This window comes from Triturus cristatus, chromosome 7 (assembly GCF_964204655.1).
Source record: "Triturus cristatus chromosome 7, aTriCri1.1, whole genome shotgun sequence".
NCBI classification, from domain to species: domain Eukaryota; kingdom Metazoa; phylum Chordata; class Amphibia; order Caudata; family Salamandridae; genus Triturus; species Triturus cristatus.
The window spans coordinates 1,491,609,919-1,491,754,097 of NC_140590.1; the positions used below are offsets into that span (position 1 = coordinate 1,491,609,919).

Genomic DNA, 144,179 nt, shown 5'->3' on the forward strand with positions numbered 1-144,179 from the left:
GTCCCAGACTGGGTTTTCATAACTGAGACCTGGGCAAAGGATTCCTCAGGTCCTGATCTCGTGGAGGCGGTTCCAGATGGCTATATTTTAGTCAGAATGGACAGAACGGGCCGGATGGGGGGAGGGATTGGCATCCTGCACAGGGACCATCTGACCTGTCACATCATTCCCCTAGATGATCATCAGGAGTCCTTTCAGGCTCTCCAATTTTCCATTAATGGGGATTATGGAGTGCCGTTTAAGGGCCTCCTGATCTACAGACCCCCAGGGAGCAAAGTAGACTTCTGTAGTCAAATGCTGGAGGTCCTAGAACCACACTTCGGTTGTGACCATCTCACCGTTCTGGGGGATGTAAATTTTCATCTAGAGAAGGTGGAGTTGCCCGAAACCCAGTCTCTTTTGGATACCTTCTCGGGGTGCGGTTTGACACAGTTAGTCAGAGGCCCCACACATTTGGCCGGCCATACGCTGGATGGGGTTTTCTCCAACGACATGCGGTTGGTCACTGAACTGCCTATCCCCCTTTCATGGTCAGACCATTATGCAATTCCTCTGGTCCTTACAACCTCTCTGTCCAGTAATAGGGGTAATATGCCTTCCAAGTTTGAACGAAGACGTAACTTAAAAAAGTTATCCAATAATCTACTCGTTCCCAAGATTGCAGGGCTTCTGATCGCCCCGGGGGAGGAGGTTACATCGGCGGTCGAAAGGCTGGAGAACGGGGTTACTTTAGCCCTGGACGAACTTGCACCGGCCATCTTGTGCTATTCGGCCAGAAGAACTCCATCTGCCCCTTGGTTCTCGGAACCACTCAGATTACTTAGGCAGGGATTACGGCGACAGGAGCGTCGTTGGCGGTCCAGTGGGTATGTGTGTGAGAGGGACAGACATAAAACTATGTTGAGGCTATATAAGAAGGAGGTAATAAAAACCAAACAAGAATATTTTACCTCTCTTACTGCCTCACTTTCCTCACCTAAAGATCTTTTTAAAATCGTGGACACGCTTACCTCACTAAAGATGCCAGACCCGGTGGTGAGCTCACAACAGCTGTGCAATGATATTGCACAATTCTTCAACACCAAGATTGTGGATATTTATTCAGCTCTGGAGCTACAAAGGGTGACTCTATCTATCCCCTTAGACTGTGTTCCGCCATCTTTATCTGAGGAGGTGCCCTCTGGAAGTTTGTCTAGTTTTCCCTCTCTTTCCCTACTGGATCTCGATGGCCTCTTGACCAAGGTTAGGTCGGGTTCCCCATTAGACCCCTGCCCCCTTAAACTCCTCAAACAGTGTAAAGACTGTCTTCTTCCACCATTATTGGGTGTGATGAATGGGGCAATTAAGGAAGGGACCTTCCCCCTTCAGTGGAAGAAAGCGGTGGTCAAGCCTCTTTTAAAAAAACCCTCTCTTGACCCGGGTGTGCTTAAGAACTTCCGCCCTATCTCGTTGCTTCCAGCTCCTGCCAAGATGCTGGAAATCCATCTAAATAAGCATCTTGTTGATTTTCTGGAAGCCCATGATAAGCTGGACCACTCGCAGCACGGCTTCAGGAGAGAACACAGTACCGAGTCTGCCCTTACTATCGTGCTTGACACCATTCGCACTAGGGTTGATAAGGGACTGACTACTCTCCTCATCCTCTTGGATCTCTCGGCTGCTTTTGATACCCTGTCTCCCTCAGTATTAACATCAAGGCTGAGGGAGATCGGGGTCAAGGGCACAGCACTTAGTCTGCTGACATCCTTTCTTAATCAGAGGGAACAGAGGGTAAAGCTGGGGGATTTTCTGTCTCCATCCCTTCCTGTGCTTTGTGGGGTCCCTCAGGGGTCGGCTTTAAGTCCGACCCTTTTTAACATCTATGTTACCCCACTGGCCAGGCTTATTAGATCTTTTGGGATGGAGGTTATCTCCTATGCTGACGACACACAGATTCTGCTGTCTTTTACCCAACCCACTATCCTGGCTGCCTCCAATTTTAAAAACTGTTTGAAGGCAGTCGCTCAATGGATGGTGGGTAATTCATTGAAATTCAATGGGGATAAGACAGAGTTTCTGGTGTTCGGGGGAAAGGAGGATTTCTGGTCAGCTGATTGGTGGCCGCCCTCTATGGGGGTGTGCCCTACACCGTCGACCCTGGCCAAAAATCTGGGCGTTTTGATCGATCCCCTTTTGAGGATGGATCAACAGGTAAGCAGGACCATCTCCACCTGTTGGGGACTGATAAACATCTTACGGAGGATCAGGCACTATCTGTCTTTCCAGGCCAGGAAACAAACTGTCCTGGCATTGATTGGGTCCAGACTTGATTATTGCAATGCTCTTTATTTGGGCATCAATAAGGGCTTGGTGTCCCGTCTACAGATGGTGCAGAATGCTGCCGCTAGACTGGTTCTGGACCTGCCTAAACGGGCCAAGACTCATCAGGCAAGAAGGACCTTGCATTGGCTCCCTATTGAGTCCAGGATATCCTTTAAGTCCCTGACTTTGATTTATAGAGCCTTGGCAACCAATCGGTCCGGGGGTATGAAGGATTTGCTGGTCCCCTACATTCCCCCCAGAACTCTCCGGTCTTCAAATAAACTTCTGCTTTCAGTGCCCAGGATACGTAAGGCTAGGTGGGGAGGTAGAGCTTTTTCAACTCTTGCTCCCAGGCAGTGGAATTCCCTGCCTTTGGAGATAAGATCTCTTCCATCGGCTCTGGCTTTTAGGAAGGCCCTTAAGACCTGGCTTTTTGCCAAGGCCTACGCTTAGATACGATCTGCCTCTTTTTCGAACTGTTTTGTTTAGGCGCCTTGATGCCTTCGGGCTAAGTAGCGCGATTACAAGTTTCCATTCATTCATTCATTCATTCATTCATTCATTCAGACCTCTCCGACAGCCGCCGACATGCCAGACTCACCGCCCCCCAGTCATACCGGCCGTCTGATTTGCTGGAACCAAATCAATGACGAAGACACCATCAAGACCATGAACACCATCCACTCCGGCTCACCATCAGACCCCTGCCCCCACCACATCTTCAACAAAGCGAGCTCCGTCATCGCACCCCAACTCCGTAAGATCTTCAACAGCTCATTCGAGACCGTCACCTTCCCGGAAATCAGTTTAGGGAAGTCGTTTGTAAATGACAAAATCTCTTGTCGACTCAACATATCCACCACCAGGTACCTCTCTCATAGGACACAATCTTTCTACTTTCCCTGACTCTTTGAACATATATGCAGTAGACGCTTATTTTGCCTGTGCTTCCTCCTTTTTCTTTGTCCACCTTATTCTCCACTTGTCAATGTCTCCCCATTTTTGCAAAATAATCATCAATAATCATCAACTCCTTTACTTGTAACTTCTTTCCAGACACATTCATATTTTCTAAATCTTTGTCAGTAAATTCCACTCGATATGGTTTCTGTAGCACTTTTGATCTCCCTATGTCTATTTCCATTTCAGAGGCAAGTTCTGTCAATTTCTCATGAAATAATCTTGCATTTCTAGTTATACTGCTACATATAAACAACAACTCTTCCTCATTGTAAGTGTTTAATCTATCTATTCCCACATTTCCAGCTATCATCTCTTCCAATTCCACCTTCAGTTTGTAAATGTCTAAAATCTTTGGGGGTGAGCTTTGTTTTTCTATTCCCAGTGTCCATCTCTCCAGATCTTCTGGAGTTTCCGTTGTTGAACTTCTGACTCCTGAGGATGTCACTGACCTTCCTTCTTTTGAACTACTGGGTGTAACTCTTTTCGGGGTTTCATTTACCGATTCCCTTATTGGCAGATCCATTAATGAAATTACTGAATTGCACTCACTTGCTTGATCATCAGTTATTACATTTTATTTTCTAGGATTATTCAAAGGAGTTGTTACAGCTTGTGGTTTTGGACAATTTACCTTGTCTGCATACAATGGAACAACGGGACCTATAGTTACGTTTATTGTGAATGCTTCAGGGTTTATATTTAGTTGGTTTATTTTCTGTATTAATTCCTCTCTGTTTTTATTCAACGCTTCATTTTCTATATCATGAAGTACTCTATTAACTGTTGGATCATGTAACATCTGTGGAATCAAGGGTGATCCCTGGACTGGTGCACTCTGAGTGACTCTACTGGGTCCTTCCTGATATGGAGGAGGGTTTTTCAGTTAAAATGTCCTCCATAAATTCATCATCTGATTCACCATAACCTGTCACTTTCATTTGTTTCGTTTTTTAATTACACTTGCCCCCTGACTGTTCTTCAGCCATCAATACTGGATATAATCCTTCTGACACCATTGCTTTTCTCCATTACTTCATCTGATCCTCACGTGACTCACGCTAGTACCTAGGGAAATGACCCATGTATCTTCCAGTCCTGTTTTTCTCCCATTCATATGATTCAGTCTACCATCATTCAAATGCCGCATACTGCGTCATCCTGGGTCTCGGATCTAAATCGTTCATCCGCATTCTCAAATTCTGAAGAATTGTCCCATTAAACGTACCATGTTCTGGAAAAGCCAAAACACCATCAGCTGTCGTATACTCTATCCAATTCTCCATCCATACACACATCCTCTCTCCATCATCATAAATGATGCAGGCGTTTTTTTTTTTCTAATGTTCCACATGTACAAATATACAAAAACAGAAAACACATACAATACGGTTTGACTAAAAAAAGTAAAAAAGAGAAAAAAATAAAAAAAACTAATCAGAAAAATAATCAATTAATGGTTGCCAAATAGCCATACCAAATTTCCTTTTACGCGTTTTTTTCAGCAAATACATACTAATTTCTAGATTATAAAGATTAAATAATTTGGCCCGCCATAACTCAAAACTCGGGGCCTGAGGTTGTAACCAAGCAGTAGCAATAGAAAGTCGCGTTACAGCAGCAATAATAAACAGAAAATATCGACATTTACAAGGAGGTTGTCCCACAGATAAAGCCCCATCGATCCCTAATAAAATCATACTTGAGGAAACAAAAATAGGTTTACCTAAGATGTGCAGTAAAAAACATTCAATTTGGTTAAAAAGAGGACGTAAAGAAGGGCAAGAAAAGAAAATATGTACTATATCGGCATTGCCTTCTTGACAGCGAAAACATTCCCCAGATTTTGAAGCTTGTGAAGAATTGCGCCATTTCATAATAACCGCAGGGGTGTGATATAAATTAAATACGGTTTTAAAGTGCTGAGCTTTTAACGAAGCCGAATAAAAGATCTTATGAGCAATGCTAATAGAATCTTCAATATGGATAGAGGGAGATGAGAGCCAGGTCCTCCACTTCGCATTTATTTTATCGAGATCATCTAATCTAGAATCCAATAATATATGGTAGATAGAACCTATTCGTAATTGAGATCTTATAGCATCTATAATGCGGATGGGAACAAGGTGAGAGGTGTGTTTCTGCAAGAAGTCCCGAATCTGAAGGAATTTGAAAAATTGGATGTTAACTAGGTCAAATTTCTTTTTAAGTTCATCAAAAGAAAGACAGACACCCTCTATGGAAACGAAAGCCCCTAAGCGAGTAATCCCTTTAGTATGCCATTGATGCACTATAGAGTCACAAAAAATTGAGGGTAACAAATGAGGAGCAGCCAGAGGAGTATAAACTGTGTATTTGGGAATCTGAAACATCTTTTTGAGGCTTTTCCAAACAGAGAAAGCTGAGGCAATAATTTTAAAACGTGTGCGTTTATAATAACTGCCTTCAAGTTCAATTTGCAAACAATTCTTAGCAAAGCCGCCGAGAGCCATCTGGTAGGTAGTAGGGGCTTCTGCAGGATTACATACTTCTTCCCCTGTAAGAAGGATGCGCATTTTCAAGAGTAAACATGACATTTGATATAGCGCAAAATCAGGGACAGCCCATCCACCACGAGCAAGAGGTAGCGTCATCAAACGGGAGGCTCTTCGAATCTTTCCAGGAGCCCACAGATACTTTTCGCATACTGACTGAAGCTGCCGAATCTGAGGTTTTTTAACTAATAAGGGAACTGCGCGAAAAAAGTAAAGTACTCTTGGTAAAATAACCATTTTTAACAGGTTTGATCTGCCCACAAGAGTAAGATGGAGACTCTGCCAAGAATCCAGGGTAGATTTGGTTTTATCCAAAATATCATTCCAGTTAACTGAAATCATGTCATCCAAGTTGGATCTAATCTTGATGCCAAGGTACACTACTTCCTCCACTACCCTAGAATCAAATACTGTGGCTGGATTCGTACAGAGGCATTGAGTCTTGGCAGTGTTCAACTTATAACCAGAATATCTACCGAAAGAATCGGCAAGCTGTTCAATGACCGGCAAAGCGGTATCAAGGTTAGAGGTAACCACTGTGTCAGCATAAGCAAAAACAATATAAGGCAAATTCTGAACAATAAAAGGAGGGATCTGGGTATTTAATTCCAGCATTTTCACAAAAGGGTTAATATACAATGCAAAAAGAAGAGGAGAGCAGGGACAACCCTGACGGGTCCCCCTGCTGATCTGGACCAGTTCCGATTTGATTCCCATTGAACATATCCTTGCAGTAGGCGCCTGATAAAAGACCCGAAGAGCGCGGATGAAGCCACCCCCAAACCCCATACGCGCCATTATCTCCCAAAGAAAACTCCATGCGACCCGGTCAAAAGCCTTATCGGCGTCGAGCAGGACGAGACCCAGAGACCTGGATTCGACCTGCGCGACGTCGAGAAGAGTGACGGCAAGATGGCGGCCGATGCTGCGGTCGAGTGAGCTGGGCTGACACTCTCCCTGCTGCTGGTGTTCCCCCACTGATACTGCTACAGAGAGGACTGACTTTCGGCAGGCGATGCGGATTCTATTGCTTACCTGCGCTTAGGAGGTTATACTGTTGCAACTTCTTGGTGATGATCTGGCTCGCTGCTGCATCCCTTCTGAGTCCGACGCACAGACCTGGCTGGCGTCTCTGGGCTGTCGGTGCTTTCCGCCTCTCCGCTCGATGTTTTTTTGCCGCTTCTGTCTCCGTGGCTTTTGGCGATCTTCAGAAGACCTGTGGAGAGATGCCGCCTAAGCCGATTGCCAAGGCTTCCGCCCGGAGTAGTAAGCCTCGCAACGCACAATCGGCAGCTGGTACTGACACCCCTGGGAATCCCGGGGGGCTCCCGAGGATGCAGAAATCTCCTTCTGGAAGTGGCCCAACAGATTCTACGAAGATAGCGGCTGGTAAGACCCCCGCTGCTCCTGCAAACACAGTAAAGAATACCGCCCCCTTGTTTGTAAAGCGCTCTCTGAAGAGCTCGGTGCAAAGTGTATCGAAACCTGCTAGTACTGGGCCCCCCCTCGAGACGACCTCAGACCCTTCCCTGATTGACAATGAATTGAATCACCTGAACCATTCTCTCGGTCAAACTTCTGAACTAACGGCAGTTTGTCAACCAGCAGGATGCATTATGGGATCTGTAGTCCCCTCTATCCCTACTATCCTTTCTTCTTTGGCCAGTGGGGCTATAGAGGCGCAGTATCAAATGTGGTGATAAGTGTGGCCTGGAATTATCGCCACATTTGATACTGCGTCTTAGTGAATTTAGAAAGCTGTGAAAAAGTTGCATGTACAATCATACTGAGGCGACGAAACACGTGTTGGCTTGGGAACAGTTCACTTACTAAAGCTTGAAGAAAGAATAAAAGACCAAAGAAACAATTATGACCTATATGGTTTTGCTCATTATCATATGTGAATAACATCTGAAACTGTCGTTACTTGATATTACGTGTTCTGGAGAATGTATTCATATGTATCTTTTGCGTCCTTGGACTGCGTTCAAGAGTCACATCACTTCTTCTGGCTCACTCACACCACGCATGTGCAGAGATCAGGTAGGTTACAGACTCCGGATTCGTACGAGAGGCCCAAATACATACTAATAAGAAAGTCAAAAAGACAAATATTAATTTCAAAATAAAATGGTTTCACTTTATACCACCTATCTCTACTCTAATCCCATTTACTTATAAATGCTTTCCCCGCATTAGCATTAGTAAAACAGCTTGGTTTCGTTTCAGCAGAGCAGATGTCAAGCATGTGGGCTTTCTAGCAGCCATTTTATTAGCGTCTGCGCAGGCCCAAGAAATTCCCTCAAAGCGACAGCTCGTCATACTGCGTAGATGCAGTTGACGCATGAGCAATAAAGATTCCCTGTTAGCGGCCATTTTCGAATTTCGCTCGAGTTACTTATTAGTAAGACACGTAGGCAAGCTTCTCTTTTTTTTATCTCAAATATGGTGCATATTAATTTGCACAATACATAGTTAATGCAAGGTTAGACGTTAAATGAGAGGATTGCTTCCGAGCAAGTCTCTTTTCTACGAGTCCTTGCTCCATCACTATTACACAGAATACAATATCCTTAACTTAATGGGGGGGGTGGAATTTTGAGCTTTATAGGAGGATTTTAATAATATACACCTGAGTCTGCGTAAGCCAGAATACTGGGGGTCTCCTCTGTCTCAAAGTCTGCCACCTGCTCGCTTCTGTTTCTATTTGTCTGGCCCCTGCTACCTCATCAGTTTTAGTCTGTCATATGGTCCCGCCCCACTTTATGTGCCTAATCCCTTAATCTCTCAGCATGTTACGTTGTGTTTTGCCTGCCTAGTCTCTAATTTCGTCACCTCCATGAGCCTAATGTCCTAGCATCATCTCTGTGGCTCAGCCTGTCATCTCTTCAGCGTTTATCACTTTAACTTGACACCTTACTAGTCTCTGGCTAATATTCACTCGTCCCCACCAGTTTGTCTCTTAGTGTATCCCCTGATGAGTCTTCATTTTCACAGTATTTTATATGGTACTTCATGACTTTTCTCCAATGATGTGTCTTCTTCCTAAACCAGCCCCCTGTGCCTTCTCTGTTTACTACTAGGCCCGTATCCCCTCACTCTGTCCTTTCGATAAGGCACGCTTCTTCTAGTGCTCCACCTTATTCATGCCTCCTCCCCACCCTTTCACATCCATACAGTCTCCAGATGCCTTACTTGGTACTTCACAGCAGCGCCATCCCTCCTGCAGCACTGAGAGCAATATACATGGTAGGGGAACACAACTGCTAGAGTAACAAGAGTCCCACAATGGCCCATTGGGATCTGGTGTTTATGTATTCCTTAAGAGTGTGTCTTACTCTTTATAAAAAAGACACACTTCCAATGACCAAGTCCATGAGTGTTTACCATGCAAGATGTTTGTGTGATGATGTTTATCCTGAATGTGTATGATACTTTTTGTGTTTTTAAGCGAGAAAGTGTTGACTTTGCATGTTGTTTTGGTGGTGATCGCCCTGCATGTGTTTTATCTTTTAAAGTCTCTGTGAACCTGATGTTGGATTACCCTAGTATTGTGTCATTATATTGTTTACACTTTTTGCATATGATCACTCAGATAGTGCTGCAGATGTTAGGTAACTCACAGTCCGCAGAATAGGTGTGAGTTGAATGTAGCTTGGTGTTACGCATTGCTCTTAACTGCAAGCCAGGCAGATTCAATGCACACAATTAGGCAATCAACACAAAACATACTAAATTGAGAATCCTTCCATCACAAATAAAGATGACTCCTGTAAACAAATGTGAAACACAACTGATGTTCTTTCATTTTTGCAAAAGGCACTTGCTTTTGCTAAGAAGGCATAATTTAGTGTACTCAATGCAATGCACCTGTGTTAGAGCCGGGGATCTCTGGTTGGCGCAAGGTTGCCCTTGTGTCAAGCAGGAACCCTCTCCTCCACGTCAGGGCGCAGGATAACCCCTCGCGAATGACCCTTGCTCACCCTCTAGGTGCGTGGCGTGAGCAGCCAAGGCGATTCCTCAGGCGTTGTTGGTTAAGCACTTACAATTGTACACACAGTAAATACATTAATCCCCCCAGAAACGGACACCAGACTTGGATATATATAAAAATACGTTTCTTTATGTAAAAATAAGGTATATATATCTCAACAGACTTATCACAAGACCAATAACGTTTTCGCTAGGCCACCAGGTTATACTGCAGGCAAATGTTCTGGGTTCGTAGTTTCAAATGGATACTTTGTAGTCTCTTTACTTGTAGTTCCAGTACTCACAGAGATCGGTTCCTGCGAACGGGGAAATAAGGCGTTGCGGGCCCCGAGCCCGATACTGGAACTTCTTTCGGGATGTGGAGAGTCGGCACAGGTCGGTGCGACTCTCAGCTTGGAAGTGTTCTTGGGTCCTCAATCAGCAGGTGTGGGCACGTAGGCAGGCGCGGCCAGCGACCCTGTAGCACGGCGGTGCAGGAGGGTCTCCACAGCGGGGGCGGCGCGGCCTGAGATGTCCGGGGATAGCGAAGCGGGGTCACAGGGCACGGTCAGTGCAGCTGGATGACCCGGCGTAGATCACAGTCGTCGGACGGCTTCCGGCAGGAGGGGTGATAGCGCGGTCAGCGCGCTCCAGTGGCAGGCGGTGACAGGGATGCAGGCGGCCTGGCCCGGGAACAGAGAGCGGCTCCGGACGGAGCGGGGCTCTCACGGGTTGGAGGCAGGCGAGCTTCTGAGTGTCACGGCCCTAGGAGGGGCGATGAGGGGCGCAGTCTCTTTTCCAGCGGGATGCACACACGGCTCGAATTGGAGGACGAGCAAGAAGCACAGAGAACCCACTGTTCCTGGGGTTCAGTTCAGGGGGCAAGCTCAGATCAAGCCCTTGGAGAATGTTCAAGCACAAAGTAGCAAAGTCTTTTCAGTAAGTCTCTTCCTCTCCTCTCTCAGCAAGGCAAGCAGCAGGCCAGCTCCTCCGGCGTCTTCTTCTCCTTCTAGTCGGGCAGAGGTCCTTTGTGGTAAACAGGATTCTGATTTCTTAGGAGCCAGGCTCCTACTTTTATACACCAATTCTTTTGTTCTTTAGCGCCAGGGGGCCTAGGCCTGGCTCAGTCCGGTTCTGGAGCACTTTGTTATGGTGACTCTGCTCTTTCCTTTCAGCAGCAGGGCAGAGACATCAGCCGCCCCACAGGGGGTGGCGCCGGCTTTGTGGTGGCAGAGCACAGGTCTATTCAAGAGTCAAGGTGTACTCCTCCCACCCATCCAGGTGTAATCTCTCTACCCACCACCTGGCAGCCAACCTGTCTCTGGGGATCCCCCCACCCTGCTCCTTACTGTTGCCAGGCAGAACACATACACACAGCAGAGGCGGACTGAGATGGTCAGGTCAGTAAATACTAACTTTCTAAAAGTAGTATTTACAAACCCAGGATATTAAAATAAACTTGACTACAAGAAGTATTTTATTATTCTGAGTTCAGGCATACCAAACTTGACACTCTACCATGCTCTCTGAGTCCACTGGGGTCACAGCGTTGGCGGGATCCCAGCAGCCCATTCTGGCCTATGGAGAGCAGGTAGCCTTCAATAGTGAAAAACGACAAGGGCTGTAATTCACTACTAAGACATGCCACACTCAACAGGGCATGTCCTACCTTATGCCTACAATGCACCCTGCCCTCGGGCCTACCAGAGGGGTGGCTAATATGTAGGTAAGGGAAGGTTTAGGGACTGGCAAGTGGGGGCACTTGCGCAGTCAGCGCGACGGTCCCGGACCGCGCACAGGGTCTGCGGTGGCAGACCCTAGACATACTTTACAAGGCCGCTTCCGTGGGTGGCGCAACCAGCGCTGCAAGCCCACCAGCAGCATTGGCATTCACAAGCCCTGGCACCCCTGGTGCACTTTACTGGGGACTGACAGTGAATCCAATAAACCAATCAGGAACATCAATTACAGGTACACTTTACTTAGGGAGCACTTGCACTGCGGCACGGATTAGCCGTGGCGCAGTGCCCTGAGCGGACAACACCAGCAAAACAGTCGAGGCACACCATCAAAAAAGTGGAAGGGAAACTCACGCCAAGGTGCCAGGTCTAACACGTGTCCCCTCCAGCTGAAATGTGGGGAGAACTACCCTTGCCCAGGGGGTTCCTCGTCACTAAGGCGGAAATACCTGGACAGACCGTCAGCGTTGGCGTGATCTGTACCAGGACGGTGTTCCACCGTAAAGTCCATACCCTGTAGGGAGATGGACCACCTCAACAGCTTCGGGTTTTCACCCCTCATTTGCATCAACCATCTGAGGGGCCTGTGGTCCGTCTGAACCCGGAAGTGAGACCCAAACAAGTAGGGTCTTAGCTTCTTCAGCGCCCAGACCACAGCAAACGCTTCTCGCTCAATTGCACTCCACCTACTTTCCCGTGGAAGTAACCTCCTACTGATGAAGGCTACGGGTTGGTCCCAGCCCTCCTCAGTCATCTGTGAAAGAACAGCCCCCACACCATGCTCTGAAGCGTCTGTCTGGACTAGGAATTCCTTGGAGAAGTCAGGGGCCAAGAGCACGGGCGCCGTGCACATGGCAGTCTTCAGGGTGTCGAAAGCTTTCTGACAGGTGTCAGTCCAAATCACGTTCCTGGGCTGCTTCTTCGAAGTCAGCTCTGTCAAGGGGGCAACGATCGTTCCATAGCCCTTGACAAACCTCCTGTAGTACCCAGTGAGCCCCAGGAAGGCCCTCACTGCGGTCTGCGTCTTGGGGGGTTCCCAAGCCAGGATGGTCTCAATTTTGGGTTGCAAGGGTGCCACCTTGCCACTCCCCACTTGGTGTCCCAAGTACACCACGGAACCCTGCCCGATCTGGCACTTGCTTGCCTTGATCGTGAGGCCTGCTCGGCGCAGCGCCATCAACACTTCCCAGAGGTGGCGCAGGTGTTCAGGCCAGGTGGCACTGAACACTGCGATGTCATCCAGGTAGGCGGCACTGAACGCATCCAGCCCAACCAGTACCTGGTTGACCAACCTCTGAAAGGTGGCAGGGGCATTCTTCATCCCAAATGGCATGACTCGGAACTGGAAGTGCCCATCTGGGGTAGAGAATGCTGACCTCTCTTTGGCCCCATCGGTCAAGGCGATCTGCCAGTACCCAGACGTTAAATCAAACGTACTGAGGAACCGGGCAGCCCCCAGCCGATCAATGAGCTCATCAGCTCTGGGGATGGGGTGCGCGTCAGTCTTCGTGACTGAATTGAGTCCTCTGTAGTCCACACAGAACCGGAGTTCAGGTGTGGCTCCCGGCGCAGCAGCTTTGGGGACCAAGACCACGGGGCTGGACCAAGGACTGCTGGAGGACTCAATCACCCCTAGCGCAAGCATTTTGGAGACCTCCTCCTTAATGCAAGCTCTGACCCTGTCAGTTACCCTGTAAGCCTTGTGCTTCACAGGTAAGCTGTCTCCTGTGTCCACATCATGGACGCACCAATCTGTGACACCAGGAACCAGGGAGAATCGGTCGGAAAACTGTCCCAGCAAGTGGTGGCAGTCTTCCTGTTGTTCGGGCGTCAGGGTGGGTGAGAGGTTAACTCCATCCACTGACCCATCTTTCTCAGAGGCCACTAAGAGGTCAGGAAGAGGCTCGGTCTCCTCTTCCATTCCATCATCAGTGGCCAGCAGCATGCCCACTTCGGTCCTCTCTAAGTGGGGCTTAAGGCGGTTAACATGTAGGACCCTCAAAGGGTTCCTGGGAGTCTGCATGTCCACCAAGTAGGTGATAGGACTTTTGCGCTCCACAACCTCAAATGGACCGGTCCACTTATCCTGAAGTGCACACGGCTCCACTGGGGCCAAGACCCACACCTTTTGTCCAGGTTGAAGCTCTACCAGAGTGGCATTCCGGTCGTACCACCGCTTCATCTCCTCCTGGCTGGCTTCCAGATTTGCCTCAGCAAGTTGCCTGAAACGCCGAGTCTGGTTTCGGAAGGCCAGCATGTAACTATATACATTCTGGGGAGGTTTCCTGGGAGATTGCTCCCAGCCTTCCTTTACCAAACTCAGAGGTCCTCTTACCGGATGACCATACAGAAGCTCAAAGGGGCTGAATCCTAGAGACTTCTGTGGCACCTCTCGGTAAGCGAAGAGCAGGCATGGCAAGAGGACGTCCCACTTACGCCTCATTGGACCGTCCAGGCCCATGATCATGCCTTTGAGGGTTCGGTTGAATCTCTCAACCAACCCATTTCCTTGGGGATGGTAAGGAGTGGTGAACTTGTACGTTACCCCACACTCCTTCCACAGGGATTTCATATATGTGGATATGAAATTGGTCCCCCTGTCGCTCACCACCTCTAGAGGGAATCCCACTCGGGAGAAAATTCCCATCAGTGCCCGTCCCACCACGGGGGCCGTCACTGTCCTCAGAGGGATGGCTTCCGGGTACCGGGTGGCATGGTCCACCAAGACCAGGATGAACCTGTTGCCCAGGGCTGTCTTGGGATCCAGAGGCCCCACAATATCAATACCCACTCGTTGGAATGGCGTACCGACCACAGGGAAAGGTTGCAGAGGAGCCTTGTGCTTCCCTCCGCTCTTACCACTTGCCTGGCAAGTCTGACAGGTTCTGCAGTAGGAATCGGAATTCTTATGCATTTGGGGCCAGTAAAAGTGGGTGACAAGCCTGTCATAGGTCTTGTCCATCCCCAAATGTCCTGCTAACGGCACATCATGAGCCAGCCCCAGTAGGAAGGTTCTGAACTTCTGGGGTACCACCAGCACACGGGCTGACCCAGGTTCAGCAGCCTTAGGCTCGGAATACAGGAGGTCACTCTCCCAGTACACGTAGTGTGTTTTGGCCTGAACACCATTGGCCTGGTCTGCAGCCTGTTGCCGCATACCCACGAGAGAAGGGCATTCTTTCTGCTCCCTGCAGAATTCCTCCCTGGAGGGACCTCCTTCTTGCTGCCAATGGGTCAGCTCAGGCAGATCTCCCAGTTCGGCAATCTGTTCCCCGGTAGGCTCCAGAGCATCCCCCTCAGGGTCTACTTCCTCCTGGGCCGTGGGAACTTCGGGGGCCGGTTTCCCGCGCCTCCTGCGCCTTCTCCCTAAGGCCGGTTCCTGGACCTCTCCCTCAGGCTCCAGGACCCTCTCAACACCCCTACTGGCTGCCATGGACCGGGTGGTCACGCACGCCCAGTCGGGTAGACCCACCATCCTCAGATGCGTGGTCTTCTCCACCTTTTCCCAAGGGGAACTCTCCAGGTCGTTCCCTAGCAGACAATCTACAGGCATGTCAGTTCTCACAGCGACTTGTAGAGTACCAGAGACCTCCCCCCACTCAAAGGGAACTTGAGCCATTGGACAACGACTCTCTACGTTGTCAGCATTGACAACCCTACAGTAGGCATTGGGTACAATCTGCTCTTGAGACACCAGGTGTTGCCTCACCGAGGTCACGCTGGCTCCTGTATCTCTAAGAGCCTCCACCTTCTTTCCATTGATGGTCACCACCTGCCCATATTTCTTAGTGTTAGAGGGCAGGTAGGTTACAGGGACCATCTCACTGTCTCCTAGCGAGACTAGGGTCATCTGCCCGGGACCCCCACCCTCCTGGACTGCTACTTCCTCCCCAAAGTTAACACTAGCTACTTGCCGGGGTGGAGCACCAGTGGGTGCGGTCTTACCAAACAGGCGACACTTAGGATCAGAGGCAATGTGACCCGGATCGCCACACTTATAACAATTGAAGGGCCCCTTTGGAACAGGTCTACCTGTCGGGGCCCCGTTCTGCTGCGGGGTTGGGGGAGGCTGAGAACCCTTCGGCTGGTTCCCTTGGGAATTACTTTGGGGGCCTTTTTGGAACCCCTTCTGTTTACCCTTGTCCCCCCCACTCTTCTGCTGGGGACCCTGCCCACCTTTGGCGGAGTCTCCCACTTGACCCTTGTGGACCCTGGTGCTGAGCCAGCGGTCCGCCTCCTCAGCAAGCTTCCTCGGGTTGGACAACTTGCTATCAATCAGGTGCTGGCGTAGCTCAGGAAAACATTGACTGGACAAGTGCTCCCATGCAATTAAGTCAAGCAGCCCTTGATAATCATTCACTTTGCTACCCTTCACCCAACCATCCAGCGCTCTGCAGAAAAAGGTCACATATTCCACATACGTACTCTCAGGGATCTTCTTCGTCTCCCTGAACCGCTGTCTATATAGCTCCGGAGTTAACCCATACCTGGTCATTAAAGCTTCCTTCATATGGGGGTATGAGGTTTGGAGATCTAAGGGTAAATCTAACAGTGTGTCACGCCCTTCAGCAAGGAACCTTCCCCACAACCCCGCTCCCCAGTCTTTCTCAGGGACCCGGTGTGAGGACATGGCCACCTCGTAGGCCCTAAACCACTGCCCTATGTCATCCTTTCTGAAATACTCCTTTACTACATCTTTGGGGATGTACACCTTGGACTCTACCTGCGCTGGTGGAGCGCTGCCACCAGAAGGAGCGGTGTCCAAACTTTTTGCCTTCAGCTCCAACTCCTTCAATCTGATATCATGATCCATTTGGCGTTGTTGTGCCTCCAGGGCCAACTTCTGCTTTTCCATTTCCATCTGTCCTGCCAACTTTGCCATCTCCATTGCATGCGCCCTGTCTGCTGCCCTGTCTGCCAGCTCCTCTGGCGACCGGACTCTGCTGTGCTCCTCAAGGTTGTCGGGTGGAACGATGTCCCCCGCATTCCGTGGGTCTCGTGACTCCTTCCAGGCTCTCAGCGCCTTGGCGTACTGGGTTCTCCTCTTGAATCCAGCATGGGGGACTCGGAATTTTACACTGTAGCCTTTCAATTGCTCCATCGAGTAGCCTTCCAGTCTCTCCCAATCCACCTCATCGATTCCAGAAATCACAGAGAGTGCTCTCCCAGCGGAGTGTGAGCCAGGCATGGTTGCAGTAATGGCAGATGTCTCAACAAAGTTCAACAATTACCAACCTGTGGCTGCGTTATTTGGTCTGCTCTCACTATCTGGTGATTAATAATTCACTGTATGCAAATTATAAGTGCAAATCCGAAATCCCAACCGCTGCCAACAATGTTAGAGCCGGGGATCTCTGGTTGGCGCAAGGTTGCCCTTGTGTCAAGCAGGAACCCTCTCCTCCACGTCAGGGCGCAGGATAACCCCTCGCGAATGACCCTTGCTCACCCTCTAGGTGCGTGGCGTGAGCAGCCAAGGCGATTCCTCAGGCGTTGTTGGTTAAGCACTTACAATTGTACACACAGTAAATACATTAATCCCCCCAGAAACGGACACCAGACTTGGATATATATAAAAATACGTTTCTTTATGTAAAAATAAGGTATATATATCTCAACAGACTTATCACAAGACCAATAACGTTTTCGCTAGGCCACCAGGTTATACTGCAGGCAAATGTTCTGGGTTCGTAGTTTCAAATGGATACTTTGTAGTCTCTTTACTTGTAGTTCCAGTACTCACAGAGATCGGTTCCTGCGAACGGGGAAATAAGGCGTTGCGGGCCCCGAGCCCGATACTGGAACTTCTTTCGGGATGTGGAGAGTCGGCACAGGTCGGTGCGACTCTCAGCTTGGAAGTGTTCTTGGGTCCTCAATCAGCAGGTGTGGGCACGTAGGCAGGCGCGGCCAGCGACCCTGTAGCACGGCGGTGCAGGAGGGTCTCCACAGCGGGGGCGGCGCGGCCTGAGATGTCCGGGGATAGCGAAGCGGGGTCACAGGGCACGGTCAGTGCAGCTGGATGACCCGGCGTAGATCACAGTCGTCGGACGGCTTCCGGCAGGAGGGGTGATAGCGCGGTCAGCGCGCTCCAGTGGCAGGCGGTGACAGGGATGCAGGCGGCCTGGCCCGGGAACAGAGAGCGGCTCCGGACGGAGCGGGGCTCTCACGGGTTGGAGGCAGGCGAGCTTCTGAGTGTCACGGCCCTAGGAGGGGCGATGAGGGGCGCAGTCTCTTTTCCAGCGGGATGCACACACGGCTCGAATTGGAGGACGAGCAAGAAGCACAGAGAACCCACTGTTCCTGGGGTTCAGTTCAGGGGGCAAGCTCAGATCAAGCCCTTGGAGAATGTTCAAGCACAAAGTAGCAAAGTCTTTTCAGTAAGTCTCTTCCTCTCCTCTCTCAGCAAGGCAAGCAGCAGGCCAGCTCCTCCGGCGTCTTCTTCTCCTTCTAGTCGGGCAGAGGTCCTTTGTGGTAAACAGGATTCTGATTTCTTAGGAGCCAGGCTCCTACTTTTATACACCAATTCTTTTGTTCTTTAGCGCCAGGGGGCCTAGGCCTGGCTCAGTCCGGTTCTGGAGCACTTTGTTATGGTGACTCTGCTCTTTCCTTTCAGCAGCAGGGCAGAGACATCAGCCGCCCCACAGGGGGTGGCGCCGGCTTTGTGGTGGCAGAGCACAGGTCTATTCAAGAGTCAAGGTGTACTCCTCCCACCCATCCAGGTGTAATCTCTCTACCCACCACCTGGCAGCCAACCTGTCTCTGGGGATCCCCCCACCCTGCTCCTTACTGTTGCCAGGCAGAACACATACACACAGCAGAGGCGGACTGAGATGGTCAGGTCAGTAAATACTAACTTTCTAAAAGTAGTATTTACAAACCCAGGATATTAAAATAAACTTGACTACAAGAAGTATTTTATTATTCTGAGTTCAGGCATACCAAACTTGACACTCTACCATGCTCTCTGAGTCCACTGGGGTCACAGCGTTGGCGGGATCCCAGCAGCCCATTCTGGCCTATGGAGAGCAGGTAGCCTTCAATAGTGAAAAACGACAAGGGCTGTAATTCACTACTAAGACATGCCACACTCAACAGGGCATGTCCTACCTTATGCCTACAATGCACCCTGCCCTCGGGCCTACCAGAGGGGTGGCTAATATGTAGGTAAGGGAAGGTTTAGGGACTGGCAAGTGGGGGCACTTGCGCAGTCAGCGCGACGGTCCCGGACCGCGCACAGGGTCTGCGGTGGCAGACCCTAGACATACTTTACAAGGCCGCTTCCGTGGGTGGCGCAACCAGCGCTGCAAGCCCACCAGCAGCATTGGCATTCACAAGCCCTGGCACCCCTGGTGCACTTTACTGGGGACTGACAGTGAATCCAATAAACCAATCAGGAACATCAATTACAGGTACACTTTACTTAGGGAGCACTTGCACTGCGGCACGGATTAGCCGTGGCGCAGTGCCCTGAGCGGACAACACCAGCAAAACAGTCGAGGCACACCATCAAAAAAGTGGAAGGGAAACTCACGCCAAGGTGCCAGGTCTAACAACCTGACAGTCAATGATGAAACTAAGTGGAGGTTTAAAAATATCTTATACTTTTCCAGAATGCAAGGAGATGTAGTGACGAGGCACAAGGTGACGCTACAAACACCCTTTAGCCTCCTTATGCCCCATGTTAAGGGAGATGGGTTTCCCCTTTGAATAGTGCGGGTACTTTATAGGGAACTCCATTTACCCGTCTCCACCCCTGACTTGTGTGCTGCTGCCAACTTCATAGTCATTGTAAGCCCTGACAGCTGTTCATGCTCATCAGAAGGTCATTGTGGGAGCGGCTCACTCAAACACAGGGGACAGGGCTAAATTTCTGTGGACTTCAATCCGTTGTCCCTTCCCATAGCACCCAGGCACTATTGGTTTCCAGAACACAATCACTGTGCCCCCCACCTCTGGGCTGGCAGCTGATGGTCACAGATGGATGGGATCCTTACTGGAGAATAGTTCTACTTCAACCACTATCGCCTGACTCTGTCATACATGTTTAGAGGACCACTTTGTTACACTGGTGATGAAGATGAGATGGTGTTCTCCCTAAAGAAGGAAACAAATGAAGAAAAGGATCCTAGCATCATTTGTGGTGAATATCAGCTGAAAGAACCATCATGATCTGTGTATTCAATTTCCCTGCTGTTTGGTTTTCACTTGGGTGGTGTCAGATTACTTTGAAAGCTACTATATTCTCCCAGCAAGCATAGTGGAGATTATTATGTATTTGGGGTTTGTTTGAGTCTGTCACCGAATGACCTGGCTGGAGAGCTAGAGCAGACGACGGTGGTGAAATTGAGATTTGGACTGTGGACCGTTGAAGGAAGTGACCCGCTTGGGGCCACCCAGGACAATGATGATCACCTCTCCGCCTTCATTACCAAAATTAAGAGTCAGTCAGACAGTGGAGAATATAAACCTATAACTGTTTTATTCATATACACTCAGAGTGGAGCCCCATCTTTATAGTCACTGGGGGTGCTACAGAGGGAACTGAAGACAGCAAGCATAAAGATACATTATGCACGTTTCATGGCTGGGCAAAGTCACGCCCATAGTGGAAATTTCCAAGCAGATGCAGCTGAACAGTGAAATACAAAAAAAGAGGTTTCGGTTATTATATCTCGCACAACCTAGCACAGTCCAAGGTCGTTTCACCCTGGGCCTGCCACCAGACAAGTGGGAGAGGGCCTCTATCTATTGAGAAAGCTATGCGGTGACATGAACAGTTTACTCATTACTGAAACAGAACTTATCATTTCAGAAACGAAACTTAGCAAAGAGCATTTCTCAGTAATAGACGAGATCAGTTTCGAATAGCCTAAAATGGCGCCTGCAAAGAAAATGGCTGAGCGAATGCTAACTAAATCATGACATGATGTGAGCATTTATGGGCCTAATCTAACACCGCGGGAGCACCTTTCTTGACGTAGGGAGGGTACTGTGCTTTCCGAGGGAGTTCACAGTGTGATGGTTGCTGCGACAAGCCGGCGCATCGCTAAGCTGTTATAGCATTTACGTTTGAACAATAACTCACAGCGTGGTGGCTTGAGTGGAAGATTTTGAAAAATAACTTTCCACGTGGTAGCGTCTGCTGCACATGCCTCGGGATATGCTTTACTGCTTGAAGGTTTCCATGGTGCGGGGCTCGCCTTAGAGAGTATTGTTCAGAATTCTCTTGCCTTTGTGATCTCTCATCATTGACACACCCCTCGTAAAGAGAAGCGTTGAGCGTCCTTGCGTCACGATGGTATGTGGCGACCATCTTAGTGGTCCATGGACATCGATTGCCAGGAAGTTCACGGCGGTCCAGTTTTCGGAGTTTCACTGCTGCTTATGTCTGAGTGAGGCGCTCACTTGTGATCTTCCCATTTTGACGTCTACGTCAGTGATACGCTCACTGGTGGTCTCATTCAGAATTTGCAGCGTATTGTGTGTTCACTACACATTGCTGATTTTTCATTTTACTTCTGTTTCAGTGATACACACACTTGAAGGAGACCCACTTGCACAGCACCACTGTTCTACTTCACAGTTAAGGTGTTGTAGCGTTGCCTGCGTCAGTGCTTTTGTTGCAGGTGTGATTTTGGATTGCAAACTGTTCTCTACTGTTTGAACTGAATGGTGCCTCATTAGATATCATAAATACATTTTTTTACAGGGACTTTGACTAACTGTGTAGGGCTTCATTACAAAGTACAAATTAGCCCTTTTGTTTACAGATGCTGACACTGGGTTGCATTGGCTGTCCTTATGTATATTTACACATTTAAATTTTGAATATGCAGAATGTCACAGCCTTATCATTTTTTCTGACATCTCCTGGTGATCCTCCCATCAAATGACAGGAATAGGGATGGTATTTGAAAAATATGCTAGTGCATGGGTATCATCACTAAGTTCCAAAAGGAAAACAGCGTTGCTTTTGCACTGCTTGTGCTCAGAAGGGCATACGTTTTTGATCACTTGCCAGATATTCAAGGTGAAGATCTAAATGAGTATGAAATATGTATTGCTAAATTGAACAGACATTATTTACCTAAAGTTATTACCATTCTTGAATGTTATCATTTTGGTCACAGGAATGAATTTGAGGATGAATCAGTTGAGAGTTACATAGCAAGCTTACGGAAATTATCCTCAACTTGCAAATTTGTTACATTAGTTGATGAAAGGATTAAAGGTCAATTTAAGTTAGGGTGCAGGACTGAACTTGTGAAAGAAGAGCTTTGGCAGAAGGATGAACCCTCTCTGGAGGATGTTCTTATCATTGCTAAAAGAATAGAACACTCCATGAAATGTGTGGAAGTCAAAAAAGGAAAGTGAAAGAAAAAGTTCTGTACATGAGGTCAAACACACTCACAATGCTCAGGATAAGGATCTGGATAAAAGAGGTGAAAAGAAAAGCACGTTTCAAGGAAAACGTTTTCAATGTGGGAGTACAGGGCACTTGGCTAAAGAAAAACAGTGTCCAGCAGGAAAAGCTACTTGTAGCAACTGTAACAAGAGAGGACACATTGCCATTGTTTGCAAGGGGAAGACTTTCATGGGTAAAGTGAGCGAAGTCAAAGTGTGGTGATTATTCAAGTGAAGAGGGTACTGATGTGAAGTGTGGGCAGATTATTCTACAAGTGAATGGTGATGGAGGTACCAGTCCTATTGATGAGGTAATTGTGGACGGTGAGGTCACTTTCGTTTTGTTTGACTCTAGAGCCAAGATCACTATTGTTTCGAAAGAGTCTATGTGAAGAAGATCAAAGAGAAAACCAAGGTGTTTCACTCTGACATAAGACTCTGTGGATATGGTGGTGAACCCATCAAGTTATTGGGGCACTTTTGGGGTCGTATTGAACATAAAGGAAAGTATATCTATGGAACAATCTACATTTCTCAGAAGGGAGACAGCATCCTTAGTTGGTTCCACCAGAGGGATTTTGGGATGATACTGGATCCTAATAGTTGTCCTCTGATTAGATTAGGAGAAGACTGAGTATTTTGTACGTAATTTGGAGGCAAGGCTCCCCCATGTTTTTAGAGGGACACTTGGTTGTCTCCGTCATTACTTTCACCGTATACGCCTGGTGGATGCAGTGAACCCTGTTTGTTGTAATGTGCCTGTGGCAGTTGCAGTGTGTGAGCAGATGCAAGAGGAGTTGGATAAACTCAAAAGAGATGGAATAATTGAAGAGTTGGTAGGGATGCAATGGCTTGCTCCAGTTGTAGCAGCCAAGAAAGCAAATGGAAGTTTGCGCTTGTGTGTGGACTCAAGAGAATTGAACAAGCATGCTGTAGTGGATCGGTATCCATTGCCTAAAATAGCTGACATGTTGATATTGTTGCAAGGTGCTAAGGTGTTTTCCACAAATGACCTCAAATCAGCATATCATCAGATTAAGCTTGATGAGACTTCTAAAGACCTTACTGCATTTGTCACTCCCTTTGGAACTTTTCGCTTTGCCAGGCTTCCTTTTGGCCTGGTGTTAGCGATCTCAGTGTTCCAGAGAGCCCTAGAGAATGTTCAGAAGGGGCTTGTTGGTGTCAGGATATATCAAGATAATGTATTGGTCTTTGGAAGGGATGACACTGAACATGACGAGAGGGTTGTGCAGGTATTTAGCAGGCTTAATGAATTTAATTTGATGGTCAGAATGGAGAAATGTAAGTTCAGGGCGGAGTCCATAGATTACCTGGGGCACACAATTTCCAGGAATGGTGTGATGCCCAAGAATGATTTGATTGATGCCATCCATAAATTACAGTCCCCTGTGAATAAAGAGGAATTGATGAAATTAGTGTAGATGATTGAATATAACAGCAACGTTGTGCAGGGTTTGATGGGATGTGTGTGCATATGAGAGGCCTACTCAGTAAGAGATGTGAATATGTATGGGATGATGTGTGTGAAGAAGAATTCAAGGCACTAAAGGAAAAGTTGGGTAATGCTCCTAAGTTAAGAAATTGTCATCCCATGAACAAATCCATTTGGATTACAGATGCCAGCATGAAGGGCTTAGGTGCTGTGTACTGCAGCAGAGTGGGCAGGGTCATGACAATGTTATTTTATTTCTCACTCGCGGCCCAAAGGGAGCAGAACTGCGCTATTCTGTTATAGAGAGGGAGGCATTAGCAGTTCATTGGGCTGTGAAAAAGTTGAAGAATCTGTTGTGGGGTAGCAGGTTTTAAGTCAGGACTGATCATAAACCGCTGTGGGAGATTTTTTAAAAGAAAGGTATTGTTGCTGTATCCAGCAGAATCACCAGATGAGTGTTTGCTCTCCAAGAGTATAATTTTGAAGTCAGGTATTTGCCTGGAGTTGACAACAAGGTGGCGGACACTTTTTCTAGGTTGGTGGAGGTCGATGAGGAGCATAACTCCCAAGTAGGTGAGGAAGATGAGGAGATGGTTTGTGAGATAAATGGTGGAGGCATTATAGAGGAAAGGTGGCGTGATGCCAAGTATCTGACCATGGGATAGTAACAGTGATAGAAATGTTGAAGAATGGTTGAAACATGAAACCTAAAGGGGGTGAAGAAACCGAAAAGTTTTGGCACTTCAGGAATGAGTTGTCAGAGAAGCAAGGCTTTTTGTTCTGGGGCACAAGATTGGTCCTGATGATATCCCTTAGGGAAGAACTTGTCAGTCTGGCTCTGGCAGGACACCAAGGGATGTCTAAAACTGAAGAAAGGCTCAGGATAACATACTGGTGACCAGTATGGATGTGCATGTTTAGAGAGTTATCAGTAAATGTGTTCATTGTGCTTTGAGTGAAAAAGATAATCATACACTTAGAATAGAATGTATGTCTTTTGTCCAGCCGGACAAGAATTTATTTTCATAGTATTTTTCAAAAGTAGTATCAAATAAAACATTCAAATGACAAGTGGGCACAGCCGTGACCAACAGAACACAAGACAGAACAATGAACACAGAATTGGCCAAAAGGCAAGCCAAAATGGGTCTGTACAGTTGTTCTCAGTATAGACGTTTCGATGCCACATTAAAATAGGGCATCATCTTCAGGACAAACAAATAAATCGCATTACTTCAGTGAGCGTGGGCAGTATCGCCGCATCTGCTTCGGAGTTTCAATGGAGACTGAACTCCGAAGCAGATGCGGCGATACTGCCCACGCTCACTGAAGTAATGCGATCGTGCATTCTCCAACAGCTGGCACACAGCACCCAACAGGACTTTCTGCCATAAAGCAAACAAAATTGATCCCGCTGGTGTCAGCAACCCCCAAAGTCCAGATGTTGAGCACTTCTGCGCCTATAATGAACCGTCGACTCTCTGCCACCTTAGAATTGTAAAAAAGGTGTGATATATTATCAAGACAGCAGTGCATTATTTGTTTGTCCTGAAGATGATGCCCTATATTTAATGTGGCATCGAAACGTCGTCGACACCCAAACACCCTATGCACTAGACTCAAGCTATAACACATTGTGCAATGGTGTTAAATGATTAATTTGTGTCTGTCTATACTGAGAACAACTGTACAGACCCATTTTGGCTTGCCTTTTGGCCAATTCTGTGTTCATTGTTCTGTCTTGTGTTCTGTTGGTCACGGCTGTGCCCACTTGTCATTTGAATGTTTTATTTGATACTACTTTTGAAAAATACTATGAAAATAAATTCTTGTCCGGCTGGACAAAAGACATACATTCTATTCTAAGTGTATGGTTATCTATCACACTGTATTCCTCCTGAATAGGGACCACTGTTCTCTATAACATGAAATTGCCCAAGGTCCCTGTCTTAATTCCTTTGGGTTCCCTTGTTCTGTAAAATATTGAGTGAAAAAGAGGCTCATCCCAGATTACAATCCATGGTGATAAGAGATTGACCAAATGGCCCCTGGAAGGAAGTTGCTCTTGATATTGTGGGGCCTGTTCGTGTTGTGGGCAATGAAGTGTATGTTATGGTCCTTGTTGATTTGTATTCTAGGTGGCCCGAGTTTGCCTTCTCTAAGGAAATAGAAACCAAACATGTGATACGGTTTCTAAAGGAGTTGTTTAGCAGGGAAGGCATACCGGGTACCATGCTCACCAATAACAGGGCACAGTTGGTTTCAAGAGAAATGGAAATGGAGCAATTTGTGTTTAAACATGGAGTGAGACACAAGAAGTGCTCTCTGTACCACCCAGAAACCAATAGCACGGTGGAACGCTTCAACTGCGTGTTGAAGGAGACCACTGCTATGGGTAAGAATGCTGGTCTAGACTGGAGGGAAGAAGATATAAAGAAGATGGAAGCGTACAGAGAGTCTCCTCATGCCACCAAGGAAAGCCCCTTTTCAAACTCTTTAGGGGTAGCCAGGCCAATACCCTCTTGGCACCAACGTGGGTCAATGATATGTCGTCTAGTTTTGGTGGTGGTGGTCAAGAGGATGATTAGATGCTGAGGGAGGCCAAAAAGACTGAAACTTGCAATGAGCCCTTTGATATCTGATAAGAAAACGAAAGTTAATGTAGGGGACTGGGTCCTAGTCAAAAAAACGTGTGTGAAAGGAGGCTCTGCGGGTTTTCTCAAACCTATGAAGGTAATCAAGGTCTTTAACAATGCTGTTAAGACTGATGATTATCACATATGGAACCTGAACAGAGTGGCGGTGCTCAAGGAATACGTAATCCACAGAAGCTCAGGGAATCTGGGAGTCCCAGGGAGTGGTAAAGATGGAATATGCAAAGGTGAGGTGGACTCTAATCCCTCAGGGTGGTCTACCAGGAGGTCTATGAGGAAGACTGCCCAACCTTCTTACTTAAAAGTGTATGGAGTTAGTTGTACTTTAGTGTGCAAGAAGCTTGTTAACTTTGAACTATATGTATTTACCTCCATGCAAAATATTGCATCATGAGTTATCGCTTTTCATTTTCTTGTTTGTTGTAAATTGTTGTATTATAGGCTGTATAATGTTTGTTAGTTTGTAAAGATGGGGGATGTGTGGCATCTTGGATTATTGTATATGTTTGAACTAGCTAGGTGGGGTGACCATGGCAATGGAATGGGGCTATGTCATTGGGAATGTTGGTTTGTGAGGCTGCTGGCAGACTGGGCTGGCAGCTGATGGTCACAGATGGATGGGATCCTTACTGAAGAATAAAGGTACTTCAACCACTATGACCTGTATATGTCATACATGTTACTGGACCACCTTGGTTCAACTCTCTTATGTAATAATGAATAAAAAGGTGGCCCAGTGAAAGAAAGTATCAGCCTATGACCAATTTTACATAGTGTAAACTTGACACAGACACCAGTCACGCAAGGACACGTTCATACTTTCATGTGTTTTTTTTTTGTTAAGGCACAGGTAGATTCCAACACCGAGATATAAACCTAGATCCCTAGTACGCTTGCCCCCTACAGCGTTACCTCATGGGTCGCGACCTCCAGAATGTCCATGCCTACTTCTTCTCTTCCCCACGACAGTTTCCGTGGCAACTCAGGTGTTGAATCGGCAGTACTTTTCCTCCGTCCCTCGTGAACGAACCAGGCTGATAAATCACCGCAGCTGCCGATTTTTTTTCCGTGTCCATTCACCGATGCACAGCTGTCCTGACCCGGTATGGCACCACTGTTCTGCTTCGCACACCCTTTCCTTTCCGTATTTCACACGGGGTTAGTCCTCACCATAAGCGAAATCAGGTGTCACGCTGAGCGAAGAAAGCTTCTTCTTCTTTTCGGAGTCTTACTTTACTCCCCTTAATGCCAGTAAGCCGGATTTTCTACAGGGGAGAATGCAGCACGGTCCCTGTCACAGCTCCAGTCATCCTCGTCGCCATCTGAAGTAAGTAGACGCTTCAATATTTATTTCCAGTAACCTTTTATTAAGTCATAAGTTAACTGCATCCTCTGCTTACTGGCTAGACCATAAAGTGAAGGCAACCTTGTCAACATTCCAAGGCTGCCTTCCTGTCAACATTCTGAACGTTACATCAGTGCAGTGGAATGTGGGGGTGGCCGGAATGTACCATGTGGTTAGTTACAACAGACACGTTCATACTTTCATGTGTTTTTTTTTTTGTTAAGGCACAGGTAGATTCTAACACCGAGATATAAACCTAGATCCCTAGGTCCAAAGTTGGTAGCTCTGGCCAATAGATAGTATACTATGAAATCACTTAATTCATCTGGGAGTGACCTTCACAATGCACCTTTATGCTTGCTGCTAGTGACAGACGTTGGGTGGCAGGACGACTTGGGTTGCTACCTGCCTGTCAAATACCTGGATGGTAAAGTATGCTGGGTGGGTAAAGGGCGAATACAGCGGTTTACACATGTCTGACTCAAGACACGTGACGGATGATTGCAAAACCAAAAAGAAACAAGTCGATTCCTTGCAAAACTGCCATTGGTAGTCAGTGTTTTCGCACTATCAATGATCGATGGTCCTGTTACGAGACAGCCTGGTGCTGGGCAGTGTGCAGCCAGCCAGAAAATTATAATAGGTGGGCACAGGCAGCGCACAATTTCAAAACGTTTACGCAAACAAGGATACATTACAGCCCATATTTTACCCAGCTGACTGGAGCGGTTTTTCCCCCAACACATGGGGAAAACTTCGACAATTTGTGCAGGGAAACGGCCCAATCTGGCAACTCTGACACAAATGGAAGTCACACAGTTATATACACCAGATTGGATTATGATTGGACTATGGTTGTTATGGCGACTCATTCCCTATGGTTCATGGGATATGTAGTCTGTGTTGTTTTTGTAAATATATGCTTTAAAGGCTGCTGATTTAATAAAGTGGAGAAAGAAATGCATAATCCTCACCTTTGGTCCTGACATACTGACATAGTGTTGACTGAAAGCATAAACGCGCAGTCTACTTGTAGTAGGCAGAGAAAAATTCATCCACAGACGTGATGTGATTGTCAGGTGAGCAAAGAACATAGCCCCGGGAAACATTTCACTACTATGGCGGCCATGTTGTAAAGGTTTCCACTCTTTAGTGCTAGTCCCCAAGTACTCTATTGCAGGAATTCGGATACAAGTTTTGATTATTTTAAGTGAGGTCCTATGTTACTCCTTTTTTTTACTTATACAATATATCGAAATTATACATTCTAGACATATCTTAATTGCAAATAATTTAAAGAAAATTCAAGTTTTTTAATTTTAGTTTATATTGCTCAATCTCTGTTGTTTACCATGGTATAATTCGTCCGGTAAATATCGATAATGCTTAATCGGAAACAAGCACTGTCTGTGTCTATAAAGTGTCCGTTTTGTACTTTCACGCCTTTCTGATGTTTTTCGGGTTGGAGCATACCAAAACGATGTTCACTTAAGGGAAACCCATTTTACTTGTACCATCTGCAATATTGTTTTCGAAATTTTAGTCTATTGTCCCTCTAAATGTCGCGTTTTCGGACATAATTTGGATTCTATGGAATAGGACAATGTTTCGATCGTAAAGGAACACCCCTTCGCACACGAAACGAATAGTTCAGTCTTGCAAAATGGCGGCCACCATGAAGAAAGTGAGTACCGGAGCGGAGCCCGGAATAACCGTATTTTGTATGTTTTCTCTGTCTTCTCTTTGGTCCTTTGTGCGGTTTTGCTCAACACCCTATTTGTAATAGACATTGTATACTCAGAGAGTTGTGGTTATTTTCACGAGCTTCTGCCGTAAATGGGGTGAGAACATGGCCTCCCCGAGCTCTCACAGACCTGGGAAAAAAGACTTATGCACGCAACTTAACAGGGGGCACTAGTGGCGGGTACTCAAGGATGAGGGGTTTAAGTGATTGTTCGTTTAAAAAAGAAATCGAGAGCTCAGCAAGACACCCGTGGCTCTCTTCTTTTAAATAGTGTAATTGAGTGTAAGGTGTTATTATGCATATGTGCAAATTACGGTTGCTTGTGTGCAGTCTGTGATGTTTGCATGTCCAATTTTTCACATAGTGACAGTTTGTTACAATTAACTAAATTATAAAACTGTCACACTTGCAGAACTCTGTTCAATGTGTGAGTAGCTCATTCATCCCAGAATTGTTTCGTTGGTATACTGGGATTTGTACTCCTGTTTAACAAAACCAAGGCTACAACTCCGAAATTGCAAAACATTCCTAGTTTGGATGACCGATTCACACATGGAACTGCGAAACTCGAGTGCTCTCTTTCAAATAAATTGTGCGTTTAGATACACTATGTAGGGGTGGCATAGCTGCCAACCTTTCAGATTGCTTATCTGTGACGTTTTCATAATTTCAGTGTAGTTCTGAGTGACATTCACCGACAATGAGTGATACTTTTTCGCGAGCAAAATCAAGCAATGTAGAAGAGGGAAACATATAAAATATCCTCCTCCTTCTTTCCCCTTGTATGTATTCCCTCTCTTTCACTGGATCAAAGTCATGATGAAGAAAAATAAGTGCTGCCTCCCCAAATTTAGTGTTGGTGGGCCCCAAATCTGCAACCACCGTCTCAAATTAGGCATTGGCTGAGGAGATATAATAAATTAAGCATTCTCTGAGGAGATATAATGCTGATATAGTGTACTGGATCTGATGGCTCAGTTCTATCGTTTCGCACTCCAATTCTGAAGTACTGTCAGCTGGCGCAAACCTGTGGAAGAAAGGTAAGTAAGTACCACTGAGAAATGTGTCGCCCATCCCAGGCAGGCCGTAGCATCACTTGTTTAGCTCCGTTGTTTAAAAGAGAGAATTAGCCAAGAAGGTCAGAGAGTTATCACCACCATACTTGACAAATGCAACAAACACTCACCATCTCACTCCACCAAACAGTTGTCTTGACACACATAATTACCCATATAAACATAACGGTACATAACCAATTAAATAACATCACTTTCACAAGCACACAGTAAAATCACGAGGGAAGCTTGCACTACTGAATTTGTGTGTGTTGAGCTGAAAGTTTTTACCCATTGTGTGTGCTCTGCTGCAGCTGGTGCCATTATTGAGATATGTAAACTCTTCCATAGTGCAGAACAACTCCAGGGTCTCTTCACTATACTCTGAACTGTCCTATGACGGCGAGTGGCCAAAATAGCATTTTATTGACCTCCAGTTCAGTACTAAAAAGTCGCACATTACACTTTAAAAACTTCCAAAAACAAAGTGCTGCATTAACATTAATTTTTTTCTTCTGTGTTTGAGTTATTCATTTCTTTTATGCTCCTTCCGTCTATCTTTCACCCCTAATTCTTTCTTCCTTTTTTTTATCTTTCTCTTCCTTCCATAACTCCACTTCCCCCGTACGATCCTTTTTCTGACCTCCTTTCACCCCTAATTCTTTCTTCCTCATTTTCATTATATACGCGTTTTTCACAATGATATGTAATTTTTATTATTTTTCACACCTTTTGCATACTCGCACTTAACGAAAACATTCCTGTGTGGCCACTCCCACGGTTTGTGAATAGCACAGCATGATCTACATAGCAAATATTTGAAATGCTCTGCTTGTGCAGAAGCTCTTAGAGCCAGAACCGGCCCTCGCCTTGGCTCTTGCTCAGTTGTCCCTTTTATTTTGTTTCCTCACTCACCTGGCAAGCTCCACTTGTGCCAAGGAGCCATCCTAGTTTCAGGCTGCCTCTCCACGCCTGCAGTAGTGGGGAGACTGATTAAGCTAGATAGATTAACAAACTGAAATGCATACAGCAGCTCGCCTCACATTATGCACAACACTAAGATACCCATCATCACACTGGCTAAGTGGCATAAAGCAGGAGGGATGCTGCCCAGGGGAACGGCTGCCCGCTCAAACACCTGAGTTACAGAAAGGGCCATAATGCGGTGTCACTTAGTCTGAACGTGGAGGTCACAGCACAGGAAACAATCGGAGAACTGCCACCTCCTGACCCAATAAACTCTGCAGTGTCCTGTACAAAAAAGTTGTCGGAATCACATGAGCTGCTGATAAACAGCCTCACACTATTAACAGCTGCTCATAGCTTTTATTTATCAGCACCCAGCTGTGCCCGGAATGTACACTTACCTGGATATTGCCCATCTGGGGACCTGTTTGTTGTGACAGCCACGTCGCGTGAGGCTGCGCCACGGCAAAGCTGAGAGTGAGACTTGGCTGATGAATGCAGCCAGCCCCAAGGCTGAGGCGATGTGGGTGCAGACTCTGACTCAAACGATAAATTAGTTTTCAATGCTTCAGAATATATGCAGCAGGCTGTGGTCAGATAGCACACAGTTTGTGCACTGCATGCTGCCAGCATTGCACCAGGCTCATGCAGCTTCACCTAATGGAGCACAGCTTCTACTGCAGCGGCATCGCTTCAGTCAGACACCTGCTGAGACACTACACATATGCATGACAATGCATTTCAGTGCGGTAATGTGGATTACCACACTGATTTATGTTAGTCTTAACGCCTGATGTGTGGTACTTGGCAGGACTAATGTGGAACCATCAAGATGCTTATTTGGAGGGTTGTGAGTTACATCACATTTTTGGAGAAGTTTCTGTAAAGAAAGCGGGTAAGCCTCATGGAGTTCATGAAAATAACACGCAGGTGAGACGATGTCCTTTTACCAATTGTAGGTTTATTTTATGAAACGGACAGCGTGCGTTGAGAAGTAAGATAGAGCAGTTGAATGTCAACCAACAGAAGGCTTCCCCCATATATATCCCAAGTCCATTTCAAACCCGAACCTTCCCCCCCAGACAGCTCATTGTATCTGCTGCCGCCACATATGAAAATGCATCTCCCTGAACTAGCTCGTTGCAGCCGCTGCTGCCACATATGAAAATGACACGAGCACCACATACATGTCATGCTCGTGTCAGTCGCACAACGGCGATGAGATGCAAACAATAGCAACACGTGAATGAATGAGAATGCGCTCACCAACATGTAACACGCCTTCCCCTTTTTATTTTTTGTGTCAATACATAATCTTGGAACTTTGCAGGTGTACGTCTCACTCTCAAATTCATGGGAGCAACCTTAGTATTGTTAATCACAACCGGCTCCATATTCTTTCTGCAGTCCTCTTCCTTCACGTCTAAAAAACATATTGCTGCTTAGATTATCAAGACTGTCCACTCTCCCTTTAAATAATGACACCCTGTTAATTTTCCAAACAGTCCCACTATCAACACATACAGCATTTGTGAAAACTTGCATTACCTGTATGGGATCAGACCAGATGCCACACCCATTACCATTAATCGTGGATTTCCTAACACGAACCATGTCCTCGACATCCACCTTTTGTTTACTCACACTACGTTTCCTATTCCTTAAATCATGTTTCGTCTTAAGCTTATATTCCTCCATTCTGTCTCAAATCCCTACTAAATTCAACTCAGCAGCCTGGTTATCCTTGTTCTTTTTCATCTTTAACCACCAAGGTTTTAACTTGGATCCTGGTTTGCGTCCCCTCAATAATTCAAAAGGACTTACTGAAGTAATAGAATTGGGTAAAGTTCTATATGCTGAAACTATAGATTGTAAAGCATTTCTCCAATTGAGACCTCTTTTAATAGACCATTGGATAGCTTCCTTAACCACACGGATTAACCTTTCCACTTGACCATTTGCTTTTGGATGGAACATCGCTATCCTTTTATGCGTCACACCACATCTCCCAAAGAAATCCTCCATACATTTACTGGTGAATTGAGGGCCATTGTCGGTAACTGTTTCTTGGGGAATATCCTCCCTACAGAAGACTTAATCCAAAAATGCAATCACCCCTTTAGAAGTTTCTTCCCTCACCATCTTGACTTCTGGCCACTTAGAGTAATAGTCAATTAATACAATACCGAAAGCCTCTTGTCTGAGTAAAATTTCGAAAGAACCAAGGATATAAATACCTAACTTATGCCAAGGTGCATCAGGAAACTCAATAGGTTGTGGATCACCGAGAGCACATTTACCACATACTCTCACTTGGCGTTCAACACAACTATTAATACCAGGCCACCAGAGACACTCTTTAACCCGCCTTCTAGTGCTTGAAATACCCATGTGACCTTCATGAGCCAATTTGATAATTTTCTTTCTCAAATTAAATGGAGGCACAAATTTGCCCCCCTAACAATAATACCATTTTCTATTGCCAACTCTTCCCATACAATGAAATACCCCATGATATTACCATTCATTTTCCTTTCTTCAGAACATCCATGTAAAATACAATGCAATACCAATTTAAGTTCATCATCTTTTATCATTTCCTCCATCCATTTCCCTTCTTGAACAATAGGAAGCGTACTACCAATCAACCTTATGTCTCTAAAAGTAAAAGCCACTTAACATTCTTCCTTGTCTACATCCTCATGTCCAGGAGAAGGTAACAGCAATCTAGACATGTTGTCAGCATGTACTTTATGTTTTTTCCATTCACAAATTCCAACTGACATTCAAAACTCTGTATTCTGGAGGTCAATCTTGCTAATCTAGGGGACATGATGCTGCCTCCTCATGGTTCCACCATGTGAACCAAATATTTATGGTCTGTCTTGATGATAAATCTAGTGCCCCACAAAAAAGTTCTGAAATCTTCAGCACCCCAAACACAGGCTTACAACTCCCTTTCAATCAGAGTAATTATTTTCTGCTCCCTAAATGACCTGGAAGCTAATGCAACAATCCATTCCTTACCATTGTCTCTTTGCATTAACACACCTCCCAGCCCACTGTTGCTGGCGTGAACCATTACTACACATTGTTTGCCAACAAGGAAAGGTTTCAAACAGAGCATTCACCACAAATTCTTTCAAGCGGGTAAATGCAATCGTCATCTCTTCAGTCCAGATGAATTTTGCATTTCACGTGAGCGTTCACGAACATGTAACAGTTTCATTTTGTACTGATATCCTCTAAACCAAACCCTTAGACTGTTGGATATAGATCTGGCAGGATATTGAACTTCTCCAGTCTATCGTACTACTTTTATCGCTTCCTGGAGGTAGCTGTGACTGCTGACAATCTCTACTCTTGTAGTCTCAAGCGCATAATGGGAATAACTTGGTAATCCAAATGCAAGACAAGTAGTAGCTCGGGCCCTGTGACACCAGTTGTAAAGAGCAGTATCCGCCACAGATACTGCTCAGCAACCATTTAACCGATCCAGAGAAAAGGCCTAACAGTTAATTCCTGCGTTTCTTTATCTGCAAAAGTTTGGAACACTTAAATCAGACTCAGTGTTGAACAGAAAAAAACATTGACAAATACCTCACCATAAAAGTTGGGGAGTTTACTATGATGGGCAGATATCACCATCCTCACTGCTAGGTGGTCCAGTGAGTAGTTGTAGCTGTGTATCCAGGGAGCTTGAGCTCTAATCCAAACTGTGATGTTGATAAACACTGTGTTAAGACTCTTCCCAAAGTACCCTCTGCAATAGCATTTTCTTAATGAGTGCAGTTAGTGAGCTTCAGATTAGAACCCTCCTCCCCAGTTGTAGTCTAGTGGACAAGTATGAAACTGTGATAAAAGAAAACTGTTTTTTTAAATTTCGGCCTGTGTGTGTGGCCTATTTGTGTGATCGCTCTGCGTTTTTGTGTGTCAGGAATAAGAGTACTTATGACCAAAAGTTGCTAGCAAGTATGTGCATGATAAGAAAATTGGTGTGGACTGGAACACATTACAAATAGCCTTACACCCCCACGTGAGGAGGAGTAATCAATTTGATTAATTTTACTTTATTTAAAAAAGGAAAGTACAGCGTGTGACTTCGTGAATTTATTGTAATCTTAATATAAGTGCAAGAACAGAACTTGAGACTAAATAGTTAAAGATATTTCAATACTTAGGGATAGCAGCGCTGGTGTGAAATGTAAAGTGTAAGAATTTTTCAATGTCAGACATAACTCCTATATGAGTGAACATTTTTTTGGATCCTGCCCTGTGTTTATATCCTTGGTGCTCGTATCTTCTATTGAACCTGTTTCAAAGTTCTCATATAATGCAGGCATAGGGAGAATATGATTTACCCAAAGTTGAAGATTTTAGTTAAGTGGTTGAAACGGGCCTGTAATGCAATACCGTTTTCGCCAAAGTTTCAAGTTTATTGTTTTTGCTATTAGCCTTACAATGGTTAAAACTATACATTAAAAGGCAAAACATTTACTACATGAATTGTTAAAGCATATAAAGTACAATTGACTGAACAGCATGGTGACGTACAGTAAATAGCCATAAATATCTATGCTCTCTGCAGCTGCGGGGCAATGTCATTATAAAAACATGTGCAACAAGAGGTGGGGTAAATACACGGAGAGCAAGCAGCATCTACACACACTGCTTCAGTAAAAGCAATCAACTAATTCATTAGTGCAAAACAGGGTTATAATAAAGTGCATGTGCAAAGGAGCATTAGAGGAGAATACAATACAGGCAAATAATTTATATCTTAATACAATATACATAAAATCAAATAAAAAGACGCTCCACAATGAATTATCTGTTTGGTATAATACCTAGTGCGGTAAGCAGCTCTCTCAGACGTGACCACGCAGTCCATAAATATAGTAATTGTATTTATATAGCACTTACTACCCCTGACGCAGTATCAAACCACTTTACACCGGGCAGCACGCTGCTCTGGACCCCTAGGTTAATAGTTCGGTGTTTGTTGGTTACTGTTTGTTATTGGGATTCATCTTGCGCCCTCAAAGCAAACGATTCCATGCAGTCCTTTCATTTTTTTTATGGTGGACCAAAGTAATAGTGGTTGGTTGTAATCATTAGTAAGGGGAAGGGACGGTGAGCTCAAGCACATGATTGGTGGGATTAATACAGGAGTTAGAGGAGATTATGTATTGTTAGGCTACATAGGTATGGCTTTCAGCGGAAGGAGGAGAGATTGTGATCTTTTAAATGAGTTGTGGGAAATTTGCTGGGATAGAGAAGTCAAAGGTACATGTGTCCAGAGTAGATTGTGCTCAGACAGAGAAGGCTTGCAGAGGATGGTAGGGAAGTGGAGGGACATTTAAAGGAGAAAAAAAAGGACTGGCGACAAACAGAAGTTTTAATTAAAGGACAGTTTTTTAATGCTGGATTTAAGGAATGTAGTGAATGTTTTTGAGACAACGTACAGTTTGAGGATGCAATAATGTAGAAACAACATTACTTGCTTGTGAAGATTGTGCTGCATTTACATTTTTAATGGACACTAGAATCATGTAAGCCATCTTTGCATTGCAAGAATGTAGAAAGAAGAAACATTATTTACTTGTGAAGATTGTGCTATATTGGACATTTTTAATAGGTACTAGAATCAAGTAAACCATCTCCCCGGTGTAAGATCACTGCTAGTCCACCGATCCCGCCAGGTCAGTTAATCAGCTCATGGTTGAAAGTGAAAAAATAATGGCTGGACGCATATGTCAAGAAAATACATGGGAAATAATGTACACACTGAAAAGGGATTCTGGTGTTCAACCTCAGGTTTGACTCGGGAGTATTAATCATACGCTGGATTGGGATACATTTAAATGCCTTTGAGTTGCATTGACACCAGGTGGAAGATAGGACAGCTTCCAAGACAATGGAACTGTATTACCAGCATTTTGCTAGCTGGAGGGCAGGGGATGCAAACACTGGTGTAAGTGAGGGGATGGTGAAAGGACTTCCTTTAGAAATGAAATGAACCCTTTTGTTAGCAAATGGCTGCTGATTAGACTTCCTGAAGCACTGCCCTTTTTAGGGTGAGCATCAGCAGACAGTGCTAAACCTGCTGTAATCAATACTGCTACTCTATTTCCGCCTGCTGCTCACCGTAGGCTCAGTGCAGCGACAGTCTTCTTCCCTGTCTCCTAATTCGGCCCTGCAGCGGAAACCTCACTTCCGCTTAGGGGTGAGGAGCACCGGCCAATTACAGTTTACATACGCTATCATTTTATATTTGCCGTTTGCAATAACTCTTTTTAAACGATTTGCCTTCTGTCAGTCAGTGTTTGCTCTTGCTTACTATGGCTCTCCCGTCTGCTTTGTAATAATCCCTCCCCCATCCACCGCATACTCCACAAACAACCCTCTCTCCTTTTGCTGCTTCTGCTGTGGCATTGAAGTTTCTTTTTTTTTTTACTTTAAAGCTGATTTATTGGAGCGCTTTACACCTCCCCCACTTCTCATGTGTCCTTGATAATAATATTCCACCGCCGCTTTTATTGCTGCATCTGCCGTGGCGCTGACTTTATTTTTTAACTTTAAAGCTGATTTATTGGAGCGCTTTACTACTCCCCACTTCTCATGTGTACTCGGTAATACTATTCCACCGCCGCTTTTAACTGCTTTGTTTTCCGTGGGGCAGACTCTGACACACATTTACATAATTTGAGTGTGCGTGTGAAACAGTCCATGCACGTGGCAACATAGGGCACAAACAAAATATGCGCCGCTTGCAGTGTTTCCCAACTCTGAGGGCTTCTTGCCCTCTCCATCGGAGACACAGTGTTCAATTTGGGGTTTTTGTCAGCGAGATAGCAGCAGAAGAAATTCCTCTGGTGTTTTACTGTTCCTGCTGAGGTTCAGGGAGAGGTCGGCGAGTCCGACTGTAGCCCCCGCTCACCGTTTAACCAGATAGCCCAAAACATAGGCGGAGGCACCCATGTGCACTTTGGAAAACAAGCTTTGCGGCGTACCACAATGTCCCAAGGAGGAGGCAGTGTACCAGATGGGATGAGACGTGGTGTCGGTGAAATTCGACAATAGGTAATTAACATCCGATATGGGTGAATGTGCTCCAGATTGTGTGTGCATTATCGACTATTCAGGGCATATGCTTTAGTGAGGGTAAACATTGCGGTTCTGAGTCGTATATTTTATTTATTTATTTATAAAGTTTTATATAGCGCGAACAAGATCCCGAAGGATATCAGAGCGCTTTACAAAAGGATGGAAGGAAGGACATAAATGCAATGTCGACTTCAAGTAAGAATAAAAAAAAAACAGGAAAAATCGCATAATTATTAGACAAATTAGTCAAGGAGAGTAATACAATAAACGGGTATATAGTAGGCTACGCAGTGGGGCACACTATGTGGTAAGGAAGAGCAGCATCAAATGATGGTACAATGAGTGTAGGATCAATGGCTTCGAGCAGGTGAACCTAGCCCAATTAAGGTAAGAATTTATTCATTAGTAATCTTTTGGCTTCCAATTTGAAAGCAGTCATTGAGGAGATTCTGCAATGCTTCCTACAGAGTCCAGCAGGTTTGTGCATTATTTTTAAATAACTACTTCGCATCTAACATGTTTCAGCAGATTCCGAGGCAGTTTAAAAATGGAGGCCCGGCCGTATTGTATCAGCCGCAGTTATGCTGCAGTGCAAGGCACAATATTGTGCAGTGGACACTTGCAGTAGGGTAGGGGACTAGGGAGAGTACTACATAAGCAATGCTGCTCCAATAGCTTCGAGTCTAGTTCGTGCTATGAATAATTTCATTTACTCTGAACGGTGCTATATATACACCAAAGGTTTGCAAATCGCTTCACTAAAAACCCAATCGGTATGTACTCTTTATCTTAAAGTAGCGTAACACAGCAAGTCGCTTAACTAAGAAATAACTGGTAGACTCTCCATACTACAGGTGACTCAACCAATATGGACTTTTTATACCAGTGTAACATCATGTAGTCAGTTGCATTGTTGAAACCCAACCAACGCAGACTTTTTATATTGCTTGTAGCATCATGTAGTGATTCACACCATTGAGGCCCGCACAGTACAGACTCTTAATACAACAGATAGATTCATGTACTATATCTATTTGTTAAGATCCAACATGTATGGATTCTCTATACAAAGGGTAGTTTCATGTAGTGAGTTGCTTTGCTAATACACTATGAGTATGGACTCTAACTATAGCAAATGCGAGACCTATTGCCTTGCAAATGCTTGTTGTAGATGCTATGGGTGAGTAGAGGTGGAGCTGCAGGTTGAAGGGGACGCTTTAGGTAAGGCCAAGCATTTGTCTAACTTAATCACACTTCAAAGTAGAACCCTTTCCTTGTGCCTCTGGTTTGGCTGCTCCATGGTGGAGTCAGCTCTGCTGTGAGGAGCATCACTCTACGCAAAGGCTGTGTCTGGAGCATAGCCTGGAAGACATTTGAAATGTATATGTAATTAAATTAAGCTTTCTTTATCAGGAAAGGTAGCTGCCATGATACTCTGTTTCTGCAAACATGGACAATTTTAAAGGCAGTATAACAGTGTAATAAACTCCGCTCGCAGAGATAAAGGGTTTCAAAGTAAGCCGACCAGAGGAGACAGGGTGTGTGATGTTAGTTTTCACACAGTGGTTACTAATGAGGTGAAACCTTTGCATAACAGGTGTCAACACGTGCAAACACTACCAAACAATGAAGCAACACTGTTGTCATTAAACCGACCCCACTACATCTCCCATTATGCCCCTCCCGCTGCACAATTCACTCAACCCCGCCACCCAATCTGCCCCTTCCCCATTATTCCACCGGCCCTGGGTATAGCTCCTATAAGCACAGGAAGGCACCTGAGGGGCTGGTCATAGACAACAGTGCCCGGTGCCAACAGTACCTTGTCAGCAGTGACACAGTGTCTGCAGAATTCCACATCAAACATTTTATAAATTTTAGCCGCACAGCTGGGCTGGTTTTAGGGAGTTTAGAGCGGCAGAGCTCAGCAGCACAGCTCAGGGGAGGAGCTGGGGAACTGGGGCGCTGCTAGGTGTTAGGAAGAAGGAGAAGTTAGGCTCCTGGCCAAACAGAGATCCTCAAGAGCAGGGTTCCATACGGAAAATGTATGGGTAAGAAGTGTACAAGCCACACGCGATGGAGTGCAGAGTATCCAACTAAGTCCATCTTGGCAAGAGAGTGGGGTTACAATGCAGAATATTGGGAGGGCAGAGCACCAAACACAGCATGTACTAGGAAGGAGTGAGGGTGCAAAACAGAGCACACCTTGAGTGCGGGGTACCAAAAGGGCATCTGTGGATGGTAGGGCACTGAATATAGCATGGAATGGTAAGGGGGGTACGAAACAGAGTATCAATAGGGCGCATGTTACCACCAGACCACTTATGGAACAGACGCATAGATAGCAGCCCGAGCCTCTGAGTGGGGAAAAAATACAGATTCTTCTGGGTACCTTCCTGAGCCTCTCTTAAGGTAACTCTCATTCTCTCTTCGCTCCTACACCGGGATTGATTTAGTCTCCGCGCATTACGTGACTTGGATCTTTCAAATTAAATTCCGACCTCGTATCTAAACTCTGGTTCCTTCCCCCACGTCATTCATCTGGGACCTTACAATACAAATACTGCCCTTGTCCCTCATACTGGCCCCCCTTACGGTTCCTTCCCTCCATCCTCACGCTCTGGCCGGCTGGCCATTTTGCGTCCTGCGCCCTTTGGATCCCGAATCCTTGATTCATACAGCGTCTGTTCAGTTAACTAATTATTCACGCGACGCCTTATCTTTACCAGAAGCATTACCCTTTAACCTATGACCTCTGTCCTGATGATGACCTGAAATTATCCAGGTTGAGACGCCGTCGACTACACAGCCTAGAACTTAGGCTCTTCTGTGGTCAACTGAACTATCTGAATAATTTTTTGTAACTAATTGTATATAATTATATTGTTTGTTGACCTTTGTATTTTCTTTATTGCGCCGTTCATGCTGTTTCTCACACCTCTGTGTCACTGCGTCGTCCACAATTCACCAGCACGTTCAGCTCTCACTTTGTGTGTTATGGTCATTATACAAGTAGATGTACTGTAGTGCTTCCTAACTATTTGCAGAATTGTATATAAACCTTATTTTCTCCACCCTTGGCTCTTGCTGTGGTCTCCCTCCCTGTCCTTCGTTCTTTTCAAATTATTCCCATGCTCACCCCTTAGTAGTTTGGTTGCGAGCAGGCAGACTTAACTTAGGAGACAGGTATGTAAAGTATTTAAAAACACCCATGCAGTAAATAAGACACAATAAAAATCCCACACCAATTTATAAACATTAGAAATATATTTATCTTTAAAATGACACCAAAATGAGAAACAACCCATGTAGGGAACCAGAGATATGAACTTTTAAAGATTTAGCTCTAAATAGCGCTTAAAAGGCTATAGCGGCACCTTGGGACATCTGGTCGCGCTTGACTGGGATAAACTCAAAATTTAAGGCCGACTGTGATAGAGCCCTGCTCGCATACCCCTCGCGGTAGGCCTCGGTCGAGAATTTACCTTCGGACTTAAAAACATTTCTGTAGCTTATTTTGTCGAGGTCCCTCGGTGCTCTTCACCAGTCCAGACTCGGAGATGGTTTACCTGGTAGCTTTCCAGGGAGATTCCGGTCAAACTCTGGAAGTCGGACCTCCTGAGCTTTTCAGCGGGTTAAACACCAGCAGGCCAGGCCGGCTCGTGGTTGAAGATGGGCGGATTGACTCTTGCGGTTGAGTCGGTCCCCTTATGGAGCTTTTTTCCAAACTTCTCCAAACGTCTGGCACGTCTTCCTGAAGTTCCTCTTGAGGGTCCAAAGAGTCCAACACACAATCCAAGGGTCTGGAATCTCCAAGATGGTCCTTGAAAGGTTGGGACCACATTTCCCACAATGCACCTAAACACAACCTCTACAAATCCACTGGCCGAACTCCAGGCAGGGGATTCTTGGTGGTCATGGTCCAGGTTAGCTCTGTTAACCTGTAGCTTGCATGGAGGCCACTCTTCTTGGGTCCTCTTGAAGCAAGGTACATCCAAAGGGCTGTAGTTGCAGATAATGCAGCAGAAGCAGTCAGTCAGATTGCAGGGTCTGATGTTGCAAATCATGTTTCCAGCTTGGCAAGCCTTCTTCTTCTCTTAGTTTCAAGCAGCAGATCTGAGTGGTTCTGCACCTCCCTCATATTTATTCAGTGTTCTTTGGGGTCAAACAGGAATGCACTCCTGTCCAGTGAGGTGCAGGGCAACACCCCAGAGCATGACCACTTCTCCAGAGTGTGGCACATAATCTTCTCTCAGAAAGCACAATTCCTCCAAAAGTTAGTATGGCTGAAATCACACCAGAGGAGCAAGAACTAGTTAAATCAACCTCCAGTATGGACCATTACATTAGATCACCTCCCCCCTACCATCTACAAATTCCTGCCTTAAGCCTGCCATCTGGCTGGGTAAAAAGGGCTGGCGGTTTGATGGGCCTGGCATTCCCTGCCTGTCCTATCTCCCTTTGAAGTTCCATGCCTTACGACCCCTCCCCTCGTCTTTGGCATTCCTCTGTAGCAGAGCTCTCTCTACCAGGTAGCCTCTCCCTGAGTGAGCCACTTATCACTTCATCAAAGCAGCTTGGCTAATCCTGTTAACTCTGATCAGTCAGAGAAGAGGGCAGGAAGGCTTAATCTTGGTTTACAGACAAGACCGTCTTATAACTTCTTTTCTATGTACTTTAAGATCCCGTCAACAATAGCATATTGTTGAATTTATCAATACCAATTTCCTAAGTCCTTGAATGATATTTGTTATTTCCTAGCGATAGTTACGCATTAATAAACTATTGCCATGCTATCCTATGTGGCAGGGGATCTACAATGGGGAAAATGAAATGTGCAATTTCTCCAGCACTGGGGCATATGAAAACCTTTATAAGGGCCCTGCTTATAGCTACATTACCCTCCACCCCTCGTACACCTTGGGGAGATATTAGGGGTCATAAATATGCAACAATGGTGTAGATCCTCACACCAGAGTGCTCATAGCACCAAAGTCGATTATGGGAGGCAATTTACTGCAATGGGGGAAGTGAAATGGGCGAACTTTTTATCCCCAAGGCATATAAAACCTTCTTTATAAAGGTCTTCCTTATAATTACAAGACCCCCCCCTACACCTGGGACGCCTAGGGGAGACCCTGGGGGTACCTAATAAGCTAAGATAATGTACCTTAGCACTTTTCTAAGTGTCCCTGCCATCAGAGCGAGTCAAATTTATATTTAAAAGCTGTGCTGCATCGCAGGGCTGCTTTTATAATGCTCTCCGGCTCTCAGCAGTGCACACATGCAAGTCTAGAAAGGGCTGCTGGCCTCTAAACGACCATGCCCTATTATATACTAGGGACTTGAAGGTAGTTTTAATCCCCCTGCCCTATTACGTACTAGGGACTTCTAGGGTAGGTCATGCCACTCATAGGTGCACCCTAACACAGAGTGTACCCTGTATGTGTGTGTTTTCAACATAGCACTGGCCCTGGACCTGGTTAGAAAGAGCGCAGGGGAAGTCAGTCATTTACCACCAGTACCAGTCAGCAACAAGCATTTGTGATGCAATAGGTTTCGTATTTACGAGAGCTTGAGCTATTTGCATTGTAAATGACAATGCCTTTTATTTATGTGTTGTTTTTAAAACAGATCATTAAAAGGCATTGTCATTTTCAATGCCAATAGCGTAAACTCTCACAAATGCGAGACCTGTTGCATTGCAAATTCATACAGCGCCCGTGCCGACAGCGTGTCCTGCCTGCAACAGCAGACAGGAAAAAGCTATTTGAGAAGATAGTGCTCGGAGGCTGTAGTTAAAGCCTACAGAGTAACAACACGCATAAAAGGGGGTGTCGCCATGGGAGGTTACAAAATGAGACAAGTTGGTACTAAGTAGGGACTACTAGGCCTATTGATCAATGAACAGCCACAGTATACAGTGGACAATGACTCGAGCCAATGAAAAATATGGGCGGAGCTTCAAGTCCCTACCTGAATACAGCATGCTTCGCAGAGCAGCACATGTGCTGCCCAGGCTCGACCTAAATAATGGGGGTGCACAGGGCACACTGGATGACTTTGCAACAAACAGCACTTTTGTTAATCTTTTTATCTGGATGAAAAGCTGAGTGTGCTAGGTAGAATTCATCCTGTGGCCTGCAGGTTATTTACAGATCTCAGCAACACAAGCTCAGCTCCACTGAGTTATCCTTCTGTCTGATCCATGTTCCATATTCTGTATTCACATGAACATCAGCTGCAAAATGGCACTGTAGCCTTATCGGATATATATATTGGCTTGTCAAATGGTTTACTTCGATATTCCTCGTTTTCCGCTTGTTTCCATTTTGAGCATCAGCTTTAAAAATACTTAATATGTATGTAAACAAGCTGGCTTGATATAAAGATGGGATAAGTCTGATGCATACAGAGGCTAATAGGCAGCTGATGTCCACCTGTTGTCTACATGCTGTGCTGCTGGGCTTCCAGCTTTGCTGCTGCATCATGGTGCCAGCATAGGAGACTGGTGAAGCAATTGAGACATATTGGTAGTGGGGTGTGCGAAAAATGGGTAATATGCTTTTGCATAACTATGTGAAATTTGTGATAAATGGCATGTAATGGCGCCAAAAATATGTGGCGCTACATTTTAGATCAAAGTGCATTCAATGTGAGGACACATTCCACGTTAAAAAATAGTGCAAAAAACACAAGTACCACACACAGCATCCACCCATTTTTTGGTTGATGTTTGCCTGCGCTAACTTTTTACAGTGAACACACGTAATTACATGATGTGTTGTAATAGCCTTATTTTTGCTAATTTCGGATAACAAGCGTAACATAAAATTATGCAGAAATCTCACCAAGGCCAATTAATAGGCACGTCACTTGTTATTTCTGTTATGAAATAGTTTTGTGATAGTGTTCAGGATTCTGCATAGACGGCAGTCTTTGATAACTGATTATTCAATCTGGGAATTTGACAGAGCCCACCCTACAAAAATGTGATTGATTAGTAATTGCATGTAATATGAAGAGCTTTCACAAGCAGGCATGATGTTTTTACCCAGGTGCTTTTATAACTGATTACAGTGCGATTTGGGTATCAAAAATGAAGTTAGAAATATTTCCATTGAGATGCTTAAAAATGAACTGCAGAGTTTCCGAGGTATTGGGATAAAATTGTCTATCATCTGTATCTGGAAAAGTCCGTAAAGAGGCCCTAATTGTTAGTGCAAATCCAGAGTCTATAGTCCGTCTCAATCACAAAAGTCCTTGTTACTTTCTATGCATATTAAAAAAAAAAAAAAAACGACTCCTTTGGATCTTTACACCCGGCCAGGGCTCAATAAATCATAAAAATGTTACTAGATCTGTAGGTCTAGAAACTGGATTCGACCTAACTGTAATGTATTTGACCCATAAACTGGTTTCATCATGTCATCCTAGACAAATATTTTATTTTCCAAGCCACCTTTGTCTTTACTATCACATCTGAGAGCACCTTCCAGTATGTGAGTTCAGCATTCCTTCTGTGCAAAAAAAAAAACGATTTGGTTTAATTTAATAGACTTACATTTGCCTCATGCATAATAAGCATCTAGCTCACACATGGGGTACATTTGACCCCTGACCTCCCTTTTAGTCAACTTCTAGCATTGCCATCAGGGTAGGGACAGGAATGTTTCTCAGTTCATGTTTAAAACTCACTTTTGATAAATATATTACTAAATAATGAGGTGGTAGTTTACTGTCATTTACACAGACAACACATTTTCCATTAAAATGGCCATAAACGTTCCCACTAACATGCAGATTTACTTATAAAACGACATAGTGTATAAACCATAATCTGTGGAAATTGGGTTTCTGCAAACATATTTATAAATTGCACATCACCAAGTAAAGTGTTATGATTTGTTTTCATCCTATTAAAATATGTATTCATTACACAAAATTACAAAACAAGGTCTTTCATAACTTTTGAAATGTATTTCGAAATGTGTGTACAGTTCACTTTTTTGCTATTTAAATGTGCTAGAATAATCCTACAGCATTTAATTTCATACTTTTTGTACAGCACTTTTGTCAGACAGTTCACTTTACAAAATCCTCTAACTTTGCAGTCAGGAAAAGTAAAGTAATTGGGGATGTAGACTGACTTTTGATCCAGCGGTAATTTCACGGTAATTTCTCAATGCAAAACATCATTTACCTCTAGTTTACCGCTTTAAAGGTGATGGACCTTTGCCACCCGGTATCACCTTCAGGAGACTTTACATAAACATGAAAAATCAAAATGCAATTAATATTTAAGCCAATAAATAGAGTTGTGAGTATTCTTTAAAGGGTTTTATTTTCTAGTTCAAAGTTAAGGTTCTCTGACCCTTTATTCATTAGTCAAATATCAATAAGGTTACAGAATTCAAAATAGAAAAAATAGAATTAATACAGAACATATTACAGATTGAATACAAGGCATTCCATAAAGGAAGGTAATGAGACATCAAATGTCAGTCAGAATACTTTAATGAGTTCAGGAAAATATAATTCAAGAGTGAGTTTTGCACAGCTAATCAATAATTAATAATTGGCAAAAATCTCCCATAAAGAGAAATAAATGCATAAGACAAATACATCTTTTCAAAACTAGTTGGTTAGTCAAAGCATAAACTTAAAGTTTTAGCATCTAAATCTAAACCTGTTCCATCAGCTGCTCTCTCTACCCTGGTCTGTCCATCTGTCTCTCTGTGTCTCACACAGAGAGGCTGCCCTCCCTTCACAAGACCACAGAGGAATGTGATCTGCCTTGCCAAAAATATGACGTGCACGGCTAGCCAATGCCTCTCTGCCCCCTCCTCTCTCTGTCTCTCCTCGGACGCAATCTCCTCCCAGGCTGCACCCGCAACGTTCGCGTACCTAACCCACATGATGTCTGGTCTGATCTGCTTCTTCTCCACTCCTCTCTCCTCCTTTCTCTTCTAGTCTGACACGCTCCCTAAGGCTCATTATTTTTACTCTAATTATTGGCTGACTATACTAATAATATTGCAGTTTCAGTAGAAACTTGCACTTTGATTTGTTAGCATAGGTGACATGATGGTCTCATCATCCTGTTCTCATTGCAAATCCAACCCATGCCGGTTTTAACATAGGAAGCGTTAAGGCTTAATACAGTCATATGTTTCACCATCAATAATTATACAATATTGCAACATTTAAGCAGAAAATTGTATCAGTCCATTTCCTTCTCGCTTTCACATCGCACGCAGGGATGACACTCTTCCACAAACACTGGTACATTGGCACGATGGTAGGAGTGTACAGTTCATTGTGGCCTTGACCCATGTGTCTTCACTTGAGGCACTTGGCAGTTCATGCTACTGGCACAATCTTCTGCGCATGTGTCTCTCATTCAGCATACTGCTAACAATTCTCAGCCATGCTGGATTCTTAGGCATCCATTTTATTTTGGGCCAAAAAAAACAAAACCAACACAAAAGAATATTAATTTATGAAAAAAACCTATTATGTTTACCTCCCGCATACTAGTACCCTGTATTAGTTATTACCTAGCAAAAGCTATTAGTTTAAAGCAGCTTTTCTATCATTTGTGCACCACATGCAAAATGTGCAATGTACAACATAGCATAAACATTCTCTAGTGCAAATTTTCAAAGCGCAAACAATTAATACATACTCATAGCAATATGCTCTAATGTTTTAGATAGCTTTTCATGCAAAATGCTTTTGCCCCACATGTAGTGTTGGTGCATGGTTGATTAATTAATACACATTATAAGAAGATGTGTTATGAACTGAATATGCATTGTCTAAATATGCAACAAAGCCAAGTCTCTTGAGATGGGAACAGGGAGTGTAGATCTTATCTTCAAAGCCAAAGAGGAAACTGAAATCACGAGTTTTCTACACTGCAAAAACACATGTTAGTTCAGCACAATTATGTGCTACTTTAAAAGTTTAAAAAAAAACATTCTCTAAATTAAATGTACATTCTATAGTGAGGTTAAATCTGAACTAAACACTTTAAACGTCCATGATTAATTAATTAAGCATGGTTTTCAATAAAAGCATTTCAGACTGAGAGCATTTTGACCAGGCCTCATTTCATGTCCTTCACTGTGCATGCACCAAAAGTGCCATTTTAAAAGGCATTTGACTAGGCCTCATTTCATGTTTCATATGTTTTCACTTGCACCAAAATCTGCGTGCCATTTTAAATGCAGTCTGTCTGAAACACAAAACAGAGCGATGCTTAATCTTGATGAAATCTAGCTCTATCACTTTTGACCTCTTTCCCTGAACATAGAATAAATGTGACAGGATAAAATCAAGATTTAAGGGCATCTCTAATGTTCCTTCACTTTGTGAGTGAATAGAACACCAGGTGTTTGTCAGCTTGCCAGAAGGGGTGAGTGGGCACTAAATATAGCTTGCCCTGATCAAATTTGACTCACCATAATGAGTGGGTGAGTAGATGTGTCGAGCCTTGCCGGTCCTGATGAAAGCCAAATTACTCAATTTGGGCATATTGGGGACGAAACATGTAGACCTGACCCTTGATACAGAGTACACATTTTGCTCTAATAGCATCAACGTTCTGTTTGTAACTTTGTCTGGAGGCCCAATAATAGAAAAACAGGACTTGTGAAGTAGGGCACCCCTAGGCAATTTTTAATCTAGGATACCCCTTTTGAAATAGGTACCACACGAAGTGCTCCCTTGGAATGAGCAGTTTGATCCAGCCCAGTTACACTTCTGTATTTGACTTAAGGGCTTCACTGTGAACATTGTCACTGAAATAAAAACCACATTGGTTGAGAATTAAAAAAACAATGGAGTTACCTTAGTGGGTTTCATGAAGGTAAATGTCCCCATTAATGTCCACTTCTTTTTGATACAAGTAAGATAGCCTATAGTTATTCACATAATACATAGGTTAGTATTGCATCATTTTTGTTTTTTAATCATTGTGGGCTTGAGAACTTCAGTGCATTAATATGGATTTCTACTTAGAGTATTATGAAAAGTCACACTGAACTGACTTAATTGGGATGGCCGTGAACTCCAGCAGTTCTACCTTGAAGAATAAGTTAATTAGAGGACTGTGAAGCTCATAGGTGTTGTTTTGTTAAGGACGAAGAGAGGTGAACAATTAGTATTTCTGTGAAACTGCCTTGCCGAATTGTGGATGTAGAATGACTTTTGATCTCGGTCTCTGAACATAGAATAAACGTCTTTAAGTACCTTTTGCTTGCAGTGGAAAAGTAAGTATGAACTACGTGCCTTTGAAAAAGAACTTGTTTCCACCTAAATGGGGAAGATCGTGTTACCATCGATTGTTCACCCCTGCTTACTATCATTCCACTGCCAAAATCCCTGCTAGTCTGCCCTAAATCCCTCCTAATCTCTAATACAAACGACCAAGTCTCTTCTGTCCTGCTCCAGACCCTCCTTCCTCTCTACCCCGCCAATGGTAGTCTGTTCTCTGCTGCTCTATCTTCAGCTGGTGCTAACTTTGTGCCCCCTGCTTAGCACACTGGCAGATCCCCCTGATTCACAATCTTCGTTACTTCTACTACTTCATATCTCTGTTGGGCCCATTGGGCTACATTCTCAGCCATCACACTGACAACTTTTGACCTCAAACACATTTTATTAAATGTACCCTCAGTGGTAATAAAGGGCTAAAATTGTGTTCAGTGAAAGCGTTCCAAAGTGTTTGTGTGTTACCAGCACTTTGGTCTTCATTGAGATTCTATAAACCTAGCCAGTCTCTTTTGATATTGCCTCACTTAGAAAGATGTATTTGTTGCATTTACAAAATCATTTTAATAGTGTCGCAGTCTAACAGTCAAGTTGTTCCAGTCAGAAGATGATTATATACATGAGATGAGGCAGCTTAACCTTTTGGACACAATTCATTTGATGTGTTGTATATTAAATATGTTATTGTAGCTTTATTTTAGAGTGGTTATTGCTAGCAAATGTCTCATGTTGGACATTTCCTCTTACCCTACCTGCAGGTTGCTGAAGATGTGAATGTAACATTTGAAGATCAACAGAAGATAAACAAATTTGCAAGGAATACAAGCAGACTGACCGAGTTAAAGGAAGAAATAGATGTCAGAAAGGTAGAGCATTAATTATGCACTTTGTGTGTTTTTAAAAAAGTTTTTATTTTGTTACTTTGTTTGGAGTATGAAGATTGATGCTTACAATGCTCAATCTGTGACTATACTAAAGAATTGCAAGTGGGCTTCGAAAGAGCCACAAGGTTTCTGTTGTTGCATGGCTCTTCATTTGTGTTTTTGTATCTTGATTTCAAAATAAACGACACATACCCAATTAGTAACCACACATGTCAGACAATGCCTTTTTGCTCTGTATTTTTGGGCTTACTTTTTCATCTGAATGATCTATTCAGTGCATTTATCGTGTAATATTGAAGTTACTTTGCATAGAGATTTTGCCAATAGATAGCTTAGTATCTTTTCTAGACGTTTAAGGTACGTGAACAATTGTTTGTCAAGTAACCAGCTTGGAACAGATATTGCATATATTCTCAGTAATTGGCAGTTTGAAAGCTTTATTCATGAATTGACCTGGGATGAAAAGTGGTGTAGAAGTCCTTCATATATCCCTAGGCCTCTTCCCTAACACCAGTTTCTCCCAACCACCACTACTCTCACATACCACAGTACTCAAGGGCTCATCTTCCTTACCTTAGCACAGAAACGTTCTGTACATTTCCCTTCCTGACATAAAGGAAGGTATTGAGATATTGCGAAGATTGGGGGCTCAAAGCACAGCTGCAGTGCGTTAAATGCACACAGAATGTACGCTTTTACAGCTGATTGCCAGGGCTATGCAAGGTAGCACACAAGTACTGGCAGAATGGATGATGAGGATCTGTAGATTGCGGTGGGGCGTGACTCGAGGATTGCAGAATTATCCACGATTTGAAGATCCCGGTTCACAAAATGTTAAATTTCATGGGCTACCTTTAGGTGCCATAATTAAATGCCAACTCCCTAATATTGCCGTGGCTGCTAAATATACAGGTGTAAGGGACATGGTGGTCTTGTCAGCTAAAGGTATTTATTTCAAGATGTGTGCATACCAACTGACTGTAGTAACCACAACTGCCATCCCTCTTGTAAGTGTGCTAGGAGCATCTGTGGTTGCTTGAATTCAATGCAAGTTATAGGTGAGGCTGAATGGGAGAAAGATGACCCTGCTATCACATTTTGCTCACTGTTGTGATCTGTGCCTGGATACACCAGCTAGTTGATTGGGACAGGGTAATCTCCAGACGATCTATTCCATTATCCTTCTTCTCATGCTTTGAGGACCCCTATCCTGACCCAATCACAGATACAGTTACTGGAGAGCACAAGGTATTACAACGTACCTGGCGTTACTTTTCTGTGATTACAAAAGTACTTGCGGCTTTGGCCTTCAAAACATTTTTGAAGGCTGCAAACCAATCCACCAGTAGTGACTGAGTTTAATGGGCTATGAAGAACCTTTCTCTAAGCGATCTATTGCAAGGTCCATAGACATGTAAGCCATCCAAAGATAGTCATTGTATCTGGGACCCTCCAAGCTTATATGTGGTAATACTGACAACTGGTTAAGATATCTTGAGTTTTATTTCGAGACCTCCCACTAGTCCATTTTTCTTGCTGAGTCAAGCCAATAGGGTTGTGGTTAGCTAAATGTTACACCTGTTGCACACGTTTGACTGCTTCCCCTCATTGACCCTAGACTATAGCACAGAAACGCATAGTTTAAGACTCCTCTTACACAGAGGCAGGTGAAAAGAAACTGATGATGTTCAGGTACGTCATCGACAGTGCTGCCATGAACACTGACCAATCCAGGCAATAGAAGGCATAGTCGAAGTCTTTGAACTTTACAGCAGAGCCCCTGTAAAAAAAGAAATAACAATAATAATTCTTGATCCTTCATTCATGGTCAAGAACCTGTTAAATCATCCCACTGACTAAAAATTCCACCAATTCAGCACTGACTCTTTCTTGTCCTACTCGCTGCATACGATCCATTTGGTATTGCCCAGCTGTAGTTCTATTTCCAATTGTCAAAAGCTTTTCAGTGTTTTAAGCTATAATCACCTTTCACCATTAACTTTTGGCATTGTTTGTCTCAGCTTCCTTATTTAGATCTGCATGCCATGTCTCAGAACTTAAATGAAACTAACCGGTCCACGTGATTTTCCAGGCGCTTGGTTATTTTTCTTGGCTTCATCTCAAGAGGTTGAGGAAATCTTGGTTGTTAGTGGCTTTCACTCCACATCCACCTTTAAACCCACATCACCACCAATTTGTGGCTTCTATGATGGTGCTTCTTGCCTGTATCCCACAGCTTTTCTACCTGCATCCGTCCACACCACTTTTGCCCATTTGGTGTTTGAGTGTCTTCTTCAAGAGATTGTGAGGGTCATCTTTTTAAGAGCTACAGAGAAATCCTTGCAACGTTCTTTGGGATATGGCTATTAATCCTATTGTGCATAATGAAAAAAGATGGTGTACTCTGCGCCATTCCAATTATTTGCGTGATCTCTGCCAGTTCCTCCAAGGAACCTAGCGTTTTTCATTGTATCGCTGGTTCATTGTATCGCTGGTTCTCTGAAGTCTCTTCAGATTAGGCTTTTCAGTAAGCTATATCCAAAATTCTCCAGGCCCATCAATGAGAATACAGTTTGTTGGGAAAATGTCAGACTCCAGACTATTGAAGCCTTCCCTTTCCTCGGGAGAGTAACTGCCTCCAAATGGAGCATTATTCTCCACTAGCAGGCCCATGTTCTAATAATGTGGTGGTACATAGGCTTCTGGAAATAGAGGTTACATTGGTGTGGTCACATAATCAGGTGCACATGCGATCTCTGCAACGTACCATACAGGTGCAATCTTAAATTGCCAATTGTTGTGTACGTGACTGAGGAGAGTGCTGAGTTAATCTTTAAATTAATAGGTGTGCGCCAACCTTGTACTGTCTCATATTCTACGACTGTGCTGGCCATCCCCTCACCCCTTTAACTTGTAGTTATACACCACAGATGATACGATACAGCAATTAACAGCTATAAGCAATAGTGATGTGTTGCAATCTGTGACAGCCTCAGCCACTATATTGGAAATCCTTTGTTGTATCCTGCCAGTCCCTCTTCTCTCCAAACGAACTTTCCGCTGCCCACATCTCTCTGATCTCCCCCTAAGCTATCTGCTCTCCCTCCCAGTCCCTTCACTCTCTTCATTCTGTCCGCTCTCCTTCGTAGCCTCTCCTCTAGCCTGCCTCAGCTGCCCTCTACCACTACAAAAAAGAACAATTTATGGACAGAATGCAGAACAATGTCATACATTCACCCCAGTACAGAGATCTGGGCCTAAATCTATCGTTTTTATGCTCGCCATTCCAGTTTGGGGACACTGGCTTGGCAGTTCGGGCTGGATGGTTCCCATGAGTCACAGGGTCAAGTCTGATTTGCATATAGCTGGGTCTGAACTGGGGTGGCGAAGTGAGCTAAAGAGCAATGATGGATTCAACCCAGATCTGTGACTGGGGGTGAGTGTCTGAAAAGTTTCAGCGCTCCATCCGTCATCTTTTTGTGTTTGCTTTGTTCACCCTAGGTTGGCAGGGTATGCCCAGACGTGGGTCCCTTGCTCACTTTGCCATTGGATTCAAGTTAGCCTGGCTGATGAGGGGTATTACCCCGAAACCGGTCCCAGGATGCTTGTTTGTTGTCCAGGGAAGACCTGGCTTGGCGGTTCGGGCTGTACTGTTCCCATGAGGCACAGGGCCAAGACTGATTTGCATATACCTTGGTCTGAACTGTGGCGGTGAAGTGAGCTAAAGAACGATGATGGTTTTAACCTAGATCTGTGACTGGGTTGAGTGTCTGAAAAGTTTCAGCGCTCCGTCCATCATCCCTTTGTGTTTGCTTTGTTCGCCCTAAGTTGGCAGGGTATGCCCAGACGTGGGTCCCTTGCTCACTTTGCCACTAGTTTCAAGCTAGCCTGTTGATGAGGGGTGTTACCCCAAAACCGGTCCCAGGTTGCTTGTTTCCTTTCCAGGGAAGACCTGGCTTGGCAGTTCGGGATGGACTGTTACCATGAGGCACAGGGCCAAGACTGATTTGCATATAGCTGGGTCTAAACTGGGGTAGCGAAGTGAGCTAAAGAACGATGATTGATTCAACACAGATCTGTGACTGGGGGTGAGTGTCTGAAAAGTTTCAGTGCTCCGTCCATCATCTTTGTGTTTGCTTTTTTCACCCTAAATTGGCATGGTATGCCCAGACGTGGGTCCCTTCCTCGTGTTGCATCTGGTTTCAAGCTAGCCTGGCTGATGATGGGTGTTACCCCGAAACCGGTCACAGGATGCTTGTTTCCGGTACAGGGAAGACCTGGCTTTACAGTTCGGGCTGGACTGTTCAAATGAGGCACAGGGTCGAGACTGATATGCATATAGCTGTGTCTGAACTGGGGTAGCTAAGTGAGCTAAAGAACGATGATTAATTCAACATAGATCTGTGACTGGAGGGGAGTGTCTGAAAAGTTTCAGCGCTCCGTCCATCATCTTTGTGTTTTCTTTGTTCGCCCTAAGTTGGCAGGGTATGCCCAAACGTGGGTCCCTTGCTCACTTTGTCACTGTATTCAAGCTAGCCTGGCTGATGAGAGGTGTTACCCCGAAACCGGTTCCAGGATACTTGTTTCCAGTCCAGGGAAGACCTGGCTTGGCAGTTCGGGCTGGTCTGTTCCCATGAGGCACAGGGCCAAGACTGATTTGCATATAGCTGGGTCTAAACTGGTTTGGCGAAGTGAGCTATAGAACGATGATGGATTCAACCCAGATCTGTGACTGGGGGTGAGTGTCTGAAAAGTTCCAGCGCCTGTCCATCATCTCTTTGTGTTTGCTTTGTCCTCTACCACTTCAGCTGGGCCACTTTTCTTCAAGACGCCACACTCTCCTATAATCTGCCTACTTTCCCCTACTCTCTCTGTTCTTTCCAAGTGTATCTGCCGTTGTCGTCAGTGGACTCACTGCTCCTCATATCTTTGGTGGTCTGCTCCAGACGTCTGCCCTCTCTCTCTCTCCCATTGGCTCACTTCTCCCCACTTCTTTATTCTCCCACCCAGGCTGTCCCCTCCCCAGTATCCCCTTTCACAACAGTCTCTGCTGTCCCCGCCAGTTACTCTGCAGTCTACTAGTCTGTCTTCTCCTCCTCCTGGTCTCATCACTCCTTCCCAGATTGTCCATTTTCACCCCGTCTCTCCGTTCTACATACCAGCCTCAGCTTTTCTTCCTCCTGATCTCCTCACCCTCCCTGCCTATCCGGTCTCTCCCCAATCACTACTTTCTCTCCATTATCTATGGTCTCTGTTCCTGAATCAGCTGGTCCGGCCTCACCATTGCCAAGGCAGCTTGGTGTTCTCATCACCCCGCCTCTTCTCTCCCTCACTCCCCTTCACCCTTCCCTCTGTATCCCCTATCCATCACCCTCTCTCCCATTAACTCACCCTCACACTTACCCACCAGATTTGTGTTCCATCATCTTTCTGACACTCTCTTCACAGTCTCTATGACCACGCCTCTGCCAATCTCGGTCTCCCAGTTCTGCAGCCAGGGAGCTTTGAATCCCTGAGGACGTGGTCTGCTGATGTAACATACTGGTCACGGAACACGTGGTTGCCAGCAATGCCTAATTTGAATTCCTCTAGCAAGAAGCCTGTGGATCCTGTTGAACAATATTTACCCTCTGCTATTTAGGTGGCTGCCAATTAAATAATAGATATAATTTACTAATAATCCAGCGTCCTGATGGATAGCCACTTCCTTAATCTAAATACATTAGTAAAGACAGAAATATATCATACATAGCAGCTTTAGTTTGCAAGATAAGCATTGTAATGTAGTTTAGGTGAAATATTGCTAAATAGCTGTAAAACAAATCTCACTTTTGCAGAAAGAAGTAGGTTCTCCCATTACATTGGCATATGGTATAGCGTAATACATTTCAAAATTAATGGTTCCAAAGCATTAGTGGAAAATTTATTAATATAAAGTTTCTCTAACATGGGCTTCATCTTGTAATGGAGAGACATCGTGCATTTGTTCGTTTCAATTACATTAAAAAGTTAACCAATAGATGTATGTGGAGTGGTTATGCTGGGTTGGCAGTTTAGTATGGTAAACGTAATCATTAAGTCCTAGTGCGTAGGCCTCAGGCCCTAAATGAAATCATTTGTCTTAATATTATTTTCGGACTTTACAAATGACAGTCAATTAACTGTTTTGTCATCTAGCCTGTGTACAGGCAGAAAATGCAAATAAAGCTATGCAGTTTCTCACTAGGTATTGTATGCGATCCAATTAGCAATGTTGATGTATGCGCCATCTACTGTTTAAAGTGAAGTTAATTATGTTATGCACAGCACTGTTTACAACCAAAAGTTACCACAGAGTGCTGAGGAGAGATGGAAAAGAGAGATTGATAGAGGTGAAAAGAGTAGACCAGCTCCAGAGAACGAGAGAGCAACCTTGTGGATGAAATGTTCCTCCCCATAATGCTAGATTCCCTCGAAGTTGAGTTATAATTAATTTTCAGACATCTTTTTCTATCCTGCAAAACTGATAGATGAAATCGTGGAAATAGGAGGCAGCCACAAAAATTGCTACGCTTTTCATACATTTGAGATAACACTGTTTCAAAGAGAGGTTTGCTGTACAAGTAGAACAGTTGTTCTGTGTATGGACATGTTATTGTTTTTTAACTTTGTTTCATGCCAGTAAAACCCAAATATTCTGTGCACTATTGTTTTCTTTTAGTAGGATTGCCAAATGTTAGAAATGGGGTTTCTGGTTGACTAGGGTACGCACCTGAGCCAGGCAGAATCCACCCCTCTAGTCAGCGTAAGGGAGTTACACACACATGATAACCCTTGCTCACCCCCTTGGCAGCTTGGCAGAGCAGTCAAACGTTTCCCAGAGGCAATGTGTAAAGCGTTTGCACAACACACACTAGTGACACACTAGGCACACCACAAAAAGAGACTCCATACAAGATAATATAAGAATATCCTTTGTATTAAACACCAAAACACATAGACCACAATCCCATAAATGAACAGTGGCTTTGCACATAAATCACTTTGTAATTAAATGAGTGTTTTCATTTAGGCAAACATCACATCACTTTCTGTGTACTGGAGCCAATACACGCACTTTTCGAAGAAGTCACTTTGTAAATACATGCACATTGTTAATTCGGTCAACAAAACTTCAATTCAAGTGAAGCACCTAGAAATCTTTGTAAATAGATGCATTTGGGGCCCTGCAACCCCGATGGCCATGTGAGCAAATCACCGGCTGGTCGCAACTGGCTCGACCCTAACAATGCGGCATGGATGGAGGCCGGAGCAACTCGGGTTTGCCACAGTGTCCTATTACTACTGGGTTCAATCAATCAATCAGTCAGGGAGTTTTAAGCACACTACTCACCCGTGAGGGTCTCAAGGCGTGGGGGGTGGAGGCGTAGCCCGTTCAGTCGAAGAGCCTGGTCTTGAGGGCCTTCCTGAAGGTGTTCAGGAAGGGGGCGCATCTGATGTCGATAGGAGAAGCCTCTTGCCCCTGTTCTGGCTCTGTGGATGCACGGGATTTAGGCGAGGGCAAAATTGGTGGATGGGTACGTGGAAGGAGATTCTCTCGTTGAACTATTGGGGTCCTGTGTTGTGAAGGTTGTGACTTGATGGTGCAGTCTCTCTCTCTGCTCCCACTGGTGGCTGCTCACTCTCCAGCCGTACCGCGATGAGGGCTTGAAGACGCCAGAGGGAGAGGGGAAAGGCACTCACTCGGTCCCCTGGCAGGTAACAGTATATTCCTCGAGTCTGTACTCCTGCTGCACGAAGTGGGAGCCGTCTGCAGGTTGCTAGTCAGCGCCTAGTGCCCTGCGGCATTTGTGGAGCGGCAGCACGAGGATCTATGGTTTTCCTACCCAGCGGGAATATATCGGCCCCTAACTTGGGGCCCCAGGTGGTGTACGGGACTGTGCACCATGAAGACTGCTCCTTCCTGACTGCACGCAATGAAGAGCCCAACGAGGTATCGGGCAGTAAAGCACACAGCGCTGTGGTAGAGCCAGGCATCCAGTGCGCTGGCAAAATAAAGCACACTTTATGTGAAGGTACGGTTGCAGAGCACAGCACACAGAGCTCTGCCAACATAAAGCGTGTAGAGTACAGCACACAGCAACTTTGATGTCTCTGAGTTTCCCAGAACAGGTGGCCGGAACAAAGTAGGCCCTTGGAGAGTTCTTCACATGCAGGATACTACAGCAGGGCAAAAATAGTCAGTCTTTTTCCTCCACCATAAACAGAAGCAGCAACTGCAGGCCAACCCACCCCTCACACACAAAAGGCAGCGCTCCTCACAGTCCTTCCGCTCTTCTTCTTGGCAGGGTCTCTTGTTTCCTGAAGTAATCTAAAGTCCTGCGGTTTTAGGTCTAGTACTTATACCCCAAATTGTCTCTGTTCTCTTTGTGGCAAGGATCTCTTAACCCTGTCCAAACCAACCCTGTTCTCCCTGGTGCAACATTTAAAGGCACAGCTATTTTGTTTTTAGTGAGAGAGAAGGGAGGTTGTTCTTTTGTGACTGTCCCCTATCATTTAGACCCGCCACAGGAGCCTACTTTTCTGTGATGCGTAGGTGGGGTTGGGAGTGTGGTCTATTTCGATTATTTACTCAGGCAAAGTAAAGCAGCTGTAGCTCTATCGCCACAGATGTGTGCTCAAGAAGAAGGCCGTATGTTTAACGTGGCTGCCACCTTGTGAACATAATCAGTGTAGGTTCCAGTACAGCGCAGCACAATTTGCCTGGAGTGTTTTCAGCTTTGGGCAGTGCTCATATCTCTGACTAGGGGTGGGCGGCAGGGGCAAACTCCGCCATGCGGCTGAATTGGAGTTTTTTGCCAACTCCACGCTGCGAGCGGAGAACAGAGTTGGCAAAACTCCTCAAACTCTGCTGGCGGAGCAGAGTTCACCGCCTACCCTTATTAAGCACTCTATCAGAGTGGCTCCCTCGTGTACTCCCCCTCCCACCCACCACCCATGTTCCTCCCCTGTCTATGTTGACTTGCCTCCATCCTCGGTCTCTTTGTCCTTGTTGCCCTGTTCCTACCCTCCTTCTCACTGTGTGGTGCCTTGTCCCCATTCTCCCTTCCGTTGTTTCTAGTTTTTGACACCGCTGGCTCTGTCTTAGCACATTTCTTCCCCCCATGCTCCATGTTGCCTCACATCCCGCCCTACCTTCTGCCAGAAATAGAAAAACAAAGTGATATGATCTGGCCAGCCCTCACCGCATTGTAGCCCTTTTTTTCCTTTAACCTTAAGTCATGCTGCACAGTAGCCATGCTGCTGCACATATGGCGGAAAAAAAACGATGTCAAAGAAAATGCCTCACATATGACTTTGCAATACGTGTTTCTTTTCTGTCGTACTTAATGGAAGTGCATGTGTTTTCTTTCTCTCTCTCCCTAATGTGCTGCTTACTACCACTGAAATCTCCACCTCCACTTTGTATTGCTCCTGCACCATCCCCAAAGCGCCTCCGTTTATTCCCCTACCCTACCCTTACCTGACTCATTGTTATTTATTTATTTGTTCATCAACCCCCACTGCACCTCCCAAGATCCTCCTTTGCTTCCCCTGCCTCTCATATATATTTTTGTTTGGTTTTTGCTTATGCTGCACCAGCATCAGGAAAGAACATTCGCAAACTGGCATGTCCTGTGCTTGTTCGAATTATCTTGAAAGCTTGAATTAAGGTGTAAATTCTTGCAAGTGCTGCAACTGTTCATTAAATACACAGCATCCAATATTTACTTAACAATTTGCATCAGTACATTTGTTCTCTACTGTTGTACTTATTAAGGTCTAAATGAATTGACATTTAATTATAATCATGCAATTGTGCAGGATTTTTCTTATACTTATTGGTTTGCCGCCTTTGCCATATAATTCATCATCTGCTGCATAATCTTCAAATTGTAACAAAAAAACCAGTTTCTAGCTCAAACGATTCAAGCGTTACTAAAAACGCAGTGACCCGAGTTGCGTAATAGAACCATCTTTCTAAAGGTTGACTGGTCACCTTTCTGTTGCTTATTGCTAGATTAGAGTTCTGAACTGGTATTATACCCTTCAGCGCGGCACGGATTACCGCGCTGTGCTGAAGGTTCTATTGCGCGGGTGGGGCCATGACGGAGCGGTTCCGTCATACGCACAGCGCAACCGATGAGCATGACGGAACCGCTCCGTCATGCACATCGAAAGGGTTAATGGGGTGCAACCTATGCCCAGACATTGTTGACAAGTGTAAAAGTAACAAAATGATGAAGTAATGCTCTCAGAAAATGTGATGCATTATGCCACATAATTAGCTTTTCTTGCAGCATAATTTAGCCCTCCCCTGCTGCATAATTCCTGAGGCTTTGATTATAATAAGTTAAAGTGGCATTGCTGCAACAAACTGCAATCCTGCCATTATATGCATGAACAGCTGTAAATCTTGCATTCAATATAAAGCAAATCGGTAAAATTATGCATCCAGACTCTAAATACTCAACATTTGCCACTTTATCTAACTTCTAAGACGAACACTAGATGATGCTGCATTGACTTTAAATGTGATGATTACTACTTATCTAAATTTGTTTGGATATGGAAACAGGGCTATCCTTGTATGTTTTGCAATATAAGTTCACATGTTTTTAAATCTGTAAATAAACTTGAGGTTTCAGTTTGTCTGTGTCTATCTGATAAAACTCCATGTAAAAGATTCCCTTAGATATAGTAACTTTAATTTCTTACTAATAGGATTAAAAGAGGGGATGCACACCTTCTAGTAAATTGCATATAAATCATCATTGTGCCTTTGAAACAAGGGAGGAGCCTGGACAACTGTAGGAAAGAGTTCGTTTTTGACATGGCCTCCCTCTGTTTTTCCCTGGTAAATGTTGCGCTTTTGACAGAAGCGTACTGGGTTCCTGCTATTCTGGTCCCCATTGCCAGATCTCTTTCCCTAAAACTGTACAATTGTTCCCCCGATTGGCAATACCTTTAGCACCCCTGAAAGTCCCTGGTAAATGGTACACCTGATACCAAGGGCATGGATGCTAAAGAGGGTCCCTAAGGGCTGCAGCATACATTGCGCCACCCTAGTGGACCCCTAACCACACTCATGCAAACTGCCATTAAAGGCATGGTGCAGGCAGAAGTGAAGCCATGATATTCCTCCAGTGTGTTATGCCTGCAGGCTCTGCTTGCTATATATGTAAGTCACCTCTACAGTAGGCCTTACAGCCCTAAGAAGGCAGGGTGCATTGTATTACATGTGAGGACATATCTGCATGAGCAGATATGCCCCTGTGAAGTCCAAGTAGATTCTTGGACTTTTCCAGTGAACATGAAAGCTATCTTGAGTGTATGTACTGGGCACTGGTGATTCAGAGATCCTCAACAACATGATGGCTTCACTGAAACCAAAGATTTTTGGTATCCAGCATCTCATATTAATAAACGCACAATGATTCCAGTGATGGATTTATTAATACATGCACCCAGAGGGAACCTTAGAGGTACCCCCTGAAAACCTACCAACCTCCAGTGTGCTGGCTGACTGGTGTGGGCCAGCATGCCACTACCAACAGGTTTTTAATCCCCTGCAGGTGAGAGCCCATGCTTTGTGATGGCAGAAACTGTGCCTGCTCGAGCAGGAGGTGTGTTCACCTTCTCCAAGAATGATGGCTAATAATCAGCATATCAAGACAGAAGGCTTCAAAGGCCTCTGCGGCCTTTGATATGCAGCCCAGACTTGGAAGAGGCCACCCCCTACAGCCAATTTAGCATCAGGACATGCAGGAAAATTATCTTGCCAGGAGGCGTGTTCAGTATCAAGCCAGTTCCACCCCTAGGGTGAGCTACTTGATTTGAACACGAAAAATATAATTCTGGCATCTAGGGTTTTGGGGATATTATGCTCACTGGTAGCCCATTGAATACCACCTGTCATTCCTCTTAACGCCCCTAATTTGAGTATTTAGGTGGCATTCCTGATGTCAGGAACTCAGATTCGACTGACCCAGAACGAGAGGACAAAGAAGAGCTGCGAGAACGGAAGACTTGCTGTGAACGTTTTGGCACCAAACCCTGCCTGCCTGTACCAGTCTCGACAGCTGGACCTCTACCAAGAACCCCAGTAGACTGCTAGCACTTTGCAAATTGCCAGCAATCTCCCTTGCAGTAGAGGAGCTACTCCCCTGCAGTCACCAAAACAGCAGAGTCCGGTTTACTGTGCTGCCACTCTCCACTTATACTGATGCAGCAGCCACCCAGGAAGAGGTCACTGTGCATCAGAAGGTCAGAGGCATCTCCCCACCAAATGAGAAAAAGTCAGGACCAACCGGAGCTGCTCAGCACCAATACCTGTGGTACTGGACCCCTTGCAGCAACCAAGGCCTGTTAGCATCCAGTCCGGACTCCCAACAACACGGAGACCAAGCAGCCGTACTGCAGAGACCCACTTCCAGAGTGGGCCAACTGTCCTGATTTTTACACCCTCAACTGCCGAGGCCAACAACCGTAAGGTCCTACGACGCACCAGCCCAGCCGACCTGACCCCTCTGTACCAGAGCTCTCAGGGTTCTCGAAAATCGGCTGTGCCCCCTTGATCCCAGCACCCTTGTGAATCAGTCCCACGTTGGGAGGTGGCCCCTCTCTATCATTTGATGTATCGCGCAAGGCTACCAAACTGAACAGCACCTCTGCACCCGGATGCCCCAGGGCAGGTAAACTGTAACTGCTGTTGGTACTTTGGACCTTAACCCCATACCACCTTACATCCTGAAAGGGACCCCCGGAAACCTACTGCAAGTACCTGTATATGTTTTCTCCCATAGGAAAGCATTACGCTTAAAGACGCATTTAAGTGAACATTTTACTTACCCGTGAAAGTTGATATTTTAAAAAGTACTTACTTGCTTACAAAGTTCTTGGTTTTAAAAATTTATATAAAAATGCATACTATTTTCCTAAATTGGTCTCTGATTTATGCTTTGAGTATATGTCTCATTTATTGCTTCAGTGAGTACAGCAAATGCTTAGCTCTACCCTCTGATAGGGCTAAACTGCGCGGCCACACTACCACAAAAGAGATCATTTAGTGTTATCATTTTTGCCTCTGTAAACCAATAAGGGTTGCTTGTAACTCGTTTTAGTACTCTATATAGAGAGTCGACTTCCTACAACAAACATATAAGAAACATATGCTTCAGAAGAAGTTGAGGGAGTGCTGTGGCAGAATGGTACTGTTTTTCTACACTTAGCCATTCAGTGGAATGGCAGCTCCTGCTCCCAGAGTGTTCCCTGTTTAGCTGGAGGCAGAGGGTGCTAGTAGCTCCATTGTTCTTACCTGCAGAAGAATGGCGTTTAACTATACCCTCTATTTAAGTACCCTCGCCCTGAATGGTAATACTAAGAGTGTGTGGGAGATCACCGTATTATGTTCAGACATATTTTCTTAGCTGTGCTTTGACATTAGTCGTGCTAACAAAACGAGAGAACTAAACTTTGCCACTCTCTGTAAAAGCTGGGTAGTTAGGTACAATGATTAGAGCAACAATCCAGCTTTTTACAAATCAGGCATGGAAAATGGCAATATTTGGCTGCCTTCCATGTCCCTCTGTAACGGAAGCATTGCTAGTGTTCTGGAGCGATGATATTAGAAGCTACTAGGTGTCTCTTCCCTCTCCATAGAGAATCATTAGGGGAGGAAGAAAAGAGGAATGCGAGGATTTTGTAGAGGCAAGTAATGGAGACTTGTTGCGAAGGAACATTGCTGAAGTTCCCATATCCGATGGCAGACTCAAAGGATTTATAAGGGATATTTCACATCTTAGCATACAAATAACTAGGCAGTTCTGATAGCTGTTCAGCCAGAACAATCATGAGGACACATATGTACATATTAGGAAGGAACTAGACTAATAGGAAATATAAGGATGTGTAATTAAACATGGCTGTGGCCTTTCCTAATGGCCATTTGGTTTTATAGTACAACTGCAGAGATTACCTTAATACTTACCATAATTTTGATACACAAGATCTATAGTATAATAAATGTGTACTGTGAAATATCAACAACTGTGTGTTTCTAGGGGCCATGGTAAGGATCCTTACCTATGTTCAAACTTCACCTGGAAATGGATTACCCTGATAGGGCTGTCTGACTTCTAATACTCCTTATCTGAATGAGCGTAACTCATATAGAGAAGTGAGACCCAGTGATCTATATTGAAGGAAAAGTTTTTTAAAAAGTGACTTGATCCATTGTGTGAAAAGCTGTTGAAACTCTAGTAAGATGAAAATGAAGAAAGGTTTGTTGTGGCATTCTTGATGAATAAAATCGGAGGTTTAAAGTAGAGCAGTTTTTGTAGGGTAATCAGGATTGAAACTTGATCGTAAAGTAAACATGGCAAGCGGTAAAGATAAGAAAAGAGAAATTGGTACAAGTTAAAAGACCAATAGTCAAACAATGTTTATAAGCAAAAAAGAAAAATAGATTTACAGAAAGCTGGAAAGAAGCGGAGTGTGAGAGAAGCACTAAATTATATAGACAGCATGAAAAAAAAATGTGGAGAACTTAATTTGCCACAGAGTATGGTAATGGGGAAGCCGTAGGATTGGCACGAGCATGAAAAATAAAATGTTTTTGTAAGATAATAGATGAAACGAATCAAGGAATGACAAAGAAAAATATTATATGAAAAGTGAGGCAGAAAAGGTGTGCAGATGGGGGGTTGCAGATGCTGCTAAAGTGTTTGGAGATACAGAAACAATGTGTACCCGAATGTTACTAGCCTTAGAAGCGTAAAGGGAGGCGTTTTAGGAAGAACAATGAAAAAGATCCGCGGAAGTAGGATAAACTAGAATGTTTAAAGAAGAGAGCAAATTGTTAGTGTGAGAATGTGGGTGTACTATATGATATGGCTGTGGAGCCTTATCCTGGAGTATACTCACAGATAACATCTTGGGTCCGGTCAGTATCATATACGTAACCTTAGCTCAACCCTGGGTAGCTGTGGCCGCGAGTAGTAAGGCTTGGCAAATGAACTTAGTTTGAAGCATTTAACAGCACCAAACATCGGAATAAGAAAATCACGCTAATAAAAAGACACAACAATTTATAAAAAAGCCTATTTTTATGAATTTTTAGAGACCTGGATCATTACAATCCACTGGAGGGTTCCAGATATACAGATAATAGAACTTTTTATCACTTTTAAGTGCAACCGCAAACAAGCATTGGCAAACAAAGTTTGAAAACTTTTGAAGAGTTGGTGCGAGTACTCTGGCCCGGCTTGGGCGAACAAATCCAGCAGTGATATGGTCTAGGGGTCCGGAAAGGATACTTTGTACAATTACCTGGCCACCAGATCATTTCTGAAGCAGGTTACAAACTTTACAGGACAACTGCCATAAATGGCAATGGAGTGATCCTGATGCTAAAGGTGTTGCAAGCTCAAAGATGCTCAAGGATGCTCCTGATGCTGTGCGATCAACGAGGGTGAAGTCCGGTTGAGTTCTCAGTGCACAGGTGAGTAGGGGCAACTATGTCCACAGATTTCATGGTCCCACAAAGTTGTTTGTGCAGGGTTCCAAGGGCTGTCGATGCTGGCCTTGCACTTTTACAACACAACAGTGATCGTGCAAATCTTTGGTGGAGGCTGGTGTCCCTCTTAGGTGACTAATCGATCCTGTGAGAGGAGGTGACACCTCTCTCTGTGGCATCTGCCTTTGATGCCGACCCTGGGAGTCATTCAGACGTCCCCCTAGGTGGTAGGAAACCTGTCTATGTGTCAGTGTCTTTGTGAGGCTACAAACTACTGAGTGGCAACTTTTCAAAGGTTGCTTAACTTTAATAGTACTTTAAATCTGGCCTGTGCATCAGGTCAGATTTAATGTCCCGATTAATTTGATACCTTTCTTAACGCTGTTAGGTGGTCCCATTCAGGAGTTAGCCGGTTTGGGGTGCATCCCGTTAACCCTGTGTTAGCTGATGGTGCTCCTAATCTTTCCACAGCAGAACAACAATTTAGAAGTGCTGCTGCTAAGACAATAACAATGATTATTTTAATTGAGTATGTAGCTTCCTTCCTTTTGGCTTCATTGGCCTTCCTCAGTGGAGACCTACTTATCATCTTAAGGGAAGTGGTGGACTTGCCATTAGAGGAAATGGCAAAGTCGTACTTGTAGTGTCACACACTGCCCGTCAGTCTGCAGTGGCAGGCTGGGGCCAATTTTACCTCTGTCACATTCAGGGTGGCGCAAATAGTGCTGCAGCCCTGGGAGAACACTGCCTTACATGCCCTTGGTACCCTGGGTACCATATACTAGGGGCTTATAGGTAAGTCAGTACTTGCCAATTGGTTGTATCCAATTAAAAATACCTTTCGTAATGGGCCCAAACACTAGTACTGAGGTCTTGACAGCAGGCCTCAGTGCGCTTTCAAAGTCGAAAAGCCAGCAGCTAATAGTCCAAACTGGGAAAAAGATGGGGGAAACCTGCACCAAAACATTTTTCCTTACAGTTAGGCTTGTCACAGTGGTTGAAAGGAAAGACTGAAGTAGACTGAAAATTATTGTGCTGACTCCAACTTAGTGCTGCAGACTCCAGGAAGAAAATGATGATGGCAGTACAAAGCTTACCAATGCAGAAATATAGTGGTATCTCATGATTTAGCACAACAATTTGGATTGACTGATTGCTGGTATATATGGCGTTTTACATTTTAGTACAGATGTTTCTATGGTTTATCGTCTGGCACATTGGGTAACACTCTACTGTTCTGCTACGCTGACTAGCTCCCTGGCAGGCTCTCTGACAGAGCTTTATGTTAAAAACACTTTGAAATTTAAATATCCCTTCAGATAGTTAACTATTCTCCGTATTTTATTTTCTGCCATTTGACTTTTGATGGGCTCGTTTTAGGTATAAGAGGAATTAAAATATTATTTCTCCAGGCACTATATTCAAAACTAGTCTAATATCCTCTTTCATGTTATTTTGGATTGAAATTATTTTCTTGTGAGTTAGTGTACACTACTTCATCCGTAATGTGCCACTTATGTGAATGATGTGCATCCATTGCCTTTATTTTGTGCACATATTTCTAATGTACAACGCTTGCTACTACAAATAAATTCGGAATCCAGCTGCTGTGGAAAGGTCGTGCCAATTGCAATCTTTAATTTTGCATAGGCCCACGGTTAAACCAATTTCTTTTTTTTGTAGATTCAATGGATAATTGTGCTGTAAAATGCATCTTTTAGTTTCTTTTACCCACCTTACCTTGATAGAGAGAATGGCTAGATCGCGCCCCTCCCACAAAAAAAAAGCTTTATATATTTGCCCGCTCGATGGAATATGATGCTGCTGTTTACTGGTTTCAAAGGGAAGCTGCCAACCCTAATACTTGCTTATGGAGAACGTTAGGAGAGTCTTAATCTAATGTTCGCTAGTTTTGATTTCTTTGATTTTTCCTCAAAATAAAGGTTGCTCTATTTTCAGTTCCAGACAAGATCAAATTCTGGCGACTGACCGTTTAGCAGTGAGCATTTGTACGAAGTGGTAATAGCCAGAACATAGGGATGCCTTATAAGGCAGAAGCAAGCAGGGCAGTGAAGAGTGTTGCAGGGAAATTGCACTTTCTGTGGGCGGTTTTGCTTTGCTTCTACAGCTAGAAATGTATCTGACAACTGCGTTTATTTTAAAACTGTCAAAATACAATTTCTAACGTGAAAATAGCGATTTAACAAACTAAATTCGAGCCTTGCTAAAAGCGACTCCAGTATCATTGCACTCATTTTTTGGTCAGGTAGTAGTTTTTAGGTTGAAGCCTACCGTCTGGTGCGAAAAGACTTCTTGTGAGCATTCTGAAAGCTTCGGAAGTGTGGTGGAAATACATATTTTAATACGATCAAAACAAATCAGTACACTAGGTGATGCCATTTCCACACATTGTGCGCTGTATAGTTTTACTGATAAAACTGTATGTGCAAATGTAATTGTCATTTCAGTTGAAAATGTGTTTTCTGCAACGGCAGTGCGCTACCACACCATGCACACTCCACTCCACAACACTCTCCACTCTACTGCCCCCCTCCACTCTACTGCCCCCCTCCACTCTACTGCCCCCCTCCACTCTACTGCCCCCCTCCACTCTACTGCCCCCTCCACTCTACTGCCCCCTCCACTCTACTGCCCCCTCCACTCTACTGCCGCCCTCCACTCTACTGCCGCCCTCCACTCTACTGCCCCCTCCACTCTAATGCCCCTCCACTCAACCGCCCCGCCACTCTACCGCCCCCCCTCCACTCTACCGCCCCCCCTCCACTCTACCGCCCCCCCTCCACTCTACCGCCCCCTCCACTCTACCGTCCCCCTTCACTCTACCACTATCTGCGCCACTTGACTCTGCACCACTTGACTCTGCACCACTTGACTCTGCACCACTCAACTTCGCACCAATCGACTCTGCAATCAAACGACTTTTCAACACTTTGCTATGCGATAGTCCACTCTGAAACTCTACTTCACTCCAACACTGCACAACATGACACTTCTACAATACACTCCATGCCAGAATATGCTACTCTGTTCTACGCCACTTCCTCTAGGTCATACCATGCCAATCCACTCTACTCCACGTTTTTCTACGATACTCTATGCCACTCCATTCTATGGCACTTTTTTCCACTCTACGGCATGCCTCTAACCTTTAGTAATGCTGAACATCTGCCACACTGGCGTATAACATGTCTAAACCCCATTGTCAAAGCCAATAGTTCTTTCATTGGCGAGATCTATTGGCTTTGCCAGGCAATGTTTTATTTTTTACTAAGAATGAAATCTAGAAACACAGTACTAATTATGGATGTCTTGGGTATATGGTCAGAAATATTTGTCATGACAATATCCTTAATCAATAGAATAGCTATTCGTGCTTACCTCCAATCGCAAACTGTGTTATAGTCTGCTTATTGATTGGGACAAAAATAAACAATGTGCTCCTGTAACTCCATAACTTGGAAATCTCAAACAGAAAGGACTAGAGTTCAGTTCTCATCTTTTATTTAATTTATTGCATGGTAACATTTAAAGGATCAGCTTGACCAGCTTGGCTCACCTAAAGCTATAGTTTGATAACAAATTATAGTTTAATTATTGGATAGTTTGTAAGTGAACTTTTACAAGTAGTGGCTAGTGTGTGTTAAAGGGTGGCATTAAAAAACCTTCCAAGTGGCACAAATAGAGGATTTAATCAAGAGTGTTAAAGAATTCAATTCCTCGATGATGTCAACGCCTCTGTACTTAGACAAATTCAGGCACCTTATGGACTAGAACAAAACCCACAATATTTGGCAATTTTAGTCAGCCATGCCCATGTTTAAATTCGAAAGGCCACAGTTGACACACTTCGCTGATCCATGCGACGCTCCTCATCATTTTTCTTAATGTTTTGAATATCATCGCAGTAGACCACATAGGCCCGAACAATAAGGAGTAAACTGGATTATAAGGAAACTACCTCCCCAGGTGAAGCTTCTAATGAGATAATCCTAAAAGGCTCCTGTTAGAAATGGGATTTCTGGTTGGCTAAGGCTTGCGCCAAAGTCAGGCAGAAACCACCACTCTAGTCAGGGCAAGGAAGTTACACGCCAAAGATAACCCCTGCTCCCCCCCCTTGGTAGCTTGGCACGAGCAGTCAGGCTTATCTCTGAGGCGATGTGTAAAGCGTTTGCGCGCGCACCCAGCAACAACACCCAAGGCCCACCACAAAGGAAACTCCACACAAGGTATTCTATAAAAATAACCTTTGTATTACCAAAACACATTAGATAAAAACACACACTCTACAATGTGCCAACAGGCACGGGCAGAATTTACAAGGGATTATATATACAGGGGACAGAGCCACATGGACCACTGTCAGGAATTAGCACTTAGAACATAGCACAAATCACCAATAGTAAACGTAGAACATAACACAAAGTAACTGTAGAGCACAACCAGTCTCTACTGGCGCAATAATGACCTCAGCGTCATCACACTAGCATCAGGTATAAAACCTATCCTGCATCTATCACAGGGGCATAAACACATTATGCAATTCTCATTAGTCTAACGCATTAGACCTAACCACCTAAGTATAACTATACTAGGGGCGCACATCGCACAGGGAAGTACCTTCTCCCTACCATCAACCTAAGCAGGTAAGACAACCTTCTAGGCAGAAATAACCACATTTAGAGGTATGAAATACAGGGTGCGCAAAACATACTATACACAGTACATTTCCTAACCCCCATAAGCATGAACACAGGGTGCGCAGAACATACTACACTGTACATTTCCTAGCACCAAAATCACATTATAGTCCAGGTTGCGCCAAAACCTAAACGTAGCAGCTGCCCACTACTTGCTGGGCAGCTGGGGACAAGCACAGGGCCTAAACGCTGCAGCTGGCACTAAGTGCTGCGCAGCTGTGGTAGGCAAATAAGCTTGGGCCCTCAAATCAAACATGTCCCCCTGGTTGGAGCCACACGGGGCTCTGCAGATTATGGCGCCACCTATGGGAGCCACGTAGGCCCTGAAAATCACTATGTCACTTGTTGGAGCCGCCTTGGGCTCTTAAAATAATCATGGCCCGAGCGTTGGAGCGTCACGCTCTTAACAACCAATGTCCCCCTACGTTGGAGCCTCTCTGGGCTCTAAAAACAATTAATGCCCCATCGTTGCAGCTGCCCACTGAGTAGCGGGGCAGCTGTGAGTATCGCGGCCAAAAGGGAACTTGAAATTACTTTGCCCCCAGGTTCGAGCCTCACTGGGCTCTAAACAAATGTGTGCCCTTCGTTGGAGTGGCCCGCTATCCTGCAGGACCACTCAGCACCCACGTCATCACAGCACCAATCAATGCGCCCCCAGAGCCCCCACTCACCCGACTGGTCTTAGGGAGGCTCTCCTCAAGCTGGGCAGGCTTCGGCTGGGCTCTCACTCGGGTGAAGGGGACAGGCACCGACTCTGTGCCTCGCGCCCCCTCGCTGATATAGACTTCTGTGGCTTCCCGGGCACACGCAGGGCTTCCACCGGCACACGGGAGCCCTGCTAGAACTGACGCTGCGTTCCTCCCTTCACTCTGGGCATCCATCAAGGCGGGGTGGCTCCCGCCGGACGCCAGCAACACGCGGGGCTCCCACAGCAAACGGGAGCCCCAGTCACTTCCGGGTTGTGCTCACCAGGCCCCGCCCACGTCCCAGGCAACCCGTGCCTGACTTCCTGCTGGGCCGCAGCGGTGATCTCACGATGTCGGCAATATGAGGGGTAGGCTCCCTCGGTATAGAATCAGTCCACAAGCGGGGTGGGCACCCGCGCAAAACACAGATATAAAGGGGGGTGGCACCCGTAAATTACAATTTACTGCGGGGTAGGCACCCGCAAATTAAGGGACCAAATAAGCGGGGTGGGCCCCCGCGAAGGCACGCATCATGGGGGAATCCCTACGCTGGGGATTCCCTCTCTCTTGCTCGTTGTGCAGCACCGTGCTGCGGGGCCCACGCGCTCCTAGGCGCTTGGTAGGCCGTAACAAGCCTTGGCAAAGGGAAAGGGGAGAAAACGGTCCCAGATGTCCTGGCATACAGAAATGGAGCAGAAAAGCTCCCAGCAAAGAGGCCTTTAGAAAGTAAGGGGCAAGGGCAAAAAGAATGGTCCCAGAAGTCCTCCAGCGTCCAGGGCATCCAGGGGCTGGGCAGGGCCCAGGAAGGCAAGCCTTCCCCTGGGCCCCAGCAGCAGCACGCCCCTGGTAGATTCGAGTTAGAACAAGAACATTTTCATGGGGTCACAGCCCCTCTTTTATACACCAAATCCCTTTGTTCTGGGTTCAGGGTGAGGGGGAAAACCAGTCGCAGCTGGTTGGGGAGCACCCTTGATGTGCTCAGCCCCTCACTCTATTCACTGGCAGGGCTAGGGTCGTCAGTCGCACCACAGGGGGCGGAGCCAGCATTGTTTGGGGAAAACCCTGCCCTATTCAGGTCCAAGGTGCACTCCTCCCCAGCCATCAGCATGCTAATCTCACACTCACCACTGGGGCAGACCCAACCAGACTCCTGGAGCCAGGCTCACCAGCCAGCTCCAGCCAATCACACGCCAGACACACTGCACACCGAAGTGCCCACTTCTAGAAGTGGCACTTCCACACTAGGTACATGCACGCCGCACACATCATCGCGCAGCATTCAATCACACGAGTCCGCACATACCAAACTCGGGCCTGCACACCCCACGCATCAGGAACTACTAGGGACACATACATTCCCCATGCATTTCTATGGGAGGGCAGGCCTATCTCACCACATGCACTCAGAGCACGCACGCACTTTACCCTGGGACACAGGGAAAGTGCGCAGAAACCAAAAATCACCACACCAAGTCACCAGTAAAAAGTTCAGGGGTGAACCTGACAGAAGGGCCAAGTCCAACAGCTCCTAATGTAGGGATGGGACAAGGCAGACAAAGTGTTAACTATTTGCTTCTGATCTCTCAATCATGGTTACAGTGACTGAAATGTATTCTCAATGTAGTTCAGGTTTTCAAATCAATACCACGATCGAACTGGCATTCCTTAGTTAAACGAAAGCAGAGTCAACATATTTTGTATTGACATTTATGAATAACTGAATATTAAGCAATAGAACATACAAATGAAAGTGGTTAGTGAGACCCCAAAACATTCATATGCAAGCACAATAATTTGCAGAGACTAGCAGTTCAATACGATTTGTACTAAGACTTTGTAAGTTGCAGGATAATAAAACTTAAATAGTCAGCTGCAAGAATTTTTCAATTTAATTAGGCAAGGAATGAGGGGCTACTCGTCCACTCCTGAACTTTTGCTTCCTCCTCAAGTCAATGCTTTAGTGAAAAGTATTGACCTCAAGCTGTCCTTTCTAGGAACAAATTGTTCATGAACTCCAAACTAACCACAGAGTGGAGCTGTGATGTGCTGTGTTCATGGCAGCCTAGATTAAAATAAGATTGTTTACGCTGGCCTCCCCATGAACCTCGTTGTCAGGCTCTGAAGAGTACAGAACTGTGAAGTCAGAATGAGCCGATTACGCTACAAGAAACACTACTTCAAAATCGCTGTGAAAGCGCTTCACTGGCTCTCAGTTAACGCTAGGATCAAATTCAAGGATTTATGCTCTTTCCACAAGTATACTGTGGCAAAGGCCCAAAATACTCAAAGAAACTAGCTCTCCATTATACGCCTGCCAGGGATCTTGGGCATTGTCCAGCTGTGACACCAACGATCAACAAAAGGGCAAACTATTGAGGTGTATAATCAAAGGGGGGGACGTCAGAGCTTGTTATTTATCGAGGTCCTGTTTCCGTGCTCCAAGGCAGGTCTATAAATATCAAAAAGGGGGGAAACAGTTCCTCTCTATGGGCCTAAGTAGAGAGTTCCAATGACTAACTACGCTATTAGAGATGGTATCTGGGGGGGGATCTGCAATTCCAGATCGTAATGCCCTCACACACCTGTTAGGGTGTCATGCTTCATCATTGGGCGCTCCTCGTCGGACCGGCGCTGCAATGTCCGACGGGCCTGGTGGCATCTTTGTCGGAGATGTTTTGATCTGGGAACGCCGTTTGGTGAGTGAGGTGTGTGGGGCTATAGGGGAAACATTGTTTGCTAGAGGTGTAGATTGTGATTATTAAAAAAGGCCCCTAACCTTGTTGGTTCACTTTATTAAATGCTCAAGGAAGGGACTTTATTAAAAACTGTGGGGCTACGTGTGATAATTAAAGGTATTCAGGTAGCCATTTGTGGATTAAGTCAGGTCAACATGTTTTGTGTCAGGTGCTCTAGAGTAAAGCGACTCTTCTTCAGGACCAGGATGACATGACCGCTTCGTGAACAGTCACGGGAGGAGAGTTCCCTTTCTGAGAGATAAGATCCTCAATTTAGGGTTCTTATTATGGCATTCTTCCTGTACAGATAAGGCCAAAGAAGAAAAGAAAGGGATACGGATACCATCAGAAACTCATGGGTATGAACTAGTCAACTGAGACAAGGATAGTATATCACCCAGACTGGGCCAAATAAGGCCGATATCTTATAATAACAAGGGTTTAATAAAATAGAGAACTAACGTTAAGTGAACATTAAAAAACTTGACACGAGAGGATTCACAGTATGATATGACTAGAGTGACACAACTGAGATGTCCACACACAAGGGGGAGGTAACGTTGTCGGGGAGAAGGAATTAATCTTACCTCCTTAGGGTAGAATGAGGAGCCTCAGAGATGAGGGAAGACGACCCGACCACTTGAGCGGGTGTACTATATGACAGTGAGTAAAAGAGACATGAAGCCTACAACATGACACTAACAGTTGAGACATAGCCGAATCAAACATATGCATATATACTGATCCATGGGAGGAAAACTGTTAAGTGGTACTTTTCTGGTGTGTATCAGCATTCATCATGGAACAATAAAATTATTGAACAAAAACTTTAACAACAAATGCTCCCAACAGAACATACTAATGTGTCGGTCTAGAGGGTTACTTAGAAGATAACGTGCGCAGTTGCGATAGTTAATCACCACAGGACAGGTCACCTTATCCCAGCTAGCCCTAGTGCCACGTTCATGCTTGTGGGGGCGTGAGTGGGAGCACTGTAGCTAAGGTGTCTCGAAGGCCAGTGAGAGGTGGGCAAAGTGCCGTGAGTGTAGCGTTAATACCACTGAGGATCGCCTGTGCGTACCGGCGGGGTGAGCAAACTACCCGTCCTCATGATGTAGATGGACCGCGTACTCAAGAGGCGAAGGGGGGTGTTGTGTGGGGGGGGGGGGTGGGGGTTGGGTTGTGATACCGAGGGAGTTGCAATGGACTCGCTGGGGACGGGCTAATAGTAAAAGCACTGGTGTCCCGTACCGGGGAGGTAAAATAATAGACCGTGCTCGCAAAATCCGCAGCCCGCGAATTAATGTATAGGCAGTGAATATTTACGAGTGCGACGGCGGAAGTGAGGTCTCAGAATGAGAGGCCGTGAACTTAAAAAGGACGTAAAGATACAATAATCTAACCGTAGCCCGCGAGCTAGTGTATAGACAGTGAATATTTACGGGCTATACGTGATACTAACATTTGAAGTGCAACGGCGGATGTGAGGTCTCGGACTGAGAGGCCGTGAACATTAAAAAGAAAATAAAAGTAGCGGGCCGACATGCTGCGGCTAAAGCTGCGTGCAGCTGGTGTCCCGGGGAAAAGGGGGTGCGTGGGGGTGCCAGACTTACCCTGAGAAAGACGGGGGCTCGTCTTAGAACCTACTCGTCTCCATCTCACCTGGATGTTACCGTAGGCGATCGGATCCAGATTATAACGTTTCACTCGCGATCTAAATCTCGTGAGACTAGGCCGCCATATTGTCCCAAGAACGAGATGCCTGACCTTGAGTGATATGTGAGGTGATTGTCACGCTGTATAGGTTTCACGCTGCAAAACCGATCCGTTCATGTGAGTGTTTCAGTACAACGCGCACACAGCGCACTTTCAGTTCTGTGCCGGTGCTCATTACAGCGCGCCATAGGTATACACAGCCACTGCCCAAGGTGGCTATTGACAAACGCTGTATAGGCTTCACGCAGCAAAACCGATCCATTCATGTGAGTGTTTTAGTACAACGCGCACACAGCACGCTTTCAGTTCTGTGCCGGTGCTGATTACAGCGCGCCATAGGTATACAGAGACGCTGCCCAACATGGCTATTAACAAACGCTGTATAGATTTGACGCTGCCAAACACATCCATTCATGTGAGTGTTTTAGTACAACGCGCACACAGCGCGCTTTCAGATCTGTGCCGGTGCTCATTACAGCGCGCCATGGGTATACACAAGCACTGCCCAAGGTGGCTATTGACAAACGCTGTATAGGTTTCACGCTGCCAAACCGATCCATTCATGTGAGTGTTTTAGTACAACGCGCACACAGCGCGCTTTCAGTTCTGTGCCGGTGCGAATTACAGCGCGCCATGGCCAGACGTTGCCCAAGGTGGCTATTGACAAACACTGAATGGGTTTCAAGCCGCTACCCAAAAAACAATACATTTATATACAGAGCACGCGCACAGTTTTGCGTGTAGCCACAGTTCTAACACAGAAATGTACACATTCTATTGCTTACAGACTTACAGCCCATTGCACTCTAGCCTGTGGGCCCCGTGAACTGTGGAGAATACAAAGTCGGACTCGCATGTTCAGAACAAACTCCCCCATCCTCCCCTACCCTCCCAAAAAATGGAAAGGCACAAGTTTAAAACTTTAAAGGGCTCCGTTTATTATCGGAATGGCACCAACATCGTATTTCTGGCTATGGCTCCTCACACTGTCTCATTAAGCAAGCCCCCCCCCCTCAGCTGCTGCCAAACCGATACATTCATGTGAGTGTTTGAGTACAACGCGTACACAGCGCACTTTCAGTTCTGTGCCGGTGCTGATTACAGCGCGCCATGGGTATACACAGGCACTGCCCAAGGTGGCTATTGACAAACGCTGTATAGGCTTCACGCAGCAAAACCGATCCATTCATGTGAGTGTTTTAGTACAACGCGCACACAGCACGCTTTCAGTTCTGTGCCGGTGCTGATTACAGCGCGCCATAGGTATACAGAGACGCTGCCCAACATGGCTATTAACAAACGCTGTATAGATTTGACGCTGCCAAACACATCCATTCATGTGAGTGTTTTAGTACAACGCGCACACAGCGCGCTTTCAGATCTGTGCCGGTGCTCATTACAGCGCGCCATGGGTATACACAAGCACTGCCCAAGGTGGCTATTGACAAACGCTGTATAGGTTTCACGCTGCCAAACCGATCCATTCATGTGAGTGTTTTAGTACAACGCGCACACAGCGCGCTTTCAGTTCTGTGCCGGTGCGAATTACAGCTCGCCATGGCCAGACGTTGCCCAAGGTGGCTATTGACAAACACTGAATGGGTTTCAAGCCGCTACCCAAAAAACAATACATTTATATACAGAGCACGCGCACAGTTTTGCGTGTAGCCACAGTTCTAACACAGAAATGTACACATTCTATTGCTTACAGACTTACAGCCCATTGCACTCTAGCCTGTGGGCCCCGTGAACTGTGGAGAATACAAAGTCGGACTCGCATGTTCAGAACAAACTCCCCCATCCTCCCCTACCCTCCCAAAAAATGGAAAGGCACAAGTTTAAAACTTTAAAGGGCTCCGTTTATTATCGGAATGGCACCAACATCGTATTTCTGGCTATGGCTCCTCACACTGTCTCATTAAGCAAGCCCCCCCCCCTCAGCTGCTGCCAAACCGATACATTCATGTGAGTGTTTGAGTACAACGCGTACACAGCGCACTTTCAGTTCTGTGCCGGTGCTGATTACAGCGCGCCATGGGTATACACAGGCACTGCCCAAGGTGGCTATTGACAAACGCTGTATAGGTTTCACGCTGCCAAACCGATCCATTCATGTGAGTGTTTTAGTACAACGCGCACACAGCGCACTTTCAGTTCTGTGCCGGTGCTCATTACAGCGCGCCATGGGTATACACAGGCACTGCCCAAGGTGGCTATTAACAAACGCTGTATAGGTTTCACGCTGCCAAACACATCCATTCATGGGAGTGTTTTAGTACAACGCGCACACAGCGCGCTTTCAAATCTGTGCCGGTGCTCATTACAGCGCGCCATGGGTATACACAAGCACTGCCCAAGGTGGCTATTGACAAACGCTGTATAGGTTTCACGCTGCAAAACCGATCCATTCATGTGAGTGTTTCAGTACAACGCGCACACAGCGCACTTTCAGTTCTGTGCCGGTGCTCATTACAGCGCGCCATGGGTATACACAGGCACTGCCCAAGGTGGCTATTGACAAACGCTGTATAGGTTTCACGCTGCCAAACCGATCCATTCATGTGAGTGTTTTAGTACAACGACAACCACACACACTCAACCACACACACACTCAACCACACACACTAACAGAACAAAAAACCACACACAAACAGACACACACACAACCAAACACACACACAACCAAACACACACTCAACCACACACACTCAACCACACACACTCAACCACACACACTCAACCACACACACTCAACCACACACACTCAACCACACACACTCAACCACACACACTCAACCACACACACTCAACCACACACACTCAACCACACACACTCAACCACACACACTCAACCACACACACTCAACCACCCACACTCAACCACACACACTCAACCACACACACTCAACCACACACACTCAACCACACACACACACACACAACCGAACACAACCACACACACACAACCACACACATACAACCACACACATACAAACACACACCTACAAACACACACAAACACACACACACACTCAACCACACACACACTCAACCACACGCACACACACTCAACCACACACACACACACACACTCAACCACACACACACACACTCAACCACACACACACACAACACACACACAACTACACACACACACAACCACAAACAATTTTTGGGCTGACAGCATAAATACGCTGTCAACAAACCCGATGAACACTCTGGAAAATTTAGAAAGTCACCCCCAACTTTCAAACCATCTTGCTGTTGCAAAGTGTGTGCTGTACACATGGCAACACCGTGCCACAGCGCACTGTTGCAAGGAATGCTTTGATCCTCGGAGGCTAACAGACCTCACTCTCTGCATTAGTTAACCCCGTCTTGGCACTGCATGAAAACAGGGTACACACTGTCCACCATGAAGTGAGACATTGTCCTCGGGGCTGGAGATCCTATTTAGCAATCTGCTTTAAACATTGTGATTCATTTAGGCCATTAAACATAAAGGAGCACTGGGAACGCTGATAACATGGATTCCATTTTGAGTATTGACTACAACTTTTAAAAAGCACGCAGTACTGAAACAAGCATTTACACTGCAATAGGTCTCGCATTTAAAAACAGGCATTTGCAATGCACTAGATCTCGCATTGACACAAGTTTGAGATATTGGCATTGCACATAACAATGCATTTTTTTTGGGATTACTTTTTGAATACTTAAATAGAAAGGATTTGTTATTTACAATACCAATAGCTCCAACTCCAATAAATGCGAGACCTATTGCATTGCAAATGCTTGTTGATATTTACAAACTATTGAGGTAACATCCTAGTAATTCAAGGACCTGGACTGTGGAGCAATCTCTGACTTAATCTGAGACCAGATGCCAATCGCAAGCAATCGAAAGAGTTATGTAGCCAAGTAATTTTAGACTTGCTTCATTCAGAATTTTCAAAGATCAGAGGCCACACTGAATGACATTGGCTAATATTAATAACCACCATCTGATGGGGCTCCAGGTTCCTTTCATTCTTTATTGTACATAATTGTGCACCATCCTACGAGAGTAACAGAACATCTGCATGTAGTGCTAAGCAAAACTACTAAATAAATGAACTCAAATAGTAGAACTGGTCAAGGTCAAAGAGATAAAGTCTTTGGGAGCAAATCCTGAAGTCAAGTACACTTATAGCCGATTTAAGGCCACTACTAGTGTTAATGGGTGTCGTATGTGCGTATAAATGAGATTGTTGTCAGTCCTGTTTCCGCAATTTACTTTATCAGTGTAGGAAGCTGGCTCTGTATATACTATACCAAAGTAAGGTATAGTGTCCACAGAGTCCAGTGGATCCCTAGAGGTTTTCAGAGGCTTAAGTAGATAACACCAAAACACTTTATTTGTGTTAGTGTGGTCGAGCAGTTAGGCTTATCATAGGGCAGTGTGAATGCATTTGTTGTACATACTCATCCAGGACAGGGACATGCACTCATTGACTAACTCCAGACCAATGTTTTTAAAACATATTACTTTAGTTACTTTTATTGTAGGAACCAAGTCTTACTCAGTTACAGTTAAGTAGACTTTTCTGGGAGGTAATACTTTCATTCAACATGTAGTAGAAATGCTTTATAATCTTGTAAATACTTTTGTACTTGTCAATCGGAAACATTAACGCTGGGTACTTGAAAAAGATAGTCGTATGCAACAGATAGAATGCAATGCAATCCTAAGGAGTAAAACAGTGTTATGCGTCAGCACGTAAGTACACAACTTACTTTTCCAGTTTTCAGGGGTTTCGGCCGGCCCTGGGCAAGGGTCAGTTTATGGTAGGGACTGCACCACCAGCAGCACTGGGGCAGCTGGGTACAGAGTTTGCCGAATCCAAAGCTAGTCAATGGAGACTGGGGGCACCTAAAGAGTTATGGAGTACAGTATCTATGCCATGTCAGTCGATATTGGCAATGATTTTTGCTCTTGCGGACAGTGGAGAGCAATGGAGATGAATCAGATTCAAGTAGGCCGCCAACGCCGGTACCATCGCAGTAGTCATCAGCGAGGCACTTTAGATAAAGAAGGCACCACCAGCCCAGCAGTTGCGGTCGTGGGGTTGGAGTTGCTCAGGGGATGGAGGAGTTCTGCCGATGTTGGGCTGTCTCGGATAGACCCCGGTCAAGCAGGCGGGGGCCGACAGGGCCACTTGAAGAAAGGCACAGGCTCTTTGGAACGAGTTTGTAAACAGCTTGGGTATTTGAGCCGAGAGGATCCTTCGAGGTTGTGGAGGCCGTCAAGCTGCAGTGCTTTCTTCTGAAAGGGCAGAGTTGCGTCTACCCAAGTGTTGGTTCTCTTCCGCTGTGGTCTTGGGGTTCCTTTGCAGTATTGAGTTGCGTTGACACCAGTGTTGGTCCTCAGCTACTGTGTTTTTTGTGCCGGCGGGCTGTGGGGACTAGAGCCTCTAACCCATAGGGAGTTTCTTGGAGATTGGTAGAAGGCTGGAAGGTCTCTGTGGTTTCTTGGAGGCCTTGCAGTGTTTCTGGAAGGGCAGCAGGTCAAGTTGTCGAACCAGCTACAAGTGGCAGGGTTCTTGCAGAGTTCTGTCGGAAGCAGTTAAGTTCCTGGTCCGGCAGCAGTCTTCTTCCGTCTTCTTCTTTGGCCAGTTGAATCTGGGGACCAAAGTTCAGGTGAGCCCTTAAATACTGAACTTAAGGGCATTACTGTCTCTTTGTAGAGAGGGATACACCCCTGTTCCTATTAGGCCTAATTCTCCAAGTCTAGGTGGATCATTTCTAAGGGGTTCACCTCAGGTCCTGGCGACCCTAGAGGTGTGTATTATCAATGGGAACTAGCCTCAAAGGGCATAAGGATAGTGTGTTTGTACGGAAAAAAGAAAGAAATATTTCCTTTGAAAGCCCTCACCCACCAACCTAGTTGGTGGCATGCTTCATCATCGGGCTCCACCCGGTGACACCGAATGTGTCCCAGGTGTGCTTCAACGCCTGTTTACAGCGGAGCTGGTTTCGTGGTAAATGAGTGTGCAGTGATAGCGTGTGAGTGTGAATTAAAAACTGTCCTCGGGTCCCAATTCCTATACTAGGTAATTTTATTAGTGGGCCCTTGGCAGTGTTAAAAACAAGGCAATGGATGTGTTGTGGAGTTATCTATAGTCTCCCACATCCTGTGTGGTCAACATGTTTCAGCCAGGACTTGTAAATGAGCTGGCTTTCTTCAGGACCTATAAGTGTGTGAAGTGCTCGTGAAGTGATTTTAAAAAGGCACTGCCAAGGGCCCGCTAATAAATTGACCAAGTATAGGAATTGGGACCCAAGGACAGTTTTTAATTCACACTCACTCGCTATCACTGCACACTCATTTACCACTAAACCAGCTCCGCTGTAAACAGGCATTGAAGCACACCAGGGACACATTCGGTGTCACTGGGTGGAGCCTGATAATGAAGCATGCCACCACCTAGGTTGGTGGGTGAGGGCTTTCAAAAGAAATAATATTTCTTTCTTCCGTACAAACACACTATCCTTATGCCCTTTGAGGCTAGTTCCCACTGATAATACATATATTTCAGGGGAAGTGAACTAGCCCTGCTGTTCCTCCCTCTCCCCTTGATACCTAATAAGACCCTAGAGGTGTGCCAGGTTAAGGTGACACTCCTACTCTGCTTACTAATTTTCCCACCTGTCCTACCACCAAAAGTGGGCCCTGGACAGTGGGGCAGGCATCTCCACTAGTTAAAGCTGCCCAAATCGGCATATCGCAAGGTGAGAGCCTTTGACGCTCACCGCCAAGTGTTGTTGTTCCTGCCAGGGGGAGGTGTGAATCGCCTCCACCCAGAGCAGACTTTGTTTCTGACCTCCGAGAGCACAAAGGCTGTCACCCCATGAGCTCAAAAAACTTTCTGGTGGTGGCTGGCGGGGACCAGTCAGCCAATACACTAGAAGTTGGTTGTTTTTCAGGGGGCATGTCTAAGAAGCCTTCTGAGTCCATTTTATAATAAATCCAACACTGGCATCAGTGTATGTTAATTATGCTGAGAAATTTGGTACCAAACTTCCTTGTTTTCAGCAAAGCTATCATGGAGCTGTGGAGTTTGTAATGACAAACTCCTAGTCCATGCACTCAACATGGCTTCACTGCACTAACAGTGTCTGTGAATGTTACAGACCATGTAGGAGAATATTGCTCTTGCAACTATGCCCTCGCATGTGGGATGGTGCACCCTGCCTTAGGGCTGTAAGGCCTGCTAGAGGGGTGACTTCCAATGGACAGAGTCAATGTTGGTGGGCATGGTACACAGGGATGTGTGCCATGTCGACTGTTCAGTTTGATTGGCACCAACACACGTATTCTGCAATAGCAGTGTGTGGGTGTTAAGGTGAGGGGTCTCTGAGGGTTGCATAATACAGGCTGCAGCCCTCAGGAACCCTCTCTGGTAACCATGCAAATTGGGACACTTTCCTACAATCGGCTACTAGTAACTGTCCAAAATCTTAAGCCATCTACAAGCTAAAAGTATATTGTAAAATTTCGACATAAACACTTTGGCTTTGATTATGAGTTTAGTGGTAAAAACCCACACACTTGCTCATAAGGTAAATACCAATTCCATGGAGCTGGGTAAATAATGAGTGTTAAATAACACTGATTATGAGTGTTTACCATACACCACATAATCGTTATTTAGCAAATTCTTAATACCGAATATATATATGCTATTTAGTGAATGTAGTAAATACAAATGTGTTATTTAGCGCATGTGCTAAACTTCTCACTCGATAAATAGCACAATAGCAAAACACCAAGGAGTGACTATTTACAGGCATTGGTATTTTCTGGAGTGTGGAAAATATTCCCTAGAGAACAGAAACAGCCAGAGTAACACTCCAAAAGGACCTTAAAACACCCCAGAAGTACACTCGCATCTCTTTTTTGTGTGGGAGTGTGCAGACATTCTTTTTGTGTGGCCAAAGCACCCAAAAACAAGACCAACACAATCCACTGTCATCCTCTGATATCACTCAGTCATCTGAAGTAGAAACCTGCCATACTTTTCCATCATGGACCCTGACAGTGAGAAAAAGTACAAGTTTACGGATCCTAAGCGGAAGGTCCTGGCCAAGGAGGTGGTAAGACATCATGACAGTCTAATGTGTCATCTCATGCTGAATATTCTGCCAAAAACAAAGAAAATCATGCTTGTTAAAAGAGATTATGGCCAAAATCAGTATTGAACAATAATATCCATATGCTGTTGAAAATTAAAACCGGGTTCTAAACCTTGAAATTCTAGGTACTTAAGCAAGTTGCCATCCACAAGCAGTAGAGCAAGGCAACTTATGGCGGTACCTCAAGCTGTGGAAAGAACCAATTATGACCATTTTCAACATGTCTGGAGTGGAATGCATGAAAGAAGGTCTCTAGATCAGACTATTCCAAGTTAACATTCATGAGCGTCTTAATGGAATTACATTTTTTTGTTAAAAAGTTCACTTTGATGAGAATGATCTTTGTTGTGTAATGCGGCAGATGTAATTTATTACACGTATTCATATTGATCCATGTATATGGCATAGTGGGTATAATAACTCTATAATGGTACTGCCGACATGTATGGATATTGGGCTACAACAATCATAATGCACTGTAATCTTGATGATGAAAGGTTGATTTGCCTGCCCGGTACCTTAAGTGTTATATGTTACCACAGTATAACTAATGTTGCTTCCATCAGCATCTTAACATTATGGTTTCATACAGAGCACCTAACACACCAGTTCAGTGTGCGAAGATTCACATAGCATTTTCACATAAATAGTGTGTTTCATTTCACGCTTTCAACACACTTGTTGCTGTCTACCAAATTTCCCCACGTGTACATGAGTGCAGCCAATTGACCCTAGGATATCAGAAAATCCTGCTGCAGCAAGTATGTTTGTTTTGCTGGCATTAGCTGTGTGGGTATCCAGGGGGAACTGTGTATGCTGCTCATTCTCTGCAAAATGTCATCACTTAGGAGAGTTTTTTGCTATAGGTTGATTGAGAAATGCCACACACCAATCCTACGGCCTTCTGTGGTGTGGCTGTTACTTAACATTCTAGTGCTTCTATCGTTTTCAGGAAGGGGCGGGGGTGGCAGTAGATCCCTAACTCAATCCTAACTTGGGCTGCAGGGTATCCGAAATGGTGAAAATCTCTTTTGTGTGGTGCCCTTATCAAGCCGTTTATTCTCTGGATCTCAAACCGACCATTGTTTAGGAGTTCTAGCCTTACTCTGTCAATCCTGACTCTCATCCTGCATTGCTGCATCATTTGCAGTCACCTATTGATGACCTGGTTTCCATCCTCGTGCTGCATGGTTTGTTGAAGCAGAACATGGACCTGGTATAGCATGATATAGCGGGCTAGCAGTCCTGCAGTCATGGTGGGGTACTGTGGAATTGAAGTGTGAGCTGCTGCAATCAAACTGTGAGAGCTTCACCTGTCAATGGGCATTAATGTAAGTCTGGCCCAGTGTTCAGGTGTCTGTCTTTTTTTAAAATTATTATTTTCAGCCCAAACAGCAGATATACTGTTTTTAATTTTTTATTATTGAGTTGGTCTTTGAATTTTTCTATTGCATTACAGCTTTTGTTTCCTATGATCTTTTACCACCTGCTTTTTACTGGTGGTATTTTAACATGGTATTTTCCACTGGTTTTTAAAGAGCTCTCCTACTTGTAATTGGGTGCTATTCACCACATGTTATTTTCCGCATGTGGTAGATAGTGCATGCGTTAAGCGCCTGTGTTAAATAGTGTACATAGACTACAGACATGCGGTGTTTAGCACGTGCCACAGTTTCTCTATCTCACTATCCCCTCTTTCCTTTTCCCTCTCCCCATACCCCAATCGGCCTGCACCTTCCCTCTGCCATCACTTTAATTTATTCCCCCAGCGTTCTCCTTTTGTCTCTTTCCTTGTCATTGTTTACTATCATCTGTCTGCTCAATCACCCCAACTTTCCTCTTTCATTCCTTGCAATTCTGTTCTCAACCTGTTCCACCCTACTGTCTTCACCTCGAGTCTTCATTGGTCATTTCCCTCCCTTCTGCTTGTGCATAAATCTGTCCTTTAGAATATCACTAGGTAAGTGAGGTACGTGAAGATCTGCTGTCCTATAATGTTAACATTATGTTTATGTTGGCGTCTTTGAAAGGAAATAATTCCCTATGAAGAGCAGCCTTCTTTCTTAAGCAAATATGAATTTTAAAAAGGATGATTGTCATACCTCTAGTTACACTGTTTCTGTTAACCATTTTTGTTCATACGACTGCAAGTTTTGAAGCTCTTGCTAGAAAGCTTCCCCGTGCCGCTCAGCCTACCTCAGAAGACCACCTTCATGCCTGAGGTCTCCCTTCTGGCAGTTAGCCCTCTCTGACGCGACTAATGGAGATAGAACTTTTGTTTTAGTTAAATATACTTCATAGCAGTTTCCTTTAAATTAATCGTGGGCTATTCCTGAGTATTCTTGAAGTCGTCTTACCTTTTTTATGTTTGAAAAGTAAAATGTATTGAAAAGATCTGCATATACATTGGGAAATGAGATGCAAAAGATACTTATTATTCATAGAAGTATAAACTGTCAAATACAAGAAAAGTTAAACGAATGGAAAGAGAAAATAAAAAAGAGAGGGATACAATATACATATACCATCATGAAAAAAGCTTAATAATTGTATAACAGTAGTGTAAAAATCCATACATTAAAAACACTATCAGTATATAGAGCCAATAATAATGATGAAAAAGAAAATGCATGGAGATTTAGGGACTTATTCAATTCAAGAATTATGGAGATGTTCCTTACAAGCAGAACAATTAAAAAATGTGTCGTAGGCAACCATAAAAGATCTTTTTTAATAGCAAGAGTAAGTGGGTGAACATATGCTCTATCTAATCTATGATTGTAACAGATTCCATGCCACCATGCCTGAAACAATATTTTAGAAACATCTTTTCATGCTTTCGTAATCTGTTGGGAAGCAAATGCAAGGAGTAAATCAATAACTTTAACAGCTTTGGATTGATTTACCCAATCATCAGAAACACTTCCAAGAAAAATATTGGTAAAAGTAAATGGAGTGTGTTTGCAAAAAATGATATTAATCTGCTGCCAAACTTGTGACCAAAACCTATAAATGTATGGACCTTCAAATAGCATATGCATGAGGTCTGCCTGGGTAGCTGAACATGACCATCATGCATTAGAGTCGTCATCCTGTAACAAAAAATAAGTTTGTTTCAGGAAAAAGGCTACGTGTATGAAAATATGGATAATTACCCCTCCACCCCCATATGTTTAGCTCTTTTGAGTTTTTGAAGAGACATCCAAGGTTTTTTATTATATTATAAGAATTTAGACAAAATGGAGTACAGTTTCCTATATTGAGAATGAGGGATATTCACAGACATATTTGAAAGATAAAATAATATTTTGGGAACTTACATAATTTTTATAGTGTCCAAACAACCCCACCAAGACAAAAATAAGGGACTCCAGTGGGATGTAAATGAGTTTATTTCAGTATGCAACGCTTTAAAATTTAAAGATATAGTATCTCTAATGGAACTAGTAAACCACAATCCAAGATATTTAATTTTATCATGATTACAATGAAAGGAAGTAGACGCAAAGTCTGCATGAAAACATAATCTATTTAAGGGAAGAATTTCACACTTGTCAGCATTTAATTTATAACCAGAAACAGATGCAAAATTAACAACCTCTAATAAACAATCTGTTAAAGACGTCGGCGGTTGAGAAATGAAACGTAAATTTTCATCAGCGTAAACATAATGTTTTAACTGTTTATCACCATACAGAAAACCCATAACATTAGGATATAAATGATTTTTTATGTAAAAAGGTTCTAAAGCAAGAATAAATAATAAAGGGGAAAGTGGATAACCTTGCCATACAGCTCTAGAAAGGGGGAAAATTGAGACATAAGCCCATTGGGTAATATAGAGGATTTAGGGGAATAATCGAGCAAAGAGACATAATAAATGTAGTGCTACAACCTAACCAGGAAAGTGTAGAGAAAATAAAAGGCCAATCGACTCTATCAAATGCCTTGTCTGCATCTAAAGACACTGTTGCTAAAGGAAATTTATAAGTTCTGGACTTACTAAGGATTATCTAGTGTTATCAGAGAGATCTTTAGTAAAACCACATTTTTCTTTCCCAATTAGCTGAGGTAAGAAGGAATCTAAACAAAGAGCAAGAATTTTTGCAAATATTTTATAATCCAAGTTAATTAGTGAAATCAGATGATCATTTTTACATAATGTATGATCTTTATTATCTTTAGGTAGGAGACATATTATAGGTTCTTGCAAAGAACCATCAGAGGACTGAGTAGATATAAAATAGAGAAAATGTTGATGTAATTTTGGTAGGAGAAATTTTGAAAAATAAGAATAAAATTCTATGGTAAAACCATCAGGTCCTGGAGCTTTACCACGTTTAATCAAACGAATAGCATCAGAAATATCTTGAATTTGAATATCATTATCCAATGAGGAAAAATCTTTGTTAGGAATTGAAGGAGGTGACATAAATGATAAATAATTAAGAGAATCTTGGTAATTAGATTGAGATTCCAGAGTATAAAGAGTCTGAAAGAAGTGAGTACATTCGAAAAGTATATCTTCATTTTTATGAACAATGTTATTGGTAGATGTTAAAAGTGAATCAATTTTAGTACGCTCTTTCTTAGTCTGAAGATCATTAGCAAGAAGTTTCCCTGCTTTGTTCTGGCCGCCATAATATTTGGCACTAGATTTAAGTAGATATGAATTTGCAATTTCCATTGAAAGTTTATTAAATGTAAATTTAGCTCTAACTAACTCATCAAGAGCAGATTTGGAATTATAAAATGAATGTTCTAATTGCTTAATATGTCAGGTGAGTGATTTTAAAATAATTGAGAATGATCTATGTTTCTGGGCCACAAAAGAAATAATGAAATCTCTTGAAGCAGCTTTAAAAGTATCCCAAAAAGTTGGGGGGGAAATGCCAGGGGTTTCATCTTCCAGAAATTAATTGTTGACAAACTGCTCAAAACTGTGTTTAAACTTGGGATCCATAAGGAGAGGGTTATTAAATCTCCATCTTTGAATACCGGGAGTAGGTGGAAGTAGATCTAAATCCATGGCAACTGGGGCATGATCGGAGATTAATATGGAACCTATATCTTAATATGTGAGATGTTGAACAAGTGCGTTAGAAATAAATAGATAATCTTTTTGGGATTGGGAAAGCTGAGCAGGAGAAAAAGTATACTTTTGGAGAGTTGGATTACATAATCTCCACGTACCAACAAGAGTTCTTTGAAGTGTTGTAGATTTAAATTGGGAATGCACATGTGAAGGAATAAATTGTGCCTTAGAACGTCTGTCTATAATAGGATCAAAAAGCTTGTTACAATCACCACCTACTACTAAATATTCATCATTATACGCCATTAATTTAGATAACACCCGAGGCCAATAAAATGTGTCTGGATTAGTAGGTGCATATAGGTCAACAGTCGTTAAGGGGATTTTATCAACAAGCAGGGAAACTGAAGCGCAGCTACCCACACCATCAGTAGTCATCTTACTTTGAGTTTGACAATTAGCACACATCATGAATTTTATATAAGGAGCGGGCAAAGAGCTTGTATACATGTCTTGCATCAAATTAAAATACTTTATCCTAAATTTATGAACCTACTTTTATGCATGCATGCATGTAACATTTGCAGCACTCATTTAACTAGCTGAACCTTTCTAGACCTGCTGCTATTTTAATTTTTGAGAAAGAAGTAAATCATTCTGCAAAAAGTGATTTCCACTCAGTGTGTGTTTTTTGTCTTCTTTGTACTCGCAGAAACAACTTCAGAATCTGGAGGATGCTTGTGATGACCTCATGATGCTAGGCGATGACTGTTCAGTGATTCCGTATCAAATCGGTGACGTCTTCATAAGCCATGGCGAGGAGGAGACCCAGGAAATGTTGGAGGCAGCTAAGGTTTGTTAGCATGTTAGTGTGGGCACTGTGATAGGTATTCCTGTTGTGCACTTGATTTCTAACTCGAGGTAACAGACTGTTGTGATGAATCGCCCCTCCGACTCTAAATTGGAGAAGTATCTTCTGAAATGAAGTATGACATGTTGTAAGCTGTAGTTTTGTAATAATTCCTAAACATTGTTAACACCCAGTGCCAGTGATAATGGAGGAAATGTGAGGATGCATGGATTGCTTGGACTTCAACATTAGGCCACAAATTTAGTTTTCACCTATACAGTTGACAGTATAGATACATTGTGTAACTAGGAAAAAATCTAATTTGAGTTTTAAACTTTTTAATCCACAGCGTTAAAACACAATTAAATTGCTTTGAATGTTACATTAAGTTGCAGCACACCATAAAGTGTCTTGCAATGTCTTTGTTTGAGACCTGTCCTTAGCCACCCTGAATAACTTAGTATGTCACATTTATCTGACCCTTTAGAATAATAGTTGCTTGCCATAATGCTTAGCTACCAAGTTATTCATAGGGTGAGCATGATTAATGCTTCCTCAGTCTCCATTCGTAGTATATACTGTAAAATACAACTCACTATTGGTACAGGAATGTACCCAGCATGGTATATGGGCATACCCCTTTATGGAGTGACCCAAATGCATGTGAAACTGGTATTCTGATTTTTTGTTGTCTCGGCTAGCCTGTCCAAGATGTGGAACCTATACTGTGACCTGGAGAGGGACACCATTCATGCCATAGTTTGATGACAAGGGACTACTGGTCATGTCCTCAGTTGTGACCTACAGCAGTGGTGACAGTGTACTGATTTTGGATGATTAGAATTCCTTAGCAGACCTTGGTTCTGTTTTGGGAGAGAGTGCAAGCTACTGGTCAAACCTTGATAAAGTTCCAGTCTCACCCTTGCGCTGACATTGCATGTGCATACAAAGGCATTTATGAATGATAGATGTGTAGCATGTGTATGGAAGCAAGCCTGTTTATGGTGAGTGTCTGAGTGCTGAGACTAATAGGATCCACTTTGGATTGGCCCTAGTTAGGCATGACTCAAGATGAATACGGGATAAGGTTTCCCAAATAGTGGAGGTCTATTGACTGCATTCCTGATGCTGCTTGATGGAGACTTGGATCCTGAAATGGAGGAGAACGAAGCCAAGGCTGCCCTTAGAAAATCTGTCTGGACTTTTTAACAACTGATTGTTGGCTTGATTTTCCTTTAGCAGTTCAATTTGGTGTGAGTCAGCAGATCTGTTATTGAAGTAGGGATGTTTCTCGACCAGGCCTGCCCTTTAGTTTTTCTATGAGTGCTACTTCCAGTAGGCTGAAAGACCAGGTGCAGAGGCCAAGCAATTCAATGTACACATGTTTTGGCTACTCCTGCAGAAGCTAGTATCATCACTGCCTTCTCTCAGACCTATCAGCTTGAACAAAGTCTGCACTGCAGCCATATATATAATAATGTAATAGTGTGAGGATCGTGGTGCATTATATGGTATGGTTGTGCGACTTTACCATGTAATACTCCCTCAAAGCTGTCTTGGGTCCAGTCAAGCTCGTTTGTAAAAACTTTATCTCAACATAGGGTAACTGTGGCTTCGAGCAGCAAGGCTTAAGCAAAGGAACTAGTGTAAAGCGACAACAAAACAAGAAAGTCACGCAACACAAAATAAATCCAACGCCAATTTCTAAAGATAGAATATATTTCTATGAATACCCAGAAACCAAAATGAGCAAAATCCACTGCCGGGTACTGTAGATAATGTTTTTTAAAGAAAGCGTAAATCTTAGCTCTTTAGTCCAATGTGCAAACAAGCACTGGTAACCCCAACGTTCTGAAACTTTTGAAAGGATTGAAAGAGCTGTGTTCAGCTACTCTAGGCTGAGTTTGCCGACCAATTCGGCCAGAGAGGCAGTCAGGGAGGCCAGTAAGGAGTAAGTGGACAGTTATCTAGTCACCAAAGCATTCTCTAAGTCCATTTTCACACTTTACATCAAGACGACCATCGACTTCAATGAGTGGTCCAGATGCAGAATGCTCTGGGTGCTGTGCGGTCGACAGGTGTGTACTGGATGTTATTCCTCAGTCCATGGGTAACGTGGGGCGACTTTGGCCACAGGGGTCAGTGTCTCTGAAAGTTCTCTTTGAGTCAGTAGATGTATATCCATACACAGCGGGTCCAGCAGTTTCCTTTGGTGAAGGCTGGTGTCCGTCTATGGCGACCAATCTTGATTCATACAGTACTCCCAGGTCCAGCAGATTTAAGAGCAACGTTTAGCTTTTGTGGATTGGTCTCTCGGATTGCCCAACAAGGCTCAGTGGTGAATCGAGGAATGTGGCTACTGACTTGCTGGAGTGGGCTACTTCAGCTTTGGCCCTGGTGCTGGTTCCAGGGAATCAGCCGACTGACCCTTTGAGTCACTTCTTTGGTATGGGGCTCTGGAGCGACTTTTCCATGAGCCACGAGACACTTGCACATTCCTCTCTTTGCTAGCCCAATAGGCGGCAGGTGCAGCCTCTCTTGCCAGGTCCAGTAAGTAGGGCAGTCCGTTTTCAGTCCTTTATCAAGTCCCATTGTGATCTAAGGTTCTGGGTGCAAGGGGTGCCATATTTATGCCCCCAAGGTTCCCTGGGGGTATTATGCGGTCACTATCCAATAGACTACCAGGATGCCTCCCACCATTGACAACTTTGGGTATGTGTGCCATCTAGCAATCCCAGAGTGCAGTATTCTGCTCACTCTCAAGATGTCTGAAACTTTCCTTGGATGTTAGGAGCTTGGTAGCCCACCCTAGGAGTGTGACTTCCTGTGGACTACATGCTTCCAGGAAAACTGGTTTGGCCACCAGTCACCCCTCTCTTTCCTGCCTCCAGCCTGCCTACCTCAACAAAGGGGTAGCCGTATGTGAGTGTGGTCGCCATTTGTCTACCAAAGTCAACTTAGCCTTTGAAGCTCGTCTTTTGGGCCAACCTCTTGAGTGGCTTCCTGTGAGGGGGAGGTAACACCTCCCTCGGTAGCAGGCTTCTATTGCCCCATAGCCTCAGTCATTCACCCTCCTAGAGGGCTAAAGGCTGTTTGGTGTCCAGCAGCTGTGCGAGGCCACTGGTCAAACTGGGCAACAGAGTGGCAACTTTGTAAATGTTTCCTTAACTTAATACTGATATTAAATTGGACTTTGGCATCAGGTTTGATTTAATGCCACTATTCATTTGACATCTTGAGCAGCATCAGTCTCAACCTTTGAGGGTGGGGCATTTCTTTACAAATTAGATTCACCCCAAACTGTTTTTTAAAACCTTAGATGGTGTATTATCATCCTTTGTCTGCAAAACACTTCTGTGAGACCAGGGCTTGTGACTGCATGACAGTCAGCATCCCAGAGATTAATGGGCGTCACCTGATGTCCGCTAAGCTCTCCATGCACCACAGGAAGACAGCGTCTAAAATGAAGCTGATCTGGAATCCAGTGGGGATTGTAAAGTTACTCTGCACTTGCCGCATTCTACATATCTAACGCTGTACTCACCGCAGACCCTGTATTTAATCAAACCTTTGTGACAACAAAAAAATGAATCCAATGCGGATCAGAAAGATACTCTGCACTTGCTGCAGTCCACATATCTAACACTGTACTCACCGCAAACTCTGTAATTAAATCAAACCTTCACGGCAACAACAAAATGGTAATCCCTTTGGGGTTCCCCCATTTTTAGTATACTAGACATTCGTCTATGGAGACATTTTGATCCATGATGTGAGCTCATTCCTCAGCTGGAGGAGCATTTCTTTTCCCAAAGGCCATCTTGCATCTAGGCTGTTCACGTTTATTTAGTCCTGAGGATGAATTTTGTAACAAGCGATCTTCATCAGCCTTGTGAGAACCCAATTAGCTATTTGCTAGTTGATTGCATCTGGCAAATTGTAACATGTGAGAACCCTTTTCTTATTTGTGAAATGATGTGCCCAAAGCAGCTATATCCTGAATGTGATGGGAAGACAACACACTGTTCGCACTAAGTTGTTTATGCTCTACAAGGATCCATATCTATTATCTGTTTGCCAGATTAAAAAAATTATAATTTTTCTCCTATGACGTAAGTAATTAGTCCTATTATGCTTTAAGATAATGCCAGAAGACAGTTTAAATATTGAATAATCCTACCAAACGCTGCTCTTGTTGTCACCTGGGAGGAATCTAATCAAGAAGTTTCCTTTTGCACATTTTAATTGGATTTGAGCCAGATCTAAATGCAGTACTATGAGGATCTGGGTGTACTATATGCTATGTGTGTGGGACCTTATGGAGGAGTACACTCGCAGATACCGTCTTGGGTTCAGACCGTATTGTTTACTTAACCTTTAGCTCAACCCTGTGTAGCTGTGACTGCGAGCAGTAAGGTTTGGCAAAGGAACTTAGCGTGAAGCATTTAACAACACGAAACAATGAAATAAATAAAATCACACACCAATAAAAAGACACAACAACAATTTATACAAATGGAGCTTATTTTTATGAATGTTAAGAGACCTTTATCATCACAATTCACCAAAAGGTTCCGGATATAGAGATTTTAGAACTTTTTATCGCTTTTAAATGAAACCATAAACAAACATTGGCAAACGTAAAATTTGAAAACTTTTGAAAAATTTGGAAAAGTTAGTGGGAGTATTCCAGCCCGACTTGGGTGAGCAAATCCATGGAGGATAAGGTCTAGGGGGCCAAAAAGGATACTTTAGACAGTTACTTGGCCACTAGTGCATTTTTGGAGCACATTCCAGACTTTACAGGATAGCCACCATAGAAGTCAATGGAGTGGTCCTGATGTGTGAAGGATGCATATAGAAAATGCTCAAAAGGATGCTCCGGTTGTGGTGTGGTCATCTGCGTTGTTTCAATTTCAGTTCCTCGGTCCACGGGTGATGTAGGGCGACTTTGGCCACGGAGATCGTGGGCCCCTCAAAGTCCTCTACGTTGCAGTAGCTGGACAGCCGATGCTGCACTATTGGTCGTGCTACACCGTGGTTGGTGGGGATCCTTGTGAACGACGAATCCGGACTTGGACAGCACTCCTGGGTCTGCCAGGCTCGGGTGCAGGTTTTGGCTATTTTGGATTTGTCCTCCGTTGTGCCCGGCGACTGGTAGCAGCAAAAGGTCTGTGGTGGATACCACTTTGCTCATTGGGACTCTTTCAGCTCTTGATGTCCTAGAGCTGGTCCCAGGAGATTAGCAACATGATCCACTGAGTCACTGGTCTTGGAGAAGCTGGGAAATCAACTTTTCCTGGATTCAGGAGCCACAGGCACAGTCCCAGTCTTGCTAGCACATAAGTGCAGCAGGGGCAGTCCTCTCGATGGTGCAGCCTTTCTTTGTGTGGTTCAAGTACAGCAGGCCAGTCCTTCTTTGGTCTTCCGTTCTTCTCCAATGTGAACTGAGGGGCATGGTGCCATGGGTGCTCTAATTATCCCAGGAAAGTTCCCAGAGAGGACCATGCATTCACTAGCCAATGGGCTACTGGCTGCCTTCCTCTTTAGTGACGACGTTCCTGTGATGTGTGGCATCTGGCTATCCCAGAGTGCCCCATTGTTGCTCCCTTCAAGATGGCGTAACCCTTCCTCTGTCATCAGGAGCTGGTTAGTCCCCTTATAGGTGTAGCGGGCGGCGCCGGGCTAAGCCCGGGCAAAGGGCGGGCCCTCTGTGGCCCTCAGAGGCCAGAAGAGACTGGGCTGGGCCAGAGACGCTGTTCATGAACATATATGGTATATAAAGCACCGGGTGTGTCATTGAGTAGGTTGCCAAGACTTTGCTATTGTTTTAAAGTTTATTATTATAGGACATATAGAAGACGGGGAAACGTGATAACAATTCAGTAAGCTTTAGAGGGGGCTGTGCCTGCTTATAATATGTCGAGATCTAAGCCCCCTTCTGGGCCACGCACTATGGATAATTATTTGGTCCAGAAGGTTAGTAAGATAAACTCTGAAAGGCGACAGTCGCTAGGGAAAATTAGTACTCCGCAATCAGAGAGCCCTGTAAGGGGTTCATCAGCTTTTAGTATAGAGGATGCGAACAATCATTCTGATATTATTATTCCAGAAGTGGTAGAGTTGGTTGAGATGGGACAGCTCGAGTCTGAACAAACTACCCCCAATGAGTTAGGAACAGGAGACTGCCCTGATATGGTAGAACAATGTTTACCGACTCCAAAAGCACGGGCAGTTAGAACATGTAGGAAATTCCCTATCAAGAAGGGGGCATTGCGTAGTGTGCGGAAACGAGCAGCCTCACCAGATAAAGTCCTTGAAACAAATGCAATGAGTAAATTTAATAAGGTTGGGGTGGAAGATGATATAGTAACTAACCTAGAGGAGATTATTGGTTTAAAGATTAGAGGCATTATAGATCCTTTGGTTTCAAAAATTGAGGAACTAACAAAAGAGGTTGTTAGATTGGGTGGTTTGCTTAGTAAGGCCTTGGACAAACCAGGAGAGGTGTCTACTGTCACTACTGTAACGATTGCTGCAACTGACACAACTAGCAATCAATGTAAGGAGCATGTACAGGGAGACCCTTCTAAGGAAGCCATAGGAAATAAAGGGATTGATAGTGTTAACCCCATAACACCTCAAAGGAGCATGCACTTAAGTAGCAAGGCTTTGCCTGCCATAGAAAATATAAATGGATGGGAGGAAACTAACAAAAAGTCTGCTATTAATCTCCCACCTGAGTGTGCTCCTTATGTGGTGGTACTGACAAATGTACCGCCGCCTGAAAATAGGGGTCATCAAGAAACCCACGATTCCTTAAAAAACAAATGTCTATCCTGGCTAAATAGACAGTGTGGTTTCCCATTGAATTTCTCTGATAATGTCTTGACTACCAGGAGAGTTAACTGGATAGGGAGTGCTAGGAAAAGCTCAAAGGGGGACTGTGTAATTATAAATTTTAAACACCCACAGCATGTTACTACTGTCCTCCTAAGAGCTGCATCTCTCCCAATCTCCGATGGCAATGTATGTGCCCGAGCACTAGGTTACTTCTATAATCACCTTAATGCCAACCGAAGGGACAATACTAGAATCTCCACTCACCCGTCCACCTCTAATCCTTATTTTGATATCCCCACACAGAATAGATTTCATGCACTTAGTTCCCTGGACTCTAATGATTGACGCATACAAGAGACAGAGATATGTTTAGCAAGGGAAGAGGGTCCCGATAGGGATGAACATATGTTCGATTGTGTACCTGAATTAACATCTATGGGCTCCGGATATGCGCCTAATCAGAACGAGGATGAGAATACTCACGAGGGAAGTGTGAATATATGCGATATGGGCCAAACAAGTGGGGCTAGCAACATGGAGAGAAATGTCCGAGGTTCTGCCATTGGGATTACAGCCAGAACAGGTACATGTTCCAGACTGGTGGGCTGGAATGTAGCTGGTCTGAAATCTAAAAGTAGAGACCCTGGTTGGGAAACTTTTATTAATAGATACGATATTTTATGTTTCCAGGAAACCTGGTGCAAAAGTAATATTGACTATGAGGGATTTGTTTCATATAATTTACCAGCATATGGAGAGGGTCCGGGAAGAGCTAAGGGGGGCTTACTGACCCTTGTATCGGTCCACCTCCAAATGCCGGTGATAAAATATGTGCCAGTGGGCGATCTAGTACAGATGATCTGGATCCGTGAAGGTAAAAGCCGTAACATCCTTCTGATCAATTATTATAACAATATCTTTGATAGCACCAGGGGCAGAATAATAACCGATTTGGCCAATGCTATTGATACCCTAAGTTTGGATTCCAATGTAGTATTTGATATTATCTGGTGTGGGGATTTTAATACCTCATTATGCGAATTCTTATCTACAAAGGCCTGTGGGGTCACGAATAATGCCGGATGGGAGGTCCCACACTTTGGTCACGATATGTATGGGGAAAACGTGAATACATTAATGGGGTGCCTTGACCTGGAAATTTTGGATTGCTGTAGGGACAGTAATGGTTCACCTGTCCCCACATTCAGGAATTGGCGCTCTAATTCCGTGATCGATCATGTGTTGGTATCCTCTAGTATCGTTGACTGTTTTGCCCCACTGGAAATGGAAATTATGGACACTAGTGATCATAACTGTATTATTGTGACCATGACTCTGTGGGGGGAGAATGATAGAGAGACAGGGACCACAGTTGGAAATATCGAAGCCCATCGGGCTAATGGGGTAAGGTTGAGGTGGATAGGTGCTAAAGCATCCGAATTGACTGCATCCATTATTATGAAGAATTTAGCAGACATTGTTTTTATTTTAGAAAATAGATTGGATCATGAGCGGGTCTTATCTAGTTTTATAGGAATCAACAATGCCATTAACGCAAAGTTCAAAAGTGGCAGGAGGGGTGGTACAAAACCTGGTTTTGTTTGGCTTGAAACCTGTTCTGCTGCTCTGACTGATCTTAAGCAGGCCCTAGCAATAAGGCCTAGGGATAAAAAATTAGTAACAAATCTGAGGCTAGAATATAAAAATGCCATTAAAGCTAGGAAGATGATTCTACAACATCAGGCCTGGGATTCTCTTAACCAAGCGGCAGAACTCTCTAATTCCACGTTATTTTGGGCAACAGTCAACTCCCCATTCCTTAAGGAGACAAATACACCTGAGTTAACAGCAAATGTCTCCTGTGAAGGTTGGATTACTCATTTTTCAACTATCTTTGATTCAGGTAAAAATATTAATGTTGGGTCAGACAGATGGCCTATATTACCACTTGAAATCACTGTGGAAGAAGTTGAAAGGGGGATTAGGGCAAGTAAGGGAGGAAAGGCCCAAGGACCGGATGGGGTTCCAAGTGATGTGTACAAGGAAGCACCGGAAGTATGGGGCCCTTTGTTGACTGTTGTTTTCAATGCCGCGGTTTGTATAGATCCTCCGCCGACCTGGGAGGAGTCTATTATTGTCCCAATATACAAGAAAGGATCCAGGTCTGATGCTAAAAACTACCGACCAGTTTCATTACTGGACGCTTCCGTAAAAGTTATGAGCAGGATTATGCTGGTAAGATTGGAAGAATGGGCAGAACAAGATGGTATTTTGGCAGATAGCCAATATGGTTTCAGGAAAGGTAGGGGTACGCTCGATCAATGCATTAATTTAGAATTATTGATCGGGAAGTATAGTGAAGCCAAACCTGTCCATATATATTTGTGCTTTGCTGATTTAAGCAGCGCTTTCGACATGGTTGACCACTCTATTTTGTGGTCAACCCTGTTGAAACTGGGTGCGCCAGAGGGCATAATTTATTTCCTTGCCAGGATGTATGAGAGATTAAAAACATGTGTACGTTTTGGCAGGAAGGGAGAATGTACCCCGAACTTTAGCGTAAAACGAGGTATAAGGCAGGGTTGTGTTTTAGCTCCTCTTTTATTTATTTTATTTATAAATGGTATTGATGCAATTTTAAAGGAAGTACAGGCAGATGCTCCCCTGATCAATGGTGTTTCAGTACCGGTGTTACTATACGCCGATGATGCTGTGTTGTTGTCAAGAACTCCGATAGGGTTGCAACGATTGATGGATTGCTTTGCTTCCTTTATTGACGACAAAAAATTAGTCATTAACAAAAGTAAAACGTACACTATGATCTGTGGCCCAAAGAAATTTAAACATGTAGTGAAAGGGTTTTTTATTGACAAGTTAAAAGTACAGCAAGTGGACAAATTCTGTTATTTAGGAATAACTTTTTCGAATGATAAAAAGTGGACACATGAATTTAATAATATACGCAATAAAATGGCTAGAAATGCCCATGGAATTTTCAGATTTGCTCAGAAAATTGGGGACCGTAGAACCAGAGATATGATAAAAATTTATCAGGCTAGATGTGTATCAATTGCATTATATGGGGCAGGAATCTGGGGTTACAGCTGCGCATATGAATTGCAGCTGGAAGAGAACTTTTTCCTTAAAAAACTTTTATGTCTTCCCATTTCGGCCTCTAATGCCTTATGTCATCAGGAACTATCTGTGAACTACCTACTTGACCTTTTGTCACTTAGACCTCTGATGGTTTGGCGGTCTATTTGGTTAAATGAGGAAAAGTCCTTCACCAGGTCTATTATCCAGAATTGTTTGCGATTAGATAAAGCCATAGCAATACCCTGGATTAAATACATTATTGTGTGTTTCTCAGATATTTTTAACCTGAATATTGTAACTGATCCGAACGCTGTTTTACTGATCCCCAAGGCTGAGTTAAAAAGGGTCTTTCTAGCTTTTGCTGAGAGGAAGAGAACTGTTATTGCTGGTACTTTGTCCACTGTTATGTTTTATAACAGATATTTGGCCATGGACGGATTTCCGGTGTATTTAACCCTTGTCACCAGGCCGACACATAAATTTGTGCTGACCAGACTGAGATTGGGAATAGTGCACCACTTGGTGGCTCATCCGATAATGAAAAAATATCCACTAGGACCCTGTAGATGTGACGGGATTTCCAAGCAGAGCACAATGCACTTTTTATTATTCTGTAAGCTGTACTCTAATTTTCGTATTGCCCTGTTAAAACCCATGTTTATTAAATATGGAACACGTACGGTTGAGCACGCAATGAAATTGATTTTTAACTTACAATCTGCGGATATTTGTTTTTATACTGCTACTTTTTTAAACAAATGCATCAATTCGAGGAAAAGCATGTGTTTTTTAGATGTCGAAATGTAATTTTAAACGTGTAAATGAAATCTTTGTTTTAACTAATCATAGTGTTTTTTAAGCGTATGATTATGTCTGCTATAAGTCGTTCATATTTTGTATATTTTGATTCTGTGATTGTGTATGCTTTTATGGTCATTAATTTGTACCGAATAAAGCGGAATTGAATTGAATTGAATAGGTGTAGCTGTCAGTGGGCTACACACCCACAGGAACACTGGTTTGGACACCGGTTTTCTTCCCTCAGCTCTGTCTTCTAATTGTCCGCAGGAACAAAAGGTATCCTGCACAGGGATGTCACAAGTGACCCTCCACAGGTGGCTTCACCTTTAAAGCCTTCTTTTTTGGCTAATAATCTGAGTGGCCATCCTGGGAAAGGAGGTAACACCTCATTCTGTGGCAACTGCTTTTGTTCCTGGGCCTCACCCGTCTCCCCAGGTGGTCAGAAACTAGTCTATTTGACAATGCCTCTGTGAGGTCACTGTACTATCTAGAGTGCAGAGTGGAAACTTTTTAAAAGTTGTTTAACTTTATTAGTGACTTGAATATATGATGGGCATCAGGTCGGATTTAATATCCAATTTGATTTGATATTCCACTTGACCCTGCTAGGTTGCCCCATTCAGGAGTTAGACGAGTTAAGGTGCCAACCGTTTAGTCCTGTGTTAGCCAGCGGGGCTTCTAACCTTTCCAAAGCAAAAGACATTTTGGAGGTGTTACTGCTAAGACGTATAGAAAATCATATGTCTTACTTAGTAATATAGAGCTCACTGCCAAAGGACTCTATAGCCCTTCTTTAGGGGAGGCTTATACATATTACTTAAGGGAAGTGGTGGCTTTGCCATTAAGTGCATTGGCAAAGTCGAACTGGCAGTGTCACACACTGTTCTGTCAGTCTGCTACTGGAGACTGGAGTCCATTGCAGGGTGACACAGTGCTGCAACCAAGGGTGAACACTCTATCCTTGGTTCCTTGGATACCATATACTAGGGACTTACAAGTGAGTCAGTCCTTGCCAATTGCACGTAGCCAATTAAAATATCTATTGTAATGGGTCAGAACACTGGCACTGAGGTCTGGAAAGTAGGCCTCGGTGCACTATGAAGTTGAGAAACCAGCCGCTCACAGCCCAAATGGGGCTGAAAGTGGGGGGAACCAGCACAAAAAGTCTTGTCTCTCACAAGTACAACTTCTGTAAGCGGCTAAAATCGAATTGTAATTCTAAAATCAGAATAATATAATTTATGTATATGTATCACAACAAACTCAACATGAGGTGAACAACGATCCCCTTTAGAACCTCACATAGCAGGTGCCCGTCCCTAGAGATTACAGTGTGCCACAGAGAAAAGATTAAAAATCATTTGTTTTGTTTAAAAAACAGAAGGCAGAAGGGTGGCACACCACTAGTTGTGAGATCATGTCTATATTCTTTAGAAAACTGAAAAACAAATAGATCCATTTGTTTCCAGCCTATTGTTATGAACAAGGTCATTTGCCTGGACTGTGTGGGCATCCTTGTTTTTACTTTTTTGTTTTACCTCCCTTCTATTTATATAATATTTGCCTGTGGTGTAAGATCAAATTTTTCACGGAAAGTAGGCATTCACTGAATTGATACAAACCAAGTAACATATAATATGCCTTTGGACTTCTAGGAAGAACCTCTCGATGAAGCTTTTAGTGTTACTAGGGAACAGTAGTGCAAGGGGTCCATAGAGCCCCTGTTATAGCTATTTTTAGGTCGAGCCTGGCGAGACTTCTTGTAAGGAGCTTTGAAAAGCTCACCACACGCTTGTGCGTGTGGTGAGCTTTTCGTCACAGGCTATTGGCTTTTGCGTGCGTCTTTCTAAGAAAGACAGCATGCAATTGGGCAAAGGCGGGCGCATGTCCTGCCTTTGCTCCGCCTATGGCCTATTACTTGAAGTTACCCGCACAGGCACCATCTGGTTTGAATTATCGTGCCCAGACGTGTACGTGATAATTCAGACCAGATGTCTCGCTGTGGCGCGCGTGTACCACTCGTGTGCTTGTTTTGTTTGTTCTAACGTTCCGCTTCTGTCACGGTTTTTAAGCCAGCTTGAAAAGGTACACTTAGTCTTAAGAATTGGGCAACCCCACGACAATTAGCTGTCATGTTTTTATATGATGATTTAACAATTGTTTCTAGCAAGATCTGGCAACTTAGTCAGTGCTTACGCAAACAGGGTGGCTCAGTGAGTTGATGCCAGCTTTTGACACATGGTATGATCTACAGGTCGCAAGTTAGAAACCCAGCCAGACTGATTGAGCCCTGCACCTCCCATGACCTAATTTAAAGTGCTTCCAGACAGCAGTAGTTTAGAGAGGCAGTATACAAAAACAAATTATTTTCTTTATTGTTCCTGACTACTAGTGCGGACCCATAAATGTACAATGAAACCCATAATGATAGGACTCTTGCCCCGCCCACAAACAATAAAGTAATTCTTTGTTGATGCGCCACTATCTGGAAGGAACTATGAGATGGCAGAACTGCAGTGCGGCGGCTCCGACCGACTCATGCAAATGCTCTGCCTTCTAGTTCCATGAGAACGGGCTTGACTCTTAGGTGGAACTTAAACACTCTCTCTGTTTAAAGAGAATCAGCAAGAACCAAAACACAACCTCCCCAGTGATGAAAGACTCCAGATTAAGGTACTTTAGAAGCACAATCACTCGCATGATGCAACTGTGGTCACCACAACGTTTAACAGAAGCAGGACTTTAAACTTAAAATTTGAAAATGCAGGCATATTTCACAGTTCGTGAGGTATGTCCTTGAGGCCTGTTCAAAGTGTGTGCCAAATATTTTATTGTCCTTAAATGTTTTAATACAGATTAATTATATTAAGGAGAGTCCGTTTACATGTCCACGGTATACCTATGTTTTTACTTTGTAGGGCCTAGTATATCAGTGCGGACTCGCTTTGGTGGAATTTGAAGCATGTATCCACCAATGTGACACGATAACAGCGGGGACAGTGCTTCTATTGGCTGCATGACTCAATAACAAATTAGCTCTCCACTAACCTGGTCACCTCCTCCCTCCTGCCGCCAATCATTCACCCACTCACGTCTGATTCGCCTTACGTTTTTAGGGCTAGTGGGCAGGAGTGAAAGTTTCACGTAGGCAACCAGCTTAAAAAACATAAAATTCTTGGCAAAACCAACTGGCCTGTCCTTGACAAACCTGCTGATTTTTTTCACTTTTTTCTTCTTCAAACATACGCAGTAACATTAAAACAGCACAAATAGTAACAAGCATAATGTCTGTCTACAGGTGGCATGCATATTTAAACAAGCATTGACATAGCCAATAGGTCTCGCCTTTGGGACCATATAAGTATTTAGTTATGCAGCACAATATCCTTGGTGCAACAGCATCAACTGTTGCATGGCTAAACACTTATAAGGTCCCAAAGGCGAGACCTATTTGCTATGCCAATGCTTGTTAGGTTTTGGCTAGACTGCGCTTGTGCTGTCTCTTTGAGGCATGTATATATTTTGTGGACTTACAGTCGCGCCTATTGACTTTTTATTTGTTTTTCCAATTGTCCTGGAAAAATGCTTACTTGCTAGTTGTGAATCCTCCTTCTTTATCCCTCCTTTTTGTGTTTTGTTAACTCCCACAGAGCACTGCCCAGCTACTTTATCTTTATGCTTCAGTTGCTTATGTGTTCTTTTTGTGGGACAGTTTTTTTCTTTCTTTCCTTCCCGTGTTTGCTGTTGCCCGTTTGTTTTGTGTTCCTTGTCCTTTACTGTTCTTAAGTCAGCATGTGCTTGCTATTCTTTTTTTAATAATTGAAGGCTGTGAAGCGTGATGTATTACAAGTAAAGAAACACTTCTTTGAAACGAGCACCTGCGGCAAATGTGAAGATATAGAACGTGTTTCTAGGTTGAGCAAAACATACTCTTAAATGGGTTTTAGTCTCTGCAGTTTGCTCCCGGCCTACTCCTCCGAATGGCCGGTGCCTTCCCCTTTAACAATCCTTGTGCCCCTGTGCTCCGCTTCTCCTTTAGCTCTGCCCTCTTTAATTTCCTTGTCGGCCGCAACCAGAAAAGACCAGCTGTTGTGCTCCAATCAGAGCTGCTCTGAGAGGGGTGCTTTGTTGCTTGGTGAGCGCAGGCAGGTGCTCTCTCGTCATTCACGCTCATTTATTTTTTCTAGGTGATTTTATCTGCCTACAACTTATACAGCCACGATCCCTCCATTGCCTCGACCTTGTTTGATTTGTTTTTCCTTCATGACATTTCCACCTACCAGCTCTCGCACTACTCTGCATCACACCGAAGTCCCTTCCACAGGTCTGTTCACGCACCTTCTACACTGGTGTATCCACATCATCCCTGTGGGCACTCCTGCGGCTCCACAGCTTATGTACCCTCAGCAGCACACTCTTCCGAAACTGTGCATCTGTACCAAATGTGCTCTCCACAGGGAGTAGTACTTCGACACTCACTCTTCGAGCTTTGTAACACTGATTTGCAGCCTCCACACTCTGCTGTACACCCTCAGAGTAACACACACTACTTCCTATGTAATATGGTTCTCCTTAAAGAGGAACACTTCTTCAGCCTTGCGCGCTTTCATCCCCGAGAAACAGCCCTGGATGTCTAGCTCAGCTAGGTTCTATAGCGATATCCTTTACTTAATTTACAGGAGTGGATGAGCTGCTGTGAGGTGAACAAAAGACCTCAATTCCTCACGACTGTGAGCATCAGCTATCTGAGTTTTTTAGGCATGTGAGAGGAAGGCTGACCACCAAAGAAAACATTCATTCTGTGTTAAATGTAACCCTAAAGCTGTACTACAATATGTCAACAACATCGATAGTCACAGACACACTGCTGACACCTACTGTAGTGTGCACGCCACACACACTCCGTCACGCCCAGCCTTCGTAATAAAACGCAGTTACTGATGAATTAAGAAAACGGTGAAGGTGTTTCCGAAGCCAGCTCAGGGTATTGCTCACAGTAAGGCTACTTGGGTCATCATCTCTGAAACTGCTCTTTATCACAGAACTGCAATAAAAGTTTGCATGGCTGACACAGCCCCCTGCCCCCCCCCCCCCCCCCGACACACCCACTCTGCATTCATCAGGTATGACTTATGTGTTGTGTACCGTTCCCATTGTGTACTGGTCACACTTTGTACTACATAGTGTAGACTGGGTGTGTGGCTATTCTGCTTATAGCTCTTCATACCACATTTTTGATTTTAAAGTCTGCTGTTAGCAAGATCTTCTGGTGTTAATTCAATTTGATAATACACTTAGCGTATAGGACTTTTACCTACTCTCCTCTTTCATTGGTCTCTTGTTGTGTCATTCAGATAGCTATGGTTTTAATTGTTAGTTAAAATCCAAGTAAAAAGGACCGATCACTACTCCTGCTTGTGTGCTTTGACCAGCTTTTGGAATATTGTGGGCTACCACCTGTAGGCATTGAGATCTCTAGTTTCCCAGCTTTTGGCTATTCTCCCTCCCCCTACCCTTCTGTTCCTCGCCCACCACATAGTGTTACGTGTACCGCAAGCAAGTTTGAATCCAATAGTTGTAAATAAGTTTGAATAAGCTCTAATAGTAATTGGGGAAATCTCAGTGGGGGAATGTGCAAGTAATGGTGCTGCTTTTAGAATTTCAGTGTTTGCCTAAAAATGCATATTAACCTGTCATGAGTTATTTTCTTTATAGTGAATGTGAAATTAGTATGTGAATTAATGAATTTAAGAAAAGGACAAAGAAATCCCCAAAATTGATTAAATCAATATATTCATCACGTACAATTTTCACTGAGGCACATTAGTTGCGATGTGAGTGTCTGGGGCAGGGGGGTGGGGGGCACTGCCCGTGAATTAATACTATTGCGGGGATATCAATAAAACCAGCCACAGAGCTGTACACAAATGCATTAACAGTGACAACTCCTACAGCTATGGGATTGCCGAGACCTATTGGGTTTGCCAATGTTTGTTTTATATTTTCTACTACCAAACTAGTGGATGGGGGGGCATTGTCTTTCTTGCACATGGCAACCATGCTACAACACTGGTTTCCAAATCCATTTTGGCCATTGTATGAAATCGTGGCATCTACTTTTCCACCTTGTATCTGTGTTTTGCTAGTCCAATGTTGAGAATAACTAGCACTTTTAAAGGGTAGGATAATACACAATTTCCGAATAGTCCACCTCCTAGTAATGTTTTCTTTTGCCTTAGGGTAGTGTGCACTATCATGATTGTCCATTTTCATAATGTTCTAATTTTTCTTTTCACTTATTTCTAGAAAAATTTGCAAGAAGAAATTGATGCTTTAGAATCTAGAGTGGAGTCTATCCATGTCGTGCTGTCGGATCTGAAAGTGCAACTTTATGCAAAGTTTGGAAACAACATAAACCTGGAAGCAGAGGATAGTTGAATATTTATTTTGCCTTAATTTGCTGCTTAGCGATATGTTGAATCCTCCTAATTGAGTTACTTACTGAAAAACCATGCACTGCTGGACTTCTGAGCCAACAACAAGGCTGGACGAGTTCCTGATTTGGCACAACAAAAGAATTAAAGGCGTTCACCACAATGCTGCAACTTCAAACCTTGGCACTGTTAATAGTCCTAGGATTCTTTTCAAACGAGTAATTCCTCCCTGACCTTTGCAAAAAGATAAATATTGTTAATCTTTCTTCTCAGCTGACCTGTTTACTTTTTGACAACACCATCACGATTATTACTAACATGGTGTGGAAGTTTCTTGCCACTGCATAGTGTTTAAACTCACAATTAAAATTTGAATCTTGCCCTCCATGTACATGTAAGGTTTCTTTCCCAGTGCATTTATTTGGACGAACAGTGCAGACCAATATTTCAAATAGTTGATGACTTCTTTATTTCATGCCAGTTTACGTTTCAATCTTATTTATTTTTGGCAGAATGTCCTCTGTTTTCGATGGAAAAGCTATACAAATAGCTGTGAAAATAAACAAATTGTGTATATCCGGTTCTTGGAGCAAAACAAAAATAAAATTGACAAAGAAGTGGCCTTTTCGTTTACTTGTGAACTGACAGTATATTTTTAATGGCAGCATACATGCTGAACTCTTGGTGCTGAAACATTTTGTGTGGGCTGTCTTGTTCCTCATTTCTCCTGTTTGCCTACCGTGCCCTACTGTCAAGTGATGTGCCACCTTAGTCACCAAACGTTTGCCCCGCCCCTAAACCTTCCAAACCCCCCAGGCCCCTTCAACCTCTTCTCAAGAGCATACAGAAGACGTTAAAAGTCGTCTTCCCTGGAACCAGAACTCCTGCCCTGGTAGATGGCATTCCTCTCCCATCAATACTCCCCTAGGCCCCTGCTCTTTTTCATCTAGCCTATTCTATTCCATTCAAGGCATTATCCCATTACCAAATCCCACAATGTTTTTTTGCCCCCACCTTGTTCAGATTGTTACCATGCTCACTGTCTGGCGGTCTATATTTAGTCATGGCTGTCGGATGCCCCTCTGTCGCTCTTGAGTGTACCCTAGAGGGCATTTACCATAGCAAGAGATTTCCTTTTGTCACTCCTATTTCGCCTGTAAAAAACACTTACCCTTGCAAGCATTCACCTAAATCTGCCACCAGTTTCATTTCACTGACCTTCGGGACCTCACTGCCTGTAATCAGAACATGCCTGTGGATTGCTCCTCTCTTGCTCTTGAGTAGTCCTAAATAAACTATCTCTAATTGTTCTCCTGTGCATGCCTTTGAGCTACTTTCTCCTGGAATATTTGCTGCATGCCTATGGACGGCTCACCTCTTGCTCCGGGGTGGACTACATAAATCACACAATGGCTGCATGTATCCAATGTGCATTTCAGTTTCGTCTGTGTCGCTCCTTGTTGGAATCTTCAGATAATATACCATAGCTGTCTGTATGCAGTGCATGCCTTTGGGATTGCCCTCTGTCCTTTCTGGGTAGAACTCAATAGTATTTTCCATGTTTGTGTTCTTCTGTACATGCTTATGAATTTATCCTCTCTGACCCTTTGGTTGACTATGTAGGTCACCTGTGATAGTTGTCTTTATCCTCTGCACGATTGCTGTTTTCTCATCTGTTGCTTCTTATGGGACACTTCAGGTGATTTGCAAAGGTATCCGTGTGGGTTTTTGCCAAAGTACCCTTGTGGGTTGATCCTCTGTCATACCCTTGTGGGTTGATCCTCTGTCATTCCTGAATGGACTCTACAGATAGTTTGCCATGGCTGCTTGAATCCAGGGCATGTCTGGAGGTTCCCTCAATCGCTTTTTGGTGGACTCATTTGAAAATGTACTATACCTACCTGTAAGACAGTGCGTTCTGTGGGTTGCATCGCTGAAGCTCATGTCTAGCGAAGAACCGTAAGCTTTTCCTGGAATGGTATGTAAAACCCCCTGGGTTGCGGTCTCTTGCAATATTTTCTTTTACTTTATACATAAGTGCAGGTAAAGTGATTTCAGTGAAAGGAGGAGTCCGTTCCGCTGTTCCTAAAGCATGCCCTCTAAACTTGCCACGTAGCCCATACTGCCAACTCACACGCATTCCATCCATAAATTCTTAGACTCTGCGACATAAGTCACAATAGGAGCGTCACATTGGTCAGTAACACAGCACAACATGCCACACAGACCAGACTGCAATGCAACAGGTTTAAACAAAGTAGTCCCTAAATGTATAGCATGACACTGGTCTAGCAATGCTTTTCGCTATCTCTTAGGGTAAGATACTCTGTGTAAACTCAACTATAATATATTGTTGCACATCTACATACTTTTTCTTACTCGCAGTATAATATACTGTATGTTCGAGGCATATGAGCTGCAGATCACACACTAGGATAGTAGATCGCCATCTGGTGTTGGGCTCTGATGCTTGCAGGTTGTTGTTGTCTTCGGAAGAAGTCTTTGTGGTCACGAGATAGGTGACTCCTCCCTTGGATGACAGTGCGCATGGGCATCAACTCCATCGTTAGATTGTTTTTTTTCCGCCATTGGGTTCGGATGCAACTTTTCTGCTCCGGTTGGAAATCTCAATTCCAAGCTTTTCGAAGCGCAAAACTTCCACAAAACATCGAAGCACCTTCATCCTCGACATCGATTTCATCGGCTCGATTCCGGACGTCGACGCGGGCCGCTGGGCCTATCCACGCCGTGAGGCCTACGGCTCATGGAAAGGACGCCTTTCGAAAAAATGCCCCCAGTGTGGAGCAAAATTTCCGCACCGTGACCACCACAAAGTCTGCAACCTGTGCCTATCACCTGAACACGACGAGTCCAGCTGTCCAGGCTGCGCATCCTTTCGATCCATAAAGACCATTCGAGATCGAAGGGCTCGAAGACGCATCATGGCACAGAGAACAGCTCCGGAACCAGAGGACATCTTTGATGAAGGCCCCGATGTCCCAGAAGAAGATTCCGAGGATCTTCAAATCATCTCTGAAGCAGACGACTCAGACGACCCCATCACTCCTGGGCAACGTGTGAGTACTACTGCCCCTGCCCCAACCCCTCCAAAACCAAAGGCATTGGTCAAGACTTCGCCTGCTGGCCCCAGTCGAGACCGAAAACATCCTTCAAAAGCCCCGCCTCCGGGCTCGGCTCCAAAGAAACATAAGCCTTCCGGTAGCTCGGGACCAAGCAAACCGCATGTCATTGTTCAACCGGCACCTTCGGCACCGAAGACAAAAGACCACTCGGCACCGAAATCGGCTTCGACGCCTTCGGCCCCGAAAACACCAAGGCCAATAGATAAACCGGCACCAAAGGTTCCCAATCCTAAAGATACAACTTCGGCTCCGAAACCATCATCGGCACCGAAACGGCTAAGGACTCTCATACACCTCCTAAAGCCAAAAACTCCACCGATCAACCAAAACCTCGATCGGAACTGAAAAAATCGGCAACAAAAACTGTTCCCAAAGAACAAGAACTTTTTCATCCAGATCCCATCGATCCAAGGCAGAAAAAGATTTATATTAACCCAAAGACTGGACATGTCACCGCGGTGCCATGTAAAAAACGGAAACTGGACAGACCACCTGCCCCAGTTCCTATAAACAGGAAGGACTCTGCAACATCGCCTATGCCCCCTTCCTCTCCTATACTGCCTTCTAACCCACCCCGTCTGCCTACACCACCCTTACCTATACCCTCTCCATCACATACACCACCTCCACAGGATGATGATGATGACCTAGGGGGTGGGATCCAGATACCTCACCACTTGATGATTGGGCATTCCCTCTACCAGACATGCCTGACCCTCAGCCATATCCCTCCAAACCATCGCCTCCAGATGATCACCTGGGGTTTGGCCAATTATTAAATAGAGCGGCACTTTACCACGGCGTCACAATGCACTCCGACGCACCAGAGGAAGACTTCCTATTAGATACTTTTTAACAATCTCAAAAGTCTGTACAAATTCTGCCTATGATTAATGGAGTCATAAAACATGCCCCCGAGGTATTTAAAGACCCCGTCCGTGCCAGGGTTCTTAACCCGAGGATGGAAAAGAAATATAGGCCTGCCCCTGAAGATCCTAATTACATCAAAGGGCAGCTCCCTTTGGATTCTCTGGTAGTTTCCAATGCTAGGAAACGCACCAACTCCCAAACTACAGGACATACACCACCCCCCGACAAAGAATCCAAACTGTTAGAAGCCTCTGGCAAAAGAGTAGCAGCACAAGTCGCTAATCATTGGCGTATTGCCAACACCCAAGCCCTACTAGCACGCTATGACAGGGCCCACTACGACCAGTTAGAGAATCTATTACAACATCTGCCAGAGCAATATAAAACCCAGGCAAATCACCTTATCCAGGAGGGAAAACTTATTTCAAATGCGTCAATTAAATGTGCGCTTGACACCGCAGACACCGCCTCTAGAGCAATTAACACCAGTGTGCTCCTTAGACGACATGCCTGGCTACACATTTCTGGCTTTAAGCCAGAGGTACAAACTACCATACTTAGTCAGCCATTCAACCAGGAACAGCTATTTGGGCAGCAGTAGACACTGCCCTTGGAAAAATGAAGAAGGACACTGAGACTGCTAAGTCCATGGGAGCATTACAGTCCACAACCACGTGGCTCCTTTTGGCGCTCCTTCTACAGAGGAGCCTCCAAAAATATGGGAGCGGACACCTCCTCTACATTCAAAGCCGCTACACAAACATCCCGCAGTAGAGGATATTTTAGAGGCGGATACAGAGGAAACAACAGCAAGGGGCGAGGTCGAGGTAATAACACTCTTACCTCCCCTGCCACAAAACAGTGACTTTCCTCCACTCCCCCCAGACCATTCCACTCCAGTCGGGGGAAGACTAAAACAGTTCCTACCTGTCTGGAACTCCATCACAACAGACAAGTGGGTAAGACAAATTGTCATGTATGGTTACTTCCTGGAACTCACAACTACCCCCCCCCCCCCCCACATATACCACCCAAACAGCGTTCCATGTCACCAGACCATCTTGCGCTCCTCAAGCAAGAGGTTCTCTCATTGCTTCAAAAACACGCAATAGAGCCAGTTCCCTTAGAACATCAAGGTACAGGGGTATACTCACTCTACTTCCTAATCCCCAAGAAGGACTGGACTCTAAGACCAATACTCGACCTCAGACCCCTAAATCTGTATATAAACTCAGATCATTTCCATATGATCACTCTTCAACAAGTGCTTCCACTACTGCAACAAGGCGATTTCCTTGCCACACTAGATCTCAAGGATGCCTACTTCCACATTCCCATACATCCTGCCCACAGGAAGTATTTAAGGTTTGTGGTGGACGGACAACACTACCAGTTTACAGTCCTTCCATTCGGGGTAACTACCGCGCCCAGAGTATTCACGAAATGTCTGGCAGTAGTAGCAGCGCATCTCAGAAGACAACAAATTCATGTCTTCCCGTATCTAGACGACTGGCTAATAAAAGCCAAGCCATTTAACAAATGTGTTCTACACACTCACCAAACCATCCAAATCTTACACAACTTGGGATTCACAATCAACTATCCCAAATCTCATCTCCAACCCTCTCATATACATCAGTGTCTAGGAGCCACCATAAACACCTCCACAGCCCTAGCCTATCCCAGCCCAGCCAGGATAGCCAATATACAAGCTCTTATCATGAAATTTCAAATCCAATGCTTTTCCAGCAAGAGTGTTCATGCAACTCATAGGCATGATGGCGTCATGCATCTTCATTGTGCCTTATGCAAGACTTCAAATGCGTCCCTTGCAAGAATGTCTATCACGTCAGTGGAACCAGGCTCACGGACAACTCGCAGATCTGGTGTTGGTGGACAGCCGCACACATCGCTCTCTGAAATGGTGGAACATAACAAACCTGTCCAAAGGGCGGCCGTTCCTAGAGCCTCTTCCACAGATAGTGCTGACAACGGACGCATCACTCACAGGATGGGGAGCCCATCTCCTCGGACACACCACTCAGGGCAACAGAAAGTGCTCCATTTCAATTACCTGGAACTGCTGGCAGTGTTCCTAGCACTAAAATCATTCCAACTACATCTCCAGAACAAAACTGTCCTCATCCGGACAGACAACATGACAGCCATGTATTACATACAAAAACAAGGAGGCACACATTCTCTCCAGCTGTCCCAGCTCGCACAGAACATTTGGAGATGGACCATTCCTCAGAACATATACCTATTTGCAGAACACCTTCCAGGGGTTCACAATCAAATTGCCGATCTGTTAAGTCGACAAACACAACAGATCCATGAATGGGAACTACATCCCCAAGTCCTACTGCCCTTTTTCCAACAATGGGGCCAACCAGACATAGAGCTGTTCGCCACACATGAAAACACAAAATGCCCAACCTTCGCCGCCAGGTTTCCCCACCCGGAGTCAAAGGGTAATGCGATATGGATGAACTGGTCAGGCAGATTTGCGTACACTTTTCCGCCTCTCCCACTCATTCCATTAGTGGTATGCAAGCTCGGGCAACAGTCCTCAAACTGATCCTAGTAGCTCCCACATGGGCACGCCAGCCGTGGTTCCCAACACTACTGGAACTCTCGCTAGTTCCACACCAAAAACTGCATCTCTCCCCGTCCTTATTAACCCAGAACCATGGAGAAATCAGACACCCAGATCCAGGTCAACTGAATCTGGCGATCTGGCTCCTGGAGTCCTAGAGTTCGGTTACCTCAACCTGCCACCAGACTGCATGAACATTATAAAAGAGGCCAGAAGACCTACCACTAGAGCTTGCTATGCTGCAAAATGGAAAAGACTTGCCATTTACTGCACTAACAAAAATTTAAACCCACTGGATGCATCCATCCAGGACATCATTTGCTACTTACTACACTTGCAAAGATGTAATTTGGCATACTCATCCATACGTCTCCACCTAGCAGCATTAGCAGCCTACTTACAAAATCGACAAAACTTGTCACTCTTTAGAGTCCCTGCAATCAAAGCCTTCATGGAAGGACTTAAAAGGATTATTCCTCCCAGATTACCACCGTCTCCAGTGTGGAATCCAAACATTGTTCTTACCAGGCTCATGGGACCCCCATTTGAACCTCTGCATAAATGCGAACTACAGTTCCTCACATGGAAAGTGGCTTTCCTTATCGCTATCACAAGCCTCAGAAGGGTAAGTGAAATCCAGGCTTTAACCATACAAGAACCATTCTTACAATTACACCGTAACAAAGTGGTTCTTAGGACAAATCCGAAATTCCTTCCAAAAGTCATATCTTTGTTCCATCTTAACCAATCAGTAGAGTTACCAGTGTTCTTCCCAAATCCAGACTCGGTAGCTGAAAGAGCTCTTCATACCTTAGACGTTAAAAGAGCCCTTCTTTACTACATTGACAGAACCAAATCATTCCTCAAAACAAAACAATTGTTTGTAGCTTTCTCTCCACCACATAAAGGCAACCCCATTTCCAAATCTGGGATAGCTAGGTGGATCGTTAAATGTATCCAAATATGCTACCACAAAGCTAAACGCACACTAACAGTTCCCCCTAGAGCGCATTCCACACGCAAAATAGGGGCTTCCATGGCATTCTTAGGAAACATTCCCTTAGAAGATATTTGTAAGGCAGCCACATAGTCTACAACACACACCTTCACTAAACACTATTGTGTTGACGTGCAAGCAAAGCAACAAGCTTCTGTGGGACAGGCTGTCCTTAAAACTTTATTTCAAACTGCTGCAACAGATACAGGTGACCACCGCTAGGGGAGATACTGCTAGATAGTCTATCCTAGTGTGTGATCTGCAGCTCAAATGCCTCGAACGGAATATGCTACTTACCAGTATGCATCTGTTCTTGGCATGTAGAGCTGCAGATCCACACACGCCCACCCACATCACCGGGACCTGTATCTGTTCCAGCATTGTCTTACTTAGACATCACACATGGACATCTCTCTCTTTTCTACAAACTCCATCATTTCCGAAAAACAATCTAACGATGGAGTTGATGCCCATGCGCAGTCGTCCAAGGGAAGAGTCCCCTATCTCGTGACCACAAAGACTTCTTCCGAAGACAACAACAACCTGCATGCATCCGAGCCCAATACCAGATGGCGATCTACTATCCTAGTGTGTGGATCTGCAGCTCTACATGCCAAGAACAGATGCATACTGGTAAGTAGCATATTCCTTTTATACCTCACTTGCTACCACCGATTGTATATACTTTTTTAATAATAGCCGTTTTAGCAGTAGCTGAAGACATCCGCTATGATCTAGAAGGAAAATAGGAAATATTTTACACATTAATTCTCATAAATTAATATCTTGATCCATTGCTAGGTGGGCATTTACATTCTAAACATTGTTAAGCGGGCATATATAAGGTATAGACAGGAGCACAAAGGGAACAGAGCATTGGCTCATAATTAATACACAGATAGCAGGAGAAAATAATGGCTATTATTACAAACCGAACTATCAATATTTTCCAACCCCAAGCAGAAAGCAAATCCCAAAACCATCCAGTCCAATTCTATGTAAAAAACATTTTCAATAGACCTTTCCAGTGTTCCTTTTCTGAGGGCTAGAGTATCAATTAATATGCTCAGGAAGAGGGCAAAGAAGAATTTATCAACTGTTCAACAAAACGTTTCTCTTGCAGAATAAATATTCCTAATGCAAATATTAAAGCAATTAGACATATTGTTACAAAAACAATCTTCACTCCAGGGGACCAGGAGGACCACGCAGGGCCATGGGAATTAGGACGAGGAGCCGCAAAGGGCTGCTCCTTCTCAAAAATGGGACGACCAGAGGGGTACATTAGAGGGGTACATTACTAACAAAAAGTCCTTGAGGAATTGAAGCCGCTATACAACCAGCCAGAGGGGAGTCTTCTCCCTGTGTCTGTCTGAGCCTCACAGGCAGGCTCCTATTGTTCATCCAACAGTGGAGCTGCACAACTTGTAACTCAAGAAAACAATCATGGCCCAGTTTTAAGGGAAAAGTTTCTTCTTTCAGGATAGGGCAATCACCCCCCTGGGCAAATGCCCTCAACGATCCTGTCCAGTGTGTCCGGCAGTGCACCAGTTTTCTTCACTTTAATCTAACAGGCACCTGTACCCTGAACTCAAGTCCTTCCCTAACTCCTGTGTTGCTCTGCTGACGCACTGCTCTTTTGTTGGGGCCACAGATTGTACCTAGTATGCTCAGGTATCTCTTGATCACCAAACAGAGGTGCAGACTTGCATTCATTTGTAGACCAGGACTCAAAGGCTTGATGCTGGGATATCTGAAGCAACCCTTGTTTCAAACGGGGTCACCTCAAGCAAAAGCCTCCTTGCCATCCTTGTCAGTCTGTGACTCTCTCAGCTGGGCATCAAAAACTGCATTCACAATTTCTCCATTCTGATTTGTGACCCTGTCTTTCACCCAAGACAGTGGCAGGGGTACACACTTCACGACCCAGTGCTTCCGGCCTCCTACCTTCACTGAGGTCCTAATTGCCAGCAATGCCTGCGCTGGTTCCCTTCACCTTGGCTTCAAGCTGGACTGGCGCTGACTCCCAGACTGGATCTGATGTCCGAGCTCCTCTGGCAATGGATGTAAGCAGCAAATATCTATTGGTGGACAGAACAAAAGGTCTTTAGACAAGGCATACAAATAATCTATCAACAGAGAGGATAGTCTCAGAATACTTCCTTAATCTTGGGGCGTCCCATACATTAGCAAGGCACGAAGAACCACTTCATCTAGCTGAGTGTAAAAAACACCCTGGACCTATTAGGGAGTATAAAAGAAACTTTTTGGTGAACTGACAAGAGTAAAACGTTACACCATTTGAAGCAGCCAAGAAAGTCTATTTTTATTTACTAAATTCTGAGGGGAAAAAGAAAAGCAATACAGACATACTCCTAATCCTTACATTTGTGTATTCCTGTATTATTCATCTGAAGAACCTCAAGAAAAGGAAGGTTTAGAACAAGCATTCTTTTGTGCTTCTTGTCTTAACAAGCTTGTGTTTTGAACAGATACAGGGCAAAGACTACCCACAAATGACAGAACCTCCCCTAACAAGGGTACAACCCAGTACACTACAAGTGTACACAATGTGAAAAACACGCAACTTCCCCTTAGTAGGGTACAGCAGAAGGTACATAGCATAAGGCTAAGGAACAAAAACAGACCTCCCCATGACAGGGTACAGCAAAAGATATACATCAGCCTAAAAACTTTAAAACCTCCACTCAAAACAGAGTGTTTAAGACAAGAATTGACACATTGAGTTCCCCATGCCTCTCACAAGCCAATACAAGCAGTGCTATGTGAGTGAAGGCAAGAAGAAATGCTAGGCACCGGTGATCGGTCTATCACCCGAGGTTCCCAATCAAAGAAGACCCGCAGCTTCTTCAGTGTGCATTCGCTGAATGGGAATGTCCAGAGTACTTAGCGCTCTTATTGCTCAAGTTGACTGTATGTTATTACAATTGCGCCTGCACACCAATGTACCTGAACGTGAGACAAAAGTTCCAAAACCGCCACATCCTCCGCTTACCATGCCGCAACATCCTCTGCTTTTCATGCCGCGCCGCTTAATGAACACGAGAAAGAACTGTGCAACTGGTAATTTGTTGTCCGCAGAACTTTATTGACAACGCGGTTGGCAAGATAAGTAGACTGCAGTAAAGATTACCATGGAGGAAGAGTTCCAAGCCCAAAATGGCGGCACGCATTTTGACGCCACGCCGGATGGCTATCGGCAAGGGCGTGCACCACAACGTAGACCCCAGTAGGCAGCTTGAAGGAGATGCGAACGTCATAGGAGGCACGAAGGTAAGTCTGCGCGTGATGCAGTATGCGCGTGGTGGGAGATATTTGAACGGCAGCAGTGTAACTGTAAGAGTGGAATGCCTCCACATCTAAGAAACCACAAACACAAAGTAAAATGTGTGCACTCACCGCACAACTCACTGCACCACACGCGATTACCGCCCTGCTGACATGAACGTTTCACGCTCACCAAACAAGGCGCCTTCCTCCAAGGCGCAGCGGTGTTTAAAATCCACACCAGCAAACTCAAAGCAAACTTTAGGTTCCACTGCGAAGCTTTGTGTTCAGTCGAGTAGGCGGTAACATCCCCAGTCAAGGCAACCACACGAAGGTTGACGCGACCCTTGCGGAATAAATGGAGAAACTCCCTCGCTGTCACGACTCACAAGCAGTTCAAAAATGGATGTAAACAAAACAAACTGTCAGGCCACAACCCTTTCCACTCTGATTGAGGGCCAGATAAAATAAATAAACACCGCATGGCTCAAGAAAATCCGATGCTGTAGAGACTACTTCAACCGTCTTACAGAAGGCAGCAAGATGACAGCAGACTCACCATTGACAAACGCCCAGATTGCAGGCTGTCCAGATGGTACAGGACACTGGTGGGGCTGTCCAGGGCGTTACCTCACCGTTTCAATTGACATTTTGAAGGTGCTTAAAGTCCTTAAGTCTTTAAATGCTAGTCCTTTAGCTCCTTGGTTGACCCCTTCTCCTTACTGCACACGTAGGTTCAAAATCGTCGCCAAAATGTTGTAAAGGAAGATACAGAGTCCATCTGTTCATGTAGGTTACTTCTTTATTGGTAACTTGGTTCCAGCATAGGTGGTCAGGATAGTAGGATAAGGTAGATGGTACAAAGATAGCCCCACCAGGAGCAAGCTCCTTACAGCTCAGCCTGAGTTGACCAACTGACAATCTCCCCAGAGAGACACACAGGCATTCTATGATGTCATGCAACATTCTAACAGAGCAGTACAGTGAAGAATAGCTGACAAGTAATTTACCACATGTTTCATAAGTCATAACCTTTCGCTACTTGCACAGAACTGCAGACACTTCTAAAATTATTTTTCTTACGGAAAAACACCTACATTGTACACTTAGGACCAGGCTCTCATGTTATAGGCGCAGTGTGAAAATCTAAAACTGCTATTTTAACAGGGATTCTTACTGCATAAATAACTAACAAAACCTCAATATAAGGGCTATCAGCTCAATTACAGAGACTAGTATTGCCTTTGCAAAACTGTATGTAGCATAAGAATAACATATACAATAATGGTGTTATCACCTGAAAATTTTAGAACAAAAACTACCCACATATAGTTCCCCTTTAAGGGTCAAATAAGGGAACAGCAACCTAGACTACTCATCCTTTCATAATTTCACCAGACAGGATGGGCAGTAACATGGCATATTTATTTATTCATTTTATTAATTCTAACAATTTTAAAACAGTATTACTGAATAGCCAATTAAAAGTCTCACAGCCGTTCCCAGACAGCTAAGACAGGCTCAAGAAAGAGTGAGAAATAGAGATAGAGCGAGAGAGAGCACATAAATCAAGAAAAATGACAATATGTTACTTCATTTTGCTTACCCTTAATTTGCCCAGGAGCTAATCTCCCTAATCTTCTCCCCATGCGACAGTAGGTAACCTCAAACAGGTAACCTTCTGTAGACACTATCTACCCCTGGTTTTGGCACATGGGCACAAATAAACTTGTAGGAGGTAAATAGCACATTGAGCTAGCTAGAAAACATTAATACCAACTACCAATTCCTTCAGCAATTGTACTAGTGTAAAATGAGGGTGCGTGGATACAAACTAAATCCCATTGCCTCCTTATCTCAGCCCTTGCACAGTAATCTTTAAACTAAAAGCATTAGTGCTATATACATGGGAGAGCTATTCTCTGCATATGGCCTACACTCGCTGCTATCCCTTGATAATGTTATTCAGTAGAATAAACCCCACCTGCATATCTCCTACACTTGTATTATTGCGCAAGAAAACAGTGATATTCCCATGTTTTCCTAACAGTATTTGCAATATTTCCTTTAGCCAATGTTACCTAAAACAGATCTGTGGTGTCCAATCTTGTTCCAGGAAGGCTTCATCAGGGCCATAAGTGTATTGAGACAACTAAGTAAATTCTTCCATTTCTTAAATGTAGTTACAAGCTTTCATAGTGTAATGAGAAATCACATACTGTCAGAGTGGCTCCCTGCGGGGAAATTTCACGTTCAGTAGGGCTGGTCAGTTCTAAAAACAGACCTTGGCCTCTGACCCTTAAACCTGTTGTCCCCTGTCAGTAAGGCTATTTAATGCGGTCTTTCCAATTCAAAGCAACTCTTAAGAATCACAGCTGAAAGGCAGTCCTGTTCCGTACCTGTGTGCTAATAATTTTAAAGGTAGGATAATAACTTTTGCTGGTTTTTTTATACTCCTTTTTATTTATGTGCAGTGTGTGGTGTGCTTTCTAGCAGTTTAGAGGTCAGCTGCTTGTTCTATACTTGCATGTGTGCATTACTGAAGTCTGAGATCATTTTGAAAACTGCCCTGAGTGGCAGAACTGCTTTTAAAAAGTAAATTGTCCCCAAACTCGACTTTGGTGGTAGGGGCACTTAAAGATTGATAACCTACAATGTTTTTGCATATTAGGGACCCCCAGGGTCTCCCCTAGATACCCCAGGGGTGGAGGATCAGACATTTATAAGGTACACCCTTAAAAAATGAGTTTTTTATACGCCTCGGTAAAGTGAAATTTCACATTTCCACATTGTGGTTAAGGGCTGCTTAAATTTAACTTTGATGCTAGGAGCTTACATTTTTCACAGTATTATTATTAGACATTACAAAGATCAAAAACGATTTTAGTGCAATTATTTTTAAATATATATATTTTTTTCATATAGTCAAATTTCTTTAAAAAAAAATAATGATCACCAACCCTTTTGATGTTTCCACATTTGAAAAGCAAGCCTCATTCCTTTCCTTTTGCCTTTAAATGCATTTATTTATACCTCTAAGCACAGAAGCTTTACTGAAACCTAAAATAGCTTGCACCACTTTTTAAAGGGCAGTAATTATTTTACCATCTGATTCACAGATGTACTTATATAAAAAGCAACAAGAAAGAAAGTCCTATACTTTTAATCCTTTCTATTTTATCCAAAATAATAAAACTGCAATTATAACTTTTAAAATCAGCAGTCTTTTAACGGACGCCTTCATATCATGCTGTACTAATTGAAACCCTAGTTCCCACAGCCTGATCTGTAGCGTTGTGGCCAGCCATGTGTCGTTTACTCAGCTGTGCTGTTTACGACCAGCAGGCGTCCACTTCTTAAGCTTTTTCAGGGGAAAACCCCTTTTACTGTATTTTAATGTCCTGAAAAAGTTTGCAAACAATTTCTGACCTCTGCTGTTCAGACAGCTTCCTTCGGTACAGACAGCTTTGAGCAGCTGCAAAAAGAAAGGCTCTCTTTCTGGTGCTGAGATGTGAGGACGATTTAGTGTATTTAAAACTCAGCCATTGCAAGCCAGTCAAAATCTATCGTTTTGTAATGTGGTACAAAAGAGGCACTTTTATTTTACAGGAACTAATTACTCAAATAATGTGAATGCCTTTTAGTATCTAATACAATGTATCTAAGGAGAATGCTGTGTCATTTTGTATTTTAGTCCTAGTTATTGCAAAGCACACAATTTCGTTTTTTCTTCCTTTCTATGAGGCCTATTTTTTCCTATTGAGTGTGAATTCTAATTTATCTTTACCGTTGTCGCAATTGTCAAACATCTATGGTTTCTTACTTTTTCACTTTAATGGTAGCTTGCAGCTATTTAGCATATGTTACATAATTCATGTCTTGAATTTTAAATGTAATTCTTTCAATGACATTTACATAACAGAATGACATCAACAAACCAAATTGAGCTCATTCCAGACATTTTCAAGAAGGGGGGTCATACACTCAGAACACACAACACTGCTTGTTACAGCAAGCCATTCTCACACAAAAAACATAGTTTACTTACTGAAACAAGTACTTCACAAGTATGTCAGTCCACAACCACATACAACAACAAAAAAACAATTAACCCACAAATCAACACTTAGGAAAAAGCAAGAGACAGCCCACAGACTGTACTCAAACCAAACCATTTGTAAATACCAATTGTAAGTCATATATACAAACGAAAGGACTCTCAAAAAACAGGTACAGAGATTACACCAAGACAAATAGACAGCCAAAAGACTGCCATGTTCAAAAAGACAGGCTCGCGCCTCAGACCTTTTCCAATAATACACCAAATTACCAGTTTGACTGGCAGAACACTCAAAAGTGCTCCATGTCACCATTTATTAATTTTACTAAGTGCGTAGATCAGGATCCGTTTTATATATATATATTTTGTTCCATGTTGTACTAGTCATCATGGAAGCAATACCTTTTTTAATATGCCTAAACCTATTTAGGTATCCCCTCTAGGGGAATCAGCTGAGTACTTTCTAAATCCATATTGGTACCTCCAAGACAGCAACACTTTCTACGAAGTGTGATAAAAATAGGCAGGCCAAGAATATTGTAGCATATACAATATTATTCACCAAGGGGCACTTAACTCAATGTGTGCTGTTCAAGTTTTCAAAATTTAGAGAAAAATCTCCTCATTACCTGCCTTCATTTGCTGCAGCAAACAAACAAACAAACCAAAATCTTGACCAAGCTAATTCCAAAAAGTGTTGCCACAGCAACCTTACCAAACCGAAGTCTCCAGCTTCCTCTGCCAAGTTCTGAGTGACCTAACGGTCGTTTTAAAATGCTCACACCAAAGAAAATCTCAGTCGGGAACGGCTAACACCTGGAGGGTCAGAACGGGAAGACTGGAAAATACGTTGTCTGCAAAGACAAAGATTCTCCTTGTGCAGGGTACATCCTCAGTAGATTCCTGTCCTGTCCTCCTCAGTAGATTCCTGTCTTCCGTCAAGACCACTCCCTTGAATAGCCGCTTCTCCGATGAGGTCCAGGTCAGGCGCCAATTTGTAGAAATCAAAAACCTTTTAAGGGGTTCACTGATGCACCTGGTCCTTAAACCAACAAAGAAGAGATTGGCACGGAAGCTGGAATAGTAAAACACAAGTTTATTAACCTCACATGAGGGAGACTGACCTCACATGAGGGAGACTGCATCAATACGGTACCCTCAGGCCACTGTAATGAGACAGTCTGAGTACAGAGAACATGGGTCTTATATATACATTTGTTGCATAGTCAGCATGAGACCCAGGGGAGGTACTGGCACATACAAGAATAGTTTATTGACTAATATGGGTATACAAAAATTGCTTGCTCAACAAAGTGGGAAGGGAGACATTTCTCCTTACATCAGTAAAAACAGCCTGACAGTTACATACTAAGAGCAGGTGCATTCTGGCAGCTACATGTCTTTCTGAGCATGTGCAAGGCCCTGGCTCAGTGCTGAAAGAGTTAACTATATCACATGACACAAGCAGAATACAAGGGAAGTCAACAGTGAAGAGGGACAAAGCACATTGCGAGCACATGGCTAACTAAAATGGCTGCCACAAACAAAATGGCTTCAGCTGATGCTAACAGCCATTGCAGCTAGTTTCCACAAGGAAACCATCTGTGGAAATCAGTAAACCACAGGGGATATGGAGTTCTTATCTGCTCAGTTCCTCCCAGTCCTCCATCAAAATCTAGCTCAAGATTTCCCTACAGTGACTTTTCTGGCAGGCAGTTCCAGGGCAATTTTAACTAAATTATTCTACAAAGGTAGATTTTCCCATATAATTAAAGACCTGCTACACGTGCATTAAAATTCACTCTCTACTGGACAGTTTGTGTAGCTCAAACAAAAAAGTGTTTTTTTAGCACAAATGTTTACCATGGAAAGTCTGAGTGTTGAGGGTTGTGGACCTCTTACATCTGCACCTACAGTATGCAGAGTCTGGCTATTGTCGGCAGAAGCAAACATCCCAGCGAATTTCACGCATAACCATACCTTTAATTTTTCAATTTATGTTCACAACATTGACAAGAACAGGTTTTTCCACACTTTTTGTGACTCGGCACTTCCAAATTTGTCCCAAGCACTTTGTGATCATGCTTTGATTGTTGTTTTCCATCTTGTGTTTCCTAGGCAAGCATATTTTGGCAAATTATCGGTGCTACAATTGTTTTAATAGTCTTGTATTGTTCGTGTGGTGGTGGATCTTGTCTTGTTGTGTGTGGTTGTGCCCATGTTATGTAGTTTTTCGATTGTTACAAATGCTACATGACTTGTGCTTACTTTGTGATGTTGGTTTGGTTGTGCTAGCAGAATATTTGTATGCTCACCTTGCATATTTTGTGGTTTTGCTGACTGCCATGTGATGCTTGTGGTCATGTACTACTGGCACAGCCACTGAACAACTCTGCAAATTGGGATACCTTTTTCTTACCACATGATAGGGCCCAGACCTTGCACAAAATATTCTTGACAGGGAATCAGACAATATATCTATGATGATAGGAATGACTATGTTCTCAAAAAGGATGAGGAAAACCGATATGAAGCGCTTCAGGATGCCAGTTGGCTGGGCACTTACCCAGATACTGGCCTTGTGTTCCCCCTTGGCTTCTGCCATGGAGGAAAGCACCTCCTTCAGAAGTTCTGGACTTAAAACTACCAGTCATGGAAGTTAAGACTAATGTACTGCAACCTGGTCAGTCTCCCACAGAGCCACGGTTGCCATTTAATGAGATCCTCACAAACACTCTTCTTACTTAACCCTCAACTCCAAAGTATCTGGTGGGGCAGGGGTCCACCAGCAAATCTTATCCAAGTGCATTCCAGACTAGTTTGCCAAATCATGCATCAAAGAAAATACATTTAAACATTACAAGCCTGTGGAAACACAATCAGCGAGAAGAGAAGGGTATGGCACTGTATGTCCCTTCGCATAGCATCTAACACAGCATAAATGTATGGTTGCAATTATAATCAAAAATGATTCGCCATGTAATTAGTGCTCCAAGATTATTGACTGACATGTATATAGGCTGAGCAAAATTTTAACCTTAGATGACTGTTCATGGAAAGTCATCCTTAGTGGAAGTGGAAATCTCACACACGTTTTAGTGTCATGCTTCATCATAGGAATCCTCTCCCCACCCTGATGTTTCCTCTTCCACTAAGGATGACTTTCCACAGACAATTATCTACAGTTAAAGTTTTGCTCAGCCTATATACGTGTCAGAGCCAATAAACTTTTGTGCACTAATTACACGCCACATCATTTATTTGATAATAATTGCCACCGTACATTTATGTTGTGTTAGACATTTCAAGCCTGGCCATGAGATCTGTGAATGCCAGTTTTTTCTTAGCCCACTATTGTCATGTCTTTTGGGACTCTGTGACAAACATTTTCCAGGCTGCTTTTTACAACTTCTGGGCTTCCCTTACCCAGGCTATTGAGGACACTCGTGTTGCGGCAAAGTTTATAATTAGTTCTGGACTGGACATAACTGACTGTTAAGGGCGCTCAATGGATACCATTGTGGCTCAGTGTCACACCTAGAAGAGGTCTATGGGCTTCTTGGGGAGTGATCAAACTTCCTTAATGGACATGCAGTTTGACAGCTCTCTCCTTTTCGGCAAATAATTGGACTCCAGCTTGGGATGATGCTTGGGGAGCCACAGCACGTACCTTGGGCCTCTTGGCTCCCACAAGACAGTTCAATTAGCAAGTCTGTACTCTCCATGGCTAAAATGGAGGTTTTCCATTTCGCTATCGTTCGACTCCCACCTCCAGCCCACCTTGCCTTTCAGCCTTTTTGTGGCAGAGGCCGAGCGCTTCAGACACAAAGAGGACTGCAAGGACAACATGCTGCTCAGTCACCCTCCACTCCAGTAGCTGCCAAAGTGTTTTATTTTGTAATTGGTAGTACACAGCCATACTTTCGGAGGCAAGATCCATTATTTCGGCCAGGGGTGGCAGGTCTTTTCTTCAAACAACTGAGTTCTGCAAATTGTCCAGTAGCTCTTACGCCTTTTCATTCCTTTCTACCCCGCTGAAACGTTCACGACCATCATGGCGTCTGACAGAGAATCATCTGTCTGTCTTCCAGCAGGAAGTGAAGGCCTTTTTTGGCCAGAGGGCCATAGAGAGGGTTCTGGCCTCAGACCTAGGACCATGGTTGTTATTCCCTCTACTTCCTAGTGCCAAAGGAGGATCAAGGCCTTCATCTTATTTTCCTGTGGGAGTACAAATTCAAGATGGTCATATTAGCCCAGGTCCTCTCTGCCACAGACCCTGGAGACTGGAGGGTGGTATTAGACCTGCAGGATGCTTATTTTCATATCCATTCTGCAGACCCAAAGGCACTACATGAAGTTTCACTGTGGTCCAGGAACATTTTCAGTTTGTAGTGTGCCCCTTTGGCCTCACCAGTGCCCCTCAGAAGTACACTAAAGTGATGGAGTAGTCACAGCACACCTTCAGAGGCTGGGATGCCAGTATTCCCCCTACCTCGAGGACCCAATGTTGAATACGGGCTCATTCCAGGCGGTCATCAGTAATCTCCAATGTCGGCCAGCCTCCTAACATCGTTGGGGTTCTCTATCAACATAACAGAAACACACCTGACTTCCTTACAGAAGTTCCCGTCCATCAAAGCTAATTTGGGTATGTCACTATTTCATGCTTTTTCCCCAGAGCAGAGAGCCCAGGACGTTCGAGCCATGATCCTGATGTTTCAGCCTTGGTCCTAGGTCTCGGTATAAGTGACTCTAAGGCTTTTGGAGTTGTTGGCCTCCTGCATCCTTTTGGCCAAACATACCCGGCGGCACATGCAGTCTCTGCAGTGGAACGCAAATGCTAGTGGGCTCAACATCAGGAAAATTGGTCAGATTGTACCCAGGTTTAAGAGGAAACTGCAAAAGATCTGCAGTGGTGACTACTTGACTGTGATTAGGTCAGTAGCAGACCCATCACCTTACCTCACGCAGAGCTGACTGTGGTCCCAGATCATCACTGCTGGGTTGGTGAGGGCATCTGGGAGAGGTGGGGATCAGATGTCTCTGGAGGAGACTTGACTCTTCAGCAGTTTGTTGGAGTTTAGGGTGATTCACTTGATTTTGAAGGCCTTCTTGCCTGCCATCAAATGAAGGCCAATGCAGGTGCTTATGGACAACACCACTGCCATGTAGGACTATGACAAACATGGCGGGGTGGGATCCTGGGTCCTGGCAGGCAGCTCTCTGCCTCTGGAAGAGGCTGAACCGTCAAGATATTTCCTTAGTGGTAAACCATTTGGCGGGATCTTTCAATGCCAGGGCGGACAATCTCAGCCAATGGCGCTTAGCGGATCATGAATAGCAGTTGCCCCCGGAGCTGGCACATGGCATCTTTCATTATTGGGAAGAACCCTGGTTTGGTCTTTTCTCCACTGCTGAGAATGCACAATGGTAGCACTTTTGCACGTTGGAGTTTCCAAGGTAGTTCTCTCTCAGAGACGCCTTGGGCCTCAAGTGCAGTTCGGGACTCCTGCAGGCCTGTCCACCACCACCTCAAGTCCTAAAGATGATCAGTAATGACTGGGCCCAACTCATCCTAGCAGCCAAGAGAGTGTGGTACCCGAACCTCCTGGCCATGAGCATCTGTCCTCTGGAAAATCTGCCGCTTTAGGAGGATCTTTTGTCTCAGCAGCAGGGCAGGGTATTGCATTCTGGCCTGCAAAATCTTAATCTCCAAGCTTGGTATTTAAGCAGTGGCAGTTGACCTCCTTTAACGTGCCACCTAAGGTTGTTGATGTGATCTTAGCAGTGATGCGTCCCTCAAGAAAACAGTGTACTCCATTCGTTAAAAAAAAATCATAGACTCGTTCGGAACGCAAAAATGTAACCTATTACAAGCAAAGGTATCTGAAGTTTTATTATTTGTTCTCTCTCTAGCTCAGCAGGGACATGCTTTGGTCACTGTTAAGGACTACTTATCGGCTTTTTCTGCTTTCTTTTTTTTCTTGCAATTGCTGTATGAGCCCTTGATATTTAAATCACCTGCTGTTATGAGATTTTCAACATTTGTTTCCGCCTTAGGCTTCCATGAGTCTTGAATTTAGTCCTCACATTTTCGATGTCACCCCTTTTGAGCAGTTTCACTGTTGTCCCTTGAGACTTCTGATATTAAAGACCGTTTTTCTCATCGCCATAACATCGTTTAGACATGTGAGCAAGCTTCAGGCTCTATTGGTCAACTCACCTTATACCACTTTCTTTCCAGATAAGTTGATGTTGAGGACCTGGGTTTCATTTCTTTCGAAAGTGGTCACCTCGTATGCTGGGTAGGCTGACACCCTTCTGGCTATCTTTTTGCTCCATCTCATCTGAAGAGAAAGAGAGACTCCCATCATTTGTACCTTAAAAGGGTGCTAAGCTTTTATATCTATCGCAGCAAAGATCACAGGTGGACGATCAGCTCTTTATAGGGCTTTGTGGAGCAAATAAGGGCAAGGTAGTGCAAAAAAGGACCATCCCTTAGTGGACTAATCTCTGCAGAAAGATCTGCTGTACAACGGCAAAGAAGCAGCCTCTAGAAGGCTAGCAGGCTCATTTCACCATGGCCGATGCTGCTACGATAACCTGTCTTGGACATCTGTCAGGTCTCTAAGCGGGTGTTGGTACAACGGTTCATGAAACGCTATTGCCTTGACAGTCGGGCCTGTTGAGAGCTCCATTTTGTCTGCTTGGTCCGCCTTGATGTTTTGGTCTGAGCCACTTCACAGACCCACCAACTTGGGAAGTACTGCTATGGTATCTTTTTACAAGGAGAAAAATCGGCGGTAGAAGTATCCAGCCGAACAAGTTTCTTTCCTTCGGTAACGATCTTTCTGATGGATACTCTAACTGCAGATGCCTCTCCCAAACTCCTACCTACCAGATCTGTGAACAGGACTCTTTTCACATCTAAAATGGATCCCAATTTACAGATCTGCACAGTGGTCATACCAATGTGCTTTGGGCCTCTGCTTCTGAGGGACATCCTAAATAGCAACTGATATCTGCGCATGGGTGGCTGGTGACTTCCAGAGCGGAATGACTTTGGCACGCAGCCTCACGACCCCAAGTGTTACGTGCAGATACACTGCTTTTAAAGGTTGCAGTTCTAGTCTGACACCTGGGGAATATGTACAATGTTGGTAATCTGCGGTTTGATAGAGTAACCACCAGAAAGCTTGTTACTAAAGGTAAAATACTTGTTCATTTAGGTCGAGCTTGGCGGCAAACACCAAATCCTATATTTTACCATGCTCACAATATGCGTGGTTATTTCTGGGACAGCATGAAGCGTGTGGCTAAGAGATAATATGATATAAAAGATCACGCAATCGGTCGTGTGTGCCAATAATTTGTAACATGGTCGTAGAAATGAATTTGCCTCCATAGCGGTGATGGTCAGTAAGTTAGCCAGGCTCCTGTTTCTCAAGTTGCTGACCTCACAGCATCAGTGGTACAATAGACTAACCAGATAATAATGCATCATGTGTATCAAAAAGGTCGTGTGCATTATAAACACGGAAGCGGGTAGTTATTGGTTGCTAAAATAGCCTGATAAATATGATTCCTTTAAAGAATGAAATGAAATATATAGACATAGACAAATACGGGCCTTTTTTAATAAACGTTTTTTAAGCTATTATTTACGAATTTCCAATGAACGTGTGTTGTTTTAATCTGGCTTTCTGAAAGCAATTCAACCTGCCCTTTTATGATTGAAGGGTGCAGTAATGGAGGGGTAGTTTATGGCTACTAATGGCAACGACTGCACGATCAATATTTTCAGATTAGAAGTGGTATTAAAAGAGCAAGTTAATGACTTTGGAATCCTCTTTTTATGGTGTTTTTTCTTCTTGCTTTCAATTTGCATTCCCTGCACAGAGTGCCAGTTCATTAAGGATAAAGCCACGCCGCCTAACGAGTTTAACACCTCTGACAACGACAGTGATGTCTTAATCCTGCTGAAACTGCTGCCCGCACCTGAAAGCACATTACACACTTTGAGACCCTGAGATGTGGCACTATTCATGTTCTAAGCATGTGCAGGCCAGAATACAGAGAGCAATTGATCCACACTGGCCTTTAAATGATGAAAAGGGAGCTTATTGACATGTCTTTTTTCATTGCATTTTGCTTAAAGTAACTGGGCATTATCCGTTGAACCTGTGTTTAGAATGAAAAGCAAAAAGCTGGCAGCTGTTAAGTTGTACGTGGATAAGCCACTGCCTTGCAAATGTGTGGCATGTGGACAAAGCTGTATTGCATTCTGATTCTTATAGAGGCGACTGTCGCAAAATTCCGGCACTGATCAGTTACTCAAGTGCCTCTTGGCCCGGAAAATGGAACAGATTTTCCTCATTCCCGGATTTGCCGGTTACTCCGGGGGGTGGGGGAAATACAGCCCGTTATGAATTAGACCCTGAAAGTCCACTAAAAAAAATAAGGAATCTGTAATTCTATATCAGATTCCTCCGGAATTCCTCATTTTGCTGTAGAATTTCACACGGAGAAAGTAAAAAATATTTTCATTGCGAGGCTGATAACTGCTGGTACCGGCCCCATCGAATGAAGAGGCCGCTTGTAAAGAGAGTTCTTGTCCTGTGAAAATACTGCTTGTACATAAGTGGCCTACAAGGCACTGACCTCTGATTCTTGTAAAACAATTAACAAAATACTTCAAGCTTTTTGTCAAAAACAAGAGGCATTTTCAAAGCCAAAACGTCTGCCTCTTTGCTAAGTGAAAGTGTTTCTTCATTGATTGCCAAGCTTATATATGGTTGGATGGTAGGGTGAGTGGGTAATCGTGAGAACGAATCGATGGTTGGATGGATAAATGAGTACATGTATTAATGAGTGAGTGAATGAATAAATGTATGAATAGTTGAGAATAAGAGTTGCATTCTTTTAAGCCAGCAATGATGTGTGGTTACACAACCACTTTGCAGGACACAAGGGGGATTTTATAACAGAATCTGCTTTATGTATGTACTCCTCCATGTTCTTCATTTCAATGCAGGTTTTCACCCAGATATTCTTGGTGAAAAATGTTGGGGCGATAAAATCAACACACACAGTATTGCTGCGTTGCTTCTAATCCTGATGGAACTAGTCATTTTCATCACCAGACCTACTGGGATTAATTTGGCACTCGTAATTAATGAGGCCTTCGGTGTATATGAGTAGCATCTGTTTTTTTAGGGCTACAATATTACACCTATTGTAATAAAGGCAAGATATTACAAAAATCAAACTCTACATGTATGTTTGCAATTGACTAAAACATTTTTAGGGAAAAGGGATATGTTAAAAAAAAAGTCAACCTATTCCTTGCATGAGATTATTATTTCTTCAACAGTAACTTTTATATAAACCATAAACTTGCAAAATGAAGTTTTATTACCCTTGGATACCATAAAAGAAAGCTGGTGAAATAAACGTTAATAACATCAGCGATATAGAGGTGACCGTGGTCTCTCTGCAGGAGATCAAGCCTTTTACACCAAGTTATTAAGGCTGCAGGGGAAACTAATACGGTTTTCACTTCCCATTAACTTCGGTTCATCCGCGTTTGCTCTTTCTTGCTGTTTTCTAACTTAAGCCTCTCAGACCCGCAGAGCGCGAGAGAGCTTAAGCGCATACGACTGAATAATGTTTAATTTGCCGATATTACCACCAATGACCCAACGTAGATTAGTTTTAAACAAGTTAATGCAGTTTTAGTTACATTTCTAAAATAACTATGATTTACCACTTTGTTCTAATTAATCTAGAAAAACACACACGTGATGGACGGAACGCAGAGCAAATCAAACATTCACTCCAGTCAAGAGATCTGGGTTAAATCCATCGTTATTTTGCTTACCATGCCACCCCAGTTCAGACCCAACCATATTCAAATCAGTCTTGACGCTGTGCCTCATGGGCATAGTCGAGCCTAAACTGCCAAGCCAGGTCCTCCCTGGACCGGAAACCAGCATCCTGGGACTAGTTTCAGGGCATCCCCCCCTTATCAGCCAGGCTAGCTTGAATCCAGTGGCACAGTGAGCCCGGGACCCACGTCTGGGCATACTCAGAGCACTTGGGGCGAGAAAGCAAAAGACCCGCAGGTGGTGGACGGAATGCAGAGCAAATCAAATATTCACCCCAGTCAAGATATCAGGGGTTAAATCCATCATTCCTTTGCTCACCATGCCACCCCAGTTTAGACCTAGCCATATGCAAATCAGTCTTAACACTGTGCCTCATGGGAACAGTCCAACCCGAACTACCAAGCCATATCCTCTCTCGACCGGAAACAAGCATCCTGGGACCGGTTTCGGGACATCACCCCTCATCAGCCAGGCTAGCTTGAATCCAGTGGCACAGTGAGCCCAGGACCCACGTCTGGGCAAATCCAGCGCACTTAGGGCTAGAAAGCAAAAGACACAAGGATGATGGATGGAATGTACAGCAAATCAAAAATTCACCCCCAGTCAAGAGGTCTGGGTTAAATTTATCTTTCTTTTACTCACCATACCACCCCAGTTTCTTTTTTCATTTGTCCCCCCAAGTGGGACGGGTATGCCCAGATGTGAGTCCCATGCTCTCCATGCCACTGGAGTCAAGCTAGTATGGCTGATGAGAGATGAAACCCCGAAACCTGTCCTAGGATGCTTGTTTCCAGTCCAGGAAGGGCCTGACTTGGCAGTTCGGGCTGGACTCTTCCCATGAGAAACAGGGTCAAGATGTATTTGCATATGGCTGGGTCTAAATTGGAATGGCATGGGGAGCAAAAAACGATGGATTTAGGCCCAGATCTCTGTACTGAGGTGAATGTATGACATCGTTCAGCATTCTGTCCATCAATTTTTCTTTTTTCTATTCAATCTAAAAATAGGGTTAACAAAAAAATGAAGATCTCTATATTACATTCTTACATGTAAGTTGGCCATTTCATGCTCCATAATTTTATTTTACCAATATTTAAAAAAAGGAGTATCTTTAATATTGGTAAATGCCATTGTTATTTAATATGGTGTTCCAAATCGGTGTGGATTGTAGAAAATTAAATATTTGGGTGCCCATTAATCAGTAGTGCTGAAAATCTTCGGCTGTCTAAGGCCTCGTAAATACATGTGTGGTGATTGAACTCTTTTTTGCCTAACCTGAATCCGGCACACTTGGAACCACTTTGGGCCTGATTTAGACTTCGGAATACCTGTACTCGAAATTTCAAGTTGTCGGCTAACACTATGGACAACTCTATTCATTGACTAGAAGTTCCATCTAAGCCGTTCCTGTCAATGTGGTAACAGTTTGTTGGACATCTCCGTCAAACACGACAGCCGCCCATCAAACTTTTAACAGGTTTTAGTTTTTTCAAAAGCAAAATTCCAAAGCAAGACTTTGATTCTGAAGGAACACAAACTAAGATCCCTATACCATAGGAGCTTTCTCCCATGATGTAGGGGTCCTTTAATCGTTTTTACTATCCCTTCCTGTTACATTTTTCACTGCAGAACGGCTTAGTGAAAACAGTCAAAACTGGCCACTTGATTGTGCACTCTAAATGAAAATAGCTCATAGTGTTTCTTTTTCTTTTTACTGGCTGTGTCTGTTGGGCCAGAGTAGGACCTACCAATCCAATGAGCGAAGATATACATGCATGTGAACACGTTATGTCCTATGCATGGGCTTATTTCTTTTAATTTGTTTTTCAAAACCAAGATTGTGATACTGCGTTTCTGAAATTCATTGGGTCTTTTCTCTTGATTTTATGAACCCAAGAGCCATTTACATTTGATGTACATTGATTTGATATACCTAGTGCATTGTTTTACATTTCGTCTTCAGAGGGAAAAACCTGATCACAGAAAACATTTTATTCCCAAAACGTTTGCGAGGTTCCTTCCTTTTCCTTATCTTTTGTCATAGCAATCATTTCATATTTGGGCACATCTTATTTAATCTTGCATCATTAACATTAAAAGCATAGTTTTTATTTATTGAGATGCACCTGCAATAGTCTTTCATCCATGTCTGTATTTGAGGTATTACACACTATGTGCTTACAGTTTATTCCTTCAATAGTCTTTCTTCCATAATGTCTTTTGAATGCCTGTAAGCCATTTAAATCCCTAATGTCCAATATATCCTACAGTTTAACCCAGAAAAGGTCTCTTCTCCATAGATGCTCTCTCATACTACTTTCTCCTGTAGCATTCTTGATTAATTGTAGCTCTTGGAATCATAGTTGTGATAATTGATGGCCTTTTTTCACAAAGGGTTTTACCTAATTCAGGCTTGTATTTTTTAGTCACATTAAACTCATTCCAACATAACTTTGCAACTCCCTCGGTCATTCCTATTTAATACAAGCTACATATATGTTTAATTCCGTAGCCTCACTGTTTACTATCACATGTTACGCAATCTCGCAATTTAAAATTGTGGGTGATGCATCATATCACCTTTTGATATTTGTATGGAATATGTACAATTCCACCAATGGTATATGGCTTTCGTTTCGAAAATTAAGGCTCTATGATGGGCCTTCATCTGCTTTGTCACTTTTGTCAGTTCCACTCCTGTATTTCACCTGTTTTTGTAGAAATTCCTTAAACAATTTCTTTAAGTCAGTATCAAATGTATTAATCTGTAGTACTTTTAAAAATTCTTCTTCATCTGATGTGAATATTGTGAAAATGTAATTGCATACATCAGTCGATCGTTCTGTTTTTTTTCCTTTATGTTCTGGAAATCCATGTCATGTTATTGCAGGTGTTTTGACTTCCACTTTCTGCAGAGTGGCGTCTTCTTAATACATTCTCCTTTAAAGATTCTTTTTGTATAATAAATTCATATTCCTCAGGGGTGATTCTTTTGAGTCTAAGTATTTGGCGATAGGTAAGATTGAACTGAAGTGATTCACCGTGGAAGCTTTTATTAAATGTGTCCACAGCAAGGCCTACATAAAACTGTCTGTTAGCGCCTAAGTAATTTACATGATTTGCACAATTTTCTGTTATGCTCATTACACAAAATGTCAGAAATTATGCCAGTGCAAAAGTTTGAACAATTTATTGTTATAGGGGTGTGGTTTGGGCAGAAAATGTCTTGTTGGCGATTGCTTCAAACAGAAAATATGTCACAAGAGCCAGTCCCCTTGCCCATTTCCGAGGTAACTTTTGAACCTTAGGCGTACTCTCACATTGTATTTCCACAAGTTACCCAAAGTGCTTTACTTGTACTCTATGTGTACAAAAAAGTGATGAATGGAATGCTTGAATTAATCTACTCTGGGCCTCATCAGGCTGAACTGTTCTATTGGAGCAGGGTCAAGAATGATTTGCCTATGGTCGGGTCCAAACTGAGGTGGCATGGTATGCAAATTAACGATGCACTGGGATGCGGCCCGAGTTATTATCAGTGGCTGAGATTAATTCAAGCATTCTTTTCATCACTTTTGTTTTGCATAGTTTAGAGTGTTGCCCTAAGTGAGATGGGTATGTCCAGATGTGGATCACATACACACTGTGTCGCTGGAGTCAAGCTATACCTGGCCGATGAGCCCTAACCAGAGTGAAACAGATCCTGGGTTGTTTGTGTTCTGGTTCAGAACAGACCTGATCTGGCAGTTCAAGCTGGCAGGGTCAAGACAGATTTACATATGGCTAGGTCCAAACTGAGGTGGCATGGTGTGCAAAATAACGATGCACTGGGATGCAGCCCTAGTTATTACCAGTGACTGAGATTAATTCAAGCATTCCATCCATCACTTATGTTTTGCATACTTTAGAGTGTTGCCCTAAGTGAGGTGGGTATGTCCAGATGTGGGTCGCGTACACACTGTGTCACTGGAGTCAAGCTATACTTGGCTGATAAGCCCTAACTAGAGTGAAACTGATCCTGGGTTGTTTGTGTTTTGGTTAAGAAAAGACCTGGTCTGGTAGTTCAGGCTGGACTGCTTCTATTGGAGCAGGGTCAAGACTGATTTACATATGGCCCGGTCCAAACTGAGGTGGCATGGTGTGCAAAATAACGATGAACTGGGATGTGGACCATGTAATTATCAGTGGCTAAGAATAATTCCAGCATTCCACCCATCACTTTTGTTGCATACTTGTAATTTAAGCATCATTTTACATAGCTTTTTTGGGCTTTTTGCATTATTACACGAATGTCTCGAACATTTCTGCATTCTGTGGGCTACTTCAAGTTGCTGCTCTCATGCTGGTGCAGGTTCTTGGGCTTTTTGTTATTCCAAAAGTTATGTAGCAATAATGAAGGCTCATGGGATGTTTTGACTGTGTGCGGCCACAATCTGTGCTGATGTTAATTACTACTCTGTGTAAGTCAATATACTCCCTATCTGCACACCCGTCAAATTCACTTCTGTAGAAATCAATGTCGAACAGTCCCAGGGCCATCAGATGTTTCTGGGACCCAATTGTGATTACAGTGGTTTTTACATTCTTGTGTCCTCTCCCCCCATACTACTGTCCCTAAACTGAGAACCAGTTACTTTGTTCTCGAGGTGGCAACTCAGATGAGTACACAGCTCACTCTGGGACGTACTGTGTCCTAGAAACCTGATTAAAGGAACACAGCAAACAACACTCAATAAATGGATACATAAATTGGTTAATTTTCTTTTAAAAAGGAAAAGTATTTTAGTACATACAAAACTAAATATTTTGAACATTTATACACAGATTAAAAAAACCTATAGTAATACATTGTAAGGGACCTCACAATTTCCGAGTTGTTCACACTAAAATCTAAATCTAAATCCCCTATTTGTAAAGCATGACTTATCACCCATAAGGGTACCTTGGCGCTGGTTGGGGAGATTGAGGGCCTCATGTAGGTAAATAAATTTTACCGTTTCTTAAATACCGAGCCGTACCGAATCGGTAAATTAGAATCGGTAAGTTATATGTAGGTAAAAATTCGGTAACAGTTACCGATTCGGTAACATTCGGTAATCACGAATCGGAATTCACCGAATCGGTAAATACCGAGGTGGTATTTACCGAATCGGAAAATACCGAGGTGGTATTTACCGAATCGGAAAATACCGAATCGGTATGTACGGAATCGGTAAATAAAATCACATGACTTGACGAAACAGCTAATCCCGTGCAACCACAGCCCACCCAACCAGGAAGTGGCCACACCCAGGCAGGTGTACATAATTAGCCGACCCTGGAGAGGCTTGGAGTGCAGAGGAGAGGCAGGGAGCCGGTGCCTGTGCGAGCGGGAAAACGAACATCATGTCCAGCCAGAGAACACAGAGAGACGGAGGGGAAAGGAGGAGGAAGCTGAAATTTAGCCCCAAGGAACTCCAGGTGCTGGTGGAGGAGGTGGTGAAGCAGCACCAGAAGCTGTTTGGAAGGCAATCCCTGCAAGTGCCTGAGGCTGAAAAGCGCAACATATGGCTGGCCATCCAGGCCCAGGTGAATGCTGTGGGAGTGACCCACAGGGACATAGAGGTCCTAAAGAAGCGCTGGTATGACCTGAGGATTGTAACCAAGAGGAAGATGGGCGACATCCAGAAGGAAGCCAGCCAGACTGGAGGTGGAACCAACAGGGCACCTGCCCTCACCGAACTGGAGGAGCTGGTGGGGGCCACAATCGAGCAAGAGAGCGTCGTGGGTCTTGGGGACGCCGACAGCTCTGCCAGAGCCGCCACACAACAAGGTAAGACGAAAGCACAGCAATGTAGCACCCCCTATCCCTATCCCACATCCCCCATTGTGAAACGAGAATCACACTGCAGTCCACACGTGTCAGTGCAGACAGGCAATGCATTCCGGGAGATGTAGTCAGGGAAACACCAACCATGACGTAGATGTTACAGGGCAACAAGGCATGTCACGCACTCGAGGCACAAGGAGACAGAGGACATTTTGGAATGTGAAATGATTTATTGTGACGCTTTCAATGCAGCCCTTCGGGGACACTGAGCCAATGTTGTATTTCTGTCCACAGATGTGACATCATGCAGGACAGGGCATGCTGCAGGAGAGACGGCACACCGGCCACAAATATCACCTCTAGCCAGCACAAGTTCAGACCAGGGAGCAGGCCCACTGGCAGCCGCACCACCAACACAGGCAGCCTCGCCGCAGCCAGAGCCAGCATCACCTCACCCAGAGCCAGAATCACCTCACCCAGAGCCAGCATCACCTCACCCAGAGCCAGCATCGCCACTCATGTTTGAATCACCGGCCACATCTCCGCTTGCAGGTGTGGGAATGAGGAGGCGTCCAGCAGCCAGGCTACGAGCCTTAGACACCTCGTCAGACGACAGCATGGGCCCTGAAGAACTCACCAGGCCCCAGGAAGGGAGCCATGCCACTGTGCCCCACACCTCACAGGCAGCACAGACGGGAGCAAGAGGGCGCCGCAGGTCGCGTGTCCAGAGTCCACCAGCACCCATTGACGGCCATGGTGTCTTCTTGGGTCTCGAGGGCCAAATGTTGAAACAACAGCGCCTGCAAACAAAGGCAGTCATGTCAGTCCAGAGGCACATGCGGGTGATGAAAACTACATTAGTCAACATGGACAATAACATCAGCGGCATGGCTGCGGGCATTCGGGACATGTCCCAGTCAATCCAGCAGTTGTGCAGCAAATTAGATGCTGACATCGAAGCACGGCGCCGGGAACGGCAGAGAAGGGACACTACCAACAGGGCACTCAACCGTCTGGCAACTGCGACTTCTCTACTGTGCCGGCGCTCTGTGTCGATGCAGGAGGGCCTAACACACTGCTGCAGCGACCTGTCTCGGGGGATGGTGCAGGTGACAAGTGCACTAGGGGTGCTATTAACTAGTCAGGCGTCGACAACTGCTGCAGGGGATGCTGCGGAGAGCATCGACACCAGCAGCAGGAGCAGCATCACACCCCCCGTCCCAGAAGGACGCAGGAGCAGCAGGCGGCTTGGGGTTGGCTCTAGTGAGGATGCACAGGCCGTGCCTTCCACCACTGCAGCGCGTATGCGCAAACATTGATGTGGCCCTGCTTAGCCACTTCCCAATGGGTGACGTAACCCTGGACATACTCCTTGTATAGATGGTATATTGCCAGATTGGCTTGTTCATGTGTTCATGGCGTGGTGCCACATTGAAACTACGTCATGACTTATCACAACTGGCTGTGTCCCCTTACTTACTCAGAAATAGTTGCATGTGATCTCTGTCCGTCTCTCTCTCCCATCGATTGCAGTTGGCACTCTAGCTGCGTTGCCCTGTGGCTGGCCTGACTCATCCTCGTTGTCCTCAAAATATGTTAGTTCCACATCTGTACCTTTTTTCGTGGCAAGGTTGTGCAGCATTGCACAAGTGGCAATAATCTTGCAGCAGGTGATGGGTGTGTACTGGCGTGCGCCTCCGCTCTTGTGGAGGCAGCGGAACCTGCTCTTCAGTAGTCCAAACGTGCGCTCCACCACATTGCGTGTTGTTTTGTGTGCCACGTTGTATCGTCTCTCACTCTGTGTTGCTGGGTGTAGGTAGGGAGTGAGGATGAATGACCGGCATGCATATGCACTGTCGCCTAGATGAGTAAAAGGGAAACATCAGTCACATGCCTCTTTACACTATGATTTGCAGGTTGCAAGGGGCGTCACTGTTACTCACCTAGCAGGTATCCCTCTCCAAATTCTCCGGCACTCAGTCGTGTGTAGATCCCACTATTCTGGAAGATGTACGAGTCGTGGGTGCTCCCAGGAAACTTTGCAACAATATCTGTGATGATGTTCCCTGCATCACAGATCACCTGCACATTGATGGAGTGGGTGGACTTCCTGTTCCTGTAGATGTGCTCTGTGTCAGCTGGTGGACAGATTGGGATGTGTGTACCATCAATACAGCCGATGACATGGGGGAACTGTGCCATGTGATAAAAGTCTGTTTTTGTTTTCTGCAGTGCAGCCTGTGTGTTGGGGAAGCTGATGTAGTGGTGCATTCTCTGCATCATGGCATCCAGGAACTTCCTGAGGAAACGTGACAGGCAACTCTGGGATACACCACCCACCGCAGCTATCACCACCTGATAACTGCCGGATGCCAGCAGATGTAGGCTGCAGAGCACCTGCACATGTGGGGGTATGGCGTGCGCCCTTCTTATTGGCTGGTCCAGGAGTGGGTGAAGGTCCCTGATTAAGTCCATGATGGTTTCGGGGTGTAGCCTGTACCTCTCATGTATCTCTGCATCAGTCAGCTGGAATAGTGTGATGCGCTGTCTGTAGATGCGTTCCTCCCGTCGCCAAGCCCTCAGTCCTGCTGCCTGTAGACGTAGGCGCCTTGCAATGACATACATAGCGGCCATGTTGTCCACGCTGTTGCGTTTTGGGATTGCTTATATGCACTGTTGATGGTTACCACCTGCTTTCAATCCGTGTTAATTACCGACTCTTATTTACCGATTTTCTTGGATTTCTTAATTACCGAGTGCTCCTACATGTCATTTTAATTTTTACCACTTCATATTTACCACTTCATATTTACCGATTCGTTAAGTATGTATTCGGTAAATCTGATTCGGTATTTTAGAATTCGGTAAATATGATTCGGTATTTACCGCCTCATATTTACCGAAAAGTCGTTTTTGGACTCCTACATCTCACTTGTCTGAATACCGGTCGGTAACGGCATATTTACCGAAAATCGGCCGTTACCGACCGGTATTTGGCTACCTACATGAGGCCCTGAGTGAGCTATTGCCTAAAATCACATGATTCTGAGCTGCCGGATGCACCGTGGATCGAACCAGGAGCCTCGCACTCTGGAATCAGCTTCTCTGGTCGCTGCACCACACCTCTCCCCCTAAAGAAAGTTCACAATCATTGAATTGTATTTCAAATGCAGATTAGACCCTGTTGCTCTGAAACACCTTTAATGGAATATACACCAGCAGGCTCAACCCCTAAAACCACGATACTCCCATACTTATAGCAATCATATGGTGTGTAGTTAAAATGTCAGGCCTATATGTTTTCTCACTGGAGGAGATAACTATATACCTATTAGTATTGACATAGTAACAATGCCAAACATAGTAAAACTGGAAACAGTTAAGTTGAAAGCCACATTCCTACTATTAAATGAGGTTGTGGCGAATCACAGGAGGGGGGCTCGAGGAACACTGTCTTGGCGCGCAGGGACACATTAGTCCGTGAACGCCATGCCGAAAACTACATTTCCCATGTGCCTCGGGGCGCTGATGTAACGACGTCCAGACGCGCCCGAGGCAAGTATTGAAAACACTTCCGGGGGAGCAGAACGCTGCAGCTTACTCCATTCCCTGAGGAGCCGTGCTGAGGTCCAGAGGCGCGTAAGGGTGCCTTGTGCACCGCGTTTCCAGTCCTGCCTTATTTCAGTGCATTGCTCAATCTTCGTGTGTGGTTGTTGGAGGGATCCGCTAATGGCATTGTGAGAACTCTGTTGCCGGGACCAAGTGCCGGTTCTGGGCGGGGCAGCAGCCTACAGTGGGTCTCAGGCCCCGGTAATACCTCTATCAAACTTACACTCTTGACTTTGGGGGATTACCTGGATTGCGTGCTTCCTTCATAATTTCTTAAGTGGTGAAAGTAAGACAAACAGTGGCGCTATTCCATTTCCCTGTTGGCGAGCCGCCTTCGGCTCTTGCAGGGGAAACTTACGCATTTTTTCCCTGTCGGCGAACCGCGCTGGTTCATGCAGGGAAAACGTTTATGGTTTTCTGTTACCGCCTTTACACTGCCCGGCATTGTAGGAGGCCCTGATTCCCTATTGTTTACCAGCATTGGATGGTGATTGTAAGGAAAAAACCTATTCACCCCTGGAAAAAGAGGGGAGCTATCCTTGGTGTGTTAAGGGATAGACGCCCAGGTGCATGGTGTTAATGCGCTAGACTGTATCTGCACACAAATACTGCCTCTACCCAAGACGTATTGGGGACGGGGGTCTGGCAAAGGGTGCCACTACTGTTGATGCTGTGTTCTTTATGAAAATTATGTGATCTCTAATGTATTCTGCAGCAGGGGTATTACGAGAGAGCAGAGGACCGCTCTTCCGCACCCCTGTCACGAACATCAGGATTGTTCCATAGTAGAGTTTAGAAAGCAACAACCTGTATCCTTGCAGAATAGACGAGGCGGTGTTTCTTTCCTTACAGGTAATACAGGAAGAATGTGGGGTGGAAGTTACAGGGGGACCAGGATAGTATAGGAAGGAATGATACACATGCTTTGGTGATTTATCTTGTTGTTACTGTTTTTACAGGTCTCCCTCCCTGCTGTCCCCTTTCTTCCCTTCCCCCGCTTGACCACTCCATGGAGTCTGTGATGATCAATCTTCAGACCATGGTGGTGTCGAGAGGTGGACCATTCTGAGCAACGTACGATCCTGATGAGTCACGGCCACAACAGAGTAAGCGGCCCAAGAATAATCTCCCTCCCGGTCGTACGTTACACTATGGCCACCTTAGAGGATATAGTTGCAGCACTGCAGATAGTTCAGACTGAGTTAGCAGCTTCTAGAGCAGAAACCGCTGCCTTGCAAGCTACAGTAGAGAGGATGCAAAGAAACCCCTTTAGTGTAGGGGCCCCGCTGACCTCCCCGTCTCTCCCTCTGGTGGTAGAGATACCTACCCCGGTCCCGTTAGCCACCCCTGAGCGATTTCACGGAGAGAGTAGCAAGTGTGAGTTCCGAGTCACCACGGTGGAATTTCTGGGGGTCATGTTAACACCCCGGGGGCAAGAAATGGCAGAAAGGAAGATAGCAGCGGTAAAAGAATGGCCTGTCTCTGTCAATGTCCGAGACATCCAATGCTTTTTAGGTTTCGCCAACTTTTATCGCCGCTTTATCAGCCAGTTTTCATTGTTGGCGACTCCTCTTACCCGGTTATTACGCAAGAAGAACCCATTTTTGTGGACCGAAGAAACCCAAAAAGGGTTTGAAGCATTGAAAGAAGCATTTACCTCTGCTCCTGTGTTGATGCATGCGGATCCTGACCAACCATACATCGTAGAAGCAGATGCGTCAGACCATGCGGTAGGAGCAGTTCTGTCACAGCGCCATGTCACCACAGGCCAACTTCACCCGGTGGCATACCATTCGAGAAAGCTCAACCCAGCAGAGAGAAACTACACGATAGCCAAAAAAGAACTATTGGCAATCAGGGATGCCTTCCAGGAATGGAGACATTTCCTCCAAGGGGCCAAGCATGTGGTTAGCGTATATACGGACCACCGTAATTTAGAGTTCATGACTGCTGCCCGCCACCTATCCCCTCGGCAACTACGATGGACTTTGTTCTTTGCCGAATATAACTTCGTAGTCACTTATCGACCCGGTAAGGACAATTAAAAGGCTGACGCCTTAACCTGGCAAACTAATAACCCAACACAGGAAAAACAGGAAGAAAAAGCCATCATCAATCCTGAAAGAGTAATTTGTGCCACCGTCACAGAACCATTCCTTAAAAGTGTGGAACAGGGCATGCAGACAAGAAGTTGGAAAAAGTGGCTAAAGGAACACCCGGAATGGATCTTAAAAGAAGGTCTTCCAATACGAGGAAAGCAATTGCTGCTCCCCCTCAGCCCTCTGTGAAAACAGGTTTTCACCTGGTGTCATACCCTTCACAGCGCTGGTCACAACGGAGTGGAAAAAACCACAAAGAGGATTTTGCGCCAATTTTGGTGGCCTACCGTCAGAATGGATATCCGCACCTGGGTTAAGGAATGCGTGATATGTAACCAAATGAAAACCTCCCACACCAAACAAGCAGGACTCTTACAGCCTTTGCCCACTCCAGAGCAGCCGTGGGAATGTATCTCCTTGGACTTTATAGTTGGCATGCCACCGGATAAGGGACATACGACGATTTTGGTAGTGGTGGATTACCTCTCTAAGATGGCCCACTTCATAGCCTGTAAAGCCATGCCTACAGCCAATCAGTTGGCTCAACTGCTGTTGGTCCACGTGGTAAGGTTACATGGATTACCACAAGTAGTGGTTTCGGATAGGGGTCCCCAATTTACGGCCAGGTTTTGGAAAGCATGGTGCACAGCCCTCAGGATAACGCCCAACCTGTCGACAAGCTTCCACCCTCAAACTGATGGGCAAACAGACCTTGAAACAATATTTAAGGTGCTATGTGGACAATACCACCGAAGCCTGGGTGGATAGCTTATGGTTGGCAGAGGTCGCTTACATCAGCACT

General features: G+C 44.4%; 1 protein-coding gene across 1 annotated transcript; it reads left to right on the forward strand.

The window, feature by feature from the left end:
* Positions 1-28,828: 28,828 nt before the first annotated feature.
* On the forward strand, positions 28,829-107,638 carry PFDN4 (prefoldin subunit 4). The gene is made up of 4 exons (XM_085619262.1): positions 28,829-29,043; positions 50,267-50,374; positions 89,705-89,845; positions 106,889-107,638. The coding sequence occupies exons 1-4, from the start codon at positions 29,023-29,025 to the stop codon at positions 107,018-107,020; spliced, it is 402 nt and encodes a 133-aa protein (XP_085475388.1). The 5' UTR covers positions 28,829-29,022; the 3' UTR covers positions 107,021-107,638.
* The last annotated feature ends 36,541 nt before the right edge of the window (positions 107,639-144,179 follow it).

Coding starts and splice junctions, on each gene's coding strand:
- PFDN4 (XM_085619262.1), top strand. CDS start 29,023: ATGGCGGCCACCATGAAGAAA. Junction 29,044..50,266: donor TGGCGGCCACCATGAAGAAA/GTGAGTACCGGA, acceptor CCCTACCTGCAG/GTTGCTGAAGATGTGAATGT. Junction 50,375..89,704: donor AAGAAATAGATGTCAGAAAG/GTAGAGCATTAA, acceptor TTGTACTCGCAG/AAACAACTTCAGAATCTGGA.